Genomic DNA, 139,129 nt, shown 5'->3' with positions numbered 1-139,129 from the left:
CAAGGGCGCGATTTCTGGGCGTGGCTCAAGCACTGGTAAGCTACTTGAGCAGCCTTCTGTGCACCCTTCATAGAGTACAAGGATTCAAGGCTAGGATCCATAATCTTGTATAATTTATCTGGCTTTTTCAGGTAAGGCCTAGCCCAGTCAACCAAGTTCTGTTCTCTTCCACGCCGGTGTCGATCGACACACTGTCTTCCGGTCAGTAGCTCAAGTAGTACTACTCCGAAACTGTATACATCACTCTTTGTAGTAAGATGACCTGCATACAAGGATCATTTGGTTAGGCGTCTTTGTTTTCAAGTTTGCAACTGGAAATGAACAGAATCAGTTGTCAGTGCAGAAGAGGACTATAATTCTTACCGGTCATGATATACTCCGGTGCGGCGTAGCCGTGCGTGCCCATGATGCGCGTCGTGACGTGCGTGTCATCGCCTTGCGGGCCATCCTTCGCTAGCCCGAAATCCGAAAGCTTGGCAGTGTAGTCCTGTGGTGTCAAGAGTAGAAAATTTAGTCATTGAGAGAATGAAAACATGTGAATTTTTTGTTTTTGTTTTCTTGTAGCAGCTTACTGAATTCTTTCCTACAGAGATGCAAAGGTTGCTTTGCTAGTTGTACTAATTGTTAGATTGCTGACTTCGGAGTTAGAAATGCTTGTCAACATCTTCCTACCTAGACTCATCTTTTTCTAGTCCAAGAATTAGGAGGTTAAGCAGCAAAGCACAGATTATCGGATAGTATTCATTAATTAATTAATTCTTCTCCAGATGGATCAGAAAGGAGTGCTCAAGTTGGCCTCCATCACTCTCGTTGGCATACAAGACTACTTTCTAAGAATCTTCAAACATGGGGGGAGTCAAACTTTGCTGATAAGACTAGGCCAATGAGTTATCGTTGACATGGAAGCAAGCAAGTAGGTAGGTAATCTCATACTGCAAGTATAATATTATTAATACTAGTCTAAAGTCTTTAACACTAGTTTGCCATATTTAGATATAGGAGAATATATATATATATATATATATTGGAGATTGAAACTTACCGAGTCTAGTAATATGTTTGATGCTTTGAAATCGCGGTAAATAACTGGCTTCTCAGCCTCATGGAGAAAGGCCAATCCCTTTGCAGCTCCTACTGCAATCTTTAATCTTGTCGACCATGGTAAACAATCAAGAACCCCTGCATATATCCACAAGAACAAATTTAAGCTTAATAACTTTCTTTCCCAATCTTAATTGCATCAATATAATCTTAAAAAGTGGGGAAAAGAAAAAATTAGAAAACAAAATTAGACTTACTTCTGAAGAGATGGTTCTCCAGGCTTCCTCTGGTCATGTATTCATAGACAAGCATCCTGTGCTCATCCTCATAGCAGTAACCTATCAGCTTCACCAGATGGAAATCCCTCAATTGCCCAAGAAAGAACACCTCAGCCTGCACAAAAATTACACCAACATCAAGATCAAAAACTGTTCAAATCCAATGAACGAACTACCATCAAAATCTAGACATTTGTTGTTAGCTCTTACCAGCCATTCCCTGTGGCCCTGAGTCCCTTCCGAGTCCAGGTACTTCACCGCCACCGGCTGCGCCTTCAGCCCCGGCCGCAGCTTGTCGTCGACGAACCCCTTGTAGACTGGCCCGAAACCGCCGGAGCCGATGAAATTAGTCATCGTGAAGTTCTTCGTCACGGCCTTCAGTTCGGCGATAGTGAACGCATGGAGATTTGATCCGGCAAGCGTCAGGGACAAGTCCTCAGGCGAGAGTTGTCTCGAGGAATTACTAAGGCTTGAGAAGGAGACCTTCGAAGGGGAGCTCGAGCTGCATCCGGACTGCTTCTTCTCCTCGGATTCAGCTGCCGAGCTCTCATCGAGGCTTAAGCAGCATCCGGTCAAGAATGCCTTCCACGAACTGTTCTTTGTCATCTTCTCCTTTGTCTCTGAATCAATTATGAGCACAAAGCATTCACTTGGTAGGTGGAAGATCAATTGGTCACAGATGAACTGCCTTCGCTCTACCTTGGCATATATAGTGGTTGGCTCAAAGAAAGGAAAGGGAGCATGGGGGAAATTACACCAAGATCCCTTGACTTTTTCCAAATGTGCAGAAGAATTTCTGTGGGCCAATTTAAAACAAATAAAACAGAAAAAAACGGAGGGAGAGGGTAGGATTGGTCGGTTGACTTCATCTTTTTGAATTAAAAACAATACAGTGTGAAGGATTGATTTGAATAAGATCACATGGTCAGTTTTACCAGAAGTTGATAGGCCACCTTCCTTGCAATCTCCTTTGCTAAAGGAGAAAGACTGCCTGAGTATAATAAACCCATACGTGTTTGGCATTTTTATTTAGGATTATCCTTCCGTTAGCCTCATAACCACACCATTCTTGGGTTCCACCACCTAATATGATATTACAGTAGGGAAAATAACATTAATGGACCCTAGGTTAACCATTTTCCCTTCCCTAGATAGGGATATCAGAATATTGTTTTGAAGGAATATTCCTTTATCTAATTACTCTCAAATGAAACATATCCAAATAGAAATAATTAACGCGCTTCGTTTATTCCTTGTGACATTTCGACTCTATACTGTCACACAATCAATTTTAGAAAATGAAAGAGAGAAAAATTGAGAGTAAAATAATTATTTAACACTTTATCTACAAGTCAACTACGCGGGAGATAGTTGAAAATGCTAGAGCGTCCGAAAAAATAAATAAGGCGTGTATATATGAAAATGAGCAAAAGTTTAAGAGGTTTGATTGTAATTATTAATCCATAAATATATAAGATTCAAAATAAACTATATGAGTTTGAATTCACAAAGATGAGTAGAATTTTTGAAGATAATAAAAGTTTTGACATACCAAAATAATAAATTGTGAAGATAATAAGCAGTAGATGTCTTTTATGATCTCTATCTGATCAAGTCCTTAAGAAAATTAAGAGCTTGCTTGCATGCAACTCCTTTTTGATACCATATGACATGTCAATTTCTTGAAAGCAAGACATTTTAAGTATATTTACAGATAAGGGTCAGTAATTTTAGCTTCTTGGCAAATCAGGGTCATTTCTTCCTGCAAATTCGTTCCACCTAACAAAGGCTATGGTTTGAAAACGAAACTATCTGATAGTTTTTTCCTAAAAGAATTTTAGAACTCTCTCTCTCTCTCTCTCTCTCTCTCTCACTCATTAATTATAAATAATACCTCCTATTTTTTTGTTGCTTTTATTATCTAAAAATACTACAAATTTGAATACACTTGTCGAACAAAACACACAGAAATATTCGATTTATTTTAAGGTTAAGATTCAACCGAGCGTAGTTTTCAAACAATAAATGCAAAAGACAAGGATTGTACTGCAAAGATTCGCAGGTAAATGCTGGTAGTAAACTTAATATATAAGATGTTAATTCTAATGTTTAATATTGTTTGAGTTAGACTCTTAGAGCACGTCTACGTGATCACTTATGGTGACACTCACAGCCTGGGAGCAAAATTTACAAGGAAGAAAGCAATATCTTTATCCACAAGAAAGCGAGTTCTTCTTCAATGGGGAAGAAAAATCATACAAGAAACCCTTTCGGAGTGTGTTCTCATTTCTCTTGATTTTGTTGTCGTCTTACCAATTAATTGAAAAAGAAAGATCAACGAGAACAATCTTGGAGAAGAAGATTACGGTTGAAATTTGTTCGAGACTTTCTCGAAATTTCTATTTCACATCTTTCTATCGTAAATTTGTTCTTCAACGGGAATTTTCTTATCTCCCGTGTCCGGTCCCATAATGACGACGACGATAGAAGTCAATAAAAATAGTTATTTTTATTTATATGTAAAGAATTGATCGGAGTTGGAGATTTAGATGGCAAATAAAATAGGGGAATAATTTTTATTTTATTTTTGTATTCCATAAACCAATGAAAGCATGAGGTAAAAATGAGATGGAATAAGAGAAGGTTCAAGAGTTTATTATTTCTAATTAAGAGTCCAAAAGAGCTCAAAAGGTCAAAAATATGTGCTTCTAAGTCGAGCAGAGCAGCGGAAGGTTCTGATACGACTGTAATATATTATCTTGCAAATAGTATATTATGTAGCATTCTAGACTACTATCTCATTCAAACAGTTATTATTATTTATATCACAAGTCTCTAGATATAATAATAATAACAAAGAGACGTATGGATCAAATACCCAATTGCCCATGAGCCAATTCTCTCTTGTCATCTGGGCGTTCCTTATCAAGGAAAGCAGTGGATTTGGGCGTCCTAAATTGAAATTGAAATTGAAATTGGAATTAAAACAAAAACAAAAACAAAGTCGACATCAAATAATATTAGTACTACATGGTATCCAAATCACATTTGTTTCTTTCGTTATTGGTAGGCCAAAGTAACACGTGCTCTTGCGCTTGTAATCCTCCGTCCTCGTATGAGGGCCATGCTGGTTGGCTTCTTTAATGGCTCCAATCTTATCAATATATATATATATATTTTAAGTTAATAGAAGAAACTCATGATTAATGTTTTTTTTTTATTATTATTAAGGATTTTTACAATTCACATTCTACATTTTGCCTATTTTATAATTCGTACCCTGTTTTTGGGGATTTTATAATGCGACCCCTCATTTTTTCTATAATGTTCATTTAACACCCCAACGTTACTTTAGCTAACTGATATTAACTATATTATATAGTTTACGTGACCCTAGTTTAAAGATTACTAAAATACCCTTAAAAAGTTCTGACCTAACCTAAATCCCCACAAAATCCTTCTTCTCCAAACTAAACCCTAACTCCACAAAATCTAAATCCTCTTATTTATAACTAAACCCTACCTCACAAAATTATAATATCAAAACCCGCAACCCATAAGAATCCCCTAAAATCCACAAGCCTTAGAAGCTTCCCCAAACTTTACCTATTTTTCTTCATCTCTCTAGCTCAAACCCTTTTTTTTCTTCATCTCCCTCCCCATCTTTGATATCGCAAGCAACAAAATCGGCTTGGCGTTTGGGGAGCTCTAAGATTTCCATGGCTTGGAGTTTGGAAGCTCTAAGATTGGCTTGACATTTAGATGATGTTTTCCATGGTTTGAGAAAAAGCAACAAGTATGATTGTTCATGTTATGAATAAAATTAGAGTTAAGTGCAAAGGTAATTTAGGAATGTTATAAATTACATAGTAGATTATAACATAATATTCTCTTTTTGGTATCATTCAGTTTAATTATAGTTAGGTTAAGTTAACTTAGGGTGTTAAATGAACATTATAGAAAAAAGGAGGGGTCGTGTTATAAAATCCCCAAAGACGGGTTGCGAATAATAAACTAGACAAAATGTAGGGTGTGATTTATTAAAATCCATTATTATTATTATTATTATTATTATTATTATTATTATTATTATTATTGTTATTATTGTTGCTGCTGAGAAAAGCTTCCAGGTAAGAGAAATTATTGTTCCTAACAGATGTTTGTAATTTTGATATACAGAGAAATATAGGGGATAGTTTGAAGAAGTCCTCAATACTTGGTGAGAAGCAACAAAAACTATTGTATCAAGCCCAAAAGGCGCACAGAAATAAAATCAAATAATTCTGTCTTAAGCTACTATACTAGAAGGAAAGAAAGGATACGATTTTGTCATGATCACAATGGATCCGAGCTAGCCAACATGTATACCTACACAAAACACAAATAGAAAATAGAAAAAAAAAGAAACTTTTAGTGGAAAGGAGGAAGGAGGCAATGATAGTGTCTCATCTATGAAAGGGAGGAGCGAAGTAGTGTGTCAATTGTAACAGCATGGTGGCGGAGGAGGAAAGAAGTGGGCAAAGAAAGATAAGAGAAAGATGATGACAAAGATTTGGAGAGAAAAGAAAACAAAAAAGAAAAAGAGAGAAAAAGAAAGGGAACATTTCTACGAGTGGAGAACATCTCTCCCCAACTAGCCACTTGGCAGGTAAAACCCTCAAGACGAGGAATCAAAACTCTAGCAGAAGATGTATCGTTCAACATTCTAGGATGTCTAATATGGGCTCTCGTGTGTGTGTGATCCTAGTATAAGGCTATACTGATCTTTAACATTCTTATTTTATTAAATAATTTTTAAAAAAATTAATAGACAAAACTCATGACTAATGTCAAAGGGGCACTAATCTTCATCTTTCTATCTTTGTCTCTCTAACTTCGACTCTTTCCCTTTCATAGTCTTTCTTTCATATCATTGTCATTCTCTCTCTCTCTCTCGCCTCACTCTTCAGCCACCGCCACCGCCACCATTCTCTTCCTCTCATTTATTCCTCAACAACTATGCTGCCATCTTTCTCTCTCTCTCTCTCTCTCTCTCTCTCTCTCTCTCTCTCTCTCTCTCTCTCTCTCTCTCTCTCTCTCTCTCTCTCACACTCTCTTGAACATACATCACCACGTTATCCACAACCATGGTGGCCTCACCCATCGCTACTCTCCACCTTTCTCTCTTTCTCTACCGGTGACCATCTTTCTCTCCCTTTTTTTATTTTTTATATATTAAAAATGCTAGACCACATAGATGCCTGCATATACAATCGCATATCACTTAGGCACTATACATCAAAGAGACTACCCACAATAACATGGATGTCTTTCAAAACATTAATATTATTTGTATAACCCCAAAATACAATTTTTTCTTTTGCTATTTGTGTTAAATTTTAAGATATCTAATATGCGTCCCCATTCATGTGATCCTAATTTAAGGGCCATGCTAGTCTTCTCTGTATCGTTCCAAATTTAACAAAATGTTCTGAATTATTTGCAGAACTTATGACTATGTTGATAGGGCACCAACCCTTGCTACATTGAACACTACTTGCATCACGCAATAACACAGTCTCACTCATTTCTTTAATTATTTGTGTTGCCTTTAGCAATAATACACCATTAAGAATCTAAAGGCATTTAACATTGTGCGTGTAATACAAGTAGAGGGGTAATCATAGTCTTCCTTGTATCTTCTATAAACAATTTTTAATCTAATTCAGAAACAAATATTAGATGGCTACCAAAGTGTAAAACCATATCCAAATTAGGCCAATATCTTAACTTGATACAGATACAAATTAGATATGAACTAGATTTTAATTCAAACATGAGTGAATTCTAAACATGTCCGAATTAGTAGGGGATCGTAAGAGAGAGAGTTTGTGGAAGTGCACCTATTACAAATCCATAATTAGCAGTGGAATCAGACTGACGAGCTAAACATATTATAGCTAAATTAATTAGGAGAGCTATCCAAATTATATAGCCTGTGGATAAACAGATAATCAAATTCAAATTCTTCTTCTTTTTTTGCATAGTTCTAATTTTTTTTGAATGTTTTCAAGTTACATATGAAAAATCGTGCCAAAAATTTATCTTGAAAACGAATCAAACGCAAAATTCGTTATCAAATGAGTTAGGTGGAGTGTTGCAATTAGATGAAATAAAGAAGATATAAAGAAGAAGAAGAAGAAGAAGAAGACGACTACGACGATGACTTCCAAGATGGAGTACTTTGCAGACATCCCTGTGCCGTAGATTGACGGCCATTATTGGAAGCATTTCTCACGTGGATAAGAAGAGAATATAAAGGAAGCATCCAATGGCTGAGCAACTGAAAGAGATGGTTTCCTTTAATTACTTTCAACACGACACTAATCATGATTAGTATATTAACAAGAATCCAAGTGCAGAATCTACTCCTTTTATCTAATAAGAATAGAAGGTTATCATTATAATTAAACCAATATTATGACACTAACACATCATATTCTTACGTGATATTATATATACCTTGTTTTTTTGTGTGTTAAAAATAAAAATATTAGAACAAAATCAAAGTATTTTGAAAATACTTTTTGACCATCTAGAGTATTAACCTAACCCAACAAAAAAATACTGTTCAGCATTAGCAGTCAACGCATTGTTTGTTTATCTGTTTTTTGAACAATCTCAGCTGCTGATCCTAAGTAAGGAGAGAAATAAAAATCTCTTTAGTCCAAAACCTACCCCCTCTTGTGAACTTTTCTTCTCTTTTGATAGAAAATATAACACCAAATTGCTTACCATATTGTCTTAATGTAGATAAAGATACGGATATAATTCATATTTAATTTGCAAAGATAAGAGAGATATGAAATTAGTCAAATATGTTACACAGTATATATTAGACATAACCAAGAGTAAATAAAATGATTCCTAATATATGTGTAGCAAATATCTTCATCAATGAGGCCATAAAGATAAAGGTAGGAAGGATGTGGAAACCATCCCCCACAAGGAAACAATTGGATGAAAAGGCCAAGGAAAGCAACCACATAATTATTCCTTGTTAACCCCTAGTTATCAACTTCCCCAAAAGCTATTCTTGTGAAAGGAACTGTGGAGCTACCATTGCCCACTGAGGGTTTGGGGATTCCTCCAATTAGTTAGATTAGGGTTAAGATAGATTAGCTCAGGCCTAAACATTTGGACCAATACCCACCCAACTACTCCCACTCACCTTCTTTGATTAAGAGTTAAACCTAATAGTTAAATTTCCAATCTCTCGAGTGCCTCCATCACTCAAACATTCTACAAAGTGATATGACTATATATTTTTTGAAAAATAAAATTCGAGTTTTGATAGGTTATAGGCTGAACAATAGAGTTAGTTATCTCCGATGATTAAGTAGGGCAACTGGGTCGAGCTGCGATGAATTTATTATAATTCATCTAACATCTTAGTTAAGGAAGTAGGATTCCGACCATTTGTGTTAGTCGTTGAGCTTGAGATATGTTCACGGTTTAAGGGTTGTATAGCATCTGGTCAAAAGTGGATATCCAATTTGCCTAATCTGATCTTTTGAACCCTGACAAACAGACAAGACAACTTATTCAAACCCATTTGCCCAAAACCATCAGCAGTTTCCTCCAGCTCCTTTCTTTGAATCAGGCAACTTTAGTTCCTTGCACAACTTGTTCAAATAAATAAATCGTTGCCAGAAAAGAAGAAGGAATCATTGCCCCCACTTATTTGAGTGTCTCTAGCCAAACACCATTCTCAAGTAGAGAATCATTTGATAAGATACTTCTTATATATTATCATTATTTTATTCTCATCCACTGTTTACCAGATGAGACTAAAAATCTCCCATCCTTCCCAGGAGTTTTTGGAGCAAGTAATTGGTTAGCAATAAAATAAAGAATAAATCCTTCAGAAGCTCCTCTGCTAGGGTGATAATTTCATTAATTCCAATCAGGTTTTATGAAGTTGATACATAGAGGAATCGGGAGATATATTTTAAAAACCGCACTACCAGCACTACACGAAAAGAAAAATAAACATCAAGCCAAAAAGGCGTACAAGATCTAAATTAGACAAACATCCTTAGCACACGTGTACCACTAGCTAGATCTTGTAGCTATAAAGGCCCTGCAAAAAACTATAGGAAAACAAACCTAAGTGAGAAATTATAGATTTAACCCTAAGCATGATTCTCAACCTTTTGTTTAAGTAAATAAAAATGCGGGATAATAATCAATGAAGCAAATAATGATGAACACTAAGAGTTTTACCTGAAAAAATCTCAAACGGATAAATAACTACGGATCCAAACTCGGATTAAACTAATCACTAATAAATTGTAACAGTTTATAAGATTAACTTAAAGATAATCCGTCAATTTCTATGACTTTATCTAACATAGTCTTAATCATTCAACCTTACGATTTACTGCTTCTTATATCTTAGTATCTTTTGAGATTGATCTTCCATATTGCTTTCGCGTGTAGAAGATGATCAAGGCTTTCGTCGATGAAAATCAATGTTTCTTCAATAACGTATTCTCAAAGTAATGACCGACAACTTTTAGGATTAGGGTATCTTAACCCTTATATATCTTATCGAGATAAGTCCACATATTAGACATATTAGTTCTTATAGATTCCTAGATTTTACAAGATTCGCAACTTTATGTGAACGACCTGCATTGAGTCTTTATATCTTTAAACGACTTTGAATGATTACTAGAGCATGTTCGAACAGCCAAAACAATGTCTTTATATTTTCGAATAATTACAAAGGTGTATTCGAACGTCCAAAACTGTCTTTGTATCTTCGAATGACTTTCAAGATGTATTCGAATGCTCTTCGAACAACATGACTTATTTGTTATAAAAGGGTGACGAGGTTGACATAATGAGGATGATGTGGCAGGAGCAGTGAGGGCGATGACCACTACCCAACGAATTAACCACTATCAACACAAGACAAAGGTGGAGGAGAAGGGAGTTGGTTAGAAAGACAACGAATGCGCATTCACAATAGTAAAATTGGAGACCCAAAGTGCCGACAATAAAGTAGGGAGAGAGAAAGAAAGCTGACGACTAAGACAAGAGGGAGGTGAGAAAGGCGAGGGAGAAATAAGACTAGATATGCAAGGGAAAAGCCTTCCGTCGTGTAGCTTCATGGGCTAGGGGAGGAGTAAAAAAAAACGAGGGGGAAAGGAATGGTCCAAACCCTAGCAAAGAACTCTATTAGGGCTTGCGTGGAGCTGCCCCTTTTGTATAGGTACTCTTAGGGTGTTCATAGTGATACCCCCCCCTTAGACCGTACCTAATTGTGAAGAACGAGATGACTTTAAAATAGAAAAGAAAAGGAGAGTAAAAGAAAGTGACATCCCACTCCTAAACAGCCGGCTTAAAAGTCAGATATTTTCACTCAAACTTAAGCCTTAAAAGATACGTAAAATAAAAATGGTTCATTTAACAATCTCCACAAACTCCTTATTCTAATGCAAGTCTCTTAACAATCATAAAATCTTAAGCAATTGACGAGTAATTTAGCCAAATTTTCTACAGTGGTCATTACGTAGGTTATATGTAATGCTTAGTCACTTCATAGGTTGTCTAAACCTTGAAAAGAGAATGCTAAATGAGAAAAGAAAAGAAAAAAAACCCACACGTAATTTGATTAAGAAATGCTGAGTCACATTAGTAGATAAGTCCACAAGGCGTTTGAGCATTAAGCTGCAGGTCCTTTTCTTCAACAAAAGGTCAATATTATGCCATATATAACTAGATGTGTTCCAAAATATATAATTAGATCCGTGGCATTCTCAAAGGCCTAATAGTTACGCGGATAAGTTTTCCAATCTACCAAACCTGATTAGGAAGCTGGGTTCTCAAAACTCCTTTCCTTTTCTTTGTTTTTTGTTAATAAAGAAGGGAGTAGGAGGCTTTAGTTAAGTTAGTTGGATTACCATAAACTTGACCACCTGATAAATATCTTAGCATTAGCATATCCTATCAAGATCATGGACAATAGATTGAGCCTCTTGGTTATTGAGTCTGACAAGTAATCAAGTTTTTTTTTTTTAAATTGCTTTGGCATACTCTTCTAATAAATTATGAGATTGTAGGCTAATTATTGATTAGGCAAAATGATTAATATTTATGAACAGATTCAATGCAAAAGAACAGAAAAAGAAAAAAAAAAAAAAAAAGAAGTCCACAACTATCAACTAAACCATAGGAGTTATTCTTGATTTTCTACTCTTGACTAAAATATCGAACAAGTTAAATGTAGTTTTCTCTACAATGGTCGGAAAAGGAGAGAAAAAGAAAGAGAAAGGTATTTTTCGCGACAAAGAAGTGTATAAGGTGGTCTTTGGCAAACAGAATTTTCAAAAATAGACTTGGGGTTGTCTGCCACACAGAAGAATCTCATATAGTCGCAGAGTAATTACAATAAGTTGCAGCTTAACGGGAAAAAGATCAGCTGGTCATATGAACGTTGGATAACAAATCTCTGCGTATTCCCCCTTCCCCACCAAATGAAAGATAGTAATCAAAAGAAAAGAGGAAAAGTAATACCTCTTTTTATTTGGAAGTCGCAGATGGAAAGCAAAGTGGACTTCAAACTTTAGAGTCTACTCTTCCTCCACTTGAACAAGCACAAAACGTTAGAATTTAGAATAAGAAAGGAAGAGGTCAGCGACAGCAAAGCAAAGTCTTCGTTCCTGCGTTCTCATAGATATGCATCAGCAGTTGGTGAATGTTTACATCATTCAAGAAACAAATATTACAGTTGCTTCAATAGGTGGAACTAATTCACTCAATAACAGTATATTCAAATGCATCAAGCTCTCATCAGCATGATAAGAACTCAAACAGGAGTTGGATAACACCAAAGGAGAGCTTGCGTGCCTTAAAGACAATAAAAAATTGCAGGTAATTGAACATTTCAATGATACTATATCATTGACAACTTTTCACCGTACCTTTAAAATATTTGGTTATGGAAAGCTGAGATCATACTATGCAGTATACAAGTATATCAAACCCCCACCTAATACCAATGAGGTTCATGGAGCTCTTCCACTTCAGTTCTATTCCAAAGTATGTGCACTCACAATACCTTTGATCAATTTCAACCCCTAGCAGGCACATCACTTTGCATATCAAATGGATAGAGACCTTCCACAGTACATTTCCACGTCCATAGCAGTAGAGAATTTAGAATTCTTGCATGGATAAGAATTTAGAAGACTTCACCACTTATTTAACTGTTGTGCAATAGAATGGCTGGAAATAGAAAGCACAGCCTCTGAGAATGTAAGATGCGTCGCTGCCTGCAGGAGCAAATTACATAAAATATCAATCATGTTGACCGATTTCTTTACTAAATGTGTAACCTGTGGAAGAATGTACCTCTAGAAAATAACTGCCACACTACTATCAAATCAGGAGATGGAAACCATGCAAGAGGTTTAGAGAATGATGATAATGCATAATGTAAAAAAGCATTTATAAATCAGCAGTTAAAGAAAGGAATAAATTTGCCCGAAATGAATGAATATGTAAGCATTGCAGATGGCTAATGGGTGTAATGTTTTGTAGGACTGCTCGAACACTTAGTACTTAGATTCCAATATGATTTACCTCAAATTGACTAACTTCTCCATAATATAACAAAGAAGAGGATGCGTGATGTGCTGCTAAAATGATTATAAATAATGCCAAGAAAATTTACGTATAAAATATCAACAATCACCACAATGTGTTTAACTGTTTACTCATAGCCATTCCTCTGAAATACCTAAAACAGAAGAAAAAAAATGTTCAAATTAGTTTGTTTGCTTTCGAGTAGACTTGAGCTACTCCAAGGCATGAAATAGAAAATGAACATAAATGCTAATGAGATTTACTTCCATAGCACATTTATACTTCAGAAAAACAATGCGCTGAATGGATTGTTCTTTTCTTTCTCCATCCTTTAGATAATTTATTCAACTACTCCCTAAACCTGACACGAGTCACAACCAAACTAGCAAAGCTTTATAGATCATCTTGGAGGTGCAGACTCTAGAAAAGAATATTGTTAACACTACCAACACTTGCACTTTTTCAGGTCTATTGCACAAAATCTTTATCATTTGGTTGCACAGCAACACTAGAGGATTAACAGAGTTCTGCTTTCTTATAGTTTGCTAATAGTTGGGTTCCATCAAACCAAAGAGAAGAAAGACAATATGGAAAGTGAACGTACAATAAACCCACAGCATAACCATAACAAGATCATATGATATTACCAGTATTTTTGGGAAATATTGCACACAGAAGTGCTTCTGTAACTCTTTTCACTGATGTTAACCAAGAAATCCTTTCCATCAGGACATTGAATAAACACGTACAACGTGTTACATTATGTCTAGCTTCTTACTACTTTTAATTCTTAACTACCAGATCAGATAAAGTAAAAAAAGTTTAGTCATCAATAGGGATAACAAATAAGAGAAAAGAAGAGACAATGTGTTACAGTATGTCTAGCTTCTTACTACTTTCAATTCATAACCACCAGATCAGATAAAGTAAAAGAAAAAAGGTTTATTCATCAATAGGAATACAACTAAGAGAGTAGTAGTTCATATTATATTGTGAAAGTCCATTCATCAATAGGGATAACTCAGACAGTAGAAGATCATATTATACCATGAAAGATATTAAAGATAAGGGGTTATGACCTCGTGGAGGGAGTATCATTTTGACATGCGCATTTTTAATTTTGAGAATTCATTTGGACATGAGAATTTCATATAGCCAACTTAATATCAAAGAAATCAAAATTAAAACTTGCATAATGGTCCAAGTCAATGATAGCCGTGCCAATGGTGGCATGACCTGTGCCAATTGGCACAAATTGCATGAGGTTCGAAATTGATCCATTAGAGTGGTAAATTTAAAATATTCTACAAGATATTTCTTTTATCACGTGATAAGCATGATATGTCATCTGAAATCTATCTTCTTCTTTTTTTAACTTTTTCTTATTTCAATCATAATTTGGAATAAGATTACAAAACTCGATATCAAGATCGGGATCGGTCATTCAGAAAAACGATACTTACCGACTGTATCGGCCATTCGTATCGAATAAGACTATTTTTTTAATTACATAAAATTCTAAATATTATATAAGAACACATGAAAAAGTTTAAAATTTAGAAAAATGATAAAAAAAATAAGAAAATAATAATTACTCACGTATGAAGTCTAAAAACTAAAAACTATATTAATCTACTCAAAGCTTTAATGAATACTGAGTCGGCTCTCCTTTCTCTTTCTCCCCATCTCTTTTCTTCCTTCTCTCTATTACTGTCAAGGCAAATATATTTTTTCTAATTTTTTTCCTTTTTTCCCTCTCCTTTCTTTTTCTCTCTTCCTCTCTTGCTCCCACAAGGCACATTTTATTTTTCCATTTCTTCTCTCCCTTCTCTTTCTCTCTCTTACTGTCGCAAGGCAATTTTTCCTCTTATTATTTTTTCATTTCTTCTCTCCCTTCTCTTTCCCTCCGCCCCCCCCCCCCCCCCCCCTCTCTCTCTCTCTCTCTCTCTCTCTCTCTTACTCCCTTTCAATCTCTTCCTCCCTTTCTCTCCACTCTCTCGTCTCTAAATATTATTACAGTAGATTTGATTAAAAGTGAGAGAGAGAAAGAGAGGGAGGAAGAGATCGAAAGAAAAAGAGAGGGTCAGGCTAGAGAGATAGAGAGAAATGAGATAGATTGGTCACCGGATAAAGAGAAGAAATTAGAGAAAATTAGAGAGAGAAGAAAGACGGAGCCCGTACAGGGTGGGATCAGCTGATACGGCCAATCTCGGCTCGATATGGATTGGGTATAGAGCTTGGTTTTGGCCATGGATTGGGATCAACTATGGCCAATCCCAATGCGTTTCGATCGATCCCACTCAAAATCAGTCAAAACTTAGAACCATGTTATTGACTATTCAATAATTAATATTACTTTTAATTAATATATTCAACTATAGTATATATTGAGTAACGTTTCTAATTGACTATTGTTATATCTTTAATAAAATAGGTCAGTCACAAAAATAATCTAAAAATAAAGACTCTAATGTAAATTTTAATACATATATACAAACCAAATATTGATGTGTTGAAAATCCAAAAATACCTTTTAATACCCTAAAAATTATATTAAAAAAGTGCTGAAAACAAAACATTGCGTACCGACCAGCACGGCACATACCTTTGACATGGCTATCATTGGTCCAAGATCATGTTGATTATAATATTATATCAATATTAAACCCTTTGTAATAAAACAATGTACCCAAATATGTGGTTAGTGTGAACATTTTTTTGTGCTTATAATTATGTAAGAAAAGGAGCCCCATTAACTGCTTCAGCAATACACATTCTAGCAATCACATGCTCTAGGCAAACATTACTTTTACATCGAGCAAATTCCCAACCACAAGCGACATTCATAATTCTTAACCTATTTTGATATCACAAAAATAAAGATATTGATTATAATACTATATCAGGATTAAACCCTTCATAAACAATGTACCCAAATGTGCTATTAGTATGAACATTTCTTTGCTTATAAATTATAATCACTTAAGAATGGGAGCCCATCAACTGATTCAGCAACACACACTCTAGCAAATTATTTGCTCTAGGCGAACATTTTTTTTAATTTAATATTTTTGGAGTAGCAGCAAGCCTTTTGCCAATTCTGGAATTTTCAACTATTGATAATCATCAATAATCTAGTGTCACTGCAGGCTTTTCAAAGTACCCATGTACTCCATCCATGTGACATAAGACTTCGATGTTTTTCCTCTGTAGTCCTTTGTTTCCAAAGCGCCTATATATAATAAGGTTTAAGATTTAGGGTTTAGGTCCTTAAGGGATATGTGACAAAACTAGTTATGATTGCAAGTAGTAATAAAAGCATAATAGCACTTTATTTCACAGAGAAGTGACGGTAAATAGAAGTACCCAGCCTAGAACTGTTATGACTAAAGGAATTGTTGTCCTTGGTACTGTTATCTGCTACGTTGATATCAATTCACTGGCAGAAAGTTCATGTATTTGATAGTTTAAATGCTAAAATAGTGGGGTTAAATTACATTCTTGTCTTCATCATTGTTCCCTGGAAGGATTTTGAAAATATCAAAATAAACAATGATAAATTTTGCTCACCTATTATAATGATCCAGGAGACTCCCTGCTCAACTAAAAATGTCTTCCACAGTTGCACCCATATCCCCTGGATTTTCCATTAAGAAAAAGTGATAAACATGTCATGAGGTACCCCATCAAAAAGTTAAACCAGAAAATCTAGAGAGTTTTGCATAGGTCTGGATTAGAACTTTAATCTAAAGCATCTGGAAGTGCTAACTGAATCTACAATGAAGGGTCAAGAGCTTCCATAAACTAACAATGTATAACAACAAAGAAGACACTGGAATTCTTTTGTATTCACAAATTTACTATTATTTAGTAATGTAAGATGATGGAATTATTATGAAATACAATTACAAGAGCCCATTAACAAACTATCTTAATAGGAAACATAAGAGCCAAGTTGACATAAACAATGGTTTGGCACAAACATTTAAGTAATTCTACATCATTTAAAATACTTTAATATATCTGTTAATTTCCAGATAAAATAAATCCTAAATGTTATTAAAAGTGAACGAGAAATATACTTTACATTACTACATATAGGAGGAACAGCAACAAGATAATAGTATCTGAACAGTGAAACAGTTCTTTCACTTCAAGGAAATTCCACGTGATGAATACTGCATAGACAGTTAAGGATATGTTATTTTCTAGCCTTCAAGGCATTATTAAAAAATCATATATAAAAAAATGTAGGTAAAAGATTATAATGTCTAGAGTGTCCCAACTGTCCCAGGTTGGCAATGTTTATGAGACCTACAAAGTGATAGTTCCTCCATTGATCCAAAAAGCATTCTCACCATAATTTTTCTGAAGCATATGAAATTTGAACAAGGGCATATGCCTATATGATTTCTAACACTAAACTCATTTGTCGTTACAGAAAAAAGAAGCAATTTCAGAAAGCACCACATATATGAAAAGCCTCGAATTGAATGATGAATTTACAAGAGGTGATACTAAACTCTTGGCAATGGGTAAACATGCCAACAGAATTAAGGGAAAATTTTGATGATATTGAAGTAAGATTTATCAAGGAAAAAATGCATACTTCAGACAAAATGTGGCACACTTATTGCACCCCGATTCCACTATCCTATATTCCTAAGTCGAATGGGGACCAAAACTCTCATTTGTTGCCAGAGGCATACTATCAGAAATTCCAATCTTTATCTTGGCTGTTCACATTTGGCAAATGCCAGACATCCCCACATAATAAGAATTATAAGTTAGTGCTCTTCCACTTCCTGCTCGGAGAGCACCAGTTTTTCTCATTGTGGAAGGCATGTCCTGTGTATCTGATATCTCTAATCATGAGATATTTCTAGATGAGATAAGCATAATGCGATTAACCTCACTAGGCATCCCAGCCCTTAAGAGACATGATACCAAACAACCAACTGTTACATCATCAGGGGCACATCCAGTAGCCACCATTTTATGGAAAAGGGCAATTGCTTCGGACATTCTTCCCTTCATGCAGTGCCCAATGATCAATATAGTATATGTATATTTATCAGGAAAACACCTCTTCCCCTCCATTTCAACCAATATTGCATTTGCTTCATCAACATTTCCCACTTTACATAGCCCATCGATCACAGGATTGTAGATAAAAGCACGGGGCACAATATCTCTTCTCAAACTCAGTTTCTTCAAAAGAACCTGAGCTTCATCTAATCTATTCTTCTTGCAGAGAGAATTTATCATGATTGCAAAGGTGTAAACATTAGGCTGGAGTTCTCTGTGCTCCATCTCATTCCAAAGCTTCATTGCATTATCCAGTTGCCCACTTCGACAATACCCATCAATCAATGAAGTCAAGGTCACAACATCAGGTGTACACGCACAGGTTTCCATTTGATCATACACTGAAACTGCAGACTGCATATCATTAACCTTACCATAGCCATCAATAAGCACATTGTAGGTGACCCTACTGGGCTTTACTCCAAAACCAATCATGTCTCTAAAAACCATAGATGCCTCCTCCATCTTGCCCATCTTGCAGTATCCAGAAATCAAAGACGTGTATGTCACCACATTGGGAACACAAAATCCATCCTTCTCAATCCTCCTCAAAATCTCATGTCCCCTCTCTACCTCTCCCGCCCTACACAACCCATCCACAAGAATGTTATGGGTCACTGTATCAGGGGAGCACCCAAAACTCCCCATTTTCTCTATAAATTTGAAAGCCTCCTCAACATCTCCCAACTTACATAGACCCTTTACAACTATATTAAAACTCCACCCATCTGGAGTAAAACACCCGGAACCCAATTGTCCCTTGAACAGTGCTACCGCATCGTGCGCTCGATTCCTCCCCACCAAAAGACTCATGACCTTATTAAAAGTATACGTCTCAATGCAGCAACCTAACTCCGCCGTTCTGGTGATTAACTCCACGGCACAATCCAAAATGCCGGCTTCTGCACAGGTACTGACTAAAAACTCAAGAAAGGAAGAATCCGGACAATGCCCCTCGCCAATCATTTCGTCGAACATCTTCAAGGCATAATTTTGAAGGCCCGAGCGACAAAGAAAACCAACCAGAAACCGGTAGGAATCAACAGAGTGGCTGATCTCGAATGACGAGCGAGCGAGCTCGAAGAGACCGAGAGCAAAGTTAGGGTTTTGGATGCGACGGATCGCCTCGAACGCCACGGAGGGAGAAAGAACGCCGCGGAACGAAGCTAAGCGATCGGGGGAGGAAGGAGAGAGGAGATATACGGTGGAGAAAGCTTTGGCGACCCAGAGATCGGAAGGGACAAGGGAAGGGTTTACGCCATCGAAGGCGGAGAGGTGGAGGCGAGAGGAGAGGATGAGGAGGTGGTGGTGGAGCACGTTAGGGTACGGTGGGGCGCGGAGAAGCATTTAATGGGAAGGCGTTCATCAGACCGGGAGTGGCATGGGAAGGATTTGGGATCCTGTCACCACCCCTCATGGCGGTAAGAGAAGGAGCGGCATAGCAAAGACGAGGGGAGAGGAGACTGGTGGTGAAAGGCGATAGGCAATAGCTGAGAGAGAGAGGGGTTTTGGGGGGGTTTTTGGGCTGTTGATTGTGTTAGTGAGTGAGAAAGGTTGGGATGCAGACTAGACTCTTATTTGGGCTTAAGCTTGGCCTGAACCGGAAAATGTATGGAAAATGAATATGTATTTACATATCACACCCTGAATTTAAGAAAATTTTTGGTTCAAGCTCTACATTTGCATGCTCTTTTTAAGGTCCGAAAAATGAGGATCTTTATCGGAATCGGCCACCTAAAAAACGATACGTATCAGCTTGATCGGTCGTATCGGCAATATCGATTGCCTGAATCGGATCAAACATTTTAATTACATAAAATTTTAAATATTATTTAAAAATGTAAGAAAACTTTTAAAAAATTTAGAAAAAAGTTTACCTAAAGTAAGAAAAGGAAAAAAAAACTATAGTGCAATAAAAATTGAAAAGAAGAAGAGATTAGAAAAAGGGTGAGTTGAAGAAAATAATAAAAAAAAATATGATGCACCGAATAAAAAGAAGAAGAAGAAAAAGAAAGAGAAAACGAAGAAGAAAAATGGAGAAAGTGAAAGAAGTAAAAAAACTAAGAGAAATAAAAAAAATAATTAAAAAATTATATTCGGAAGTTTGTTGAAGTTTGTTAGAGTTTGTCGGAGTTCATCGAAGTTTACCGGAGCTAAATCTCTTCGTAAAAAAAACAATAATTATATAGAATGAGAAAAAAAATAAAGAGTAAAAGAAATAAAAGAAATAAAAGAAAGTGAAAAATAAGAATGAAAGAGAGAAAGAGTTCGGACCAGGCTTAGATCCGTATCGAGATGCTCTCAATCTCTTTTTTTATATAAAAAATATATTTATATAAAAAAACCTTTATATATATTAGTATTCGACAAATAATAAATATGAATGTCTCCCGTCATCATAATCATCACATACTGATGCAAGTATTTTCAATGATAACCAAGTAAAAAATGACGACCAATTAGTATCAATATTACCTTCTTCTATCTCGGTTTCTTCTTGGGGAATGAAACTTAAACAGGTTTAAAAAAAAAAAAAAAAATAGAGCCTGTTAAGAAAATAATCTTCTTAAAAAAAAATAGTCTGATGTTGGGATAATTTCCTGTATGAATTTTAGCATATATAAGAAAGAACAAGTACAATTAGAGGATTCTACGTGATATCTTTTTCGTGTTTGATTTGAGTTCAGAGCAAGTCCCTGGACTTGGTCACGAATTTTTAATTGTGTTTAGCAACTAAATATTATTTTATCTCTCATATAATCCCTTTCCTATCTCATTTTTCACCGACAAGCTCATTTTACAATGACGTGTGGGGCCCGTACTTTATACTTAGTGATATTTGGTAGCTTAAACAAATCATAATGAACCAATACATCTATGGTGTTATGGTCCGTCCGATCGTGACAGTGTATTTGCTCATTATCTTTAATAATTAAAGTGGATAATCAATATTCGAATCTAATTTTTGTTAAGGACTCTACTTCTATAAATATGAGCGATCATAATTCTTTTGAGATTATTAAATATTGAGAGAAATATTAAGTTAGTCATTTCCTTTATTATTATTTATTTTTTAATCTTAGCTGTTTATTTTGTTTAGAGTAAATCTAAATAGAAAATTTATTTTTATTATCAAACTTTAGCCAGTATCGTCGGCCATGAGCTACCATGAGCTATCCTATCCTATGGCAAACCACAACGATCACTCTTGGCCGTCTGATACCCTCCGACGATCATCGTAACTTCAGATATTTATTTTTCTACTATATTTCAACTTTCCTTTTATTGTTTAAATTTTAACTTTTCACTCTAATTCTAGAATCATATCAAACAATAGCAAGCAAAAAGAATCCTAGAGGCTACCACTTTTTAAAATCTCAAAATTTTCTTATAAATATATCGGTTCAAGTCTAATTCGTAACATTAAGCCATTTGTCTAATAGTGCTTATGGGCTTAAAAACTCGTGAGATTGCAATGAGTACAATCTTTAATATTTGGTTCATTAAATGAGCTCTATCGTCAAAGTTAAAAGAATATTTTGGTTCATTAATTTTATATATCATCTATTTCCCTTTCAAACCAATATTTGTTTTAGTTTTTCATATTATATCAAAGGTGATAACTATACTCTTAAGCCTAGTTCATAATTAAATACTATATTTTTTAGTATAATTCAAATTATCTAAACCATGGCTATGAAATGAGTCCAGTTAGCCACGTTTAGAGTTAAGACTCAAATCAATTTAAATTTTATATTCTAACACTCTCTCTCACTTTTAGTTAAAATTTTTTGGTAAACTTAAGAAATAAATTTAATTTATGAATTTCTATATTTGAGGCAAAGATGAGCATAAAGTAGGAAATATTATTCAAATTTCTATGAAACTCTCCCTCACTTCTATGAAATATTAAAATATCATTTAAACACTAACATAGGAGATATATTTAATTCATAAGTATTTTTGAGTCATTATAAGCAAAATATATAGATCAAACAATAAATATCCATATAATAACAGTAAAAATTAAAAAAAGAAAACTTAAAATGCAGGTTATGTTAACTTAACATATATAGTCCTACCAACCAAACCAGTGATATTTTATATTTGGCTTGGACTTGTGACACATATCACACATCAAACAATTTTTCTTCATGACCAATCTCATTCTTCTTGTTAGTCTCCAGATAAAGACTCTCAGAAGAGTTAAAGAGTAAGATGCAAGTAATCTTATCCTTGTCGTAATGCAAAGTACGTACTGTTCCGTGTTACCTGAGAACTAGGTTGGATGAGAACGATAGTTGAGCGTAAATTTATGAAGAATTAATGCACATATTTACGCGTGGTCTTGTACCTTAGAGCGTGTCCCATCTGACACCTGAACCTAATCCAGATCATGAGCTCCTGTTGCCATCCTTGGCTTGCAAGGAAGAAAGAAGAGAGCTTGAATGGCCATGAGAGGGCTTTGTGTTGTGATACATCACTATGCAGTACTACTATGTATGATTGTTGTATGATTGTGAGATGTAGTTTTCTGTCTCCATCCATCAAAGGCAAGGAGATGAAGACCTCTACAGGTGTTTAGCTGTTTTACCCTCTGATGATCCTCCAAAACAAAGAACGCTAACAGCTTCTACTTTTTCATTGGATCTAGAACGTGATAAGATTCTACCTGACCTAACCTAGCTATCCTCGTTGTTGAATAGATTGATTGGTCTGAGACCATTTTAACTTGTAAATTAATGGAGGTTAACTTAACTCATCCTCTCTCTCTCTTTATAGAAAAATTGCGTTCTCATTCGTTTCAAATAAATGTTTATAAGCTTTATACACAGAGAGAGAAGGAGATAAGATTACGTAGGAGGGGAAAAATTGATATAGAAGATTGGGGTGGAAGAAAAAGGTAGGGGCGACGATAACGAGAGAATGATCATTGATGTTGTCGGAGAATGAAAAGAGCTTAGAGAGAAGAGAGAGATGAAAAACGAAAAAAAGGTGAGAGAGAGAGAGAATGGATGGATGAGATTGTCTCCGACAATGAGGAAACTGTTAGTAATTTCATGTTTTCAACATGAATTTTTATTAACTTTGAGCTAAGTTTTAAGTGGGACCCACACATTATTAATGATGGTTTAATGGTGGAATTAATTTAGCTCAAAGTGTACTTTATTGTCAAATATTCACTTAGTCAAATCTATGAAGAGAAGTGAATCTAAAGTGGGTATCATGGCAATGGAAAATAAAGAAAATGAAGTTTAGTACCATATTGGATATTTGAGAAATGTTAGTATGGTATATAAGTAACAAACTTCTTATGGGCTTTGGGCCCCAAAAAATGTACCTATTTTGTGGGTAAATGTTACTATGCAACTTAACTTACACACACGCGCGCCGCCCCGCCCGGCTCGGCTCGGCTCGGTTCGTACTTACGGGTCAAGTCCAATTTTAATTTTTTGCCTGCTACGGGTTCAAATCTGGTTTGGTTCGGGGTCGAAGTGGTGTGTCCCTTCGATAAACAGTTAATCAATTCAGTTACAAATGGTGCATCCCTTCACAGTGTAACAATAAATTAGTTTCTGACCCGAATTGGTGCATCCATTCGGTGACATTTTGCATCTTTTCGTCAAGCCTGTTTACCTCTATAAATAGACTGTCAGTCTGCATAATTAAATACAACATCAGAGAAGAAAAATTAGTTCATTCCTTCTAGAGTCGAGTCTGCATCCGAAAGAGAGTACAGCACAGTTCAGGTTCAATCAAGGCATTGGAAAGCTGCTAATCAAGGCATTAGAAAGCTGCTTCCTTTCCAGTGCAAGACAGTCGTTGTATCCTGGGAGACCGACGTCCACTATTCCAGAAGCAATCGGTGGAGGGCGAATTAGTCTTAAGGAGATAGTGTCCAACACTAGACTCGACTATTCAGAATTCTATATTTTTTAATCTGTAAGTTATTTATATTATTTTGATCGAATTTATTGTGACTCTTTGGAATCAGATTGTTACCGCCAACAGAAACGGCCTTACATGTAGGTGAAAAGAAAAACCCAAAACCCTAGTAGAGCTTTCTCAAAAATTAAATTTTCTAACAAAAATTACTTACTCATTTTTCTATTAGTACTATTACATAGGTGATAAATTCATGTACACAAAACACACTCTAAATTTACATACTACAAAAAACATTAGAACGGGTATGGCACCAAATTGAAGTTTGGAACCTTGTGTTGACTTTAATTCATATTTCGAACTCCTCTCCCAACCGCCGCCCCTCGAAACAATCGTAATTGCAGTCGCTCAAGCTCAGTGTTAATGACTCCTAGCAATTAGTAGGCAGATTCCAGTAGAGCAAGATTTATTCTACAATCAGCTATTGGTACTCTTCTCCTCATTAATAGCCGTCACAATTTGTTCAACTAATGTAAGTTATATAGTTATTTAAAAAGTTAATAATACTTAGCCTCTCTTAATTATTATTGTTTTTCATATGAATTAGATCCTTGACCTAAGAAAATTCTTAGTTCAAATAGTCTATGTAATTATTATTATTATTATTCTTAGTTAAGGGGCTTATATGAATACATTTCTTAGTTAAAAAATTTCATATGGATAATAAAATAGTTCAGAGGTATATACGAAAGATTATGATTATTCATAGATGCTGCGTGTCATTATCTCATAGTTAAAATGGTTTTCTATATTATTGTCACTTAAAGTATCATTATTGTCATTATGTTTTTTAAAATATCACTCATTCAGCATTGTGGTTAGTTTTTAACAGACTATTCATAATAGATTATTGTTAACAAACACATATAAATAACTAAAATATTTTTTTCTATAATTTAAAATATAATATATTTATTAACGACTTGTGTGTCCCATAAAAGAAGGTATGTTTCGTTATTACTATGACATTGGTGAAATATTAGATAGCTTTTAAACTATTTCAAATAATTTATGCAAGAAAAAAATACTTTTTAAAAAAATTAAGCTTGATTTTAATTATAACTAATTATATTAAACTAATATAATGATATTTTTAAAAGAGTATAATGATTTTAGTCGCAATTGTGATATTCTGAAGAATGTAAAGTTTTGGAAGTTTTCAGTGTCAATTGGGTTAAAAAAAAAAACCTATTTAAAATGTTATGGAAAGCTTTCCAATAGAAATTAAGATTGAAATGTAATAAAATAATTTTAACTCCTCTATATTACACTAAAATAGCATCCTATGCTGTCACACTAGTGTCCATCATCTATATTCCATCTAGAAGATTGGGTAATTAAGATGAAAATAATAAGAAAGATTATCAAACTCACTCTATATTTTGTCTTTATTATTATTATTCAGACACTATCAGTATGGGTATGGATATTATAATTTTATTTTTATATTCTTATTTTAATGCCTAAAAACACTAAACATTAGTTTTCTCAATGTAAAGTTACTATCTAGATGAGTTAAATTAATTATAGATATGAAATAATTTTAATACCAGTGAGTATATTGTTTTCAGCATTGAAGTGCATATTAGGTCTTTTATTTTAAAAATAACATAATATTCTCTATTTTTCTATTATTAACTTAAAATTAGGATAGATATCATAAATTAAAATTATTATTTTATTTTTAAGTTTTGGGGGTCTACGGAGATTAAAGAAAAATTCATATAGGTATATGAAGTCTAAGTGGAGTTATCCCTTGAAGCGGTAAATATTCATATAGTAGATTATGAATGATAATAGAGATAACATGCAAGGATTTTTAATAAATTTTCTAGTAATAATAGTAATTAATTTGTCGTCCTATCCTAGTATTTCTTTTGATTTCTTCAAGATTCTAGTTTCTCTTTTCTAGCTAATTCTTATTTATGCTATCGAATTTATTATGAAAGTTATGAGCCGATCTATTTGCAAGAAACCGCATGCCATTACCTACTGCTTCTATTTGTTAGTAATAAATAAGAGCTAAACTCTAGTTACAGAGACAAACTGTGAAGAATATAAAGAAAAGAATTCCAGTCCTATGTGCAGTTTCCGTCTGTTACTTTATAGTAATTAAGTCTAATTAAGGAGAAGGAAATATAAAGTCCAGAATTTTTATCCTAATCCAATCCAATTCAATTCCTTATCCTTAATCTTAATAGCTATTGGAATTGATAACATTTTATTTGTTACCACTTTTGCTCCTCCTAAGCCTCCTTAGGATCTTTAAATTTTGGCTATAAATTTCGCTCTCTTTCTTTTTTTAAGTCTCTCTCTCTCTCTCTCTCTCTCTCTCTCTCTCTCTCTCGTCTCTTATCGCATCCTTTTGTCTTTGGTGATCATCTCGGGCCGCGGAAATCACCGCGTCGATTCTTGACATCTTGGTCGGAACTCCGTCGTGATCGGACGGATGTCAATCGCGCTGGCTAGGGGAAGCGAGATTGAACGGTCGAAGTTCCTCTGTGGGGTCCCCTCCTCCTCGGTGTACGAGGCGACGGCGACGGAGGAGGAAAAGATGTGTAGCTCGTCGTCGATTGGGAAGGACAGTGACAGCTCGGCGGCGGGGTCGGATTCCGACACCGAGGAGGCGGAGGTGCTGAGCTCGTTCAAGGGGCCGCTCGAGACGATGGAGGCTTTGGAGGAGTTGCCGCCAGTGAGGTAAAAGATTGCTTCTTGGGATCTTGGATGAGTTCTTCTGGGCGGGTCTCTGCTTGCTGGTTCTAAATTCTCTTTTTGAGACGGTTTTGGTTTTTTCTTGTCTTCCAGGATCATGCAAGAGAAAAAAGATATTTTGGGTCTTTTCCCTTCTTCTTTGTTTCACATTTGGTTCTTTCGAAGCGACTTGAATGAAAATTTTGGAGCAACTTCTGGGAATTTTCTTGTCATTGTGAGTTGGGGTTTTCCTTCTTTTATTTGAACATGCAAGCGAAACTTGAGGCGAGTTCAAATTTTCGAAGATAAAGAGTTTTTTTTCTTTGCATTGTTTTCCCTCTTCTTTCGTTGAATTTGTCAAATCTTTCCCGTGTCCTTATACTGCATTTCTCTTTCTCGGTGGAGTCTACACGGAAGTGTAGTCGAATTTTACAAACTTGAAGAACTAATCCTTTCTTTACTTGAGATTTGCTGATGGTTTGGAACATGTTCTTATTCTCTTTCTCTAATGATCATAGGATGCTTTGATCGCTTTTTATACATTGTGCTTTATTTCTTTCAATATGTCATTTTTTTGTTAGTCACGAGATGTAATATTTTATTTAGATAGCCTTCTTGAGATAATATTTATATCTCTTTCAATTTTTGGACCGTATCTACTACTACTTAGCTGCTGTTCTATTCACATGTTTACTTGGGCGTATAATATCTGTATGATTGAAAGAAAACGAGATTGAAGACCCGAGAGACCTATCTCGTTATGCTTTTATGTTGATGAACCATATTCTATTCTAGTTGGATCCTGAACAATCCCAGTAAAAATAAAGAAAGCAAGCTAGGAAACTTACATCATGATCTATGCTAATGAAAATTTTATTATGGTTTTCAACGCGTTGAATTGTTCACTTGCATCTTATAATAATACTAGTGTTCAGACTTCTGATTTTTTTTTTTATCTTCAAAAATATCTTTGTTGCTATCTTCTTGCGAGGTTAGTAAGTTCTTCATGGATATAAGTACCGTACCAATTACAAGATGCCGCTGGTACCATGACTATTTGGTGTTGACTTCTTGGTATCCATTGGGAATTTTCTTTTTAACTTGCTAACTGAGAGGGGTGAAAGAGGATTAGGTAGCATACTGACAAGTGGACTGTTACTGTTTTCTTGTTAAATGGAGTGTTGTCCTTTTCTTGTTAATTGTACAGTTGCATCGGGACGACCTGGTTTGAGTTAAGTAACTCTTTTAATTAAGCTTCTAAAATTCATCTATTCATCTAACTGATGCTACATCTATCTGAAAGGAATGTGGTTACCAGTTAGTCGTTGATTTCTTTTTATATACATAAGCTAAACATGATCTAGTGTTTACTGAATTGGCCTTATTATCTTCTGGGAGGATAGTACATGTCGATAGCTTACCTACTGACAAAGACTGTGATGCCTTTGATCAGGCTCAAACTTCAAACGATGATTTGATACAGCTCACATAATTCATTATACTAGAAACTAGTTCCTTAATGGCCAGTTCGCATGTTACTGGTTTACAAATATAACTTTAACTAGAAAATGTGCTTCAAAATGATGGAATTGGGTTCAGCTTGTTGTGCATGTATCAAATATACAGTCTTCCCATGCTATACTCATCTGATCGCGATTTGTCATAGAATTATGACTTATTTTATCTTTGTGCATAGAACAGTGATTATTGGTGTCGGCTTGTTCGATATAGAGGATATTATTGCCTCTTAAACAAGTGATCCATCTGGATATTGCATTATATATAACCTGTTAATCTCGTGAATTTATAATACTTGCAATTTATACAGAGTAGAGATGTATTTTTCCCTCGGGGTGTGCTTTTAAATGATTGAATAGATTTCAGCTTGTCTTGCTTTGTCAAACATGTTATAGTTACACCGTTACATTTATTTATACTTTTTGTGCTGAAGTAATGAACTACAAGATGATACAACATTTGTTTATTTGTTCATGAAGCGGTGAGCTATCTATGTGATCTTGGTTGTTTGTTTATATGGCTATTTATTTAACTGTGTGGTCCAAATGTGAAATACCCACGTGTACTCTTTAAATACTTGTGTTGTTCTGTCCTCAATCTTTTCCTAATTAGTTGTTCAAAATCATGTAAGGAAATTTTGTGGTTTATTATTAATGTATATATATATATTTTTTTTTTTAATATTGGCAGGCGTGGCTTTTCTAAGTTCTACTGCGGCAAATCGAAATCTTTCGCAAACCTCACGGATATTTCCTCATCTACCTCTGTGAAGGATCTCGCCAAGCCAGAGAATCCCTACAGCAGGAAGCGGAAAAATCTCTCCGCTTTCAACGCAATGTGTGAGAAGACACAGAATGAAGAGCTGGTGAGCTGTGAAGGTGGCATTGCCAAGAGACCCACAAATGCCAGTCGAAACCCTGGAGCCCCTGTCACAAGGAGCAGCTCTGCGAGCAACAGCAGTGGCAGCGAAGAGGTGCATGAGCCATCTCGGCTGCTCCCTCCGCTTCACCCACAGGGAAAACCTGGTGCTACTGCTAGTGCTAGTGCCACTGTGAACTTTGCTTCTACATTCCCGATGAATGCATTCTCTCCTCCTACGCGGTCCATCTCCATGACGGATTTAAAGGGTGTGCCTAGTTCAGGTTCCTCGACCGATGACAGAGATAAGCAGAAGAAAAGTTAGTAGCTTGAAGCTATTTTTGACTGGCTTGCTACTATCCATCCTATTCTGGCTAAGTAGCTAGCTTCATTTAGATCTAATAGGGAGGTTGATGGATATGGTGCTTATAAACGTGGCATTCAAGTACTCCTCCTCTTCCTCCTCCTCCTCCTCATCTGTACATTCCTCGAGTTGGTTATATGAATGGCCTCAATAGGGCTCCTCGTTATCAATGATGTATGCATGTTGCCTACCATCTGCTTTACTTTGGTGCTAATAGGGAGGTTCCGGTTTTTCTCTTTAACCCCCTCTGGCTTCCCTTTGACTGAAGCAGAGGATTCTGGGGGTTGATTGGAAGTTGTTGCAATACTGCATCTTTTTGATGCTTCATGACTTGCTCAAAATCAGGGAAATGAGAGAAATCATCGCTCCAGATGATGAGCTATTAGAGATTATTCTCCTTGTTTTTTTTTTCTGATACTCTTTATTCGCCTATTGCTTCTGCATGGATGCCCGGGGGGGGGGGGGGGGGGGGGGGGAGGTATCTATAAAAATATTATAAGGGGTATACCACTTATTTTAAGGGTGGTATGGACTCACGCGGGTTATCGGATCCGGGTAGCCCCAACACTGCAACCGAATCTATTAAAAGATTCATAAGATGCTGCCACTCATCCATTCTCTCTTCCTCTTCCTCTTCCTCTTCCTCCACCGTCTTATTACCAATACGAGCCAGTTCTTATGTAAAGCAATAACTCTCTCTCTCTCTCTCTCTCTTTGATGATGGCTTCTCGCCCTGGCAATGGAGGTGTCGAAGAAGGAAACGAGCCGGCCAACTTAGACGAGCTCTACAACATAAACGTCGTGCCCTCCGAACTCTTCTTCAAGTTTCGCAAGGAGATGGAGGGTTTCCGCCTCGGCGTCAATCTCGAGGTCGCCATCTCCCTTTGTATTCTCTCTCTCCCGCAATTAAATTTGATGTTGCTTTCGAGTTTATTTGAGGTCTATTAATGATCGTTTGGGGGAATTCATTCGGGTCGGGAAATTGCGACGAAAAAGTTCATCTTTTGATTGGAAGATGGGAATCTTCTCCTAATATTTGTGGTTCTGATGATTTTTTAATACTAGAAAATATTATGTAATGCATTGATGATCAGGATTTTCCATATGGAAAATTAAAGAAGATGGAGATGTCCACACAGATTGAAAAATTCCATACTCCTTTCCATGTCAAGTCATTTTTGTTATCGCCCTAACTGTTAATAATCCGGTTCTGGAGGAATCACTGAATAGTGGGCATCTTTCATTTCTTCTCTTTTATTTTTGTTTTTATCTCATCGCAGTTGCTATCTCTGTATGGTTCAGATTTTAGTACCCAATTCTCTATTTTGATGCTTTGATCCCAAATTTTGTTTTGAACTAGCTGCTAAAAGGTCTTGTTGGGGAAAGCATCTAAGTTTCAATATTTTGGTTCTGGAATTTGACAGGAAGTAGTTCTACTATTTTAACAATCATCCTTCTCAACTTGTTACATGCATGAAGTGCATTTCATGTTAAATCTTAATAGTTATAGATTCCATTCCAAGAAGAAAGATAATACAAGATTTATCTGTATTTTCTCTTATAAAAGTCTTAACCTCTTTTGCTTAATGCATTTCCAGTAGTCAAGTAATTAGTCCTACTTATATAATATTTTCTAACTTTGCCACTTCTTATAATTTGTTTCTTCCTTAATTAAGTTTTAAATCAAGCATTGTTGCCTTGTTGGTGAGTCACTGGCTAATTATGAAGGTAAAACTGTTCATGGTGCTGGGTAATAATATGTATTTTTTTTTTCCTTCCCAGTTCTTTAATTTTGAGAGTAATGAATTTGAGGCAAAGATGGTTCTGAAGCCATTGGCTCTTGATCGGAGGTGGAAGTTCGTATACAAGCCCATACAAGGCGATGTACAGTTGCTTTCAAAGAAGATCCCTCTAACTAAATATCTGAATCTCCAGGTTTTATCACATTTCTCTTTGGTTATTTCTCACAGTTCCTGCAGCATAATGCCTTAAAACCTGTACCTAAGAAGGTTTTCCATGATGATCTTCTCTACTAACTCAAAATGCATATTTCGTGTAAAATTTGATAGGGTAGTGGTAAATTTCATCAGATCTTGTCTGTGTTATCTATCATCTTTCAGCTTCTTGTCAAATGTAGCGTGCCCCACTGAGATATTATACTACAACATATACAACATATTCAATTACATATGTTAGCTAATGGATATTGAGGAAAAGGGCAACTTATGCTGTATAAAACATGTTTTCTGATTTTTTTTTAAAATCTATCATGAACTATTGCATTTTTACTTGATCAGAAAATTTTTGAAGTCTCAGAAGCTATTACCCATCTATTCCTAGGGTTTGATCAACTTTAATGGAAATGTAAGTTTTGTTTCATCAGTTGACTGGTCAAAGAACAAGGGTGAAATTTGTGTTTTTCGTATGAGCCTTAACTTATGGAAAGTCAAGCTAAATGAAAAGACTTGTCCAATCTTCTGTTTTCTTGTACCCTATTGATTCTTTAGACCTGTCACTCTTTATTTTTCTTACGCTGAACTTAGTCCTTCCAGAGTCATTCATGGCCTTAGAATCCTTTGTTTCTTTGATTTTGGGTTTTGAAATCCTCTTACAGGTACAATATATAACTCAGATCATCAAGAAAATATCATCTTTGAAACTCAATTTTGCATATTTAGCAAACTAAACGTCACTTCATAGGCATTATAGTCAAAAGAAAAGATGTGAATCCTTATAATTTCCCTATTTTAGAAGAAAGAAAAAAAAATGATACCTCAGAAGTAACTATCTAGTTATACACTAAAAGTCCTTGAGTTTTTCAGACATCAAGTCTCAGGGTATAAACTTAAGTTAGCCCTAAAATCGATCCTATAGCCTCAAAACATGGTTAATTGGTACTAAAAAGTGTTTGGATCAGACATCTTGAATGAAGAGGTTTTTTAGCTTGTCCCTGTTAATGAGGGAGACCTTGTTCATACATTTAATTAAACTTGAATTTTCACTCTGTCATAAACAATTAGACATATATACTTTTAGTTCTACACACAGACATATTTGAGACAATTTTATCAATAAAGTGTGTCACTTAATCAATATGTTGAAGCATTTCTAATAAGCTTACTCTACATATAAAGGGTTTGATGATGGAGAGGCCTCCTAGTTTCTGTAGTCATTCTTTTACCCACCAAGCGAGTGCATACAATGCATAGTTAGCTGCTCTGGTACCCTTAAGTTGGAAATTTTATGCAATCTAATGATAAGTAATATGTATAATGCATTACAGGTTTACCCCCAACTTATTATGAATAACTGCTTTTTCTAATTTTCTACTTACACCACTTTTCTGTCTCAATATTATCATATCAGCTAGTCATTTTCTTGAATATGTTGTTTTACAAGTGGCTAACATTCAATAGATTTAAGCATTGCTAGTTTCATAACTCTACCAGCTTTCAGTTCAAGTATTGGTAAATGTTCCTACTACTTTATTTATAGGGAAGAAAATGAGGAACTAGGAAGTACGATACTGGTATATCTAAACCCCCAAAGCAATATTGAGAATCTTCAAATGTAATGTATAATTTTGTTTATATATGGGGATTGCCATGCCGATGAGGGCATGGCACTCAGCATGAGTTGTGCCGGTGGCATAATCCCATGCCAAACGGGTACGTCCTTGTGCCGACTCGTACTGCTCGGCATGATTTTTTCTTTTACATTTTAAACTTTAAAAAAATTTATAGGAGTGTACAAATAATAGATCTAACTCAATTTAAAATTAATATGTCAAATTCATTCAAAACTTGGGATAAAATTGATATATAAAAATATTAGATATACATTCAACTATGTTTTGGTTTTAATTTTTAAAATTTTGTCAATTAACAAATGCATTCAATTATATTATGTGATGAATCATTTTTCTACTTGACTATTATTGTATCTTTAATAAATAGGTTATTACAATATTATCTAAGGATAAAAAACTCTAATGTAGACTTTAATACATATACTCAAACCAAAAACTAAAAATTATTGTGCTGAAGACACCAAAAATATCTCTAGATACTTGAAAAAATTAATTATAGGTATGCCAAGGGCATGTGTGTGCCAATGTCAAGCATGGGCCGAAGATCAGCATGGCCATTCTTGTACTTACCCACTTTTTTTAACACATTTTTTAAGCCTCTCCTTTGCTGTTCTCTTTGGGATGTTTTATATTTTTCTTGTGACAGTGAATTCAATAATGCTGATATAATTTGTTAAAAAAAGATAAAAATAACAAGGTGAGGTTTGTTCCTTTTGTAGGAAGCCCTAGGCTTAACATAGTATAAGTGAAATTCCATTATTTCAGTTCAGTAGCTTTGGTTGTGTAATATTTCTGTAGGAAATGTTGAAGATGCACTGCCATCTTGGAGGGTCATGGTTCTTTAATTTTTGGATTTTGTTTCTTGGTAATGTAGAAACACAGATCCCGCATAGGGCAAGGCCTTAATGTTGTTTATAAGGCCTTAGATGCTGAAGGTATTTTTTTAAAACTTGTTTTAACCTACATGTGATGGGGTGATTTAGATGTAGCAATGTAGCATGCAAAAGCATCTTGCAGCAATAGGTAATCTACTGTACGGCAAAGATGTTCTCATTTTTAGGGCCAGTTTGGAAATGGAAATAGTGAGGATATTCTATCCTCAGCTTGTTTCTTTGACCAGGGACAAGGACAAATTTAAGGGCCACTGTGGATAAAAGCAGTCCCACCTTTTTGGTGGAACTATTTATCTCAGAAGAATGGAACAAAAAGGCATAATTGGTACAACCATAGGAATAAACTGGGGGTTAAGTTACTTCATCCAATCACAATTGGTCCAACAATTTATATTTTCAGTTGAAGTCCTCAGATCCTCTATGGTTTTGTGAATATGACATCTTTCCAGACTGCAGCAGGTCAATTTGGAATAGATAGACCATGCAGGACCCAGTTTCTTGTTACTTCTCCTTGCATCAATCTCTTGCAAAGGGACAAGATGTAACAAGATGTAGGATATTGCTCCCAAGACAAAATGAAACATAGCCTTTAACATTAGCCTTTATGCATGTTATACTGCTTTATCTTTGTTGTGGTCTTGTAATTTGTAAATAAGCTTTCTTGATGAGAAAATGCTCCTACAGATTTGTACTTAATTACTGCTGTATTGACAGGTTGGCATAGGCCACAGTTTCCGTTTAAATGCAATTGGATGGAAGTGGAAGCTTTCTACGTGCTTGGGTGGTGATGGTGTCTCTCAGATTAGAAACAAAACGTCACTTGGCTTATTTCCAGGATTTGATTTAAGGATCGGTTGGAAGGCTGAATACATACTTCCTGAGATTCATGGGTAAGGCCTAGTTGCATTATCAAAAGACATGGGATATATTCAGTTAGAAGGATGATTCATGCATTGAAAATTTCTGTTCTGTGTAACTGTTTATTACTTTGGTTGAATCATTTCTACTATGAAAGTTCTTCAACTGCATGATTTTGCTTCTGTACCCACTTGCCTTTAGGCCAATGCAATACATAAGAATTTTAAGAGAACATATCACTGTTAAATCGTTCTGAGACCATAATTAAACTTCTCACTGTGATTTTACTGAGGTCTGAAATTTATTATCTCATGCTGGTCATATAATTTTCCGTGCTAATTTTGTTTTCTCATTATGTCTCTATTATGGGGCATGCATTTCTGCAGGGCTGTGGGAACTGGAGAACCCATCTTCTGCATGAACTATGGACGCTTGCATGCATCAATAGATCGGGTGGAAGCGATTTTAACTCATGCATCTTGACTTCTATTCCAAGTTTAACATACCAAATTGTTTGGAGGCTTCGGTTTTCTTGAAAAAATAACCCAATTCTAAGGGAACAATGGAAGATGCTTATCATTGTTAAGATCAGAAAGTGAGCATGGGAGGTAGGTTGGGTAATTTTGCGGCTAGCACTCTATCTTTTAAAGGCAAGTTGCTGATCCGTAGGGAGTTGTATTACAGTTTGAGTCATCATCACTAAGCTTATTAAAACAGTTAAATTAAAGGATCCTGAGCTTATTTTGTGTGGCTTCTGTCTTCTCATTTTTATGATTTCATCTGTATCTTTTCCTGTAATATGACTCCATCATCAGAGTCCAGAATTTCCATTAAATCGGTTGGTTGTAAGCCTGTAAGTGCCATTATGTAAGCTGCCGTTACATGGATAATTTGTTCCTCGCCCAAAGATCTTATATAGAATTGTGTAATAGTTGCATGAGTATTATTTAAAGCATTATTTCTTATCACCTATGGTAGCATTCTCTTTTATTCCCTTTTTTCCTTTTGTAACTTCAAAATTTGGGAACCTACAAGGCAGTAATTTTTCATCAACAAAAATAAAACAAAGATGGCCAGTCTTCCATGCCTTAAAAATCTTTTCTGAAAGATTTAAACAAAGTCTAAAGTCAGCCTAATTATATAGAGCTTATTTACAGAAGCAGTAGCGTTGGTTCACGATCTTTATTTGATGATTGGATAGTGATAGCCTTCTTGATGTACAACTATTCTGGGCACAGTTTGCATCCAGGTTTATAAGTTTTTTTTTTCTACATTATAACTTCAAGCTTTAACTGGAATTATTATGCCAATCTATGAAAATCTTTAGTGTTAAGTCTTACACGTTTTTCTAGCTCCATATTTGGTCTCTGGCCATATCTGCTAAGGTGTCTAGATTGGTATTTCATTACAACTTGATGCAGACATGCTTTGAATCAATTGGACTTCCATCAAATGCTAAGATATAATGCTGGAAAACAAGACTGATACAGTGCCCAAGCTTCATGAATGAGAAAAAGAATAGCAAACAACAAATAATGTCTTCCTTGCAGTACAAATAGACAATCACAAGATGAAAGCATAAGCTAGCGCAGATATGAGACATGCAACCATCGGCCACAGGCCAGCGCTATGTGTGCTGACACCACTACAGTCATCATTATTGCCACTAAAGCATCCTGGACCAGCGGACTTGGCCATTCCTCCTCCGTCCACAAGGAAGCTGCTATTCGTCTTCCCATTGCTGAACAAAACACACCAGAAATACGGCGATCCACCGTCTGTGCCACTGACAGCTGCTCCAACCTCAGTGTGGTTCTTGCTGTATATAATCTCCAGGCTTCTGGCATTCTTGATCAAGATGTCGAAGGCCTGTTCAGGAGGGACATACTTGGTCTGGCAACCGAGCAACCTCCCGGTGATTGGGGTGAGGCTCTGTGCCTGTACACCACAGTTGGGGGCGAATGTGTCAGCGAAGCTAGAGTCTGGGGGCTTTTTGTTGTCTCCCACCTCACCACACTGGCCCTGGTAGGCTTTGATGTACTCCAATGCAAGGCAACCGAGGCCTTGGTTATCGAAAAGAGTAGATGATTTGTGTGCGGTCCGGTTGCTGTTGATCAGCTGGACAAGCTGGTCAGCAGGATTGTCTGCAAAGGAAGAAACCTTTGAGAGTGTAGAAATCAAAGAGTTCAGAATATTAGGGCTCAGGATCTTGAATCTTGCAAGGTTAGTTTAGTGATTAGCTACCAAATTGAAGAGCTAGTACTTGTTCATACTATAAAATTCCTGCTAGTTTTAGATGCAATTCTACACCACAGGAATGTCATTCTGCACAATATTTAGATTTACATTTGAAGGATTGTTTAAGAGAAGTTGTGAAGCAACAGGCCTATGTGCAGAGAATATCCAATACTCCAAAGAAACCCTGTTTATAGCGAACGAGGTAAAACTTATATTACAAACAGCTGATAGAACTTCTTATGATAAAAGTTTTTATGTGGATCCATCAGTGAAAATAACAGCATTAGGAATTAATACATGTTGGGAAAAAGGGCCTCAAAAACATAATCAAATATAGCAGCGATGCTTTTTCATTTCATAAGCCCACAATAATGTTACGGAACTCGACTCTTGCTCTATGTACAACAAGTATCTCAATTCTTGTAAGAGGATAGGATCACAGAACACTTTATATTCCAAAGTGAAACCTCTTTCTAGCCTAGCCCAAAGATCTGTTGCTTTCAAAGAGGTAGCTTTCCCTGTCTCCAGCCAACTAATATCTTAGTTAGTGAAAAGATAAAAGGGAGATTTGAATGCCTATCAGAGAGGAATCTGATATCCCAACAAAAAATGGCGATAACCAAAATAAGTTCTTTAATTGGGATTGGTAAACTACGGTAGTTCGTCAGGAAGAATCCTCCAAGACCAAAGCTCCATTAGCTTCAAACTCATTGCTAATCTGGTGTTGCTCTCTCAATCAAACCTCCCCAACTTTCTATTTGCATTTAGTTGTTGTTTCTCCAAATCAATGCTATTTGGCAACACTTCCACATAATATCCAGAAATTACATGTGACCAACTAATCCCTTCTTTGAATCTTCCAATTCCCAACAGGATTAACCTCAGATCTAAATTGCAACAGAGTACTATCCCAATGATAGCTCAGACTTGAAGAGTCATTATAACAAACATTATACGTTATGAATCTATCATAAAATGGACTCAGGCTTGCTATCATCTAATTCCACTTCAATGTAGCTCAAGACTCAAATAAAATATAACCAGATCTTCCCTATCCAGATCCAAAGTTGCGCCCCAAATCAAATATTTCTCGCTTCCAGGAAAGCTCGACCACCAACAAAGACTACTCAATGCCGTCTTCTCAATCACCCATTACATCCACCAAAGTACCAAATCCCACTCCCAAAGGAAGCGACCACAGCACTCCATCATTTAAGGACGATCGAAACCAAAACCCAGAACAGGAAAAATAAGATTTTAAAGCCAAGTTCCACCAACGAATCTAGGAATGGCAAGTAGAAGTTACTAACCGTAGCAGCATCGGAGCAAGATCAGAATTAAAAAAAAAAAAAAAAAGACGGCAACTTTGGCATTATGAGCACATATTAGAGAGTTAATTACATGAACATAATGCAACAAGAACTCGAGAGAGCGTTTACTTTTGCTGTCGGCGGCCGAAGCTGGGGAGAGGAAGAAGAAGAGGAGGGCAGAGGCGAGAAGCCAAGCAGATGTCATCCCCATTTGGATCAAAGGTGGTGCCTTTGGTTTCGTAGTGTTTGCTCGCTATATCTTTTTTAAGCTTTGGTTTGCTCTCCTTTCCCTTTCTTGGTGTATTACCAAGAATGCCCCTGCCGACTATTTGGTTGCTGCTCTACTGGTGTTGGGCTAATCTGCAAAGAGACTTTGTCTGGTCTTTGATTACTGTTAATCTGAAAGATATTTTGCCATTTTAAGCATGTTTGAAAGAATGCCCACGTGGCACCATCATAAGACCTACAAGTTTGAAATGTTTGGAATGGGAAGGCAGGAGGGAAATTAATATCTATAGAGCAAGAATTATTATCAACAGAGTAACTCTTTTTTCAAATAATATAAAATATTTTCAATATTATTTATTTTAGATTCAATATTATTTATTTTAGATTTTGTTCTAGATCTTTGGGTTGGTGATTGTTCTTTAAATTCATCAAAATTTGAATTAATTTTTATATTACGAATTTTATAATAGTCTAGACTGTATAAATATGATTCATTCTTCGATGTATATTTATATCCGCAGAGACTATCCAAATTCGAATTTAAAATTTAAGACGGATAAAATAAGTTAACAGTCTACGGATGTAACCATAACTTTAATTATGGCACTAATCACGTGAGATGAGATGTTTAGTAGTAGAGACTACCTACTGCCGAATATAAAAAGGAAGTCCAATTTGGCAGACATTGCATGTGTTAAAGAATTATTATTATTATTATTATTATTTGTTAATTATATCATTTGCAACTAACAACTGTTATCAATTGCAAACTAAGATGCCATTAAATTTCATACACTGCTTAATGTTTTTTTAACGATTTCTTGTATAATAACTCTCTAAATAGCACATTTTGATAATTTAATAAAAAATAATAGAAGGGGCTAAATTAAAAATACTCAGAGCATCCCCTCTTAGGAAAAAAATATATATGAAAGTTGGTAGGTACAATCAAGGAGGTTATGGGATCTATGGTTCGGTGGCTTGACTTAACGGCTTAGTTTGATAGCTCGATGGTGTAGTTGATTTAGAAGAATAGTTCAGCAGCGTGATAACTTGTAGCAGAAAAAAAAAAACTCAATATGACTAGGTAATCTTTAGTACCTACCTGCACTTTGACTTGGTTTTCAAATAGAGAGTTTGAACTTCAAATTGTTTTCAAAATTTTGGTGGAGAGTGGTGGGCCATTTAGGTTGGATTTGGGTCTTGGGCTGGGCTAGGCCAGGGTTAGGATACCGAGCTTGAGTCTAATTAGAGGGAGGGCCTGGTCGGCCCAGAACTATTAGGCTTCGCTTAGATTCATTCAAATATAAAAAAATAATTCATACAACATGAGCTCATTTAACCATCCTTTTCGTATGTCAACCTCTCCACCAATGCAGTCCATAAGCCCGACTGCAGTGATAAGTGATTGAGGTCCATTACCAAGAAGGTCGTGGGTTTGAGAGCATATGTATTGTTGACTTTGACTTCTATGTAGAAAAACTAGTCTTTGTACAACATTTTATCTGAAATATAATGAACTCAAATATCTCCTCCTTCTATCCTCCTGCTACACAAGCCCAAGCCTCTAATCCTATTTAGGATATCTCTATCATCATACACTTCCCCTCAAATGCATGATCATCTAATGACAAATATATCAATTATCTAAAAACTTAGGCACAAGGTTTATGGTTTGCTCGTACCATAAGATAATTAATTACAAGGATATTATAATAATTTAATAGCTTCATTAACGGTTATTTTATTTAGCCTTTTATATTAGTTCAGATCAGAGGGGAAGGACTGCACCATTGAAAGCAAAAGTAGCTTCTCTAGCCAAATAATGTAATTTTTCTTTAAAAAATAAAAGTGGACTATTTTTGTATTTTAAAAAGCCATTTTCTTGATACTAATCCACAGCAAATCTAAACTAGGTAAATACTATTTACGTTTATACTTCCTTTTTATTAGTATTTAAAAGTTATAGTTTTGAAAGCATCATCTTTGCATTTTGGATAGAGACATTTCTTTGAAGGATAGAGAATCTACAATGCTTCAGGTTGAGCATCTCTGGAATCCCCACAACCAAATTGAATCCTAACAGTCCAGTAATCCTAATATAGATATCACAAGAGATGAAGATAACCTCAAAGACCAAGAGGAATCTAGTTATGTAATCTTACAGAGGAAAAAGAAAAAGAAAACAAAAAGAATGATAAAGTAGAGTAATATATTACTCTACACTATTCCATTTCTACAAAGTGCGTATTAACCAATCAACTTTAAAAATTCGTCCAGATTTTTAGCCAGAAACAAGTAAAGAATTCAAGAGAGAGAGAGAAAAAATCCAGTTTTGAGGAAAACCCAAATCCCCAAATCCGCCGATCAAGTCAATGGAGCATCGGAGGAAGTATCGCTTCTTCTATCGCCCCTCTCCAGCCTCCTCAACTGCCGTCTTTTATAGACCAAGAAACCCCCGAAAGCCACCTGCATGATTAGGGCGACGCCGACGAAAGCCAACCCGACTGTCTCCCCCGAATTGAGCCTCCTCTTGCCGGCGGCCGGCGGAGGGGAGACGCCTTCATGATGCCGGGCCGAAGGCCGCAGAGAAGGAGATGGAGAGGGCGAAGGAGAGGGAGAGGGCGAGGGAGAAGGAGAAAGCGAAAGCGAAAGCGAAAGCGAAGGGGAAGGGGAAGGGGAAGGCGAGGGAGAAGGAGAAGGGGGAAAGGAGGCGGCTGCGGCTGCGGTAGCGAAGAGGAGGGAGAAGACGATGGTTAGGGCTAGCGATTGTGGATGGAATGAGGAGTTAGGGTTAGGGTTAGGGTTTCCGGCCATGATACGGTGGCGGAGATCCGCATAGAAATTAGAAGGAGAGAAAAGAGAGGCTGTGGAGGTCTTTCTGATTTCGATCTTTGAACAGGTATGCAGAGAGTGGGGTTTAGCTGTCGGCTTCTATGCAGGGAAACAACGGGCTGGATTGAATGTCTCTAAACCTTTTTTTCTTTTTGGCTCAACTGACATCTTAATAATATTATTATAAATTAATTATTATTTTGTTAAAAATAAAAAAAAAAAACTTCCATTGATATATTTTTTGATCAAATAATACTTACTTATACATAAGAGATAGTTTTGTAGTAAGTATTACTCAAAAACTCTTTTAGTTCTTGATTTAAATCCTGCCATCTAGGATAATCTAAAAAGCAAAAGGATCACACTAATGTTATCGATGTGCTGACAACTCCGTTCAAGAAAATTATAAAAAGATCACACCGAAGATAATTTTATATATGTCTTTTATATATTAAAAATTAGGTGTATCAAAAATAATTTTATTATTTAATTATAAAATATAGCGATTAACTTAAATAAGTTTATATAATAATTTATGTTTTGTTACTAACTATGAGTAAGTATGTTAATTATTCTAAAATTCTTGTTTTTAAAACGTGCATAACTTTATTATACCTTCCACATGTGATAATATTTTATGCATAATTTGTGACGTGATTTGCCTCGAAATTCTTGTTTTTAAAATGTTTTTGACAATTTTATTTTTATTTATTAAAATATAAAAAAATTATAAGACATTCTCATTCATACACAAAATATAAAGTAATTTAGAAAAAAGAACTCTTTTTATTATGAGAGATTAGGTTTGAGGAAATAACTGTGATAAATTTTTGAGTTCTTTATTCTCGTTTCTATTATTTAGAAGAAAAAAAATTATAGTACAATTTTTGAAGTCTTTGTTCATTTTCTCAATTGGATCTTTTCATTATAAACTTTGATCAACATTATTTTGTATGTGTTGCAAAACTTATTTAATTTTCTACAACTTCATCTTTAATAAGTATCTTCAAATTCGATCATTTCAAAAGTTTAAAATTTAAATTTATTCATTTGAATAATAAAATTATCTTTCATTCACTCATTCTGTCATATCTTTCTCATAAAAATTCTAATCAACATTATTTTAAACCTCTAAAATAGTTAAATTTAAAAATACTCATAATATATAAAGTTGTACATGACTTAATTTTTGGACGCATATAAAATAATATTGATAAAAGTTGATATAAAAAATAAAACCATCAGAGGCCGGCCTCCAACAGTATCTCTCTACGTTAATGCTGTCGTCTTGCAAGCTACCCTCAAGCTCACTTGCCTTGGTTTCGCCACAAGCTTCGCACCAGCCGCAAGGTCCTCCACCGCCATGGCCATGTCTCCCTTTGATTTGTTTTCATGTGCGTATGCGTATATATGTATATATGCCATGAACGTGTTTGTATATACTTTGAATGTTGATGTAAATGCGACGCTCCATCCTTCGCCCTCTTCCACTACGCCGGTTCCATTTTCTTTTTAATTTTTTACTTGCATGGTTTCGTAGGGCCGTGAGTGTCAGACTTTCAAGTGGTCTTAACGAACCTGCTAGACTCTGACCCTATGAGCATGTATTCCTTCAATGGCTAACCTATTCTAAAGCTTCAGCCTTATAGGGCTCGTTATTCCTATATATAGTGCTAATGCTGCTTTGTCATGTATGAATGCTTATATTTAAGTACTTTTAGGCAAGTGTGATGTTTATGTTTAAAGTCTCCCCTATCTTTCCTTTACACACACACATATACAAGAGTCGGAGCATGGGCGAGTTGGGCCCAACTTAGCTTAGCTCGAGATAGTTTTTTTTTTTTTCTAGCTCGAGTTTGACCTGACTTGAGCTCAATCGATGAGGCTCAATATAGATTTGAAGCTCGAAGATGGCTGATGCAAGCTTGGAGCTTGAATGTCGATGGAAACTTGGAGATGGCTGATCGATGAGATCAATGAGAGCTTGAAGCTTGGAGATGGTTGATCGAAACTTGGAGATGACCGATCGAAGCTTGTAGACCAAGACCACTAAATTCTAGTGGTGAGCTGATGGGAGCTTGGAGATGGATTAAATGATGAAGATGGAGATGGGTTTCGATGGTGAAGAGGGTTTGGAGAGATGAAGATGATCCGACTGATGAGTTTAGGGAGATGAAGATTGAAAACTTGGAACAGAGTTTTTTCTTCTCTTATATATATCTTACAATACAAATTATTGGATCTAAGATCCAACTGTTCTACATGTTATATATATATATATATATATATACGAGTCTCATCAAGCAGAGCTTGAGCCGAGCTAGTGCTGGCTCGGGTCTGCTCGATAATTTTTTTTTTAGCCTAAGACGTTTGCTCTGCTTGATTAGACTAAGAAAGAATTAGCTGCGTGACCGATTTAAATTAATTGTACAATTTGTCCATGAACTTTCTCTAAGAAAAATAAAAGCAAAGGCAGCAGGTGGTAGGACGACATATGGGGCCGAAACCCAGGTCACCCTTTTTTGTGAGTAGGTGAGGATTAGTCCTTCCACTCACTGTACTTTCAATAGGATCATAAACACTGCATCTCTCGTGAATATATTCCAGATCAAGGTACCATGAGAGCAGCAATCCTCGAAGTATTCCTCCGTCTTCTTCAGGGGTATCTACCTTTAAAAATATCTCTTATTTGATTATATTGCTAAATATCCTCTCGATTACCTTTTAAACTCTGAATAATTTAATAGATATAAATATTTCTTGGTATATACGCGGAAAAAAGAGAACATTTTCTTGAAGAAAAACAGAGACTATGAAAAGACTTGCATCAACCAAAGAGCATGAAGTTGTTGAGTTTCTGGCACAAAAGAATGAACTAAATTATGCCAGTTTCAAACTAATATACACAAGCAGGTGAGCCATTGGCATTGGCCGTTTCAATTTTAGTAAATCGTAAATCGCTATCATTATTTTGCGAAATGCTTGAAAGAATCCTATCCAACATAACAGTCACTTGAGGGAATATTTTCGCATATGTTTGGTCAAAAGGCAATTATGCAAGCTCACTAAACAAACGAAGAAAAGTAGTCCTTGCAGTCCCACTTTATTTGTATGGTATCACACAGTAGGAAGTGTTACAAGAAAGCAATCAAGCAAGAAATTTCAACAACCACAACAGCCATAGTAGAGAAACCAACCTATTACATGGAATCATACCAACAATAATTGTACACTGACCAGGAGACACTGCACGTTACAAGCCAACAGAAGGAGTTAAAACTCAGACCACAACGATAGAAATGAAGAATGTTGGCACATTTTGTCAGCTAAAACTCAGAAGTAATTACTTGTCCTCCCAGGGAGCTGGATAGAATTTAAGATCTTTCGCCAATTGATATAGGTAATGGAGTTGAGCCAGCATAGTTAAGTTGAACTTCCTGAGGCAGAAGGCGATAACTTATTGACAGCTCTTCAAATATCTTCTTCAGCTCAAGGACAAGATCGGACCTCCTGCTGTTCTTCTCTATGATGTTCTGAAAGTTCATAGTGTGATTAACATATAGAGCCATCTTCATCTTGTTGACATTTATAATGTCCTTCACAACAATGCTGTGATTTGGTTGCCAATGATTGGATTTTCCATCGATGTACCTGAGAGATCCAAAAACATAGTTACTCCAAAATATTAGGAAAAAAATGACGGAATCAAGTGCATTTGTGCTTGTTAGTCCGATAACAAAACTAATTTAAGAGTGTACATGTAGAATATATACAGAAGAAACAATGAACTCAGAGTAAAACAAATTTGAAAATCTTGAAAACATATGCCCTAGTTATATGTAGCAGCAGGAAACAAGACCGAAAGTGATGATAAATAGTTGGAACTTACGCTTTTAATTTAGATTTTAAAACCCCAATGCTCTCCACTGAGGTTGACATGTCAACAATGAACTCAATAGAATCGCCCATGTTAGGGCTTCGGTAGAAATTGCTGATTGGTTTTGTTGCCAAGACAGAATTTGGATAGTATATCTTCTCATTGTCATATCTCAGGAAAACGGTAGTCAGTATATTCATTTCTTCTACAATCATCTGCAAGAATTACAAATATATGTATATATTAGTATGTATAACTTGCAAGCACCAGCAGGAAGGTAGCAAAGCCTGAACGTTACCTGTACTCCATCAACAACACAACGATCACCAACATCAAAAGGATGCATAACAAATACAAATATGATGGCTTCAAATGTAGTCTTGCAGGTGTTTCCAAACATGAAAGCCACTACTAGGAGCTGAGATGAGATAACAACAATCACTTGTGTTGTTGCAATGCCCATTAAAAGTAGTGTGATGATTATGACCACAAGAATTACTAAAACCGTCGTAAGTTTGTGTAGTTGTCTGACTGCAGTTTTAGTATCGTTTAAGGAGTGTGCAAGCGATTTGCGATCAAGGTAGGCCTTCACCTGGAAAATCAAGTACAGTACACTTATGCTTAGATGTCCTTACTAGCTTACTATCAACGAGTTCAAGTGCTTATTTGAGCTTGTCAATAGCTTAACATATTACAATAAGAACAAGTTTAAATATTTGAGTTAAGAGAATTTTAGATTACCACCCAGTTCCTCAAGGCAGACTTCTTAATCCTTCCAGTCTCTGTAGCACCTTCAAACAGTGGAAGCAAAATGCCCACTTCCTCCTTGCTCAAAAACCTCAGAAGATCCTCCGCATCAATATATCTATATATGTCCCGGGACAAAAAGCAAACAAATCAGGAAAAGCAAATAAGGAAAGTAGAAAAGAAGAATATGAACCATTAAAAGATCTCCTCACTTGTGATGAGGCTTTGCAACATTCTTAAAAATCCGGTAAGCCGCAGCCTTTGCTTCCCACTCGCTGTTTATCTCCTTATCTTTCTGCTCCCCACACTCATCATCAAAATTATCGATAGTGTTTGAAATCGTCGAGAGCCCAGATGTCCTAATCACATTTATGAGCCCCCTCATCGTCCAAGCCGAAACCTTCTCCTGATTCATCTTATGAAGCTTCCCCACATCAATCACTGCCTGCTCCTCCTCTCCTTTCGCCTTCCCCTTCCCTGTGCTCCTAAAGCTCAATTGGCTTATAATCTTGTCCCTTCCAATATTTTCCGCCAACTCCATCACTGGAGGTCCCGAGAGCGTCTGAAGCACATATTGATGAAAGATCGACTCTTGAATTCGATCGAAGAATGTATTCATATGAAATGAAGAAGCCAGTATCTTCATGAGTAGAGTATTCATTAACCATACCACCGACCCAATTAGAAGCGATGCCAGGAATCGCGACACATAATTGAGAATCTTCTCAGTCTTCTGAGATCTATCAACGCCTTGATCGAAGAGTAGGGACCAAGAAAGCAACACCAAACTCAACCAAATGCATGCCCTGACACTACCTTTCAATCCATAAACAAAGTAGAGCACTTTCTTCTTCAAAAGGAAGTTCCTTTCTATCATAAAAACAAGAATAGTCATCAACCATTGGGTAACCAATCTCCCGCAGCATATAACAGTGACCATCAAACACCATTTCCAAATCTCTAAACCCCAGATAACAAAACCCTGCAATCTATGCACCGTCAAGCTCGCGACGAGGCACCCCATTGCCACAATTAGGATGACCCACTCTATCAAACACTTAGCTTTCAACTTCCGACGCCTCTTTGTGCTCTCGGGGCAGTGCTCCTTCTTATATATCTCTTCCTCTTCCTCGTCTTCCACGTCCGCCGCCGCCGAAGGTCCTTTCGGCGTTCCATGGCAAGTTGGGTGGCCCTCCTCGACTGGAGTTGGAACTGAAGGGGGAGGTGGCTCCGCAAATCTCGATTTTGGTTTCGAGATTGACTTCCTTCGAACCAGGGTTTCAGATTTCGGCGGTCTTGGAGGCTTCTTTGGGCTGGGGCTGGACTTGATGATCTCAGGGCTGTGGTGCTCTGCTCTATAAGGGGATTTAGGAAATGGGTCTTTGTAGGAATCTTCAAAAGACTCCGCCTTTGCATCGTTAATGGAACTCTTGGGAGGATTTGGAGGTGTTGCTTCCTCTCCTGAGATCATAAGCACCACTTCCACTTGCTTTCTCTCTTGAGTGTCTCTCTGGGGATCCATGGGAGCTGCAACAGCTGAGAAATGCTACTAGAACTTCAGAGAAATCTCAAAAACCCTAGCTTTGTTGTGAAGATGAAGAGGAGAAAAAAGAAGCCAAGTTTTGCTCTCCTGAATTTCCTGTCTTGGGAGACGGGAAGCAGTGGGGGTGGGGGGAGTGGGCGCAGTGATGTAAAAGGAGCCGTTAAATTATTTTAAAAACACGCAGCAAGGTCCAATCCGAGATGGTGAAGTGGATGTGATCCAAGTACCTAACAGCATACTGGAATATTTTCCTCTCTACATCTGGCACGTGGTATAATTCAGGTGGGTCCAGGTGTGCGACTGGTAGCAGCAAGGTCGCATGTCAGATTGTCGCTGTTGATTTTTCCCGACGAAAGGGGATTGTGATCAGCTTTATATTACTTCTGCATTACATAAAACAGAGGGAAATTGGGTCGACTTGCGCCACAAAATAAAGCACGGTGAAGCTTTCCTAACCGAAACACCAGACTGGAGTGGATAAATGATCTTTTCCATATACCATTAGAACTATAAATATTTCTAACACTAAAATGCTTGACTCTAAATACACTCACACCCATGTAAAAAGAAAATGAGAAAACACGAGAGAAATATCTACTAGCATAATCGATATTTTTACTATAAAAAATTATAAAATATAAGTAGAGAGATTCCACATCTCTATTATCCTGAGCATTATGGCTGTCAAAATAAGCTCCTTGGCTTTTTAAGAGCCCGAGCTCTGAGTAAATCGAGTGCGAGCTGAATTTTTTAGTTCGAAAGTTTAGCTGAGTTGAGTTGAGTTTGAGTAATTTTGTTTGAGATCGACTTAAAAAAACTTGATATATAATATATAAAATAATATTATATACATATATATATATCAAAACAAAAAGTATAAAGCATATAACATGGTTAAAGTAGCTTTTATACTTTAAATGTAATAAATTAGATGTTGGATTAGCTTAATATAATACTTAGATTTTGGATCGAGCTGCTAGCCCACGAGCAATTGAGCTGAGTGAAGCTGGAGCCAAACCAAGTTAAGCTAAGTTTTTTCAACTCAAATTAATTTCGAGCTTAAGCGAGTCGAACCGAGGCAGAGCCAAGCTCGGCCCAACTCCCTCAAGCTCACTCATTTACACCCCCAACGAGCATACAACTTTCCAATAGAAACTCTCATCGCTTGATCCTCATTTCCAACTAAGTTTTGAGAATCTTAGATTAGTAAGAAGGCCTAGCTAGAGAGCAAAGTCTCAAAGTTCCTCTGTTCTCAAGGCCGGAAAGAGAGTACAAAAGAGAAGCCTTCTCTTATCTACCAACCCTCTTGTATTTGGATTAACCCAAACTCTCTTATGCAGTCTCCCACTTAATTTAAACTGTATGAGTCAAGTGAATCCAAACCAACATAACTTACTCCATGAGTATGACTACTAAATTTGAGTAGTGAGTTTGTGGATGCAACCCAAGCGGCTCGCCCACACCTTCGCCGGTAAGTAAAGCCGACCGCCTGACATTCACGAGATTGGCTCCCGCGCAACTTGTCCTATGGAGGACTGCGCCACCACCTCCTTGGAGCTCTCTCAAAACCAAGTAGTCATCGGAGTTCAGTTTCACCCAACTAGATCGATCGGAAGGCCACCGTTCCAGACTTGTGATAGCAAAGAGGGAGAAGCCAACAGGGTGAGATTGCTACAGTCCTCATCAGTTGCCAGGTGGGACACCCTACGATTGCTGACGCCCATGGCTGGACCACAGCATCGCAAAGCCATCTGAAAATATAGCATGACCAACTCGCTGCAAAAACTCTTCATTTGAAGTCGTTGGTGTCTCCAAGATCAGTGGCGTTGGCCTGATGGATCTCGATATTTCTGGTCCTGCCTACTCTGAGAGCGCCTAGATCGAGTGCTTGCTTCTCTTCCTAGTGCGATCTTTTCTCAACGGCTTAGATCCTCCATTTGCCTGCTCTTTCAAGCGGCAATTAATCTTTACTTCTTGATCCCCCTGGTAAGGAAAAGTCCCCGGCGTTATCGTTTTCCAAATTGTCGGTTGTCATGTTACAAATGAACATTTGAAAAAGTTTTTAGTGATAATTTTATTAAAAGAAATTATGCAGTTGTTCACTGAAAAAGACGAAAAGAACTACTTGCAGTCTCACTTCTTTTGCATGTGTTAAACGAGCAAGCAACAAATTTCAACAACCACAACAGCCATATTCGAGCAATCAACCATTACATGGAACCATGACAACAATAAACAACACTGACCAGAAAGACAGTGCATGTTACAAGCCAACAAAAAGAGTTCATTGATGTAGGTAATGGATTTGATATTAATATTAGTCGAACACGGATAGATATGAAGAGATTGCAGCACATTTTGCCAGCTAAAACTCGACGTAATTCCTAGTCCTCCCAGGGATCTGGATAGAATTTAATATCTCTGGCCCATTGATATAGGTAATGGAGTTGAGCCAGTATAGTTAAGTTGAACTTCCTGGGCCAGAAGGCTATAACTGATTGATAGCTCTTCAAATATCTTCTTCAGCTCAAGGACGAGATCGGACCTCCTGCTGATCTTGTCTCCGATGTTCTGAAAGTTAATAGTGTGATTAACATAAAGAGCCATCTTCAGCTTGTTGACATTTATAATGTCCTTCACAACTATGCTATGATTTGGTTGCCAGTGAATGGGTTTTCCATCTATGTACCTGAGAGATCCATAGAAATAGTTATTCCAAAAGATTAGGAAAACAAATGACAAAATCAAGTGCATTTGTGTCCTGTTAGTCTTATAACAAACTAATTAAAGCGTGTACATGCAGAATATTTACAGAGAAAACAATGAACCCAGAGTAAAAACAAAAATTGAAAGGCTAGATAACAGGAAAAGATGGTATTACTATAAGGGCATTACTTTCCAAGATATTTGCAATTTCAGTAGCAAGAAGTTACGGTTATGTAAATTTGTAAGCAAGACCCAATGTTATGATCAATAGTTGGAACTTACGATTTTAATTTAGATTTTAAAACCCCAATGCTCTCCACTGAAGTCGACATGTCAATAATGAACTCAATAGAATCCCCCATGTTGGGGCTTCGGTAGAAGTTGCTGATCGGTTTTGTTGCCAAGACAGAATTTGGGTAGTATATCTTCTCATTATCATATCTCAGGAAAACAGTAGTCAGTATATTCATTTCTTCTACAATCATCTGCAAGAATTACAAATATATGTATACATCAGTATGTATAACTTGCAAGCACCATCAGAAAAGTAGCAAAACCTGAGAAGTTACCTGTACTCCATCAACAACGCAACGATCACCGACATCAAAAGGGTGCATAACAAATACAAATATGATGGCTTCAAATGTAGTCTTGCATGTGTTTCCAAACATGAAACCCACTACGAGGAGCTGAGATGAGATTACAACAATCACTTGTGTTGTTGCAATGCCCATCAAAAGTAGTGTGATGATTATGACCACAATAATTACTATCACCGTCGTAAGTTTGTGTAGTTGTCTGACTGCAGTTTTAGTATCGTTTAAAGAATGCGCAAGAGATTTTCGATCAAGGTAGGCCTTCACCTGGAAAGTAAAATACAGTACACTTATGATTTGGTATGGGCATTTAATTGTCTCCAGGAAAAGAAGAAATAAGTAGCATCTTCTATAATACGTGCATATATGTATGGCTATGAAAGATAAAGACAGAGACAGCGTATGAATCGACAATGTCAATGTCAGAAATGACTTTCTTCCCCAATTGTTAAGTGAAAGCCCAGAGTAACTTAAATGGGTTCTTTAATCAAGTAACTCTGAGGTCCTCTTCTTTTAGTACCATTGGTTCTTACTAGCTTACGATCAATGAGTTCAGGTACTTACAATTGTCAATAGCTTAACATCTTACAGCACGAACAAGTCTGAAGATTTGAGTTGGAGAATTTTACATTACCACCCAGTTCCTCAAGGCAGACTTCTTAATCTTTCCAGTCTCTGCAGCACCTTCAAAACATGGAAGCAAATTGTTCACCTCTTCCTTGGACAAAAACCTCAGAAGATCCTCCGCATCGATATATCTATATATATGTCCAGGGACAAAACGCAAACAGATCAGGAAAAGAAAACTTTAGGAAAAAGAAGAAAAGAAGAATATGAACTGTTGAAAGATATCCTCACTTGTGATGAGGCTTTGCAACATTCTCAAAAATCCGATAAGCCGCAGCCTTTGCTTCCCACTCGCTGTTTATCTCTTTATCTTTCTGCTCCCCACCATCCTCATCAAAATTCTCGATAGTGTTCGAAATTGTGGAGAGCCCCGATGTCCTAATCACGTTGACGAGCCCCCTCATCGTCCAAGCTGAGACCTTCTCCTGATTCATCTTATGAAGCTTCCCTATGTCAATCACTGCCTGCTCATCCCTTCCTTTCGGCTTCCCCTTCCCCGTGCTCCTAAAGCTCGATCGACGCATACTCTTGTCCCTTCCAACCTTTTCCACCAATTCCATCATCGAAGGCCCCGAGAGCGTCTGCAGCACATACTGGTGAAAGATCGACTCTTGAATTCGTTCGAAGAACGTATTCATATGAAAAGAAGAAGCCAGTATCTTCATGCATAGAGTGTTCATCAACCATACCACCGACCCAATTAGCAGCGATGCCAGGAATCGCGACATATTACTCAGAACCTTCTCAGTCTTCGACGATCGCTGCATGCCTTGATCGAAGAGTAGGGACCAAGAAAGCAATACCAAACTCAACCAAATGCATACCCTGACACTACCTTTCAATCCATACACAAAGTAGAGCACTTTCTTCCTCAAAAGGAAGTTCCTTTCTACAATAAAAACAATAAAAGTCATCAACCATTGGGTAACCAATCTCCCGCAGCAGATGATAGTGACCATCAAGCACCATTTCCAAATCTCTAAACCCCAGATAACAAATCCCTGCAATCTATGCACCGTCAAGCTCGCGAAGAGCCAACCCATGGCCAAAATTAGGATGGCCCACTCGATCAGACACCTAACCTTCCACTTCCGACGCTTCTTCATGCTCTCGGGGAACTGATCCTTCTTATAGATCTCTTCCTCTTCTTCGTCTTCCACGTCCGCCGCCGCCGAAGTGTCCTTCGGCGTTTCATGGCAAGTTGGGTGGCCCTCCTCGATGGGAGTTGGAATTGGAGCTGAAGGAGGATATGGCTCCACAAATCTCGATTTGGGTTTCGAGATTGACTTCATTCGGGCCAGGGTCTCCGATTTCGGTGGTCTTGGAGGCTTCCGTGGGCTGGGGCTGGACTTGATGATCTCAGGGGAGTAGCGTTCTGCTCTATAAGGGGATTTAGGAAATGGGTCTTTGCAGAAATCTTCAAAAGACTCCACCTTTGCATCGTTAACGGAGTTCTTGAGAGGATTTGGAGGTGTTGCTTCCTCTCCCGGGATCATAACCATTACTTCCACTTGCTTTCTCTCTTGGGTGTCTCTATAGGAATCCATAGGAGCTGCAACAGCTGAGAAATGCTAGTCAATTTTAGAGAATTCTCAAAATCCTAGCTTTGCTATCAACATGAAGAAGAGTTCAAGAAGCCAAGTTTTGCTCTCCTTGATTTTTCTTCTCTTCGGAGAGAGACGCACTGGGGGGACTGGGGAGTCGCCCGAGTGGGGTGCCTTTTTGCAACTTAATTGATTGTATTTCGTACATTATGTACCCTCAAATATAAACATAATCTGTATCTAATGTCAAAGTACGTAGGTTTTAATGTCCAAACGTGCTATCTTTTTAAATAATAATAATAAAAAAAGCAACAATTAAAGTTTGCAAAAAGCCCGGGAAGGGGCCGTGGCGATGTAATACTAGAAGGTGCCGTCAAGTAATTTATATATAAAGAAAAAGATCTCATAACAAATTCTAAGCATACTGGGATATTTTCCTTTGTACATCTGGTCACGTCCTTTGATTCAGGTGGGTCCGGAAGAAGAGGTAACGACAAATGACGTTCGGTCAACTGTCCAAGAGAGCTAGCAGCAACGAGAAAGCTGACGTGGACGGCAGCAGTCGCAGATGTCTGTCTTGCTGTTGTCTGTGACGCTTCCCAGAAACGTGGCTTCTTTACAGACTTATTTATGGTACATCTCCCATATTTATTATTTAGAAAAAGATTATCTTTGACACCTTCTTTTATAATATAAAATCCTGTAGACTAAGAAATGGATTCATTAAAATTGCCCGACTTTAGTTACACAAGTGGTCGAAATCCCCCCAGACTAGAGTTTCCTAAGAGTAATTCTATGGTTACCCCTTAGAAGATCTTTTTAGCTACCTTAATGATGCAGTGGATTTGCTTATTTATATTCTTCACTGATGTATTAACTGACTTCTCCATAAACAACGCTAGCATAGTAATTCAAGAGAAGAAAACACTCATTTCTATAGTTGGTAGCACCGTGATGAATAGAAGTAGCTATGCCTCTCCTAAATAACTCTTTTTCTAACTGGCATCCACTTAGGCTTACATCCTCATCAGTCACTCGGGACCATCTTAATATATATAATACCCCTCTCCCTGACACATCCAAGACCACGTACTCATAATGTAAGTTACAATATTTCTTCAACTTCTAATTGCTCTTCAGATATCAAGTGAGAAGAAACTCAGCATCCTTCACCACATTAATAGGGCTAGCTCTAAACTTTTCGAAACAGAATATTATTTCGAGCCTTTCAAATATTCTAAAGAATCTCGAAAACAATAGATCATATCCTCAGTAGTTAGATGACGATCCGTAAAAGCTATCCATTTATCTCTCACAAATCATATTGCTTTCATAGAAAGACACCTTAGAGCAAATGATCGATGATTTCATTATCCTCGTCACAAATAAAAGTAGAGCTTATCTAAACTATTTCTATCATATTATCTATAAATAACCCAATAAATAAATATTAAATTATTCAGTATTTTATATAAGATATAAAAAAATATACATATAATAGATGATGAGATTTTGATTGATAAATAGTTTAAATTAGATAGCATATTTTTTTTCTATACTATTTGTTTAAACGATCGTAGTGTTTAACCAAATAGAGAGTTGCTCTATAAATAATCAATAAAATGGAATATTATTTAGTAAAATAGAGAGTGTGATTTTTAAATATTAAAAATAAAAGATTTCCTTAATTTTTGAAGAGCAATAATTCTTTTAAGGACAGTGAAGCCAATAATCTCTATCTAAAAGAAAGCGAGCCGTTACACGGCAATATCATTGAGCAAGCAACACGATGGACATGCTCTAGAGCAAGAGCTTCCATCGTAAGTTTTGACAGGTTAATCATTAATTCGCTAATAAATAGTTTCAAATATAAAACTAATGACGACACCGGTTTACCTCTGGAAAACCTCAGCTCACCGAAAGTTGCCTGCCACCTTTCACAATTCGCAATCACTTTAATGTGATAGAAAAGCCTTCAAATATTATATATATATATATATATATATATATATATATATATATATATATAATTTTTTCTCTATAACGGAGATTGCATACTTACTATCGTCTTAATTTTTGTCGTCTTTGGTTTGTTTGGGTCACTGGCTCAGTGCGTTGAGATGGAGAGATGAGTGAAAAATAGAGATAGAAAACTAAAGAGAGGTTGGAAAGGACGTTGCACGATCATTCCCCGGGCCAAAGAAAGAAAGAAAGAAAGAAAAAAAAGATTGAAGGGGATCTGCTCACTTTTAAGATCAGAGCAACAAAACAGCTAGAGACTTCTTTTCCAATTTTCCCATTTTATCTTGCTTTTGAGAAAAGGGAGGGATGAAAAACAGTTGCTATAATTACTGGGTGCAGACGATTTGATTAAGTCCGACCCGATCCGATCTGAACTAGATGATTCAGTGGAAAATTTTCTACTTAGATCCCGATGAGGGTAAATTTTTTTTTTTTAAAAATAGATACATATATATATATATCTTAATAAAAATCATGATACAAATATGAATATGATCTTCGGATACAGACATATTTTTTAAATAATTTATTTATAGTTTTTAGTTTGTTTATATAGATGATGAATATATATTCTAAGTTATTTGTAGAGATTGATTTTGTTAATTTTATATGTATTTTATATAAAAAATTTTTTTTTTCTAAAACTCTTAATATTTTAATTGTGTCAAAAAAAAATTATCCGTATCAATTTAAAACCAAAAATATAAATCTAAATATTAGTTAAATATATTTAATCTTTTTTCACCTCTAGCTATAATCCTTGAGGTACCCTAAGGACTCTCTCTCTCTCTCTCTCTCTCTCTCTCTCTCGCTCTCAAATCGTATAATTGATCTCTTAGACTATTTAAAACTCAAACGGCACGTATTAAAATCCCACCTGATTCCTATTTCATTTTGATTTTTAGTGCAAGTGAGCAGGAAGGGAAGAGAAGAAGAGGTGGTCCTAGTCATAGATTATTGTCGTAATGGCAGTGCCCTCAGGCGGCAGCAATGCATGCATGTCCAAAAAGGCTGCTGAACCTTTCGCTTTTCACTGTGCAACGTGCACTTAGCCATCAGCTTTATTGGTGCCCAATTCTAATGCCACTATTAGTCTTTCTATTTAAATATGTGGCAGTATTTTGCTCCAACCTTTATCTTTTTTGAAGTTGCTTGAGAACGATGGTTTAATCTTAATTTGTGTTCTAACAATTAACAGAGGTTAACTATGAAAAATATAATGTGAAGCGAAAAATTAGACCAATAATATGTAATGCACCGGCCATCCATAAAATGTGGCGAGAGTGGCAATAGAGAAGCATTACTATTAGAAGATAATATTTATATGGTTCACTCAAATCCGAGCTACTTCTATGGTTGGAACAAGCAAAGTTATTATCAACTCATATTAGCGTCGAAAGAAGAAACTCAGACCTAATTTTGGGCCGCTTACAAGCGATGAAAACAAGGGAAGAGAAGAAGAGGAATGCTAGAGGTAGAAATCGAGGGGCGGTGGAGAGATGTGAGATTGATGGTGATTGGTGAGGAGAGGTGAAAATGATGAGAAGGGTAGTGATGGAGAGGGAGAGAGAAGAAAAAAGGAAAATTTGAGAAGGGAGTAGTTATTAGGTTTTTGAGTTAAAACATATTATACTCTTTGTATTTATGTCGAAAATTATTTTGCTTTTTTATATTTTAACAAATTTTAAATTAATTTTTATATTTATGATTATAAGTAAAACTATTAGTCTTTCGCTAAATTTAACCGAGTATTATAACTATTTTGATAATTTTACTATATTATATCAAAATCTATATATCTTCTCTAATAAACATGATAAGATTATTTTGGTTATTTCGACGTCATTCAATTGAGTTTAATGAAGAAACTAAAGGTTTCATTTTAAGCATGTATAGGAACTAGTTTAAAATTATTTAAAATATATGGGGGTAGTAATTTTGGGCATTTAAACTTAGTTTTTTTCTTTAGTTTCTTTAATGAGATGGGGTCACTAGTTCCAATTCTCAAGTCAAGCCGTGCTTAAAGAGGATAAATGGGTTTGCTTCAGGTCATAATCAAGTGGGGTCAAGTTCGAGTTCAAGTCAGTCTTCAACCGAAAAACAATGGGATGAATAGATGAGCACCCTAATAAATAAAAAAAGTTGCAAAACAAAATATTTGAAATTATTTCAAAGAGAAATATATAAAAAAATACATATTAATCATTTGTTAAACTATCGCTTCAAATTTATAGCATAGCAAGTGCATCTTTTACACACTACTGGTTTATAAAGAAATACCATAATAGCTAATATCTGTAATATCCACAAGTCACGGCCTCTTAAAGGTCTTAAAAATATACATATGAAAATCGTACGCCTTTCAGAGGTATATAACCATATATAACTTTAAGATTATACATAGAAGTAATCATCGGGCGGGCACATCAAGCTGGGCACTTTATTCGTTAGCCATTTTAAGGTTAAATAGTCTATCTCATTACTACCCATCAGCCTATGAGAAGGCAGGCTCTAGTTAGGCACTTCGGACTATACTTAATGGAATAATGGGTGGGATTTTCGTAACATCGTATTAGCATTTAGCATAGCAATCTTATTCTTTATGCCTTAGTTTTTTTTTTTTTCTTTCTTTAGCCGCTATCCAGAGCAGAAGAGGAGATCACAAAGTTAACATCTACCCTTGCGGCACCCATCATAAATTGGGAAGTTCTTCAGTGGCTGACCTAATATAAGGATGAGGCTCCACCATCTTGAGCTCGCGCTCCTCCGCCTTAGCCTGCTTGACCACTAATCCCACACCATCTCTTCATTGTTAGGTCCCAAGGGCAGCCACAAAAGAAGCGATCGGCATCGCTCTTCCACACCGCATCGACTTGCCTCGTAGGATTAGCTATTTTTAGAACAAAAAAAAAAAAACACTTTTATGTTGGGCTTTTCTAAAAGAAAAAATTTCGTTGGGCCTATATTTAGCAAAAATATATCAGCTGGGCCTCTTTCCTAGCCTACAAGCCCTATTAAGTAAGTATTTTACCTTCACTATTCATGAGACATGTCTAGGGCTTACAGGCTGGGTTGCGTGTCGAGCTTTACGAGTTGGGATGACAAACTAGGCTTTTGGGTTTGGCATTTTAGATTGTTTATCGGTCAAGCTTATTGGTGGGCTTCTGGGTTAGGCCGGGCGGGTAGAGGCACGACCTGTGCCGCCCATTGTCATTTTGCGCTTGAGTTAGGCTAGGCCCAAATCGTGTTCTAGTTGGACTTAGCTCGGTTAAAACTAGGCGAGTTCGAACCGGGACCGGACGGATTTTAACCGGGTTTAGCTTAGGCGAGTCGTGCCTATTGATCACCAACTAAATATATATATATATGCAATATCAATGCACACACAAAAAAAACTTAACTTCTCTACATACAGAGGTAATTAAGAAAAAATAGTCAGATGTCACTATGGGCCAACTATTCATGGGCCTCAATCCAACCGACAACCTACATCTCTATGAGAAGCTTTCAATTATTCTATTCACTAATCCATCCCTATCCCATGACGTATGAAGATATAACACCATGATCTACAGGTATACTTTTTAATCCCTCACCAACTATTTAAAGGATGTCTGTGTGGAGATAGATTCCCTGGTGCCCGCAAACATCCTAAAACATCATCATACATCTTCATCCTTGATCTATCGAGTCTGCAGTGGATGACATACAATTTCTTATCAAACAATTTCCAAATTATGAAATCAATCATATATATATATATATATATATATATATATATATATATATTCCCAAAAAAGAGAGAGTAGTGATTGGCTTGCCAATATGAATCAAATTGGTAGATATGATTGTACTTGGGTTGAGAAAGCACCCTCTCCTCTTTGGCGGTTTTTGCGCTCCAATTTTAATGGAGCTCTCTGTAGTGCAGTTCCTTTTCTTCAAAGAAAAGGTCTTTGTGTAAGAGTAGGTCAATATGGCTAAAAAAGAAGTACCATTAGTTACTATGCAATAAAGTTTGTAAGCACAAAGTGGATGAGCTCGAGGTAGAGGAAGAGGTCGAGGTCGTGGTAGAAAGAGAGTTGACAGTGAGTGCAGGAGGGCCACCACCACCAGTAGTAGTAGTAGTAGTAGTAGTAGTAGTAGTAGTAGTAGTTGGTACTACTGCACAACAAATAAGAAGAAGAAAGAAGAAGAAAGAAGAAGGAGGAGAATAAGAAAAAGATTAATGGAGGTGCATTATTGTGGTGGGCTACCTTAGTGGGGGCTAAACTAGGTTGTTGTTATTATAAAGGAATTCTAGTAGGGATGATGAGGTGGAACATTGTGAGTATCTTCTGCAAATCTCACATAGTTCCTTAAATTTATTGCGTATCTTTCTTTCTTTATTTATTTTATTATTATTTTTACTTAAATTAATGAGTCTATACATTATTCTTTAGCTAGACAAAATAATTAGCCCTCGTTACTAAAAAAAAAAAAAGTTAGACAATGGTTGGAGTGAAAACAAATCGGGTACTAATTAAATAGTTCTCCGTTCATATTTGGATTTATATTTTTTAATTTTTATAATTATATTTTAACGAAACAGATATAAATTATTTTTTAATAAAAGATCACATCTTAAACATGCATATTGAATTTTAAATGAATTATGATATTTCAAATACATATAAAGTTAACAAAATCAATCTCTACAAATAATATAAAACATTCTTACCATTTAAATAAAAAATTTTAAATTTAAATTATTTAAAAAATATGCAAGCACAAATCAGTTAAAAGTTCAAATCGAATCGAATAACAACGACTAAATTTAACATCTTAAGAAACAAGCCCAAGATATGTGCGTTGAATATGACTCCCTAACATCATTAGAGAATTAAACCTGTGACCTTTGTCGTGAACAGATATAAGATTTAATTTTATATTTATAAAAAAATAATAATGTGGAATAGACTAATAGTCTTTTCAATACTGACTCTTTGACTTTAATTTAGACTCCGTCTTAATAATTAGTATCAAAACAAGTTTCGACAATTTTAATATGTGATACACTCGATAGAGCTAAGCCCTAGAAAAAAGGTGAAAAAAAAAAAAATATATATATATATATATATATATAGGCTTTCGTATCCTTATCTAACAGCATAAGCTTTTGATTCCTTCCAACAATATGTAAGAATGTATAGTATAATCTATTAGATAACCAATGGATCCAAAATTTTTAGCTAATAACATACCAATAACTCTGTATGATGTCTTAAGAAGAGGTGCCATTTATAAATAAATCAAACATAATCCTCAAATCCCAACCTATTCTATTTTGTAAACTCCAACCATTGATCTCTAGATCCCATGACAAAGTAAAAAAGCCATAAAAGTTTGGATGAGAGACTAGAAATAGACAGATGGGGGGGTGTGACTAGAAAGGAGGTTTTAAAGTGCCAACTTAGGCATCAAGCATATTACTCTTTCCCACTCCATCCCCAATTATTTGTGCACAAGGTAGGCATAACCTAAGGCTTATACATACATACACACATATATATATATATTATAAGTTTTTTAAGGATAGAAAACAAATGCCATCACCATTGGCACTAAGTCTATATGACCCCACTACTAGAACTAACTTAATTACTTCTATGATTCTTATTCTTTAGCCTTACGGCAATGATCATTTTAGGATATGTACTAGGGAAATTATATATATAAAAGAAAGGTTGCTAAAAGTAGCATTCGAGATGTAGAAGATTTAGGAAGCAAACTTGCCGGGCAAAGGAGTGGCTCTTCCACAAATCATGGAGCTATTATCATGCTATGGTTAATTAAATTTAATCCTTTCCACTAATTATTGGTCTATAATTCGATGATTGAGTTCTACCAATTTATGACTCCAATCATTTCTTAAAAGAATTAAATTTAATTATTTAATCTATATAACAAAAAAAAATTATAGTAATTATTTAGCCTATAATTAACCTACGAGATTATTATGATCTTTTCAAAGAAAAGGTAAAGGTGAGCACCTCAAGAGGGGACGAATGCCATGTTGACAACTTTTAAGTTGGCATGCCTCCCAAAATCTCAACCCCTCCTTGTTGGATTCTCTTACTTTGATTATATCCATAAGATTAAAGTTTTGTGTGATAGTATGCTAGACTAAGACTATCCATTCTTCTTTGACAAAGTTGTAAGAATAAAGTTAATGTGGTGTTGCTTTGTTTGTTTGGGTATAAATTTAATATACTAGAATCATCATATATTTTGTTTTTATCATCGTTCACACTCTAAACTAAGATTAGCCGTCAAAATTAAAAAATATATTTGATTCTATGATTCTCTTTTATTTTAATCTTAACCTTAAAAAACTTGCTCAGGAATAACAAGACTGACTATTTTACGGTAATTATTCACGTACTCAAAAGTAAAATTATACAAGTTAACAATGTTTGTCTCGAAGAATAAAGTGAATGCAATATAATTTTCTTTTTCTTTTTTGATAAGTAAAATATACTCATAATTCATTCTAATTACTGTTTATGAACATAGAGCTTGTGATAGAAGTCACCTCAAAACCACCATAAGAAGAGATGGGCTTTTGGTATTTACCCAATTGATTCAAACAATGGATTCTTAATTTCTTATGGCTTTAATAATTGTGGGCACTTTGGGATTGAGACAAAAAGAAAAGAAACAAAATCTAAGCAGTTAGCTCAAAGATGAAGCAACCATATGTTTGCCATGTTGGACCACATCACCAATAAGAATATGGTGGCTTAAATAGGTAGATGGTCCTTATCATGATGTGCATTAATTAGAGGTACATGAAAGGAGCTTGGCAGATGCATTAATAGCAAGTGATTCAGAAGATAGCAAAGTATATCAGCTAAAGGAATTCCAATCTACTGTGATTGATGTAGAGAGTAGGATGGAACTTGCAAGTAAATCTTTGGCTTTTTCCTTTTTATTTTTAGTTTCAGTACATTTATATCATCTATCACTTCTTGGCCCTAAGCTTAGTTCTCATAATTATGTAGCTAAAATTTCTTAAAACAGCCAAATGTTTTAATATATACATATGCAACATTAAAAACAAGCTTTAATGTTGCTCTTTTTAAAGTTTAATTTAAATTGTTGCATCAACTTAATTTGACTACTATTAAATTTTTACTTCTCTTTAAAAATATAATCTATTTATGATGCAACTAGGATAAGACTATTTACATATGTTTGAATGTTGACAAAATGTTTTAGACTACTTATTAAGTTAGTATATTATAAATTATAATAGAACTCTCTCAACTTCATTAAAACTATAGGGGCACCCTTTGATATAATGTGGTAGCATAAGATCCACTAATATATTTGTTAAAAAATATATGATTTAACTGTCAATCTAATATGAGCTACTCATGGGCTTCTCCCATGGCTCTTCTCCCTTGATGAATATAAATCTTGCAACAGGATTTACAAAATTATTAAAATTGTACTACATTTTCTATTTTAAAATTACACATTTTTTTATATCAATTTGGCTTCAAGGTTGGTAGTAAGTAGGGCAGGATTATTTTAGTTAGCTTGGGCCAAGCTTGACTTAGCCACATAATTGGTAATTATCTAGGTAATTTAAAATTATTAAGGTCAATCTCATATTATAATAAAGAATATACATAACTATACATTTATATACATCAAATTTGGCATGACATTGGCTCAGCTAGGGACTTGCCTAGCTTTTAAGTCAATAACATTTGGGTAGATTTAACCATGACTAAACTGATTTAAAGTTATAGACCAATATATAGTATGACTGGTATAAAGAGAATAATATACATTATCAATTCACATCTAACAGGTTAAGTTATTGGGTCAACTAAGTATTTAATATAATATATATTTTTTTTTAAATTCTAATTTAAACTTTTTACTCAAATTTGTTTATTGATAAGGTGACAATATTAGTTGAGGCAATCTTATGCCACTCTCTTTTATTTTGGTTAAAAAAAAAGAAAGATTTTTATTCTACCTATATTTCAAATGTCAAAAGGTAACACAAACCAAATTTATTTCACTCCAAGTCCAACCAACCATCAATGCCATATTCATTTCATCAGAAAAGAAAAGGCCATATCAATTTCCTATTCCAACAACTAGTTTGGAATCACATCAACCAAATGGTCTCTCTCTTCCCCACCCTATTATTGATTATTTGTTGATGCTGTCAAGACTCAACCTATTGGGGGGTTTTTTTTTTTCAACCTGTGGGTTTGAAATCTTGCATGGTAACAACTTGTTGGTCTAATTGCAGTATTGTTACTCACTAATTATTTAATCATCTTTGTAGTCAACAATTCAAATCTATTTGGGTTGTTGCATTTGCCATTAATGTAGTTTTAGTTTTTTATTTAGTTTATTAACAACATGATGAAGTATATACACACTCAAAAATATTTAGATGTCAAAATATATCATGTAAAGATGGTTTTGAGACTACTACTATTCTACTAGACAACCATCATAACATGTGAAGCTCTTTGCAACTAAACCCAGCTAGTCTTTTTTTTTTTTTTTTTTTTTAAATAAACTATGTAGATAGTGTTTAACAAAGTTTGTTTAATAAGATACAACTGATTAAAGAATAAGTTTTGATCACTAAATTAATGATTTATAATTGAGTTAAAGGCAAATTAATGACTCTGCTCAAATAATTAAAATGAGTCATGTTGTATAAATATTTTTATATTTCAATTTATCAAAAATACTTAATATATTTTATTTTTATTATCATTCAGCATATTTTATAGATGAGTTACATTAACTATATACGTAAAATATAACGTTAAGAGTAAATTTTATAATGTTAATAATAATAATAATAAAATAAAGAGAAATTATATTTTGAGATCAAATAAGGAATATTTTAGATATTTAAATTTTTTATTTTGAAAAATAATGAAATGTTTTTTTATTTTGTCAACAACTAGTAGGTTAAAGTTAACTTAGAATATTTATAATGTATTAATGATAAATATCTATTAATGCCGGGAGTCTAAGCCTAGTATGAAGTGTGGATTGTGATAAATTTAATTGGCAAGTATTTTCAGGGTGAAATAATAGATAGAGTGTAAATAATGTCCATATTCTTTCTTAAGCATCTAAGTTTATTAATGTTATAAAGGGGACTATTATAAGGAAAAGCTATTATGGACTTTTTAAATGGTTAAGAGAGGTATATATCAGATGGAGCCAAAGCAGGAGGAGGAGACGAGATAGCAAATAGAAGAGGACTAGAAGAGCGACAAGAGATCGGGGAGGAGGCAAGAAGGTTGAGGGGTTTCGAGCTGGGAGACATGCTTCCCCCAAAAGGTTCTCTTCTTTTCCTCGAATACCCATTATTTTATTTCCGTTTTGGTCACCTCCCACTCCGCTTCTGCTTCGCTGTGTTTGTTGGTCTTGGTTTTGCTCTTGTTTTCCCTCTTGCTTGGTCTTGTTAAGGTGCTGGATTTCTCTTTTTTTTTTTCTTTTTTTTTCCGTGGTTGGTGGAGGCGAAACTGGTGATGGGTGAGGTTTTATGCAACTTCTTGAATCGTTTTGGTTGAAAATTTGATTCCGGTGATCTGGGTCTCGTTAAAAATTTAATCTTGGGCATGTTTCTTGCCAATTCGGGGCTGGGTTTTGGTTGTTGTAAGCTGGGTCTCTTCGTTTTGATCTCTCTTGGGATTTCTTCTATTTTGTTCTTTCTGTTTGTTACCTCAAGCTATTCCCAATTTTGATGAGATGCTTTTATGTTTTGGATAATTTGTGCACGTCTGTGATAACTTGGATTTCTTCTTGTGATTTATGAACGTCCAAGTTCGTACCACTTCTAGATAGATCCTTGCATCTATGTGATATTCTTGGAGTCATTTTATATAAATTTTCTTGTATAGTGGGGTTAGAAAGTGCTATCATAGGATGCTTAATTGCTACATGCTAATCTCTTTCTGGTCCAGATTGGGACCCTGTTTGGATGAAGAGAATAAGAGAGAAGATAGAGAAAGTTAGCTGAGAAAATTGTTTTCTCTTCTTTGGATAGAATTTTTAGGAGAGAATGGAGAAGGGGAGAAAGAAAAAATAGTCTCGAATGGTCCACTTTTTTTTCTCTCATAAAATGGAGAGAATGGGAGAGAAAGGAAGATAAAACCCAACTTTTTTCTCTTCCTTTCTATTCTTTCTCTCATATATCCAAACAGAGGAGAGAAAATTATTCCTCTATTCTCTTCTCTTTCAATCCCTCCATCCAAACATAGCATTGGTGCTTGTAGTTGTCCATGGTAGGGGCCAGACTTTTTAAAGACATGCTTTATTATAAATTCTATATTTCTTTCGGCCCCTTGGTAATGACTTTTGCGGTCTTTTTAAAAAAAAAAAATTGAATGTTTTTCTTTCTTTAAGTTTAACTGCATCAAATTTTAATTGAGATATTTCTTTTTTGAATTGTCTCTCATGTCATCAGTAGTTCCATAAGAACCACAATAAGAATCAATTAATTGGGGCTTGGTGTGGTGTACACCTGGAGAGGATCTTGGATCTTCAGAATGCAAAACAATAGCAGCAAAGATTTGGAGCAGAGTTCAATCCACTCAACATTTAGTCAACCAACTAATTGCTCATCATGGTGGAATTCTAGCGGCATTCAAACTTCAGAGCCATCTTATTTCAAGAAGATGAGTATGAACAAGGCTTCAGTAAAACAGTATTCTAACCAGAACAAGAAAGTAGGAGATAAAATTCTCGATCAAGATTCGGTGTCAAGTCAATTGACTGGCCAATCTGATCTTGAGGTGTCAGAAAAAAGTGATGGCAATGTCCAGGAACAATGTGTCTTGACACATTCAGGTATGAAGTTCTCTAGTTAAGATTTGTTTTGCAAGTTGCTATTTGTTAATAGCTAGTTGCAATTTTCGAAGTTTTCCTATGTCTTCCTAAATGTGCTGTTGTTGATTACTTGGGCTAGCAAATATTATTCATGTTATTGAAAGCTGATTTCTTAATTGTTGTTAAATCCAGTTTGTCCTTAAAACTATCTCAAGTTATTCTTTTCATTTCAGTAATGTAACTCATGGGAGGATAACTTACCAACCATCTGTAATCTTTAAAGCTATCTCAAGTATTTTTCTCTTCTTGTATTGCACCTATTTTAATTCTGCACTATAAATTGGTCATGTTGCTCAATTTGTAGTTTTTACCTTTTTTCCCTCTTTCCTTCTTTTTTCCAGAATGATAGCATCTACTAGACCATTAAATTCCGTGGTCCTGCTTTCTGTTCGTGTATACATTCATTCATGCGATTCTTGTCATTTTAAGATATTTCTTGTAATTTACTTGTTATAAGTCCCAATTGTTGGTTCTCAGTATTTTTCTTTCCTACAAAAAATCTGCAAAAATATAAACCCCATACTTATCGATTATAAATTGTCTGTAACCTTTTATGACAACTTGTGGCTTGAAAATTATACTGATTGCCTATAACCTTTTATGACAATTTGTGGCTTGAAAATTATACTGGGTGATAGATGTGCTGCAAATTATAATATCATAGCAACTTATGTTGCAAATTACAATCTGTTTACAATCTAAAATTTTAAGTTGTACCATTCTTTCAATATTCTTTCTTGATTGTTAATATATAAGCTTATAATAGGTAGGTAACTATGACTCTTGTGTCATCCATTCCTAGATCCTAGATCCTGATTACTTGCCTAATGTCCAGAGGTAATTTGGTTGATACCTAGACTATGACATCACTTCTATAAAATTGAAAAAAATTGAATGGCTCCTGCTCCCCAACAAGGGGTTGGGATTTATTTTGCAGTCCTGTTTTTCTGTAGCAAATGCTCAAGCTGTGGAATGTATGGTCATATCATGACTTGCCCTATAACCCCGGTGGCTTTTGTTCAAGTGATAACAATAGTGTCTTTAACAAAGGATGCAACTCTGTATCCTTCTGGACCTTGTATTGGCATGAGCTTTCTGTTTCGGAATACCTTTCGAATCCTCTTGCAATTTTTGCAACAGTAGTTCAGGGACATTACTGTAGCTTTACATATGATGTAAATTCAGCAAGAGATCGGAAGCCTTATATCGTGCAAAGTGGTCTAGGTGATTAATTTGTTAGATTCATGAAACAAATTTACTTGGATAAAACATTGATATTTACATTTATTACACTTTTGTGACTGTAGTTTTGTATACTTAGATTCATTTTTATTTCCAGGTTCTCACAATTTTATTTGTTTATATAGTTATCATTATATCAGCTTCAGATATATTTGTAAAAGACCTCTTCAGTCAACTTCCCATTCATGATTATTATCTTGTTTTGTGTAGCTATGAGGTATAACTTCTCTCGCCTTTTCTTAATTTATTTGTTAACTTTGGAGATGATTTATGATACGAACCGGCTAGACCCAATTTGGATCAGTTTTTGGACAGAAATTTGTACGGAAATTTGAAGAGAGTCTTTGGTAGATCTAGTCATTGGATCGATATGAAATTTGATAGGTTGTAGCCTTGGAAAAGATCTTTCTAATAAATCTAATTTCTCGTAGATCGAATGGCTAGATTAGAAGATATCTTCAGAAAAGTGGATGAAAGTCGGACGGTCAGCTTTGATACTAATGTTACGAATCAGATCTGGACCGATCCGGATGTAATAAAATTATAAAAATTTAGGTAGTAGTAACTTCACGAGATAAGGTTCTAATGGCTCTCAATTTACGTCAATCGAATATCTGGATAAAAAGATATGATTAAAATAGTGGAGCAAGGTCAGAACGGAAAATTTTCGATGTTGCGGCCATTGTTGGAGGGTGGCAGACGACCAAGGGTGATGGTGGATGACCGTAAGGTAAGGTGGGTCGTGAAGGTGATGGTGGCTATGGGTTGGAGGTAGAATTAGGGTTTCTAACTTAGATTTACTCCTAGAAAAATAAACGATTATGGTTAATTTACTTCTATTCCTAGATTATCTTACTCTTACTCCTAAAATAGTCTAAGGTTAAAATACAATTTTTAATTCTTCATTGGATGCTTGGATATTTGGATGAATAAATAAAGAAACCCAGCTTCTTGTATATAGAGATTGGGTACAATGAATTTTACTCGAACTTAGCCCTAAAGGTTTATACGATTCGAACTAGAATTTGTTTTAGAGGTTTATATGACTTAATTGAATTTGTCTTACTGACTTAAATGACTTAATTAAATTTGTCTTAGTGGCTTTACGTAACTTAATTGAATTTACCTTAATGACTTACATGACTAAATTATACTTGCTTTAATTGAATTTGCCTTAGTGACTTATATGACCTAATTGAATTTGTCTTAATGGTTTACGTGACTTAATTGAATTTGTCTTAGTGGCTTATATGACTAAACTATACTTGTCTTAAAGGCTTACATGACATAACTAAAATTATCTTAAAAACTTACATAAAAAATAAATATAAATCAATTAAAAGATAAATAGACTCGATCTATTGAGCTCAATATTTACATGATAAGATCTGATTTGATCCGATTCGTATCAATTTAATACCTTGGATCAAGGTTATCCACTAAAGTAGTAATTTATGCTTGTAATATTTGCGTATTTGTTTCAATGATTGCCAAAATCTGGAGACCTTTTGTAATATCTAGGCTATTTGTGTTTGTTGAATGATGGTATTTGATCACATAAACATTCCTCTCTTGTGCTCTTGGTAGACTTTCTAATTTTGGAGACCTAGGTGCTATGGGCTGCGTTTAGGTTTACACTGTTTAAAACTTTTCTGCTCTCCTTGTTTTGTTGACAAAACGTTTTAAGCAGTGCCATTTGAATCATGACTCTCTGATTGAGATGGGCTAACCTTTCAGAAGAAAATCATTAGAGCTTTTCTATTCAACAAATCAGAAGTATTCATACCTTTCTGTCGTTTGCAAAGAACTTACTTGTTTAATTATTTTACCAGGAGACAACTCTGCGAAGAAAGTTAATGATCATGTAAAGCCGGTAATGTATCTTGGCAGTGCTGGAACTGTTTTCTCACCTCCAAACATTGATTATGGCCAGTCTATTGTGAGTTATCAACTTATCATTGTTTTTGAACATGAAATTGAATATCTCTACTTAATTCAAGTTTCTTTTTTTTGGCAGAGAAAGAGTGAATGCTGTGTTTTATACCACCATCTCCAATCAATGTTCACAATTAATTAGAAGATGCAACTGTTTGTGTCATAGGGTGTTTTGAACTTAAGGTGTTAGTATATATCGAAGAGAGTACATAAAAAGTACGATTATTATTTGATTTTTGTACACAAAAATGCCGTGGACCCCTGATTGTCTAATTTAAACTATTTTTTTGTGGAAGACACGTTCTACATGTTCTTATGGCTCCATTGGTCATCAAAGCATTACTGCTAAGCATCAAAAGTCTAATCATATCATGTATTGTGGACTTAAAAATACTATATCTTATTAATAGTACTCTCATCTTACTAAAACTTTCATGTTACAAGAATAAAACTTGTTGAAACAACCTAGGTCAGGTGAGTTGAATCTTGTGTTATGTCTCCATACTGAGCTACTTTTCATGCTATGAATGTTTATAGTTCAGAAGAAAAATCACCATATATTTAGCTACCTTTTTACCAATTATCTTAACAGTGCTGAGTCCTAACCAAAACAACCAAGGAATAATGAAGTTATCCCCATAATTGTGACACTTCAATGAACAATCAGCAATTTGGGACCATTGGACAGATCAGAAATGAAGGAAGGAGAAAATTCGCCCTTTCTTTTAATCCTAAAATAAAGCGTGCCTTAGGAGCACGTCTTTTCACATTTAACTTCATTCTAGATTATCTGATTGTCTTATTGAGTTTCTATTACAGGCCTGTATTCCATACCCTTATGTTGATCCATACTTGGGAGGGGTTTTGGCTGGATATGCTTCACATTCTATGGTATGTCATATCAGCAAAATCTTCTCTCCTAGCTTTTTACACATGGTTATTCTTAATTATGCCAATTGTTTATCAATTGAACCTGTTTGAACTTTAGGAACAGGATTAGGGTTTAGAAGCAAGATTGGGAATCTCTAACTCTAGATAATAATGCTCATTATGTTCCACTGTAGTGAATTAGGAGATAAAGGTAAATTGTTACTGTGGTTACATCAGTTCTTTTCTTTCTTGTGGTTGAAATATCTGACAGAGGGACAAGAAAGTAACAGACAAATTTAGTTGAGAAAAGGAAGAAGTAATTAATGGATCTTGATTTCTGATTTTCAAAATTAGCTTCCATTGAATGTGAATGTGAGTAGCTACTGTAGAAGACAAAAGGCAGTAAAACATTAAAAATTATTATTCTTTGAATGGTCTTTGCTTTTGTACTGTCCATGTCTTTTGGCTGATAATTTTGATGACAAAAAAGGGCAATAAATTCCACTCAGGATGGATTTTTTTTTTAAATTTCTTGTCATGTTTGATTCAGTTGCACATTTTTCCCTACTAACTTTTTCAAAGTGGCTTGTCTAATCTGTATCCATATTCCTATTAAATTAACCTTCTATGATATTTTTTTTTACTCGCACAACCAAGGAAAGATGAGCTTATTGTTATCTGCACAAGCAAGCTGAATGTGTAATTTTTCTAGAAAAGGCGCACTAGATATGCTATTATGTTAGAAAGTGCGTAAGCTATTGCTGAAAGAGAGAAATTTATTGAGAGTGATTTTAATATGCAAGTTAGCTATGCATGCCGTGTGTGTGCTTATGTCGTTAGATTTATCAGGGTGAGAAATTTTTTGCGTTAAAGATAAAGAGTCCTGGATAAGAGGGCAGCTACTTAATTTTACCTAGTATCGTCAAAGGTTTCATTAGACGTTCTTGCGCAATTACTAAGTTCCACATACTGATGTGCTACTATTATAATGTGAAGTGCAGTAGAACTGAATCCTGAAACAGCAGCACTTGGATACCCATGTAGAAAGACAACTACATATAAGTTCTCTTTAGATGCATTCCACTCTTGAACCTGATGTCTGCCAAACTATTCATATCTCTAATATTAAATTTGTAAGTTTAAAGGTAAGAAACAAGTCTTTAGTTCAACAATCTGATAGAGACGGGTCTAGGGATTAGTTTTAATCTAAAGGGAGTGAAGGTAGAAAAAGAGGAGAAGAATAACTATTGTTTGTAGTATTTTTCATCACATGCTTGTTGTGAGAAGCGTTTTCATTATTTTTATTCCTACCTTAAAGGTAATGACTTTCTAGGTTCAAACTTATTTCTAGGGTAATTATTCCCCAGTAATTTACCAAGTTGGGTTTTGATTTTGCAAGATAATTTATGTTTTTCAGTTGGAAATATATCTTTTTAATGCTCACCGAGGACTTCTACAACCAATTAGGATTTTTTAACACAGACTCATTTCTGTTTCCATGTTTTATTTTAAAGAGATTTTTTTTTTCTTTGGATATTGCTATTTTCCATCCCTGAAACAGATTTGTCAGCAAACTACTGGGACAACACCTTCCCGAGTTCCACTGCCTCCAGAGCTCGCAGAGGATGAGCCTATATATGTTAATGCTAAGCAATATCATGGAATCCTCCGTAGAAGACAGCTGCGTGCAAAATTGGAGGCTCAAAATAAACTCTCAAAAGGACGAAAGGTAGCTTTCTCATAGTTTGCACTGGTTACTTATCTTGATCATGTTTCTTTTAACTTTTGTTATAAAAAAAGCCTAGACTTCCTATATTGTATTAGAACCTCTATTAAATAACTTCAGATTATGCTTCTGTTCTGTTTATGTTATCTTCATTCTTCAAGAATTTGTCAATCATGTCACATTACAAAGTAGGTTCTGTTCCATTATCTTTGTCCCGTTGAGTTGTACTGCCTTATTTTTCGATCCAAAGGGAGTCTGATCTTTGTTTCACTATTAGTAAATTCACATGGTCTGTATTTGCATGGGAACATTGGGATGATCATTTAATATCTGTCTACTTTGTTTGCAGCCATACCTTCATGAATCTCGGCATCGCCATGCCATGAAGAGAGCAAGGGGATCGGGTGGCCGATTCCTCAACACCAAGCAGCTGCAGCAGCAGCAGTCACAAGCCAACTCAGCCAACTACAAAGATGCTGTGGCCTCAACTGTGCTGCAGCTAGGTGGTGTAGGGGGAAGCAGCTCAGTTTCAGAAACCATCTGCTCCGGGAATGTCAATATAGGTGCTTCTTCCAGTCCCAGCTGTGCAAACGTCAGTAATGTTATCAATGGTGGGAGCTCGTTCTACCATCATGATCATCATCTCAGCTTCGCTGGTGACTTTCACGGGGGAAATGGTCAGGCTGGAAGTAGCATGATCCATGAAGGTGCCCGGCCTCGGGTTTCTGTTATGAGGTGAGCATGCGCAGATTACCTGACAGTTGTCTGGACTTGAGGTCTTGTGTCTGTCTGGTGTTTTGTGGGCAATTCATCCTTGGCTTTGTTGTTTTGCTTTGCGAATGCATCAAATGTTAGCTGAATCTTTTACTTTGTTGGTTGTCTCAAGTGCTGGTTTGCTGCAAGATCTGATGCTTAAATTCACTGCTTTTGGCAGTAGTTGTAGGCTATTGTGTGTATGTAATCCCATATTTGAATGTTAAGCAGTGAAAGTACATCTAACTAAGGTATCTAACTGTTTAACGGCTGTTAAGTTTAGCCATGAGCTAAATGCTCTCTCCCCTGTTAGTTGTCTGTGATTTGTTGCTAGCTTATTCTTTTTTCTTCTTTTTTTTAATGTTGTAAATCTACTTAAGGATCTTATTGATTCCTCAAGGGATTGTCAAATTCCACATGTTTACTGTGATCAATTAAGGTACTATTTATGTAGAGGTATCAAATGGGTTTTTTACTCAGCTTCAGTTTCAGCTTGGTTGGAGTTTTTACACTGATTGAACAGTTGATGTGATGTTGATCTTAACTCAAATTTTCCCCCATGTCAACCCTAGGGATGCTTGATCTATTTTGATGTTCACTATCTGGATCTCTTTATGTTCCTTCAGCATTTGTTGTATCATGTATGCTTGTGCTTATTTGTTTGTTTGTTGCAAACAAAACTACTATCCATGTATGGATGTTTGTATAATGTATGTACATGCATATGTATGCATGCATGTATCTATGGTTCATTAGTTTGCATAAAACATTTATCCCTCTTTCCTCAAGGTGTTTTCCATTTGAGAAAGCCCTTAATTTTTTGAAGCATATAAGATACTAAATAAGGAATATCTAGATCTCTTGCTTCACTCGCGAGATAGGAATAGCTTTCTTTTGGAATAAGTCTCTTTATTTAGGTGTAGTAATTAAATAATAACTTAGTTTATTTTCCTTTCTCTCTATTTTTTTTCAATACAACTTTTAGAAATCAATCTAATAATAATTCAAAGTAAATGTTTTGCTTCTAAACTAGACAACATCTAATTATTATTGTTATTTTCATTGTTTAGTTTAAAATGTCATCGATTCTCAATATATATTCATTATTATTTATTACTTTAATATAAATTTTTTATCGCATTAATTTAATTATTACTTTTTATATTAGTATTCAACTGAATAATATAATTACTTATAATATTAACTTTCTTCGTTTGCTATTAAAAATTAAAATACTTATTCAAAAATTGACATTATTAAGGTCAGATCCATTTTACACCCCTACTATTTGTGGATCCCTATGTTGTATATTCTTAGACAAGCAATTGTTTATTATCGTAACTATTTACCATACATTTCGATTCATATTCATCCACTTAATTCTTTTATCCTAATGCCTTATACACAAGTACTTCTATGTATTTAAAAAAAATCATCTCAATAGGTTAGGATTTTGAAAATTAATTATTACCTAAGAATAATAAATCAGATCCCATTACATACATTGGCATTAACTCGATGCTTTTCCCCTGTAATCAACTGAGAGCAAAAGTTGGTAGGAGTTAGATGCTTTTTGGCATGCAGCTGAGATGCTGAGCAAGGTGACCCAGAAATGATTTCCTCTGAGATTATATTAGGTCGATTAATGCCTAAAAATACACCGAAATTTTCTAGTAGTTGACGAAAGCAATCAAGATATGCAGAGATGAACATGGAGTAGCAGTATCATGTTTAACAGAAAACTTGCAGTATTATAGACTTTTCCAGTATCAGGGCTTTTGATGCGAATATATGTATATCATTCTTCGAAGAAATTATACCTTAGCTAGCAAAAGATTTGATGTTTACAGTGATACATAAAAAAGAAATAAATGATTAAACTGCTCAAAATTACAAATTAAGACTGGTCATCAGAGTATTGAATACCAACAGCAACATCGAACGTATATTTTCCATGATTAATGCAGACAGAGAGTCAAATTTTCATCCACAAAACTTGTTTAATGCAATAGGGGGAGTAGTTATATGGAGTACAAAAAGAATAGTAACATAGTGGAGATCAAATCAGACATTGTGTTCTTGTCCAGGTTTGGTATTAAGAAGAGGTTGGAGAGCCTTAACAACAATTGTCATGTTAGGTCTGAAATCAGCCTCATACTGAACACATAATGCTGCAACTGCTGCCATCTGAACCATGTTTTGAAAGCAAGCATGTCAGAGAACCTTAGACTTTTGAGTCCTTAAGTAAAAGTAAAAGTTTTCAACCACACAGTAACACATTTATATTGACGTGTCAAGCGATGTGGGGTAAAAGAAATCGACAACTTATTAAAGAGGTAAAAAGGTTACCTTGGCAACAGCTTTAGGAGGGTATTCATTGTTTAGCTTCGGATCTACACACTGTTTAACTTTGTCCTCGCTCAACCTTGGAGTTGCCTGATCATATTGCAAGAAATGTAAGATGATAATAAAGTTGAACAGCCAAAGAGATGATTGTTACAACAGAAGCTGGGAGAAAATACCCAAGTTACAAGACTTTGCTGTCCTTTAGGCATTGTATGGTCTACTGGCTTTCTTCCTGTGAGAAGCTCTAAAAGAATAACACCAAAGCTATAGACATCGCTTTTCTGAGTCAATTGTCCAGTCATAGCATACCTGTGGTTGTCAGTGATTTAAGAGCAACGCAACCTAACTAATTTAAATCTTTTTAAGTATATATATGTCATAAAGATAAAGACAATTAATACATCTTCTTTTGAGTGGAACTTACTCAGGAGCATGATAGCCAAAAGTTCCTAAAACTCGAGTTGAATGTAGGCGAGCTGCTGTGTCTGGAGACTGGTTTGTAAGATTAAAATCGGCAATCTTGGAATTATAATCATCGAACAGAAGCACATTGCTGGATCTGACATCTCGATGAACGATTGGCGGCTGAACTTTCTCATGAAGATACTCAAGACCTCTCGCTGCTCCATAAGCTATCTTCACTCGTTGGTTCCAGCTCAGAAAAAGAACAGGTTCAGCACCTTGCACTCCTTTCCTTCCTGCAGGATAGATCTATGACTGTCCTAGATCTATCTAACCTGTGCAAATATATCAATTTTTCTAAAAATTGAAAGGTGACACACACACCATGCAAAGTGTCGTGCAAGGAACCTTGCGTCGCGAATTGGTGCACCAGTATCCGGTTACCATCCTCCAAACAGTAACCCAGCAACCCCACAAAATATTCATGCTTAAGTTTTGAAACCATGGCTAGCTACATCAGAACAAGAGAAGAAAAATAATAAGACGTACATCATATAATTCTTTATTGACAGAGAGATGAGCGAAGCAGAACTCACCTGAGCAGTAAAATCAGAATCAGGCTCATGGGACACACTAGGATCTAACTTCTTTATTGCAGCAGGCTGGCCACCACTTAGAGTTGCATAATAAACGCGACCATACGAACCTTCCCCAACTAAAGCCTTATCACTAAAATTGTTCGTTATTCTCTGCAGCTCATCCAATGGTATGATTGGTAGCTCAATGTTCAGCACCTTCTGAGGACCTCCAGTTCTGACAGCATTAGGACCCCTTGGACCTCTATCATTACCTACATTAGGGGAAAACAAAAATTAGATTGACTATCTGCCGACATTCTACAAGGTTGCAATTACCATACACAATCTATTACATCTAAATCAACAAACCAATAGTATCACAACAAAAAGAACAACTAAGATTAGAATGTGGAGTGGAAAGTTCATGGCTAGATATGACCAAAGAGAATCCATTTTATAATTCAAACTAGAACCAGATATAGAGGGAGAAGGAAAGTTATACATTATATATTATCAAATGAATAATATACTCATGTCATGGCCAAATGATGCAATAAAAAGAATCTTAAAACCACAAACAACCAAAGTGAAGCATTTCTTCAATCATACCAGGGGCATTATGATTTGGCGGCGGGATTGCTTGATTAACATGGGGCCCAAAATTTTCTTCCTCTGTACCTCCACAGCAAAACATTGTTAGTCACGACGGCGTACACAAATCTACCATCAGGATTTGTCAGCAACCCAATTCATGACCCGAGTTTCACCTAAAACATTTGTTCCTGCCTTTTCCAATCAGGCTGGAAGACAAAAAGGATAAGAATGATTTCAATATGATAAATTAGGATGAAATGAAACAAAAGATTGAGATACTAACTGCCATACAAATTAGCGAACAACTAATTCTGTAGAATAATTCCCAAATTCCCAAAAGAAAAGAAGAATATCTCAGAAGAAATTGAAAATCCTTATGTTTAATAGAAGGAATCGTTGAGAGAGAGAGGAGCATAGGGATATCGGGAGTTATGGCGGGAGAAGCGCTTCTTTTTATTTTAGGTCATCCACTTCACGGCTAATAGATCACCACATCAGCAATATGAGAGGCACATTTGTTCTCTAGGGAGGACGAGATCTTCTTCTTTTCTAAACTGTACGTTTTGTGGCTCGTAATTTAAAATTTTAAAAAAGAAACTTATGAAAACCATCCTACATTTTGCTTTATAATAATTAGCCCCCCTTAAATATGGATATATATCAGTTTCATCCATGCATTTTATCTAAAATACCCTTGAATTTGTTTTTTTAGGTTATGGTGAAAATAAATAGAAAACTAAAATTTTAAGTTAAATGAGGGAGTATTTGAGATTTTCTATTTTTATTTTAAAAGTAATGGATATTCTCTTCTTGTGTTAACTACTATTATGACAAAATTAACTCAATAGTGTCATTGTGTTATTGAAAGTAAAACATAGGGATCAAATGATAAAAGACAAGAGTTTTTAATGGATTTCATAAAAATAGAGATAATTTCATTTAAGTCTACGAACTTTAGTTATCTTCACATACAAGGATTAAATCTCTTTTTCATACATACTCTCTAAAATTATTAGAAATCCATGGGTAATTTGATGCCATAACGAAAAAGAGTAAAAGGATTAAACAAAAATACCCCTTTAAATATAGAGTATAAAAAGTATATTAATATTTCTCTTTCTTTCTTCTCTCAAAAATTAAGCGTATAAAGTCACAAAAATATTTACATGTAAGTCAGGTGACAATTTGCAGATTAAAACAATGTAATGAAATAATTTCTCAAAAGAAAAATATAGCATGGAACTACAAAAGAAGAACTTGAGAGGTTTCCAATAATTTAAGAGAGCCTATATAAAAATATGTGACACTGGATCTAAATAAAATTGTCCAAAAAAATTATATATTTAATAGATAGTTAAAATTCATGGAAGGAAAATTGGAAGGATAACTTATGGGATGTAAATAGACAATGGAATAAAAAAAAAGAAATGAAAAACTAAAATTTATTGTTGAGTTTTATATTGGCTACTATTCTTGAAAAGGAGACATAGGAATAATCTAATTTATTGATAGCGTTATTATTTTATTTAAATATTAACCATGTGTACGATGCTCCTAAGAAAATATTAGTGGTATTTTAGTAATTCTATATATTAATCAAGTGGGAGGTTATTTATGAAATTATCACTATAGATATTCTATTCTTAGTTATGCATGAGAACTTGTATATATGTTGTTATTTGCTCAATACTATATTTTTATTATTATTTGAACTGATTCTAGCCAAGTGTAGACTTGTGTCCAAAACTCTTTTCTCTCATTTCTATTATAACAAAATAATAAATGTTAATAAAATGATTTACTGATCGCAGAATTTCCCCTCACAAAAAATAATAATTAAAAATACATAGCCAATCGTCATATATAAGATAGTCATTTAGGAGAGAAAAGAAAAAACTGAAGGTAAATAGCTTTCACTTTTCCCACTGTTTAAATCTCAAAGCATCCTTAATGTACAAAGGCTGCAATACTAAGAAATTTAGTTGCAAATGACAAGCTTGGCCACATTGTAATTAGTACATGAAAAGTAATTTATATTATCTCCCAATGGACAATCAGAAGTCATTTGGGTAGATAATATTATTGTTCTATTTTGAAATAAATTCTCTTTATTTTAGATATTTTTATTCTAAATTTTAATTGATAGAAAGATTTTGAATAACTCGCCGGCTTATTTCAAAATGCAAACAACTAATTTTTCTTCGTTAATAAACCTCACTACTTTAGACTATATTTATAGTGTATTTTGATATGAAATGCCTCTTTTCAATGTTATTGTGATGAAATTTCTATTACATACGTTATGATAAACTAAATTAAATTTCTTTTGGCCAAGAATTGTTAAAATATTCATTAATATTTAGAGTTTGTTTGACAGTAAGAAAATTGAACTTAATAAAGTTATTGAGTTCAATTAAATGACTCTCATTTTAGAAAACCGAAGTCGAATAAAGAAAAGAATTTGTTGGAAAGTAAACAATTTATTTTGTATTTATATTAAAAGAAATTCTATGTATTTTTCTTTCCTCACTTTCTAGCAATCAAACGCTTATTAATTTATTACTTTTCTCAAAAAAATTATAAAAGTAATTATGAGAAGATAATATAATAGTTATAAAATAAAATATAATAAATAATTAATTCTACGCATATTTTCTATCTTTCTCAAATAAAAATAAAAAATATCTTTATATTACGCTAGAAAAAGAATAATATTAATTTGATAATTTTTGTTTCTTAATTCTAACAATCGCAACCAAATACTATCTTATCATATATTTTTATTCCAGCCCTTATTTCTACTTTATACAACTAAACTCCAAATTAAAACTAGTATAAATCTTTTTATTTCATAATAAGTTCTATTAACATATGTTATAAGTAAATTTATACTGTTTTTCATAACAAAATCTTAATCACTATGTGCTGAAAGCATCTACTGAGATAACAATTCTTAGACAACCATGAATCCCTTAAGACAAAATAATCCAATGTTTTCCTTCCAAACACTCAATGTGGATACAAAGCAACAAACACTAGAAAGTGAAAGGTTCTATTGTTACAACCTATCATCTTCACAGATCATATAAAACTTTCTCAGCCAGTGAATTGCTCACTTTAATAGTATCTCACAATTCTCTGGATGAGAAATTAAATGGCAATTTGGGTTTTGGATGATAGTAAGGAAAGAATCATCATCAACACAAATAATTAATGCATTATTTGATAAATCTACTTTTTGACTACTAGATTTTACAATATACAATAAAAATAGCATCATTTCACATTGTGGTTGATAACACTACTTAGAGTTGTTGCATAGTAAACGCAACCATATGAATCTTCTCCAACCAAAACTTGGTCAAATAAATTGTTCATTATTCTCTGCAGCTCATCCAATGATATGATTGGTAATTTAATATTCAACATCTTCTGGGGATCTCTACTTCTGACAGCCTTGGGACCTCTTGGATCTCTATCATTATCTATATTAGAAAAGAAAATTTTAGATTGACAAAGTTGTAATTATTATTCACAATTTATTGTTGATAATTTCATATATTTTACATGAATTTTTTATTAACTTTAAATTAAGTTTTAAGTGAAGCCAACGCATTATTAATGATGATTTAATGATAGAATTAATTTAGTCAAAGAATACTTTATTGACATATATTTATTTAGTCAAATCTATGAAGAGAAGTGAATGAAAAATGATTCTAAAGTGGATATTATGGTAATAAAAAATAAAAAAAATAAATTTAGTATCATATTGAATATTTAAAAAATATTATTATAGTATATAAGTAACAAACTTCTCGTCGCCCTAAAAGAGGTACCTATTTTGTAGGTAAATATTACTATGCATATTAACTCACACGGGCATGTCGTTCGGCTCGATTCAATTCGGTCAAATCTAATTTTAATTTTTTGGTGCATCCCAATTACATCTCATTTTTATATAGTCTCTAAATTAATAGAAATCTATCAACCATTTGACTTGACGCCATAACAAAGAAAAAAGATAAAATGCCCCCTCTAATTGTATATATTAATTGCACAAGGGTAGTTAACCATAGTACTGAGTGATCACGATAAAGATAAAATTTTGACCCTCTTGCACCTATGTTTTTACTTGGCCAATTTTATTGAAGATTGTTGGAGCTCTTTAGTCTCTGCTGCTAATGATGATCAAATGGGAGGCTTATTTATAGAATCGTCATCCTACCTTTTCTATTCTTAGTTATGGATAAGTACTTATATATATTATTACTTATTTGATACTATATTTTTATTATTACCTAAGTTGTTTCAAGGAAGAAGGCCAAAATAAAAACGTAGAGTGATTTTGGCAAGTAAACAAATCATTTATTTATTTATGTATTTCTTTCGATCAAACATTCTCTCAAAGTGTATTTTTTTTCCTCATTTTCTAGCAACCAAATATTAAATACGGCATCATTAAATTCTTATTTCTCTCAAAAAAATATAAATAATAATAATAAAATAATGATTTGTATTTAATTTTGAACCTTTTTTCCCATCTTTCTATATATATATATGTGTGTGTGTGTGTGTGTGCGTGTATAAAATAATTAGAAAAAGGATAATAAGATTAATTTCATCATTTTTGTTTCTTAATTTCAACTATCACAACCAAACACTATATTATCCTATATTTTTATTTCAACATTTATTCTTTTTTGTAGAACCAAACAACAAATTAAAATTGAAACAAATCTTTTTATTTCAAAATAAGTTCCCTTTTAATTTATAAAAATACTAATAATAACATATGTTACGTGAAAATTCCTAATATCTTTTTATAACAAAGCTTTGGCCACAATATATACTGAGAAAAAAGATCTGATGCTTTCATTTCAAATACTAAATATTGAAAGATTTTATCATTACAAACTATCTCCGCAGATCATAGAAAACTTTCTTCAGCCAGTGAATTGCTTGCTCACTACGATAGCAAGGAAAAAATATCATCATCAACACCAACAATGAGGTTATAAGTTCTGAGTGCATCATTGGATCAATCTAATTTGCCTACTAGAAATTTCGCATCAATAACACGAGTACAACTGTAGCTAACTAGAGCTGAAATAGGACCCCTTGTGGTATCCTTGAGAGTGATTTTGTCCAGGACACAGTATTTGAACCTAAGATTGGACAAAAAAATTCAGGGCAGAGAGAATACCTCTCAGATCTTCCTTGACTTTGGTTTTGTAAAGTCAGCTTGATGTGTATCTTAAGGAAAACAAAATATCTGAGAACAAGTTTCCAGATATTGTGGCTAAATACTTCCTTGTACTTCCCAGAACTCTGTATCTCCACAGCAGTGAAAGTACTCCCAACACCTGGGAATTAACACATATAGATGAACTGCAGCAATCCTCGCCGGTTTACCTTGTACTATAAAAGTCAAGGTTCCAAACTAGAGCAAGCAAAGAATTTCTTGTATTCAAGGAGTGGCATTACAAGTCTTCATGTTTGTCATCTCTAGAAGCATCAACTTAAACTTTAAAGATGAACCATATCATTGTCGGTTTTCCAAGAACTACACTAATAAAAAGGACTCACACATCTGTCAATTGTCACAGCAAGTGTAGAAAGAATCAAATCTAAAGGTATGCCGTTTTGAATTCACAATTTAAATCTGATCCAGATGAAAAGATGAAGGAGCTGTTATAGAAGTATCAGAAAAGGATAAATAAAAGTAAAAAGAGATCCAATCTATTACCATTTCCTTTCACATGCTATTTCAGAATATTAAGAAGATTAAGACAAGTTCCATTGGCAATGAATTGCAATAATGTATAGTTCGCCGCAACCCCATCTCACCTATATCAAAGTCTTTTCTAAGGCATCATAAAGGAAAGCCACAAATATAATGCAGAATGTAATCCATGTGTACAGAGAGACATAAATGTCATTTGCTTCTATCATTATAGCATGCATATTGAGTATTGACATTGTAATGGTGACCTTTAGGAGAATTTACATCTCATATAAGAAATTCAGAACCTAATATTAATAAGGCTACTTTTGATAAAAGAACAGTAATAACATAGAAGACTACTTCTGATAAACGAACAAATAATAACATACTAAACAGCATTAGCTTCATTTGGTGAAGGTTTCTAATTTATTTCCCTCTCAAGTCAAAAGTACATGGAAATTGACCAAGCACAGACTCAAACTTTGCACTAACATGGGTATACGGTATGTTGTCCACAACCAATTCAAAACTCAATGAGAAAAGAAGAAATCTTAACAAGAATTAACTTTCAGAAAAAGAGAAAGTTCTTGCCAAATTGGTTCACATTCCAAATCCAAAAACAGCGCGTATCTTGTGGAAGATTAGCTCCCTCCATCCTCTCTCTGTGTTCTCCACCACCGTTGCATTCCCATACCTGCAAGTCATTCATAGATTTAGCAAAATCCAACCTTTTTGCACAAAAAAATAACCAAATTCCATGACAAACTAAAGAGTTACTAACTTGTCTTCCTCTGGTACATTAGTCTGTGTTAGCTTCACAACCGTCACTCCGGCCTCCTGCTCATCCAATGTTAGCTTCACCTGCATTCCATAACCAAAACGATTTAATAACCAGTACCGGCAAAAGGAATCATCTCCTAACACCAACAGAACCAAGCAACCCACAATCGAATTTATCCCGTCCGGCCAGCTCCCAAACCTCCACTTCTGGACGATCAATTTCCCCTCCTTCAACTCCTCATTCACCCCGGTGATCGACCCATCGAAGAGGCTAAACTCCCCGCCAACCTCCTTACTAATCCTTGCATTGCTCTGCGTAAATCCTTTCCATCTATTCTCATCCATCAAGATCTCATACAAGTCACTCGCTCTACAATTAAACCTCTCCGTCAAAGTTATATTCTTGAACCCTTCCTTCACCTTTTTCTCCTTCTTCGCAGGCGCAGAGGGAGTCAATGCCGTCTTCGCATCCAACGCAGCCGCCTTTGCCGCAGAAGTCGGCTTCTTGGCCTCAAGCTCGTCCTTCGCGGGGCCACCCTTGGCCATTGCTTGCACGTAAGCTCGGATCTTCTCAAAAATTACAGGTTTCCCCTTCGCAATGAAGGCGTCCTTGATCCGTCGCCCGATCGGTCCGTCGTCGTCGCGAACAGTGATTCTAACCTCCGGGTCCTCACCGGCGTTCTCATCGGCGAGATAGGGCACCTCAAGCGTTCCGGAGATCTTGAGGAGGGCCTCCCCATCGGCGGAGGAACGTGCCTCGCCCTCCCACGAAAGCGAGAGGGAGAGTTCGTACCCAGGGATGACCTTACCCTTGCGGACGTTGACGTAGGCCTCTCCCTCGAGCTTGTCTACCGTTTTGGTGCGGATCACGAGGCCGCCCTCTCCGTCGAGGACAGTGATGCCGGAGAGGAGGGAGGAGAGCAGGGAGCGGGACCACTCGAGGCAGTCCCGCTCCGACCAGTGCCAATTGTGGACGTTGGTCCCATCTGGGCGCTCTTCTACGATCCAACGCTTGTCTCCTTCGCCGTACTTGGCCATGGCGAAAGCTAGGGTTTTGAATACAGAGGAGGAGGAGGAGGAGGAGAAGTGCTAGTAGCTGTTCGACGAAATGCGCATGAAAGCTCGTATAAAGAACGGGTCGCATAGAGTGAAAGGGGGGCGGGGTAAATATAAGAAGTTTGTCGGGGCGAAAAGGAAAAAGAGAGGGGCTTCTGGATCCTTCGGTATTAGAATAGTCTGGAAGGTCTGCTATATGAAAAGCGTACCAGATAAAATTAAGTGAGCCTCTTGAATTAGCTAATCATTGAGGCTCAAATTGATCTCATTTTATTCCATATGTCACTTGTTCTTGGTCCAATTGGTCTAATTGTCCCGGTCGAATCAGAATCTCTCATCTCCTCCTGGTGGTCAATATTTTGAATGATGCAACTAAGCCTACGTGATCATCAGAGACTATAACATCAAATTTCTAAATTATAATTACTAAAATTATAAAGTTAATCATATATTTAGAGAGACTAATTATCAAACTGATTCGCTTACTAATTTTGGTAGAACTAACGACTATAGTTGTACTTGAGATGAGAGTTTTTCTTTTAATATTCTATAGTTGTTGATCTCCGATTTTAAGGGAGCTTTTTATAACAGTAAAAGTTAATTTAAAAAAAAAAATTATACAGTCAAAAGGCAAGTAGCTAGGCCCAATATGAGAAATCCTTTTATTGTTGCTTAGTAATATTATTGACGAGATAGATGATAGGAGAATAGATGGAATACCAGTCCTACTTAGTAGGACATGCAAAGTCCTGTACATTTCCTTTTCCCTTTTATTTTTAATTTGAGAAAAGACCTTTGAATTCCTTGTACTACTCATATATAAAAATCTTACACGTAATGTTGCTTAAGAACAACAGCAACTTGTTCATGAATTTTCTGCTACGTCCAATGAACATCTGCTAGTGATTTTAATTGAGGTTTTAAGTATCTCTCTCTCTCTCTCTCTTCTGTAGCATAAACTGTCTTTATGGGCTTGGTATTATTATCCGTATCATTACAACTAATTTTAATTAGGGTTTAAATATACTTTAAACCTTAAATAGTTATACTTTCTGCGTAGAATCACTTTATCACTCTATGATTTTTTATACTGTACATATACTAATTTATATATTTATAACTAAAATAAAACTATTATCAAAATACCCATCTAAATTATTATAATATCTTGTTATAACAAGGGTAACTCGCACCACAAACTAATATAAGTTAGGTTTTTGTTTCTTTACCTATTCAATTTTTACTTCTCTCCCTGGCATTAAATATTAATATATCCTTTTCTTTCAACTCATTATCTTCGCCAAAATTTCTAATTTGGTGACAAAAAAAAGTAAAACTTCTTACATTTCTAAAACCCTCCAATTTTTTCTCCACAATCTTAATCACTTCTTCTCCCACCCATGATAAGAACTTCAAGCAACTTTCACCCAGGCCTCTTCCATTCTCCTTCATCCTTTGTAAAAAGAATAGGTTTTGCTAAAGAATATCTTATCATATTGATGCATCCTCCAAATAAAACATTGAAACAAGTTCTAAAATTTAACATTTGTTGCTATTCAAATATATTGGTTTATAATTTTATTATGTTGACGAAAAAACAAAACTTAAGTCTTTTTTAAATAGGTATATAATATTTAGTAGTAATATCTCACTACTAATTTTTATTTGGTATGGATATGTTACAATTCATTCAAAAGTGTCAAATATAAAAATGATACAAAAATTATGGTACATACTTTCAGTATACCAAGGAATTCATGCATAGATATTATTTCTATAATACATAGGTTTATTGATGAAATATATGGATACATTTTTATGATCTATAATTACTTTTAAATATTCTACAAACATAATAAATAAATGATCGGATGTGGATTATGACATCTATAGAAATTACGACAATAGAGTCGAGAATGGGAGAGAATCTAGGCAAAGACATAATTGCCACAATTTCAACTATCGTGATAAGATAATTAATACCTCACTTGACAATTCTTCAACAGTAAAATACTAGAAGAATCAATTTGTTGTAATTAAATTTGGATTTTATAATATGTAGAAGAAATTTTATTTTGACATACAACATTAAAATATTTAAAATTAGATCAATATATATCTCTTTTCGTACAACAACAAAATAGTGTGACATACAACCTATATAACTCATATATATTATTTTTTAAAGATACTTATACACGACAATAAAGTATTTTGATACACAATCTATATAATCTATATAATTCTATGGTTTGTCTAAAATGTGTAACATAGTTATTTTGATTATTCGAGTATGTAGAATAAAAATTCTAACAGTTTTATTTTTTTGTCTCAAGTACAGAGATGATTAAAAATATATATATATATATATATATTGAAACCAACAAACCTTTTTCCCAAGCTATGCTTTAATTAATTAATCACTAAAACATTGGGTCGAATTCAACAAGCAACGAAGGGTGCATACTATGCGATAAGACCTTTGCCTTTTCTAAATTCCTTACCAGCCTTTCAAAGATGTCAAAGGCCTTCTTCTCCTTTTCTTTCTTTTTGAAGCGAATTCTTAATAAATAAATAAATAATAAAAAGAAGCCCATGAGCCTCCCAATCATTGCCTCTTGCGTGTGGACTTTGGAGACATGGCTCTCTTCCATTATAGGAGACATATGCATCACAGTCTTCTTCCTTTTCTGCTGCCCCACCTCTCTTTTGGCACCACATAGAATGAATCCTCCCTCTCTCTCTCTCTCTGCAAATATATATAGATATATAGATTATATTCATTGGGTGTGTATCTTCTTTGATGTGATATGAAGCTTGAATATTCTTTGGGGGTGTTTGAACTAATAATAATGGAAGATTAATTGGGCTAGTAATTATTTGCTAATGGTTTGGTATTTTTTACTTTACATGACACCATGAATAATATATACATCTAATATTTGTGTTTGGGTCTTCTACATAATTGCCAAGAAGTTTTTAAAATATTAATAAGTGCCACTAATATCTTTCGACTCGTATATAATATCAATAATTTTTATATTACATAAAATAAGATATTTTCAAAGCTAAATTGTTATTTAATTACTAAATCAGAGTAAATATACTTTTCCTTCTAAAGTTATGATGATTAATATATAATTTTTATTATTTAGCGCAAAGTATGAGAATGCTTTGAAAGGTGTGATGAATAACAACATAAAAGATAAAAGGAAAAGGAAACTAAAAAAAAATGATATCTTTGCATTTAGTTTATGGTGATTAATAAATTACAATTGCCCATTCAATCATTCTCCATTGACTTCAAAGAAATCCACAGGATAATAGCAACTCACCATCACTGTTTTTTTTTCTATAGAATAGATTTCAAAAGGTATCTCGACCAAGTTAATTACTGGGTCTGCGACGAAATAAAGAGCCTCTCACTATCCTCATTGTGTCATCCATAGAATCATGCTATACTATTCCATATCTTTGTTTCGTATTCTCCTTCGCCATGTAATGATAGAGAATATATTATATTCCTAATATCGTTTATAAATGTGGAAACTCGAAACAAGCTTTCTAATCCCTGGTACAGCTGAACTGTTAAACTATGTTCCATTTGATGTATAAGCTACGATTTGACGTGAGCTTAGAAACAAATTTTTAACAACTTGGGGTCCAATTGGATTCAAAATACTTGTAATAATGTAATTGGATGAATGGATTATTAAGGATCATCTTCCAATTAGGTGACATGTTTTAACTTTGGTTTCTAATACCCCCAACTGCTTCAGAAATGAATTATTTTGACACATCTTTTTCAAAAGGGGCCATTGGGTGGTGGTATTCACCATTAACTTCCTAGATGAGTGATGTGTATGTATATATATATATATATACTGTTAGTAATCTAATCTCTACATAAAAGAAAAGAGATACTTGAAAATTCCAAGAATTTTGGGGTAGAAAATTCGCAAGGAAATCAATATCACATGAACTAAAGACTCGCAATCAAGTGGGTTTCTCTTTTGTCTCCTTTCACCATCTCATGTGTTGGATAGGAGGGAAAGCCATTCATTGGGTTTGCTTTTTGTGTTAGATAACCATGTCAATTACGACTTGACAAGGTTTTGAACTCTAATATACTATTATGTTAAAGAAAGCATAATATGATGTGTTTGGGAAACATTGATGTTCCATAGATGAAACACATGCTGCATATATTAATTGCAAACAACTTTGATACATGAGACTGGCAAGAAATATAATTATCAACCTGCGAACCTAGGAAATTTCCTATTAGAGATTGATTTCTCTAATAATTCTGATGATTTAAAATTTTAAACCACGTAATAAAAAATCTATCAAAGCACTAGGAATGTCTTCTATCTCTCTTTGTCTCTGTCTGTCTCTCTCTCTCTCTCTCTCTCTCTCTCTCTCTCTCTCTCTCTCTCTCTGTGTCCAAATAGAGGAGAAGCCAATCTCCAAAGCATATTAATAGGAGCAAAAGCAGAGAAAATTAAAAGAAAAATATGACAAAAAGAGTATATTTACAGAACTTGCAACATCGGGCCATGCACGTTGCGGCTCAGGATGCGGCCGACGGCTGGTGGTGCACCTCCGGCTGCGTCGCGAATTTGTCGAAGCGAGTCTTCGCGAACAATGCGGCGAAAGACGAGGGCCGGTGGTCGATGGCGGCGGCGGCGGAGGAGGAGGAGGAGTTGGATGCCACGCGCTCACATTTTGGGCACATAGAGAGCGTGGTGGCCGGAATTTGCATGCAGAAGGGGTTGGCCTTCTTGAGTGCCCTCAGCTCCGCTAGCTCCTTCTGCAGCCGCCGGTTCTCCTCCGTCAGCGTCTCGCAGCACCGCTTTAGGTACTCGCAGTCCACCTCAGTTTGCTTCAGCTTTGTTCTAGTCATTTCGTCGAACACTTGTGAGATTTTGCGAGAAAGAAATGGATATGAAAAAACTAGCAGACAGAGAAAATTCCGTCGAACACTTGTATTCCTTCTTAAATATGAACAGATTAATGAATAAGAAAGCTAAATAAGGGAGATTTCTCAAATGGGTACCTGGCTCTTCTATTCTGGAACCAGACTTCGACTTGTCGAGGCCTAAGATTGAGCTGCTTAGCCAGAGCAACCTTCTGCTTCTGTAACCAAACAAGCAGTTAATACCCAAAAAATAAAAGGGAAAAAAAATTAATTTTTAAGTAGATTTCCGGTTTAAGAAGCATACTGGGTTGAGAGTGTTGTGCTCCTTAAAGCTGTCCTCGAGGAAAGCCGATTGCTCTTTGGTCAGGCGCAGCTTCTTCCTCGCCGAGCCGTTCTCCTCCTCGTCGCTTGCTCTCGATAAGGTCTTCTCTGCTACTGCCGAGATGGTGCTATTGGGAGATGAGGACATAGCCCTCCCTTCGTCTACTTCCTCCTCTAATGGCGTTTGGTTCACATCGAATCCTCTCATGCAGACTTCCAAATTCCCTAAAAACACACGAAATCTTGGTAAAAATGGATGGAATAAGAAACCAATCAATACCCAAGAAAGAAAACTTCCTCCTTCTGAGATAATTTAACAATACCCATCTCCCAAATCTCGCTAAAATGGTCAAATAAAAGAAGAAGAAATCTCCTAAATAGAAAGGGTGGTCTTACTGTTATGAGGAGCCCATGGGAATCCAAGCTTTTGCTTAGGCAAGTGAACCAGGGGAAGAAGGCTTAGCGGCACCAAAGGCTCAAGGTTATCCTTTTCCTCTCTCTCCTCCATCTCCTCCATCTCCTCCTCCTCCTCCTCCTCCCTTCTCCCAAACCCAACTCCTAATCCCAAAACCAAGCCTTCCTTGGCCTCTCCCACTGCCTTCTCCAACTCAAGGAAAGACTTAACCGGAGCCTCCCCCAAGCTCAAACCCAACTCCATCTCAGAGATACACAAGAGAAAGAAGAGAGGAGACCAGGAAGAAGAACAGAGAAGGGGAGAGAGGAAGGCTTAGGGGCTTTTATAGAGCCAAGGGAGGGGGGTAGAGGGTCTTGTCTACTCATCTGCTGTAATTAATAGCAAAGGCCAAAGCAAAGTTTGACCGACTATCCCAGGTTGACAAAAAACACACGTGACCCAGGAAAAGCGTAGCTCAAATTAATACTAGAATAATAAAAACACCCTTTTAAGCATTTCCCAAATTAGAATAGGAATTACGGGGGGCGAAAATTAAATAATAATTTACGTATTAATCATTGCAATTACGCCATTTAACTCGTTACCACGGTTAATTACTTGGGTAAATTATAAATGTATGCAATTAAGAGGAGGAGGGGGGCTGCTGTGGTGTTTAAAGTTCATCTATTTATTGAATCAGAAAACCCACGTAATTATTGATTACTTTTAGGTAAATAATATCGCATAAGTCTATAATTAACTAGAAATTTTCATGCATCTTATATGTGGTTGTTTATGTGAAAGATATTTCCCCTTTTTATATACAGTCGCTACTATAATCATAGGTTATGATGGATGGGGTGTGTGCTGTTGATGAAGATTCATGATGGTGATGGTGATGGTCACAAAAATTAGTATGTGCTCTCGTAGCTTAAATATCAAATAATTCACCAAGAAAAATAAAAAGAACAAAAATTGTACTTAAAATAGGGAATTTTTGAATGGAATTCCTTGCAATCAAAAGCAAGAAAGAAACAGGGAGTAGAAGGTAAGACACTTAATTAGGCATAATGTTCCTTGGTTTAGCACTGTGACACTTAATTAAGCTTATTCTCATTAACTTGGTGGATTGAATTAGTCATTTGATTGGCAACTAATTATTATAATGAAAAACTCAAAGAGTTGACGGTAAATTTGTTTTTAATAATTTAAATTACTCAATACCTTGTATTTTAATCTTCTATACAAGAAACACAAATAACTTCCAAAATACTAATTGAATACCAATCAATTTTGTGAAAAATAATACAATGTGCCTTATAATGTGTGACGTTTCGATCTATGTATGATATATTATTAATATTATTATTTCTATAATTGGCACTTATAGGCCATCATTTACTTAGCGTGTTAGCTACAACATTGAATTATTATGAACAATATTTTGTATTAAATTTTCTTTTTAAAAAAAAGTAAACAAGGAAATTGGATCGAATTGGTAGACCTTGTAGGTTTGACTACTAGCATAATTGACATGGTGTGCAAGAGTACTAATTTTCTCAACAAACGTCTTGATTCCTAAGCTGCCTCCCAAACTGTTATTATGTTATCCTACAAATTGAGAAGAAAATGACTACAAGATTATGTAGTTATTCGCCACTAACAATATTTAATTTAAGTATAAAACTTTCAGACTATGCTAACTATTTATATATTTGTTCATGATCTTTCAAAGATTATTTCTTCTAAATCAATTTTCTGATTTTCTTTTTTAAATGGACATCATTGCAACATTGGTTTAGGCTTATCGAGCAATTAATCTCCCTAAACAACCGCAGCATTAAAACAATCAAACAAAATAAAATACTTAAGAGGCTTAGGCATTTCACTACTAGATTACAACTAGATGCTTATAATTTTAAACTCTAAACCCCTAATAATTTACTAATTATTCTAAAAGTTTAAGCCGTTAGAGAACAGTGGTTTTTATATTTTATATTCTAACACTACTCCTCGCTTTTGGGCCGAATCATTTTAATGGGTCCAAGAAGTGGATTTAATTTAAATGGGTGGAATTTTATATTTTCAAGCAAATATGGGTATGACACAATTTAAACCCATAAACTTTAGCTCTAATACCATATTAACTCACTAATTAATCTAAAAGCTTAAGTTGTTAGAGAATGGTTTTTATAGTTTATATTCTAACACTCCCGTTCACCTTAGGAATAATTTTTTTTTATTCCTAAATATAATTATATTCCATAATAACTCTATTTTAGAATATAAATACTATTTATAAAAATATCTTATATCATACACTGATTCAATTACTAATTTACACTTCATATCTGTCACATAAAACTACTATATATTTATAAAAAAATCAAAAATATTTTTTCTATCTTTTTCTTCATTTTATATCAAATCAAAAGTAATTATTATATTTTATTTAAAATATAAATGAATACAAAAAATACTTATTCCTAGAATAAACACTTTGTTTTGGGAATAACAAAAAGAATTATCTATTCTAAAATTGATCTTATTTCTAAAGTAAATAAGACCTAAAGAATATAAGAATAAGACGTTCCTAGACAACAAACTATATACGGAGAAAGTCTCAAATGATTCCAAGTATAATTTAAGAGCTTCTTGTCATTCAATTCCAGTATAACACTATCTAACTTAAGATCACAGTATCGATCCACCTTATTAGACTAGCGAGTCATAGGACATCAATATGTTATTATTTTGTGACTATATTTTGACAGCAATCTGATCGAATATATTAAAAGAGACATTCTTTGAAAAAATAAAGGAGCACCCATAATTGAACACATTACAACAAATTAACTCATTCTCTTAAAATCAAGAAAATAAAAAAGATTTGTGGTGCTTTATAGCTCTTTTAAAATATCTTTTAAATTCATACTGATTTCAAGTATAGTTTAAGAGCTCCTTGTTATTCAATTCAAGTATAACACTATCTAATTTAATATCACAGTATCGATCCACTTTATTAGACTAGCGAGTCATATAGCATCAATATGTTATTCTTTTATGACTATCTTTCGATATCAATCTGATCGAATATATTAAAACATACATTCTCGGAGAAAAAAAAAAGGGGCACCCATAATTTAACATATTACAACAAATTAACTAATTCTCTTAAAATAAAAAAAAATGAATAAGATTTTTGGTGTTTTATAGCTTATTTAAAATAGCTTTTAAATTCATACTGATGTTCTATATATATAATTATAAGAAAATATCTCAAAATTTCTACTTCAAAAATAAAAGAAAAGAGACCGGCTAACACGGGTGACCGTCCTGCTTCAGGCTTGCAACTGCAATTATTGAAGTCATGCAGTTATTATGATAAGAGAGAGAAAACTTTGGTCATTGAAAAGACCGGCTGCAGACAGTAAGTAGCTACCATTTAATCATGATCAGACAGCAAGAGATAGCAATAAAGAGCTACTAGCCCACTCTGTTTAAAAGATACCTTTACGTTATCGCTCTAATCAAGTGATTGACTCTATCAATTTAATATTTAGTAAATTTATAATACATACGGTCGTATTTATTGTGACTTATTATTATTTTTTAGCACAATTTTTTAAAGAAATTTAAAATATAGATGGTTATTTGCAGAAAGAACCCCAAAAGAGGATGTATTATGTATAGAGGAGAGCAGGCAATGTAGTGGCAGGCTTTGATTAGGAAATCTTTTGGTGGGATTCTCTCCGCAGCGTAGGTTGCAGTCAAACATTTGATGGGATGTAGCGGATTTCGCAATCATAGAAGTTGTGCCCCTATCATCTAGGTCAGCCGACAACCCTCTGATCAAGATCAGAAGGTTGCCGGGCCTACGAATAATAATTTAATTAGATTAAATTTGGGTGGAAACAACTCTAATTTATTTTAATCTTTCAGTGAGAAGGTTAACATATAAACCAATAAACAACAGGGACCAAAATTTAAAGTTATTTTAATTAATTATTTTAAAAGTAACTGAATATGAATATATATATATATATATATATATTCTCTATTTGTTAGATAGATGTAAAAAATAAATAATATAAAATTAATTTCTAATAAGAAAATAAAAATATAGGATGTTTTATTTTAATAAATATATATTAAATTTGGTTATATTAGTGATAGTTGTTTGACCCCTTTTTTTTTTTTAATTTTATTTGTAGAGGCATGCTCGGAGGTAGGGGTATTATAGTCACTCCGAGAAAGTATGACATCCTTTCCCGGGTAATCACGTGACGGGTGCATGCGATTTGGATTCCCACGGGCGTGCATCTTTGACAGAGAACGTGGCAGACCTATATTGGCTTTAAACGACAAATTGTGTGGGGGCCACGAAGACTCAATCATGAGCCCTTGCATCTTGGCGCGGGGACAGCTGTCTGCCACGAGGGAACAACGTCCCCCAGGTGCAATCATTAGTACAGGCACAACTTCAGACCCGACCTCTTATTATTTCTACCTGATTATTTCGGTCCCTTTTGCTCTTTCGCTCACCCTGCGGTGACCACACCTACCTTCTTTATTCATTTTTATTATTAAAAGAAAAAACTCACTATCTCAGTTCTCAAATTTAAATTATATTATTAAATATTATTAAATTATAGTAAGTTAATTTTCAATATAAAATATAAATATCAATAAAAAGATCATAAAATAAAAATTAATTAATTAGTTAATATCATTAGTTTATTATATCTAAAATTATTATTTTTTATAGAAGGGCAACATATTAATACCATATATTTATGTCATCTCACTCAGATGTTATATTATTCTTTTAGACATATGACATCGATCAAGACTCCTAATTCCGCACACTATTTTCGTATCAATTAAGAGATTATATAGGGCCCACCGAATAACCAATCTAATCCAATCTTTATTATCTCCTTAAGCTTAAGCTGAGGGTTTTCTATTTAGGTTGTATTTTAGAGGAAGAAGAAAAAAAATAAAGCAATTACACGTTGCTCCAACCAATGGGGAGAAGACACGTAGCATCTCATCATTCCTTCATATGATTGCTACCAATGGATCATGGAAATTAACAAGCATAGATAGCTATCAAGATGGTTGAAATTAAATAAAGTTGTACAGTTGGAGATATGGATGTGTGAGGAAGGTAGCTCCGGAGTTGATAATTAAGCTCTCAGGGCCATGCCTTGGCAAGCATGCATGCATGCATGCATCCATCCATGCATGCATGCATCCATCCATGCATGCTCTCCTTTTCCTTGAGAAAAATGCCATGCATGCATGCCGACTAATAACTAAAAACAAAAGGAGTGGTCTAGGAAAAAGTTGATGGACATCATGATTTGATGCGTTCTTCATCTGTCATGCATCATCCCCATCCGTCATCGTCATTATCATCCGCCTAACATATGCTTTGTACTCGCAAAACTAAAGAATGGCCGACCACCATTGACATGCACGTCTCTCTCTCTCTCTCTCTCCCTCACCCATTAATTATTGTCATGCATACTGTAGTAGTATGTATTAATAGTTTGTACTATGATTCAAAGATTGCCCAAACTCCTTTCTTGTCAATCCATTACGGAGGATATGACCATTCTCCGATCTCATTTTCTTTTCCAAAAGAGAGACAAAGAGATTAATATTCCACAACTTTTGACACTTTTTGTAGTATTTTATTCAAATTATTCTTTTTTGTCATTGAGTTGGTTACAAAAGCTCCAATTAATTATCGCTCCAAATTAATTTTAGTATGGCCTTCATCATGGGTTTGGTCATTAATAAAGCACAACAGACGTGCATTCATGCACGTCTCTTTCTCTAAAGCACAGGAGCCATAGCTTTTTTCTTTTGTTTTTTTTATATAAAGTAATTAATATTATAATTATCATTATATCATTTAAAGGTAAATACTTTAATGCACTTTTAAAAATTATAAACTTAATCCAACAACTATAATAGCCAGTTTTCACACCCGGTACTGGTTCCAAGATTTAATTACGTGTATCTAACTTTCTAATTTTCTTATTATACCTTTGAAGATCTTAACTATTAGATTTATGCTACCGAAGAAGTGCTCTACGCGTTTTTTTTTCTTCCGTTAAGATTTCTCTCTTAAATATAATTATATCTTAATTATAGGAGATATTATTTAATATTAAATAATTTGAATTTGATTATTTGGAGATAAACTTCAATTTAAATATAATTCTCTATCTCTATCTATTAAAATTTAATTTAAATCAATCTTAAACTAATGGGAGATATATGTAAATAATAAAAAATAATCAAAAAGATAAAATGTAATTAAATTTTCATCAAGTTAATTATAAAAGACATCAGTACCCTTGTTTTGATATATATACATTACTCTTAATTAATAATATATATATCTTTTACTTGATAAAATATTAAAATAATATAATTGTAAAAAAATAATGTGCAAGATTATATATCTAAAAGAAATTACCTATTGAACCAGTAATATCTTTCGTTCCTATTATACCCTTAAAGATCTTAACCGTTAGATTTTCGTCAAATTGATTGATAAAGAATTAACTCTATGGCACAGAAGAATTACTTTTTTACCGAATATTCCGAGCGAATTATTTATGACAAAAGTAAAATAATCTTTTTTTAAGATCTAATTTATATTTTAATCATGATTAGTTAAATCAACTAATGATATATTCGAAAGAACCCAATAATTTCCATAGCAATTAAATATTTTTTAAAAAAATTAGTGATAATTATGTAAAAATCTGTTTTCTTGGGGGGCCAGAACCCATTATAACTATTATTGCTGAAACCAAACATTAGGATTACTTGAAAGAACGAGAAGGATTAAGTTAATTAATCCAAGCTCCATAAAAAGTTCTCCAGAGGGGAGAGAGAGAGAGGGGGGGTTGGGAGACAGCAGCATAACACGAAGCCATCGCATGCCCAAAATCGATGGTACCCATTGAGCAGTTAGAATCACAGTCCTAATATAGTCCAACCATATAATATATAAGATGGATAGTACAAAGGGAGGAGGAAAACAAAGAAGAGATTAATTAGGACTTAGATAGGTGTGCATCTTTGCAGTGATCATCTGGGTATCAGGAGAAAAAAGAAAGTAAGCATGCATCGGCCCTTATCTTTTAGAAATTAGATTCTCCTTTTGTCTTTGTTTTGATCACAAAGTACATGTCTAGGGTTGAGCAATTGTATTGTTTTCCTAGAAATGTCATTCTGTGCAGGATTTTGACCTATTAGGCATAAAAGGATATTTGAGGGTACATTAGAAAAGTAATAATTTACTGCCCCATGCATCAGAAGATCTTGGGAAGATAGTTTTGGAGAACATAAAACATTTTTCCTTTAGGGTTATATATGTGTGTGTATATATATATATATGATGAGGTTGAATACTGCTTAGATACTTGTAAATTTAGTTCAAATATCGTGGATAACTGAAATTCCCGGCTTAGATATCATTGAATTGGCAGTGATATTAAGCGAATCAATATGTATTTTTGGGGCATGATTACTACAATTGAAGTGGAAGTTTTTCTTTGATGAAAAGCTGATAGACTAAAATGATTCGGTAACTTTCAAAAGAGTACAACATTATAGTGGCAGGTTGATACGTAGAAAGGAGGAGGCTTAAGCAACAACTATTTTACACAAGTCTTATATTTGGTTTGTAATAAGCAGCATTACAGATAAAAATAGGGTATCAAGGTCGAGGACACACAAAGAGATAAAAAATAGAGCATAGCCTAGAAAAATAGAAGAGCAAAGGGTCTTGAATCAACCTTTTAGTTTTGTTTAGCTAACAGCTCAAGACAAAGTCTTATGAATCCTTGAATAATGGAGGAGCAAGAGGTCGCCAGCTAAAATTAAAAGACTAGTAACTAAAGACATCTCCCTGCAAAAAGGCCAAAGTAATAATAAAAAAAGATTAGACAGACCAAGATACTGACATTAGACTGCAACCATGCAATGAAAGGAAAGGGAGAGGCAACACAACAATCACAATTGAAGGGCGACAAACAGTAGGATGAGGGACAGTAGATAAGCTACGAGAGGTTGAGTAACCATATAAGTGCAATGTAGTTGAGGTGCTTGACACAGAGAAGGAGAGGACCAAAGAACACTGGTTGGGGAAGAAGGAAGAAATGCCGAGAGGGGGAAGAAATGAGACAAGAGAAATTTACTTGGCAACAAGTAGAGGCCACCAGAAGTATCATATGTTTATATGGCCCATTAGCAATGAAGTATGGCCCTATATCATGACCAGTCCATTGGCATCGGCAATGAGGGCTTCAGGTCCTAAGTGCCCAAACCCATTGCGTTTGGCATTGCCAATTAATAATGAAGAAGTACAGAGCTATCATCGCAACGTCCGAGGCATTTGGGAGAAAAGCTCGTGTATAGTTTCTATATAAATTATGTACAGTTTATTATAGAAAACTATGCATTTAGTATCATTTATTTTATTTTATTTTCTATTAACTATTTAACATGGTAATAAATCAATAAAAAGAGGAATTAAGAAGTTTGCTTGGTCTAACATAGGTTGTAAATCATTTCAGGTTACTTGGCATAAATTGATGCCACAGCATCAGGTATCTATATTACTTTATAAGATTTCAGGTTAATTATAGACCATCAGAGATTTAATTCAAGCTTGATTTAAGTCTGAGTTTTTTATTCTAGGTTAAATTAGGATTATCAATTGACGCGAAATAGACACGAAATAAGTTCGAATTGATTCTAGCTTGATATTTTAGGCTAGGCCCAAAATTTTTAATCCAAGCTTAAAAAGAGCTAGGAACCATTAGCAATCCCTAATTACATCCCTAATTACATTTCAGTAATGGGTCAATATGTATGGGCTGGTCCGGCTTCCGTTGGATGCATCAACTTATCTAATAACTCAATTGCATCCCAAAGATAACATAAACAATGTAGTATTTGACTGAGCATTGTGGCCGTCGAATACGCACAATTAATATTGCAAGAAGACCCGTTCAAAATCAACATGCGACAATTTGTGAGACACATTATATCAATATAGGGCCTAAGTCGGAGTTTGCTCATGATCTAACTATCTTATATGTGTCGGATAGAGGTGATTATTAGACTGGCCGAATTTTTTGAGCCAATTACTAAATACCTAATCTAGGTATACGAGACACCTCTATTATATTTGCTTAAAAGATGATATTTTTTTTCTTGTATTATGATATAGGGTAAAATATTTGATAGTTTTTGAACTATTTCAATAATTCATGCAACGATGTTCAGTTTTGATTATGATTAATTAAATTAACTGAAGTAATGATATTTTTAAAAGAGTAAAAGATTTGGGAGGTAATTATACTATTTTAAAAAATACACTCCCAATTATGATATTTGGTAATTATGTAAAACTCTCGAATCTATTATAATCTTTTGGTATCTCTCGGTGGATCATCCCACTTTAAGAAAGAAAGAGACTAGCATTAAATAATGCTGGTCTACAACATATCAACTACAATAATTAAGCAACAACTAATCAATTAAATATAGTGGGCCGAGAGGGAAAAATTCCAGAAATCAACGGGCAGGCAATTACCCTCCTCCCTGGCTCCACCATTGATCACAGTCATAAGATTCATGAGATAGAGTATGGTTCCAGATGTCTGAAACAATATAGGAGAATCCCTATTTTGGTGTAAATTGGGCTCATATGTGACTGGCACATGTGCTGAACTCTAGGGTACGTGCACTTCATGTGTGCTCCTTTTCTCTTTCCCTTCCTCTAGCTTTCTTCTTCTCTCTCTTTTCTCTTTTTCTTCTTTTTTCTCCCACAGTTGTTGTTTGCCTTTTTCTCTCTTTCTTTAACTAATTCTACTACAGTAGCACATAGAATCTCTCTCTCTCTCTCTCTCTCTCTCTCTCTGTGTGGAAGCTCTGCCATTTGCCGGACTTTCCTCACTCTAGGAAAGGCTACACCTTGAGGTATCTCCCTACCTACCTTTCGAGCTATTTTTCGGCTGACCTTGCTCCACGTTCCGTTAATAAGCTTCCCCTATCATCAAAACAAAATTATATTAAATATCTATTATTTTTATTATTAAATATTAATTTTTACTTTTTATGTAATTTACTTTTGATATTTTTAGTTAATTATATATAATATTTATTTTGATGTTTATTTTATGTAATATAATTTTAATACGTTTAATTAAATAATTAGTAATTTAAAATTACTTCTGAAATTATTAGATATTAATCTTATTTAAAGATTCCAATCATATATTTTTTATTAAAAAATAATAATACTAAGAAGACCTATTAAGTAATTTAAAATAAATATTATAAATATATATTATATTGTTATTTTAATAAATATAGATTACGATGCATTCGGCTTCTTATTGGCTCCATATTTTTGGAGCTCATCGGTTAGAGAAGTCATTACTTTTCTCTATATTAATCGCAACGTGTAACTATATATTTCGATGAAAAATCTAGCAGCCATTGGGACACGTGTGCCACATATGTAACCATTCGGTATTAAATGCTTTATGTTCAATATACAAAATAATAGGTTAAAATCGGACCGACATACAAAAGTCAAATTACAATTCGCCACCAATCTGAAGCGTGAAGCCGCCGTGGTACAATCCCATTCAGACATTATAGTCTTACATACGGACAAACATCAAGTGCTGGATTTTTCCGTAGCCAATCCAACTCACCTCATCTCCTCAACTTAGTCACGTATCTCGTCGAACATCGATCGTCACCTATCCCCAAAATGGAGGTTCCTGCCCCCCTCCTCTGCATCCCACTCGTCATCTCCCTCCTCTATCTCCTCCTCTCGCTACTAAAGAGAAGACCCAGCACTCTCCCACCGGGCCCGACGGCTCTTCCCATCCTTGGGAACCTCTTCGACTTGGACTCCTCCCTACTCCACCGCTCTCTCGCCCGTCTCGCCAAAACCCACGGCCCAGTTCTTACCCTCAAGCTTGGTCTCACCACCACCATCGTCATCTCCTCCCGCAACTCCGCTCGCGAAGCCCTACAAAAGAAAGACCGAGCCATCTCAGCTCGTTGGGTCCCCGACGTAGCCCACGTCATTGGCCACTCCGAGAGATCTATCGTATGGCTTCCCACCTCCAACCCTTCATGGAAACAACTACGAAGCATTAGCGCGACGTACCTCTTTTCCCAACGTAGCCTCGAAGTCAGCCGACATCTTCGCCACCAAAAGGTTTGTTGTTGACGGGTCGTGCGCAATCTACCATATATATATTCTCCTTAATTTTCAAATTACATTAATTTTCCCTTTCCTGCCAAAGGTTCGCGAGCTCGTCGACTACGTCCGCCTGCGCACCGGGCGCACGATAGACGTCGGCTACGTGGTGTACGGGACGATGATTAATCTCTTATCGAACGCTCTGTTCTCCGTCGACGTTGTTGATCTAAATAACGAGTCGTCTCAGGGATTTAGAGAGTTGATCTCGGGCCTCGTTGAGGTGTCTGGGACTCCAAATATCTCCGATATTTTCCCCTTCCTGAGTGCTTTGGATTTGCAAGGGATGCGGCGTCGTTGCGCTGCGATGTTGAAGAAGTTTTATAAAGCTATTGATGATATAATAGAGGAAAGGATGAGGAGCTCAAAGTGTGGGGTGGAAAAGTTTCGTGGCGATTTCTTGGACTCTCTCCTTCAACGCCATGCCAAATCCGAACTCAGTCGGCAGGAGATAGTCTCTCTCCTTGCGGTACTATTCTGTTTCACAAACACAAGCTTTACATACAATTTGTTCTTAAACATTATTGATAAATTGCAAATATATGTATAGCTTTATTATATATAAGTTATAATTAAAATAGTCAGATAAGCATAATCGTTAAGATGGCATATATTTGAGTCCACGCCGGACCGAGCTGCACGGATTCGGACTCATTCCCAACCATTGTCCAGGACTTATTCGCTGCGGGGACCGACACGAGCTCCATCACAATCCAGTGGGCCATGGCCGAGCTGCTCCGCCACCCGAATGTCCTATCAAGAGCCAGATCCGAGATGCAGGAACTTGTCGGATCCAAACAACTAACCGAATCCGACATCCCAAGGCTCCCCTACCTCCAAGCCGTGGTGAAAGAGGTCATGAGGCTCCACCCAGCCGGGCCGCTCCTCCTGCCCCACATGGTGGCCGAGTCCGACGTGGAGCTCTGCGGCTACCACCTGCCACGTGGTGCGAGGGTGCTGGTCAACGCGTGGGCCGTGATGCGGGACCCAGAGGTGTGGCCAGACCCGGAGGCGTTCAAGCCGGAGCGGTTCTTAGATCCGGATTCGGATCTCCAGGGTCGGGATTTTGGGTTTCTTCCATTCGGATCCGGGCGTAGGTCGTGCCCGGGAGCGCCGATGGCGACGAGGATGGTGCCGTTGGTGTTGGGTTCGCTGCTGCACAAATTTGATTGGATGCTGCCGGAAGGGGTGGGGCCCGGGGACGTGGACCTAAGTGAAAAGTTTGGTGCTGCGCTTTCCATGGCCGTTGGTCTCAAGGCCGTGCCGGTTTTATGAGGTGGATCAGACTTTGAAATTTGTTTCGGTTCTTTAATTATTGGAACAGACTACTATGTCATATGCTCTTCAAGTAATAGTGTTCATGAGCATGGTTAAAGTTTCAACAATAAAATGCATACAGTGGTGGTCGAATGTCAAACACAAGGATAATGACTCAAAAAAAGACTTATTTGGCCAACTCGTAGGTACCTTTCATAAACGGTGAAGCTGGACGAACTTCCCCCGTCTCAATGGAGCTGAAGATCCAAACAGCTAGACTTGCAGAGCTTGTAACACTCGCCCACTACTACACGTGAGACAGGCACGACAAGATGGAAGAGTCTCTTTACTTCAGAACCACACACACACACACACACAATATATATACATATATATATATATATATATATATATATATATATATATATATATATATATATATATATATATATATATATATATATATATATATGGACTCAAGATATTCATTTAAGAGTTCATATATACGAAGATCTTAACTTAAAATTTGGTTATATATATATATATATATGGTCCCACCCAATTTAGAAATTACCAAAACACAGCTTGAAAAAGTATCGATAGACCATGTCTCAACAAGTTGGTTGCTTTGTAAGTGGCTAAAAGTGTTGCTGACCATTTAGATCCAAGATCCAATGATCTATTCTCTCCCAAAAATAAAAACAACTCCAATAGCCCTCAACCAATCTAAGCCAACCTAAATCACGTATCCCCTCTCTAAATCCCATATCCCCCCCTCCATGACCATGTTGGCTTCCTCCTCTATGACTCCATCGAACTCCTCCAAGACTCCACCATATTAGGTAAGGTGTGTTGCAAGCATGGGGACACTTACAAGTTTCGCTTGAGGTAGCGCGGATGGTGCCTCATTGGCCAAGATGTTTGAGTAGGGAGAGCAATATGGTGGAGAACCAGCTCAACGTCAGATGTTGTGTGGCTCTCCGAGTTGGTTTAGTGATAGGTCTAGTTGTGCTAAATTTTCGTGAATGCTAAGGTTTTCTAGATGTATGTAAAGATGATTGTGGCTATGGCAGTTGGTTAGATCCATTTTCCAAGGAAAAAAATGGAGGAAGTAACAATGACTTTCAGGCCTTTTTAAAGCTTGTCTACGCTCAAGCTCAGTTGTGGCTTGAATACAGTTGAGCCGAGTCTAAACAAAAATTTAGGCTCGAAAATCATTTCGAGATACCAAAGCCGACTCACTCAGACTTATTCACACTCTTCTTTAATATCTATGTATTGAAAAATGCTAACTTCTTTGTCTAACCTACAATTTGCAGACGAGCTCTTAATCTATAAAAAAATAAAGACGAAGACAAGAAGTTGGACAGAAATAGTCTCCGGTGACTCAAAAACACACTAATTATAACAATAGTTAATATAAATGAGTTAAATATAATGCCTAATGACCATAATAGCTCTGTATAAGTTTACATATTCTACTCTTTTTTCTGGGACTATATTTGGCAATATAAAAAGATATTTTAACTTTTTTATTTCAAAAATAACATAACATTCTCTATTTCATCAATAGCCGGTAGATGTTTATAAGACACTAGAAGTAAAACACACTGATTAAATGAAAAAAATACATATTTCTTAGAATGTTAATGATACTAAAAGCAAAAACATCAGGTAATTTTTTAGATATAAATTTCCTCTTTTGTTCTTCTTCATTTATCATTATTTCTGTATCCATCATTCGCTGGATCACAAGTTCACAATTAATGAATCATACCAACAGATAAGGTGAAAAATAATACCAAAAAAAATTATAAATGACATAAAAAGAGTACCTGTTTAGTTCCAAAAGATAAGGCGAAAATGATACCAGAAATATTATAAATGAATGAAGTTATTCACCATATGCTTGTCTATGTTTGTCTGACAAGCCTGGCTTACTTACATCTCAACATTATCGATATCCGAGAGATCAACTGATTTGAGGGAACCTTGTGGGGAGAGTATCAGCAATACAGAAATTCTCTTATGCTGTGGAATGCGACTAATTTTGAGATGTTCCTCGTTGCTCAACTCCCAATCAAAGATTTCAAGGTTCTCCTTGAGCCTCTCCCCCTTGAAGCTCTTAACTACGATGCTGACACCTTGCTCATAAATCCATCTCAGTGATACCTGAAGGAGGGAGAGATAATACGGCAGCAAATCTTTAATAACTTTAGGATATCATTTTAGTAAATTCAAGTATATATTATTTATCAAGGAAAAAATATCTGTATGTATTCACTTTATGTAATGCATATCTAGAACAAAGTGACCAATAATTTACTACAACAAAGTAGATTTTATATCTTGTTAATTAGTAAATCAACAAAGCATTTATGTATCATTTACTTTTATGACATTGAAACTCAGGATTTCATACTTCTTCAATGATGAGGAGAAATTGTGTCACTGTCTACGTATATTCTAATGATTTCTATTTTGTTGCTGACATACATTTTCAGCATTAGCTTTATAATTAGGATTTGTAAATTGTTTGGTTTGAACCTTACTAGAGATTTGAGTCATATATTAATAATAAGATGATGAAAAACTATCCATCACATTTTTATATCTATTGGAAGATCTACTATGTCTCATGATTCCAACAATTCAGTCATCTGACTAACTTTCCTTTCCCGTGTTCCCATTATTCCAGAATAATGCTATCTTCCCCCTATTCCATATTAACAAAGACTAGATGAATTTCCAAGAGACTTATCAAAAGTTTGAGTGTTGTCAATTGTGAGATCCTGCTCCATACTAAGCAGGAATGTTATATGTGTAGCAAAGAAAAACTAACTAGAAATATATCTGACGAGTGACGGCAATTAGCATCACAAGTACCAAAAGATCTAGTTAAATCAATCAGTTTAATGGACATGATCCTTTATTATCGCAGGGAAGCAAGTGAAGACAGAGGTAAAGAAACTTTTAAAAGTGTTGGAGAGCATAGTTTTCTAACTTCAACAATGACACCATTGTTTGTAAATACTGATGACCTGCAAAACTTACTGAATTAACATACACCATCTACTTCTACATACTAAGTAGTTGTATTCAATCCCAATAACTAGAAGAGAGAAAAAGAAAAAGAGGCTTTCCTTAAGATTCAGACGGGAAGTTGTAAACTGAGAGCATTTAACCACTACCTGAGCAACAGTCTTTCCTCTAGCCTTAGCTATCTCTTTGAGCACCTCACAGTCCATCACTGCCATATTTCCTTGGCCTCCCAAGGGAGAGTAAGCAGTCACAACTATACCCTTCTCTGCACAAAATTCCCGCAACTTCTGCTGCTGCCAAATTGGATTCATCTCCACCTACAACGCAAATCAAGGCTTGCTCAATATCTCTTACCTGAGAAGCTTAACACTTTCTTGCTTATAATAAACAAAACAATCAATGGACCTGGTTCACCGCTGGGGGTATCTTAGCATTTACGAGCAGCTCTTCTATCTTCTTTCTTGTGAAATTGCTAACACCTATCGCCTTCGCCAGACCGAGCCTTTGGCACTCTTCCATGGCTTCCCAAACGGCCTTCAAGTCCATAGGGACAACGGCCTCCCTGTGTATAGGTAAAAGAGATGTCCCAGGCTTTACACTCACGGGCCAGTGGATCAGATAGAGATCAAGGTAATCCATTTGAAGGTTCCTGCAACCGGGGACCAACATATAAGTACAATTTATTCAGATATTAGAGAATCCTAATGTGAAGATTAAATCGAATATACTCTTAATAGAGGAATATGGACATAGGACATAGTTTGGCCCCAATAATCAATATCTTGTGAAGTATTGCAGATTGAAAATTTTCAGGAGGTGCACAGTCACCTTCCTTTCAGGGACATTGACCCCTTATTCCTTAAACCTTCCTTTCGTTGTTATCTGTTAAGAAATTGGCACGTGATGGCCACCATGATTATTTTTAGGCGCTTTAGGATTATTTTACTTTTGTTTTAAAGGAAAAGGAAAGAAGTTGATGTTTTCTTAACACTATTAGGAGTGAAAGATTAGATAGTTAAAATAGTGAAATTGTTGGAATAAAAAGAAACAGAGAGATTAGGTAGATATTAGCAATAGTTGAGGGTCTAGCCGCAATTAATCATCTATTTAATGCTTAGATTCTAACTATTTGTTAGCAAAAGAAGTTCTTCTAAGGGGAGAATATAAAGATTATCAAAGAACTTGTTCAATAAAGTTCGTCATCTTTAAAATTTCCTCGACGAAAAAATTAATCATTTCTGAAGCAGCCCAAATAGACCCGAAAGCCCTAACCTTAAGCTCTTCTTGATCGCAGGGAGAACCAACTCCGGGTGGCAATCGTGGCACCAAACCTTGGAGGTGACGAAGACCTCCTCCCTCGACCTTATGAGCCCGAGCCGGACGGCCTCGATGACGGCGTCGCCCAGGGGCTTCTCGGAGCGGTACAAGGAGGCCGTGTCGAAGTGGCGGTAGCCGAGCTCGACGGCGGCGAGGATGGCGGACTTGGTGTTCTCCGGCGCGAAGGGGTACGCGGCGGTGCCCATACCCACGAGCGGCATGGCCCGGCCATCTCCGGAGCTCAGGGCCACCTCCGGTATGCGTATGGCCATCGCTGATGCCATAGTGGCTTCTCTGCGGCGGTGTTCGTGTGCTACGAAGCGGTCGGCCGGAGGACGGTGGTTAAAGGTACAGCGGAGGAGAAGGAAAATCACGTTTCTAACTTGGAAGGTTCGGATTGCGGGTCAAAAGAAGCGGCAGGTCGGGTGGTGGATTTGTCAGAATGGAAACATGGGAAGTATCGGCTACGAGACTCAGGAGGTTCAGGTAGACAGCTATCTAACAACCTGGTGGTAATAAAGAAAACAAAACGGCAGGTAGGATGATAAAATATAGAGTGAGTTATATTTACACCCCCCAACTTTAGTTAAAAATAATATCTTCCTTCTCTTGATCTACGTGAAGCCAGCATAATGAGAGTAACGGAATCTCCACCTTAGAACTTTAGATTTTGGTGAAACGATAGCGACAGAATATCCACCCTAAAGTTTTAGATTGAGGTGCAACCATAACAATAGTGACGGAATATCGTCCCTAAATTTTAGATCTAAGTGAGACGGAACACTTAATAACTACAATACGCTTTACAAATATACGTCATTAATTTCTAAATGAAAAGAGATTCAATGATATAGTTACCTTCAGGCTTCAACAAACTGGTTGTGGTGGTTCAACGGCCGTCCGGAGATTTTCTTTTTAAGGAAAGCCTATGGACATATTAATTTGTTACATCAATAAAATCTGATACATCAATAGCCTGTTCAACAATTTAAATAGAGAATCAAGCACGAGGTATATTATAAAATTAAAATGAAAAATAATCATAGAAATTTTCATGCGCAAAGAGTTTCGAGTAAGCCAGTGAATTCCGTCAATCCGGCAGTCTAAGACACGACGATAAGAATTGTCAAAGACAAAAGAATCGAAAATCATCCACCAAAAATAAGTTAAAAAAGCAAACATATAATAATCTAAATGAGAAAATAGCATCACTATAGACCCTAAAAAAGTATGACATTTGTGACCAAACAGTGCCGGCGAGCACGGGCTGCTACTGTGAACAGGCCCGAACCCTCTCCCTGGCTGATTGTAACGTCCAAATAAAATGCCAGTGCAGGACATCAGCGACGGAAAATTCTAAGCGTGGAGAAATGGAGATGGAGTAGAGATTAGGTTGGAGCTCTATGTCCATAGGAGCATCGGGAAAAGCGTCAGCAGGTTAAATTGCTCAATATCCCAAGCCATGCCGTTGAACTGAGATTGTGTCTTCTGTGCCCATACCTTCTCTTTTTTACAACACATGCAAAGATCCGAGCTTCGTCTTTACCGAAAATGGATGACAAAGGAGGAAGTGCCAAAGCCACAAATTGGAAAGTGCAACTCCATTTTGAAGTCTACGAGAAGAAATTGAAAGCAGTTCAATAAAAAAAGAGGAAAGGTTGTAAGATGAGGGGAGGAGGGAGAGAAGAAGAGAAGGAACGGGAATAAGAGAATAGAAGGGAGGGGGAGAAGGTGGCGAAGGGGAAAGACAGGAGAGGAGCTAGTTGTGAGTTATCCTCTATTATGTTCTCGACGTAATTGAAATTGCCAGATGTTTATAATCGATGCACATCTGGCAATTCATGTCCTCTCTCTGACTCTCTCCTATATTTTGAACTTTATTCTTAAGAAAATATCCAATCAAAAAAATTACATTATAAATGAGCTCAGAATTAATACATCTCTATTAGCCAGTGGAGTTCGTGCAGGATTTGGAGCTACTAAAGACGGAAGATGGTTATCACGTTACATATATAATTAATTATGACGAAGTCTTCCCCTTGGTTAGGTTCCTCTTAACTGCGTTAGCCTCAGTTTGCTTCTATCAAGATTAGAATCAAATGTTATAAGTGATGCTTAGTTTTAAGATGGGCTTTTGATTCATATGTAAGACCTAGTTATGTCAACCCTCTGCTTTTTATCGTGTCCTCCCTTTGGATTCTGGATGTTATGTAGCTACTGGGTTTTACTCAACAAAATATCATTTGCATTAATCCATATCGAGCATTTGTCCACCGCCACCCTAATAGCCTCGCCGACCTCCATCATCGCTGGGCCATCTGTCTCTAATCTCCATTATATTACTGAGTCCAACGACCCAAACTCATGTGAAAAGTGTTCGCATTTTGCCAATCGCTGTTATTCATCAGCATGCAGTAAAAGGTAAGAACACTAACATTTGGCCTGTAATTGGGAAAATTTGCTCTGGTCGCATAGAATAACCAATGCTACTCCCTTTCAAAACCTTCAAGTTTTCAAGGATAAGATCAACTTCCAACTCCGGCTAGGAGTCAATTATTCCAAAATGCCTACTTACAAAGTGTGCTATATCTAGGATCAGTATTAAGTTTGGATCTACCATATTTGAATACTAAATGAGCAAACCTTATAAAATGCTGCGTGAGCGAGCTTTACCTATGCTTGAATACCTGATATATCTACCAAAGCCAACAAATAGCTATCATCTCTAACAGAAAGGAATCAAGAACAGCATAAGGAAGACGAAATAGAAGGTCGAAAACCCTCGTGCACCTGAGAATCTGATTGAGTCATATCTCGAGCAAGAAGCAAGAGCATCGATCATACTGATCAGCACAAAGCAACAGTTGGGTAAATCAGGACCTAAGAAGTTGTGAATGCAAGATATTACTCTACTCTATAGAGTTAAAGAGTATCGATCAGGTCTGTGTACCAATCAGGTCCTTCATAACCTATACTTCAAATTCATTCCATGATGAAGTTTACACCGAAGGTTAATCAATTAAACAAGATAAGTCCAGTACTAGATATGTCAGCACAGAGGATTTATCATGAGAAGTACATTAGATACAAATGTGAAATGCTATATTTCCTGCTGTTTCTGATCCAAATGAATTGAATTTCTAAGTTAGTGACTAATAAAAGAATATAGAAAGCTAAATTTGTTCAACAATATATTCTGAAGTATGAACAAATTCACGCCAATAGGTACGTGTCATAAAACTAAGGTATTATGAGATACCAAGAAAAACCAAATCAGTTGTACAACTCTGTAGGTACAGTCACACAATCATTGTAATATCTTCAAGAACAAGAATCTACATATAAAAGCCAGTCCATATGTAGAAAAGCTAAGGCATAAGAGGATGGGACCCTAAAACTTTGGAAGGCAAGCCAAAAACACAAATCTGAAACCCTGAGCTAATAAAAATAGATCAAAAAGGAAAGAATGTGTTGCAAGGTACCATTGCCATATATTACAACATAGAATAGTAATGAGCTCAAGATGAACTGAAAAATCATTTGGGAGTTCGATAGGAGCTGCAAGCATTAAATGTGGTTAATGACTAGAAACAAATTGCAATCACTTCAGCTACAAGTATTAGCTGTGCTTACTGTTATTCTTCAATTATGTGTATAACCTTGAAGTTTTATATGCCTAATAGTCTGCGAATCTAAGCAACTGACAAGCAGCATTTTAAAAAAAGGAGCACTAATATTTATTGAGATGGACACTTTGGAAAGAATATTCTTGAAGTCCTAGCATTTCTCAGGATTACTGATAAATATTTAGAAGCAAGAGATGCATTCAAGAGAGGGTTACACATAATCAGACAGAAATTAGACGAAGTAATAGAATTAAATGTAAAGATAAAGTTGTATCAGGCTAAACCATAACTACATTATGCAGATTAGATACTTAGATATCTACATAGTGAGCTGGAAGATAAAGAACGATGTCCTAGGATTAGATAGTGATTAGTGAAAATCAAAAGCAATGACTAACATAATAAATCAAAATAGTAAAAGAAAAAATCTGAAAAATAAAAAGAGAGAGAAAGACACAAAGCATGTCGGATGAAATAATTCACTGTATTGAGTTGCGTGCAGTATTCTGGGAGAATTTAAAGATCAACTTCAACAAGGACATGTTGAAGAGTATACTTTTAATAACATCAACCAACAAATGCTAAGTGAGAAGAAACGGATGCCATGTAATTACATATCACTTGATTAACTAGAAAACAGAGAATACAAAGTCTCAACATTTGTGGCAAGTTGGGAGTCCAATTAATTAAAGATAATGCGCGAAAGTATTTAAGACAGTATTGCCATGGACAATGGATACCTTCTGGTGCATAAATGTAGGAGCAAGGAGGAAAGGAGAGGAAAGATTATCTTATCATTGAAAACTGATAGAAATATCTGGCTATCAGAGTCAAACTGATGACCATCACATTTTATTCAGGTGGAATGTGAGGAAAAACAAAAAGGACTTGGTTAAATCCAATGGGAAAAATAAGAGAAGCTTTTCCATTTATGGTGAACATTACCAAAATTAAAGGATCGACACCAAATAGTAATTAGGGCTTGTAGGTATTATTGTTGATGTTACTACTGCTTTCAAACTGTAGATAGGATTCTCATTGAATGCTTTACTTGGACATATGACAAATATAGCAATCCTTAGCTTGGCCTAATTCCATATTTTGATAACAATATGCTATGCTTTAATCTTTGTAATACCTTTCTCTGTACAACTTACATAATTTTTATTTCGCAGCTCTTCAAACTAACCTAGTATTTCCCATTGGTAATCTAAGCCTTTTCTTGTTCCCTAAACACTAGCTACCACAAAACCTAAGCACACTAACACTTTCAGAATTAACATTTGACAAATAAGTAGAAAATATCTGTAGAATTCATGTGTCAGCTTGAAATCTTCAATAGCATGGAAATGAATAAATCAATTCTTGTTGCAGTATATAGTAACTAACAAAGAATTATCATATATGAACAAAAATCCTGTTCGCAATTGAGCTTGACATAAAATCCCCAAATAATTTGTATCAACAGAGAACATACTGCTACAACAAACTCCTCATCAGCGCTACTAAGTTTCATAATTTGAAAAGACAACCAAGACATTTGGAGTTGAAGCAAGACATTCTTGACCTTAACCGTCAGGGTTGATAAGGACAACTTATAAATAAACATGAGTTATCACCAGAACTTCTTGGATAACATGAAAAAGAGCGCTTGAATCACTGTCATAATTGAAGTTCAACATTAATATTTGCATTATTAGTACAAGCATCATAACAGAAAGAGAAAAAGCTCTATTTTTACTCCTATGATAATATGACCACTTCATGTGAAAACTAGTCAGCATCCAATTCTATGGAACAAGACATCAGAACCTAGTATTAGGATCCAATGACAGATATTTTATCCGTTGAGTGAAGGCTATCTAGATCAGATAGTATTCTTTTGTTATGACTACAAGTTGCAAAGATGAAAGGAGAAAGCAATGCTTCCAGATCAACAGAAGTCTAACCTCAGAAACATGTAAACTGCAAATAAAAAACATCCACTTAACTGTACATGCAAGGAGCCCCTGCAGAAAGGCGACATACTTGCATGCACAGGAAGACCAGACCAGATGCAGGGCGCAAGTCCTGGTTAAGCTAACCAACACTTTACAAGGTTTACCTGATTGTCACAAACTTGTTGGTTCCATGCTTAGCCCAGTGAGTCCGCAAGTCAATTGGGTTACTGAGGTTATATCCTTCTCCTGCAAGCTTCTCTAACACTTTCCTAAATGCACCTTGACTCATCTTTCGCCCAGCAATACGTGCCCCCCTCCTCTTCGTGCTCATTGGAAGGGGATAGGTGGAAATGCTAGTAGTACAGCAGGCAGACTGCCACCCTCCAACACCCCACCGGTAGCATTGCTGGGGACTCCCCGTGCATGAGCACACTGGAGTGGGAATTCCCAATATATCTAGTTCAATCCCATTGATGACCATATCAGTGCTCTTCCTCCCAACATTCCCACGAGCCTCTCTCGTGGAAACCTTCTTTGGCTTCTTTTGCTTCGGGGTCTTCTCAGCTCGAGCCTGAGATCTTTTCTTTGCAGGTGCACCCTTTCTGACTTCCGGCTCTTCCACTAGCGGAATCTCCTCCTCCTCCTTAGGCAGTTGCGGCGGTTGCATCATTGGGAAGGCATGGGCTCCGTGGGCATCAGTCAGGACACCATAAGTGGAGTTTATGGGAAGCATGTGGACCATCTTGTTCTCTCTGTGGTTCATCCACCCATTCCTCACAAACTCCATCGGGACAGATGGAGAAGGGACAGTGCATTCCCTGCGGTGATATCCTCCATTGGAGAGAAGCGGCTTCGTCTCGCGCTCGGCTGCCACCGATGACATGAGTTGCAGCCCTAGATGCCCATTTCCCTTCAAGGGCTGCTCGTAGTAGGCCCAATTCCGCATGCCAAGTCCTCCATCATCATCCATAAAGGCAGGGATATGTCGAACCACCAACAGTAATGTGAACAGGGAGGGGGGGCCAAAAAATCTCTCCTTTTTTTTTACCAAATCTGATCGATTCAGCTACCACATTTCCTTCTCACGGCCAAAACTAGAAACCCCCCATTGCATCAAAAGACCCACAGCTCAGAAAGCTGAATCAAATTAAACAAAAGCTGCTAAGCAGAGATATCAAAAATGACATTTTTAAGCAAACCCTAGTTTCTCAAAAATGAGAGGAGGCCTTGCGGTACGATAAAATGCGCGACAAAGCCTCCCTCTCTCAGAATAGAGAAAGATTGCATGTTCTAAGGATGCAAGTTTAGATCTTTCCATGAAAGAGAAATTGGTTGTGTTAAAAAACATGCAAAGGTTAGAGAACAAGCAAGACATCAAGAGAACTTTTCTGGGCAACCCTTAGAACAGAAGAGAGAGGAGAGAGAGGAGAGAGAGGAGAGATGAGATAATAAAGGTTAGTACTTACTTTGGCTGAGAGCTGTCTTTAGGGTTCTTTGCCGCGGAATGATGGAGAGAGAGAGAGAGAGAGAGAGAGAGAGAGAGAGAGAGAGAGAGAGAGAAGGGAGAAAGGGAAAAGAGAAAAAGATAGATTTCTTATATGTATGAAATGGTGGGACATCACATATAGTAATACTATTTCCTATTGTATTTTATTCTTCTCTTGCAGATAAATTCTCTTTATACTTACATAGTAAAAGGGAAAGAAATTAAAATTGTCAAACCTCTTTTCCTGTGCTTATCCATTGCATCCCAACTGCAGGAATTTGCTGCAACCAGAGTACTTGAAACTCCAGTTGTAGGAATTGATATAGTTTTGGGTTGGAGACGATCTTCTTCTTTTTATATCGTCTAATTTCTTTTTGGTTTCTTACTCCTTGTTTGCAACTTGCAAGTGGGACATGACCCTAGGTAGCCTCACGATTTGGATTTTGGGGGTAAGAATGGGCCTACCATGTACCAATTTGGCCAACTTGATTCGATCCCAGCTTAGTTTTATTCAATTAAGATCCCCAAAATTCTTCATCTAATAACCAGTTGGTCAGATCTGGATCCGGATGGCATAACACAATATAGTCTTAGTAATGATAGTACGTGCCACTCGGGGGTACACTAGACAGTACACCAAATACACTCATTTAGTACACCCAGTATTAATTAGGCTAATTTTAGGGTTTAACCTTTGATAACGAAAAAGGGGAGTTCTTAATCATCAAAACAGTTGGGACTCTACTTCAATTACTCAGAATATCCTGTGTAAAGTTCTTCCTTTCTCATCGTACATAAGTCGAAAGGCTATAGGCCAGATAAAAGAACAATCATCTTTAAATAGAAATAGAAATACTTAAGCCCCCGTCAAGTTTCATCCAAAATATTAAATTATTTAGTCTAAGATTTAAATTATATATGTCGTTAAATAATTATTTTAAATTAAATATTATTAAAATTTATTTTAAACAGTCGCACTGCTCTTCTAAGCTAATCACGCTCTTAACTCTATCAAAATTGGTTATATATACTATGTGAAGTTGTTTAAATAGGCAATATAATCAAAACAAGAGATACTTGTAAAGACTCGTTTTTATGTATGAGCATTGTTATAAGTGTAAGAGACGAAGTCGATCGACAAGATATACGAAGAAAAAGAAAAAGTTTAAAGATGCTGTTACGAAGAAGCAATGCTGTGAGTGTGAGTGGACCTTTTCGTGCCGGCCTTGGCTTTAGCAGTGCTCGGCTCTAGACGAGCTCCTCCCCTCCCTCTCCCCTTCCTTAGTCTTCGGCCGGCCTCTCTTTTCTTCTTCCTCCTCGATTCTCCCTCTTCCCTTTTCTCTTTCTTTCTCTTTATTTTCTCCTCCTTCCTCCTCTTGTCTCTCTTCACCTTTCTCTATGGGCTCCCTGTTTCACCTTGGTTGAGGTCATCACGCCGTGGTGCCCGACGCCATGGTAGCCGCTGTCGTGGCCGCCGAGGCTAGGGTCGTCGTTTCCATAGTGATCGAGGTTAGAGTAGTCGCTTATGGGGTCGTCGCTTCTCCCCTTCTCGCGAGGCTACGATGGCCGCTTATAGTGGTTCGCCCTCATCCTCTTCATTGCTCTGAAGCTTGTCGGTGTATGGATCACTCGGCTTCTCCCCCAGTTCAGACTCTTTTCGCTTAAAAAATTCACTATGTCCAACTACTGGACTCGGAGTCGATTTTGGCATGAACTCACTTAATTAGATTGGTTAATATAAAAAGACTCCGACATTAGCTTAATTTGTTCGTACCTGGCCCTACTCTAATTAAGAATTATTATATTTTGTCTACAGTGTTTGTTTATATGCCTGTCAGACTCGAAGTGGATTTTATTTAAATCCAGCTGGACTCCAACTTGATTCACAACTGAATTGATTTGTTTTTTAATTTACACTTTATAAAATTAAATCAAGCATATAAACAAATTAAATCTAATTTATTATACATATAAAGTGAGCCTTACTGGACTGGCACACTTTAATCATAGAGAACGTTTACAGTTTTTGGGATTACTCAATAAAGATCATGTCTAAGACCTAGAGCACACTAATGGGCATGAATCCAAACTTGATCACAATCTCTTTTTCTTGTTCTCTTCTTTCTCGCCAAACTAGACACTTCTCTCAAGCATATAAGAGAGGGGAAAAGAATTTCTCTCCTCTCTTAATGATAATATAAGTTAGAAAACTGTAATAAATACTAGTACACTTCTCAAATAAGAAATTGAACTCATAATTGGTACTTTTTTTTTAGAATTGGTACTTCAAAGATCCTATCCTTTGCCACTCTTGTACAACCTCTGTGTTTAATGTTTCGATGGTCTTTTGCATTAAGATCAAAATGCAGCTACTAATTCATGGCCTTCTATTAATTCCCTCTGATCACAACCTTTTCGGATCCAAAGCGGATCCCACCGCATTGAAAAGTAGCCGTTAGCCTCCCAATACAAAACAAAACACAAATTAGACCGTTGCGGTAAAACACACTGCTCTATTAAAATGGCGTTGAATTAAGAGACAGGCAGGCAGGCCCTGAAGGCAAAAAGGCAAAAAGGCAAAACAACCAGAGCTCACACACATCTCTATCTCCGGAGAGAAGAGAGAAGAAAAGAAGGCATGGTTGGGGATTTTGAGCTTTCCATGAGGCCCCACCCATCTCTTCCTCAGGTGGGCATTTTGATTCGCAGTACGATGTGGTCTTAAATCCTTTTCTTTTCTTGCGTTTGGTGTTTATAGTTTTGGGTTTTGCTTTGTAAGGAGAAAGAAGACCGATCCATTGAAGAGGATGGGGAGAGTGAGATTGACGCCAATGGCGATACGGAGAAGGAGATGGGCTTCAAGCCACTAGAGCATCCATTAGAACCTATGGACGAGGACAGACCCATGAAATGCCCTATGCTGAATTGCTTCCCTTTAACAGTAAGTAGCTTTGCTACTACCATCTTTGTAAAATAGAATATGAGTTGCGAAATTTGAATATGGTTTCCATTACTTCAATACTTTACAGGATAAAGGTGAATGGAAGGACACATTCACAGAAAGCTTGTGGAAGGGAGTGGAGTTTACTGCAGAGAGCAATGAAATGGAAGATGGAAGACGCTCTTTACAAGCCACTCATAAGAGGCATCATCACATTAGTAGAGATCCTCCTCATATGACATCTCTTAAGCGTCCACAATATAACTTTTTCCAAGTGTTTCAGCAATGTAAAGAGTATGGAGCTTGAGAAATATTCTGGCCTTATCTTAATTTCTACAAGTATTTGTATCTAAGATGTGTTTGTGATCTCGAGGTGGTTCAGATTATCACCCCCTAGATATTTTATGTCATTTTTATAAGATTATTTCCAAATAATTATATAGTAGCTGTGCGGTAGTAGACTACTACATGGAATTTTAGATTAGAGAGTTTTTGTCACAAGTATGCATGATTAATCCTTATCCTGTGAGATATAATCATTGAATCACCACTACACCAGTAAAAAGTCAATAGTTTCAGGAAGTCAGAGTAGTACAACAACTACAAATCAAGGAGAAGCTTTTCACGAGGCAGACAGCTTTAGTTTGACACCGATCATCCACAGCATAAGAAGGACGTAAGCAAACAATAAAAGATACAAAGATGACGAGTAAAGCTAGCAAGAAATGCTCATAACTCACAAGGCTATCACTTTTTCAGAGGCCAAATAGTTAAGCTAGATTATGTAATATGCAATATATCTTACTCTAAAAACTTAAATCATTAGAAAATAGAGAGTGAATTCATAATATGCATTGACAAACTTAAATTGTTAGATAGGAAAAGAAAAAAGAAACGAAATGAGAACTAAAAAATAAAAGAAAATTAAAAAAAGTGATAGCTGAGCTACAATTTGAGATCCAGAGCCATGCTTCCTTGCAATTAAGCTCAATTATTGTCACTAAACCTTTCACATGCACGCTATATTTACTTGAACATTTCGATCACTTAATTATTTGCCAACAGCTACAAGCTTTACACTTCCTGCCACATGGATAATTCACCCATTAAATAGAAATAGAGAGGAGCAAACCTCATGAAAGGCCTCAAGTATGAACTGCCTATGCTCCCTGGAGTTCATCGACAGGTAACTGTTAAGTAAGCTTCTTAGCTCTCTTGGCTCCTCCATCCTCTTCAAAGTGATCACCTCCATGATGGACTTCCTAAAATCCTCCCTAGGATCATAGGAATCCTTATCCAGGGCTATCAACACAATGCATCTACTGCTACTACTGCTGCTCCGACCGAGAAACCGGTCCCTTCTTCGCAGTTCTAGCTTATGCGTGCCCTCGTCGATCATCCGCTCGAGCCTCGCCTGCACCATACCGTGAGCTAGGTTTGACAAGCAACCTAGTTGCTCGGAATCCGAGCTTCTTAAGCCTTCCGCAGAAGAAGAGGAGGAGATACTAACCCTGGAACCGCAACACAGCGCACCGCATCTCGTCGAATTCTTCCTGAGTTTTTCTTGACAGTACTCGTGCTTATTATTCATCGTCGTCTTCTTCTTCCTCCCGGCCATGAAAGCTTGCATCTTTCATTATTTCGCTCCAAAAGAGAGAGTGAGTTCATGACTCATATGAAATACATATTGGAAAAGTGAGTTAGAACGCAGCCTTTTGGTTTAAGTAAACTCATCTCTCTCCCACATGTCTATATCTTTATTGCCTTTTTTTGAGATGGATGAATGATGGTGTCTCCTAGCCAAATCGTAGCTGGGTTTTGTTATGGAACTATGATGCCATTTTTGACATGCTTGTACTAAGCCTACTCCATCTTCTAAGTGTTAGGTATGGAGATAAAAGGAAGAAGCATGCTTAGCTAGTCTAGCTTTACGGATTTGTTAATGTTAAGCTTGCGATCCTCCTTGCTACGCTTTGAAGATTAAGCATGTGAGGTGAGGTTGGTTCGGTCATTCTTTGCCTGCTCTTTTTTCTCTTTGCACCTATTATTTGAAGCTGTCGGAATTGAATCATTGTTTGTGGGATCCAGTAAAGATATTGGAGAAGATCGTGTTAGCCGACATGCAAGTTGTTGTATATAACCTTGGTGATGGTCGAATATCGTATGTGGGCCCCGGAGTTAGAAGTGGAACGATGGGTTGGTGGTGGAAGCCAGGTTGGGTGATAGGAATCTCCCTTCGTTGGATGACACGTGTCTCTTCTAGATGTTCTTGTTTTTCTTTTTTAATGATCATACTAGAGCTTCTTAGGCTTTGATGATGAATTGGACAATGAGATAACCCTATTCAATTAAAGCTCTTCTTTTTTTTAAGAAATTATTTAAATAGGTTGAAACCGCTTGAGTGTTTGGTTTGATATTAGATTAATTTTTTATTAGAGTATTATACGTGAATGATTAAAGCCTATAATGAATTGACAAGTGCTAGTATATGTATTTATGTATAAAGTAGCACTAGAGACTGAACCTGTTTGGATTTGGTTTAAAAGTTTTCTTAAATTGCATTATTAAACACTAACCTGATTTTTATAACCAATCACCAGTTTATGCTAAGACTAAGTTAGTGCCACCCTACTTCTCTCTAACAATAAAGTCAAATTATCATTTTACTTATTAACTTTAATAAAGCATTATTTCAATCAGCTATCATCGTAATTAATTATTTTTCTCTCTTACTTTAAAATCAATTTTCTACGGGATAGTTTGGTCGATCGACATAATTCTTTATTCTAAACCCACTTCTTATTCTAGTTTAAGAAATACTTTTTCACATCAAATTAAAAGTAATAATTATATTACTATCTTATTTTACAATAAATATTTAAACACATCTAAAATATAAATATTTAAGGTTAAGAAATAAAAATAGTCATCTAAGTTTTAGAGTTTAAGCTACAACAAAATGTCATCTTAACACATAACCACTAGGTAATAGGCTTTGTATATAAAGTTTTTTTAAGAATAATTTTATGTACACCTCTTAAATATAAATTATGTACATTTATAACTTAATTCACATTTTACTATTTTGTTGTAAAACAAAATAATTATCTTGAATAAGTTTGTCTAAAATATTAGATTTAATTAGTAAACTGTGAATAAATATATTAAAAAATCTTACTTAAAAAAACGTGCATAAAGCACTTTTCTCTATGTGATAATATTTTATATATAATTTGTCATACGACTTACATTATATAAAGTTTAGCAAAAATATATATAATTAAGTATTTAATTATAAAATATATTTAAGGGATCTAATTCATGAATTAAGTATCCTTATTCACGAACCAAATGACACAGTGATATTTTACTTGTAAAGCAATAGAAATAGGCAAATACTTCAATGCAACTTTAAAAATTATAATCTTAATCCAACTGCTATAATAGTCAGTTTTCATATCCAGTATTGGTTTTCCGTACCGGTTCCAAAACCACATTACTTAAGAAAAAGAATATATTAGTTAAGAAGATTAATTACGTGTGCTTAACTTCCCAATTTTCTTGTTATACCCTTGAAGATCTTAACCATTAGATCTTTATCAAAGTGATTGATAAACAATTAACTTTACGGTACGGAAGAAGCACTCTATACGTTTTTTTTCGTTAAGATTTCTCTCTTAAATATAATTATACCTTAATTATAGGAGATATTATTTAATATTAAATAATTTAAATTTGATTATTTAGAGATAAACTTCAATTTAAATATAATTCTCTATCTCTATCTATTAAAATTTAATTTAAATCAATCTTAAACTAATTGGAGATATATGTAAATAATCAAAAATAATCAAAAAGATAAAATATAATTAAATTTTCATTAAGTTAATTATAAAAGACATCAATACCCTTATATTGATATATAGACATTACTCTCAGTTAATGATATATATGTCTTTTACTTAATAAAATATTAAAATAATATAATTGTTAAAAAATAATGTGCAAGATTATATATCTAAAAAAAATTACCTGCTGAACCGATAATATCTTTCATTCCTATTATACCCTTAAAGATCTTAACCGTTACATATTCATCAAATTGATTGATAAAGAATTAATTGTATTGCATGGAAGAAACCCTCAAATAGAAATATATCACACGAATTGGGCCCGGGATGCTGGAATAGCCCGGCCCGTGTGAAAGAAGGATATGGGCTAAACTGAAGTAGGCCCAACCGAGCTCATGTGAGAAATGGAAATGGCTAATCTGATGGAGTGACAAATCATACCCACTGCTTCTAATTTATTATACGTAGCTGGATATAACTTCCTCAGAATTGTGATTTAAATCTTATTCTCTTCTATAAACTCAGATCATAGTTAGTTATTTCACTACCTAAACTAAAGTTCTCTATCTGAGTTAATTTATTCTTTCATGTTATGTACTTCTACAGCATCAAACTAGTTGTGTAGGGTGCTTAAGGAAACTACTGCAGAAATGGACAAGTAATTGTTCTTTGCAATCTGTGAAGAATTGTGATTTTCTTAAAAATGATTAAATAATATTACACCATTAGTGAGAACGGGAAGCAACAAAAAGTTTGTAAGGCTGCCCAGCTCTGCTAGGGTTTCGACTTTCTTCTTCCTTTAGGGTCGCTTATACTTTCTCTTCTATTCTCTTGCCAAAATTATTTAATTTAAATATAAAACTAAAAAAATTATTTCTTATATAAATCGTTTAACATAGTCTAAAATTATGTAATGTAGTTTGATATCGTATTACAAGAGAATACATACAAGAAAAAAAATGTGATAACTATTTTACATCGTAAACTTCGAGAGAGAATGATAGTTTAGTCATTTATATATATATATATATATATATTTATATTTGTTGACTTTAACAATAATTATTCTAAAAGCAAGATTTCACTGTGATGATATTTAATTTATGCAATGGTCATTACAATATTTTAAAAGTTTGAGTTTTTTTTAATATAATTACCATTACTTCATTTAAAATATCATAATTAGCACTATACTCTTTTAACTATTTCAAAATTATCATTATCAATAATTTTTAAGAAATATTCCTAACACATCATTGTTTACTTTAAAAAACATATTTAGATGACTAAAATATTGTTCTTTGTTGAAGTTTAGGGTGTAAAATATTTATCAATAATTTTAATCTATCATAAAATAAAAAACTATCCGTTGGTAATTGCGTAATTATTTAAAAATCCCTGTTTCTTTTAATCCATAAAGGAAAATATCTGTAATGCTGAAATATAGGTGGAAATATGGAAATAAAACCCACATGAAAAGAAAACAAATTGAAACAAATAAAACACCTCCGGGTTTACATCGAGAACAAAGAATTCGGCATCTATATTGGAAATCATATTCCTCCACTGTAGGGCGAACCCACAACTCCTGGATGTGCCCAATATGTTCTCAGAATAAAGCAACTCCACCCACCCAGCATGATACCCACAATAAGATGTTGAAATTAAGATGCTAATTGTATTATTGTCAATTTAATTTTGAAGCAAGTGTTCTAAAAATTATCATTTCTCAACCAAATCAACGCAAATTCTCTGGTACTCCAATCATTGCTCATTACTAATTAATGTCTATGACTATATATATATATATATAAACCATCCCTTCTCTTTCTATAAATAATTAAATTTCCTTCTTCTCCTCCTCCTCTTCCGCCGCTATCCTCGTCCTCTCCCGACTCTCCGCTCCCCACCAAACAAACGAAGGAAAGACGAGGAAGGAAGATAGATGGCGAAAGGGGGAGTCATCGCCGTCATCGACGCCGACGAGACCACCACCACGTCGTCTAGGAGGACGCCGCTGCTCTCGCATAAGGAGTCGGTGTACACCCGTTGCCTCTCCCATGCCGACGACGAGCTGAAGAGCTTCCGCTCCTGCCTCCGTTACCTCTGCGTCGACCAATCTGACCTCCCCCACGCCGTTGCCTCTTGGTCGCTCTTCGTCTTCCTCGCCATCCTCGTCCCTCTCTTCGCCCACCTCTTCTTCGTCCACCACCGCCGGCCGTACGATTCTGTCGTGCAGCTCTCCCTCTCCTCGGCCTCATCCCTCTCCTTCATCTCCCTCTCCGCCTTTGTCCGCCGATTCGGCCTCCGGCGCTTCCTCTTCCTCGACCGCCTCCGCCGCGACTCCGAGCGCGTCCAGCTCGGCTACACCGCCCAGCTCTCCCGATCCTTCCGCATCCTCTCCTTCTTCGTCCTCCCCTGCTTCTCCCTCGACGCCATCTACAAGCTCTTCTGGTTCTACGAGGTCTTCCTCTCCTCCCACTCCGCCTCCCGTTTGCCTCTGGCCGCCGCCGCCGCCACCTGCTTGCTCGAGCTCGCCTCGTGGATCTACCGCACCGCCATCTTCTTTCTCGTCTGCGTCCTCTTCCGCCTCATCTGCCACCTCCAAATCCTCAGGATGGAGGACTTCGTCGGCGCGTTCAATGATGAAACCGATGTCGCCGCCGTGCTCAAAGAACATCTTAGAATACGGAGGCAGCTCAGCATAATTAGCCACCGCTACCGTGCTTTTATTATCTCATGCCTCGTCCTCGTCACCATCAGCCAGTTTGCCACCTTACTGCTCACCACCAGGCCGCACGCACAAGTCAACTTCTTCACCGCCGGCGAGTTAGTGGTAAGTAAGATATTAGTTTGATTGTTGTCATAGATTCATATCATTTTGCATTCATTCGCATCGCTGACTTACAGCTCTGCTCTATCGGGCTCGTCACCGGAATACTGATATGTCTACGAAGTGCTGCAAAGATCACACACAAGACTCAGGCAATCACCAGCCATGCTGCGACATGGCATGTCTGTGCTACCGTCGAATCTTTTAATGCAGATGCAGAGGATCCCTCTGTATCGGAGCCACCGACGAACAATTCCAGTGACGACACCGATGAAGATGAGGACGACCTCGACGACAGGAAGCTCATGTCTTCTACTGTCAATACCATCTCCTACCATAAGAGACAGGCACTAGGCCAGTACTAAGCTCTTCTCGTTTGTTCTTAGTTTCTTTAGCTATCAGTCTCTGAAAACTTATTCAAATTATCATAGTTGTCTCTACATTCTTCAAATAGTTTGTTGAACTTCTGTAATTTTCTTGATCGCAGTGACATACTTGGAGAACAACAGGGCAGGCATCACAGTGTTTGGGTTTGTTGTTGATAGGACTTGGCTCCACGCATTGTTCATGATCGAATTCTCTCTTGTAATGTGGCTGCTGGGGAAGACAGTTGGAATCTCCTAGGGCTGTCGCTTCTTTGCCCTTTGCTCTTCAATTTTATTCATCTTTTTGGTTGTACATTGATAGATTCTTTATCAACCTAGTACTAAGGAAACAGTAACTGGAATGGAGTTCTACCTTTTCACCCTCCGGTACCTTTGGACTAGATGTAATGTACGCTATTTCGCAGTATATGCTGAAGTTGTTTAGAAAAGTTAGTTTACTAAAATATTATTATCAATGTCTTTCCTGGGCCCGCTTTAGAATATATATTGAAAGCTCGAACTATGCCTACTTCTCATATTTAGCTTGATTTGTTCTATAGCTAGCTTGCGCTCGGTTATCTCGGCTTATATAGTCAAAACAAGCTACATTCAGATTGCTTATAACCCACCAGGCCTAACTCAAATAAACTATAGAGGAATGCTCAGCTCCCATAGAGCTCGGTCAGATTAATTTTGTTTGCATGGTTAATTCATGAGGCTAGCTTTATTAGGAAATAGTGTACATAAGCACAAGTAACTAAAGGAAACAGAGATCATTTAGAAATCCATCAGATGAGGTATTTTAATCTATTCCACAACAAATGTCACAAGAGGCAGGATTTTCCTCTCATGATAGCTCAAACGAAGGTGAACTTTTATTCGTGTTAAGTGCTTTCAGATAAAATGAAATAATCACAGATTACTACATCTTTTTCGGACCGTTGTAGTATAAAAGCGCATGCCGAGTTGACCATTCTAAGGTGCATTTCAAAAGAAAAAAAGAAAAAGAAAAAAGAAAAAAGGAAAAAAAAGAAAAGTCCAACTAGCCGATCTCCAACAAATTTAGCAGCACGTCTCGGTTCATTTACTCATTCTTCCGCGGCCCCGAGCTATCCGCAACGGTCTACACCTCCACTTAAACAAGAGCCATGCGTTCATGTGTTTTTGAAACCCAATCCTTTCTCCTCTCTTTCTTCTTCTTCTTCTTCTTCTTCTTCTGATACTTGGTGATCAGATCATATTAGTTTAGTATGACGGTGAAGGGCGGGACGAGCCAGGCGTGCGCCGCGTGCAAATACCAGCGGCGGAGGTGCACCGCCGAGTGCCCGCTCGCGCCCTACTTCCCTCCCGACATGCCTAGGCAGTTCCAGAACGCGCATCGCCTCTTCGGCGTCAGCAAGATACTCAAGATCATCGACAAGCTCGACCCACCGTATAAGACCGAGGCGATGAGATCCATCGTCTACGAGTCCAACCTACGTGAACGATACCCTGCTCGTGGCTGCGTCGAGCTCATCAACGCACTTCTGTTTCAGATCCGCCACATGAAATTCGAGCTCGATGCTGTCAATTCACAGCTCGCCACATATCGTCACTATCTTGAGTCCTCCGACTTCGAGCCGAATTCGTCGTCGTCGTCGTCTCCTCCTATTGCAACTGCCGCTACCACTAATTACTTGCCTCTTCTTGACCCCGACTACATGAGTATCTCGGTCGCTGACACCACCAGAAGTGACATCGAAGACAACGGAACAGATGCTAATCAGTCTTTCTGGACTCACGATCAATTGAATGTCAATGAAAATGCTGATAATAACTCCGTGATCTCCGTTGCTACCCCAGGGTTTCATGCTCCATTAGGTGCCCAAGCTGGGGCTATAGAGCATGATTATTATGACGAGATGCCGTCCTACTTTGATATCATAGATGATGACCATGCTTTTGAATCGAGGTTAGTATATGAAAATTTTCTATTACTTAACTCTACCTTAGCATATGCTAATTATTTGTGTGTTTGCCTTTTTTTTTTCTAATCTTTTGAAATTTTCACTAGCTCGGATTCATCGCTAAAGGATACGGTGACAATAGAGAATTATGGTATGGATAACGAGTTGAAGAATGCGGCGGCTTGTTTCACGCTTACTAGCGTCATCAATTGACAGAATAGATATTTCTTATGGTTGCTTTCAAATTGTGCTTTATTTTAGTTCCCAATTTTCCATTAAAAGTAATTGAGTTGATTCATCGGAATTGTGTCTATCCATCAAGGACCCAATGTCAACCAACCTCGGTTACTAAATCAAATTGCGCTGCTGTTTACTTTTTTTTCAATGATGAATAAGAGAGCTTTTTGTAGGATTGAGAACTTTCATTATTCACTGCTTGCTTACGGATATACTTACCGGATCATCTAGCGGGACGGGCTTTTCGGGTCAATCGGGCTGGCTACTGTGTTCGCCGGCCCACCCATTAGTAGGTCGAGCCAGGCCGAGTTAGAATAGTCTAGTCCGTTATCGCCCGTCAGCCTGTGAAAGATTGGGCTAGCCGGGCCGGGTTAGATCGGGCTCCTATAAACTAGTTGTTTAGTTATTTTAAAATGATAAAATGGTAAAAAAAAAAATATAGAGATCCTATTTTGCTAATTTTCAGAACTTTTTAGTTATTTTAAAATTTTTTTGCGTTAGCATATTTTTAAAAAATATTTCTATTCTTCCATCTTTTAAAAAGAATTAATATATTAAAAATAATTATGCTGGGCCCAATGGGAGAGGTGGGCTAAAAAAATTGTAAAAAGTATTTATTAGTTTTCACTATAGTAGAACGCGGGAGCTAATTGGGCAAGCCAAATGGGTGGGATTCTAGGTCGGGTCGGGTGGATAAAGGGCTGGCCCCTGCTGCCCATTGGTAGTTTAGGCTCGAGCCAGGCTGGGCCCAAATCGAGTCTGAGCCATGCTTAGCTCGGTCCAAACCGGGTTGGGTTAGGCTAGGCACAAGTTGGCTAGGCCGTTTAATCATCTCTATCTGTTTTGTGAATTCATATATTCTTTTACTCTATATATTTTCTCCATATATATATATATATATATATATATATATATATATAGAAAGAGAAAATTAATGAGAATTTGTTGTTAAACTGCTAAAATTTAAATGCTGAAACTACAATATGAGCCTCCTTAATCATTGACTACCATCTCATATGTTATATGTGAATATCTATCTCTATATTTGTGATTACGACAAAAAATACGAGAAAAATATAAGTATAATGTTTAGTGTGTTATCCTAGAACAAAATGTTTAATTAAATATAACACTCCTAAAAAGCTAGAAAATGGGCTTTATTAGAATGCTGGATATGATGCAAAAACTACGATAACTAATTATTTTCAGCCTTTACTAGATTACTTGAGCAACAAAATATAGACTAACATGTGAACCTTAATTCATCATTTTTTAACACATAATCATAATAAATTGAACTTTCGAATGACAAATAGGAATGAGATTACAGGTAAACCTGTTATGTAGCTAGATTCAACCGATAGATTTGCATAAATAATGAAGGAAATTAAATTGAGCTTGTTTATATCCCAAACTCAAGTAATTTATAAAGCAACATAGGGTTGCTCAATTGACTTGCTAATCTAAATCCCATCTAGACCCGGTCAAAGTTTTTTGGGCCAAAACCAGATATGAGCATGATTTGTACTTGAACCTAGCCCAACCTCAAGCCTTGGAGCTTATACGGTTGATATCAGGTTAAGAGAACGACACATTAACATGAGACTCCACACACTAACCCGGTAGAGCACCCCCTCTCCTCCCCTCCACCTCCCCCATATCGAAACCCCCTTCCCTCCAACCCACCCTCACATCTAAGGGCCGACAAGATGTGGACACAAGTACACAACTACAGCGATAATTTTTGTTTTGATATTAACACAAAGATTTAATCATAGATGTTTTATAACTAGGTTCCAGATCATAAATGAGTTGTTCGTCTATCCTTATTATTAAAGGGATCGTTCTCTTATTTATTATATCAATTCATTTATGACCCAATTTATAACACGGTAAACTGATTATGATGTAAGTAAACTATTTACCATCCAAATAACTCATTTATAACACACACAAAATTTGTTTATTACGTGAATAAACATATTTATAACTCGAATAACTTATACTTAAAGTAATCAGTTTAATAAATAGTCAATGTGTTTTGTTTAGAAAATTCAATGATTTTGTTCATGTTATTAATAGCCTGACCTAACCCAAACCTTGCAAAACTGACATGATTGCCATCCCTAGACAAAGTAATAGCAATCCGATAAATGATAAGCAAAAATAGGTAATGGAGATCATTATTATCTATATTATTAAGACTAAATTGGTAATGTGTAATCCCCACATCGACACCCTATAGTTTTAGATATCTTTAACTATTTCCATTCCTCTTCCAACCTCCAAATGACTCATCACCACATTCATTTTTTAGATCCACTACATGAAATTTGACATTGATATTGTTGATTCAAAACGACTTCCTCATTATCTCCTACTATTGTAGCTGATGCTATGACTAATTATTTGCCTCTTCTTGACATAGACTACATGGTTGCCGACACCACAAAAAATGACATAAAAAGTAATGAAATAAATGATGTTGATTAATTTTTCTAGGCTCATGATCAATTGAATGACTAGGGATATTGAGCAGGATTATTGCCACGAAATATCTCAACATCATGGATTATGACTATACTTATGGATCTAGGTTAGTGTAGAATTAATTGTCTTTTATTCAATTTGAGTTTATCGCATGCATATAGAGCTACCAAAATAATAGAGCAACTCATACTTGACTTAGCTCAATAAGCTCGAAATGATTAATAAATTCATACTATACATAAATTACAACCATCTTAATCTAATGGTAACATTTCCCTAATAGCTAAAACCCAATTCATTTCTTTATTTTATTTTAGTCATTATTTTTCTTTCTATCTATCATAACCTTCCCCCCAATTTTGCCCCCTTACTTTCTCATTTCTCTTTTGAGTTAGGGCCGCACTACCTAATCTCTTCTCTATTTGTTCCGATTTTAGCTCCACCTCTCTCTCCTCACCTTTCTCTGACTCATTTATAGCTCGATCTTAGCTCGAGCTCAAATTGACTTGGTTTGAGAGTAAGTGAGCTGAGCCTAAATAGATTGTTTAGGCTCAAACTTAATTTTGCTTTATGAAACACCCCCAACTTGTCACGTGCCTCCCACATGGTCGAGAGAGCTCGCAACATAAAATCATCACTAGATAAGATCAAATAATAGAAATAACAGTGAAGCATAGGCCGCAACATGTCCACTAATAATGCAAAAGTGGGTGGAGCCAAATGCAAGAGTACATATTGAAATTAAACTATGAATAAGCCTAACGCTTAGTAAATGAAAATATCACTAGTAAAATGACATAGATATAAATATACTCAACTTAGGCATGCATGCATATCTAATTAGATGATTAGTCTCATGAAAAAACTAGTCATACACGTAATGTATTTATTTAGCACGGTTCGATCTAACACATGTTAACCCTATCCACCATGTTCACTTAACATGCCTAATACCTGGTCCATTATCCATCTGCATATTTGTCTGAGATAAACACCCAAAGATAGGGACTCTAGTGGTGGAATTATCTGTCCCTTAGCAAATAACACGGGTCTCAATTGTAGACCTATTACCATGAGTCAATATCGTAGCACGATATTACCCATATGCGCAGTGGAGAGTAGATTCTAGTAGTAGAATTATCTGTCCCTTACCTAGCAAATCACATGAATAATTATCTAGCATGGTAGACTAAGGGTATAAATTGTAGACCCAACACCATGACTCAGCATCGCAGCACGATACTACCCATATGCACCATGGGCTGAATATTATTGCACCAGCCATGCAAATATCAAATATTGTGACCCATTACTCAAGTACACCCTTATCCAGCATCATCTTACCCTTCCTCTTCAACTTAAATATCTCAAAGGTTTGATTCTCATCAATCAATAGTATAGTGCCCTTTGCTTAGCGAATATTAAGACTGATACATTAATTATGAGCCATACTATATAATAATATAATTTCCTCGTCCCTTATTTTAGCTAGGGATGTGTCAAGTAAATATGCCACGAAAATCTAGGTGTTTAAGTAAACACAGGCAATAGGTTCAGAATGTCTAGTTGTATATATATATATTTTTTTCCTTTTTGGCAAAGATGAATAAGAGAGCTTACTGGACTCAACTTTCATTCATCTAATAGCCTGCTTCATCTCATATTGTTAGTTATAAGAAATTCTCTTGTCATAGAAATATTCCTCTCCTTTCTGCTCTAAACGCTTTGTTTTATATGTTATATAATCAAATAATATCATTTTTGCATGTATTGGTATAGAAAACAGATGGACATATATATAGCTTCTACCGTATAAAACACCTTGGAAAAAAGATATGTGAGTACAAGCTTTAATTACTTATCCTTTTAGAACAAGAGGGATTGATGCTTGGTGCTATCAATTTGTAGGCAATGCGTGCTTCGCTGCAACTAAGATAAGGTCTAAGACTGTATTAGAATCTGGAAGTGTAATATCACGGGGAAAAATGTTAGTTTTTGTTTTTAAAATTTAATATAAAATATTTATGTACAAAATAAATTTATTTTTTTATATGAAAAATTAAAATAAATATTATTTAATACAAATAATAATAATAAAAAGTTAAAAAAATTTAGCATATAATGTACACCGAAGCATAATTGTGCTAAAAGAAAGTGACACACTTTGTGTAAGATTATCACACTTTGTGTAAGATTATTGACTTATTTTTCCTCTTATAATCTAGAACCTCGTTCCTATGTTTTCGGATAGCACAGACCTGAAACGCAGAATCGCATTCCTCCAATCCAATTAAAATAATATATAAGAGAAAAATTGAGAAAGGGGATATTTCTAGTTGTTTGGGCTTTCAGCTCATTAATTATTTTAAAAATGATCGTTACTAATCTTTTAAATTTTTTATACATTTGAGTTTTTATATTTCTTTAATCACTAATTTTAAATTTAAATAAATTTGAAATTAATAACAAAAAAAAACTTGAAACACATATAATAGTACTATTAAAACAAGATGGTGAGTGGCCAAAATTATCTTGAGAGCAATTAGACTTTGTAAAGAATAAAAGTTAGAAAGAGAGATCTTGAGTTGAAAAACGAATGGGAGATCAAACATATGGTGTTTACTATGTGAGACCAAAACTTTTTGAACTGATAATGTTCCATGTCTCAAGTAAATTTAGACGTGCTTTTCAATCAAAACAAAATCTACTCAAAAGTTGTGAAGATTAGAGCCCCCCACCCCACAAATTCCAACAAAATGTGCAATTTGATGTTCCAAAACAAGAAATAGTAAGTAGCCTTTGTGTGAATCTATGTAACCAACACCAAATAGATCCTTCACTTAGGTGAGAGGGACTCAATGGCCCACTTATTGCCAGTCTTGCTACTTTCCCCATCCTTGTGAGCCAAATTTGGGCCAGGAGGTTGCACTGCTTGACTATCCTTGTTGATGAATGAGTTGATGGCGGCCGCGACGGCGACCGTAAACTTTGGATCAGAAGAAATCACATTAACATCATCTGCCACTGACTTCTCGTTATTCCATGCCCCTTTACCTCCTCCCCATGAGCTTGCACCGGCAGTGTTCTGACCACTATAAGAGTTTAAAGCCCAAGGTCTTTTCAAATTGAGGGTTTGATGAGAAGAACCGGAAAGGTTGAACGGTTGTTGTCCGCGATCGCCGCCGCTAGCTATAGGATCAAACATCGCTGAAGTGCTTGTAGAGCTCGCGAAGCCATTCATGGTAGGTGGATGAGGCGAAGGGTTTGCTAAGAAAGGACTTAGGTAAGTCATGGGCATTTGGCTGGAGACGCTATCGGAAATGGATGGCGAGGAATTTGCGCCGGATAACAGCATGAAAGTTGCGGCAGCGGAGGCGGTGGAAGCCATGGCAGTCGCTCCTACCGGCAGCGGATGGTTGTGCGTCCCTTCGTACGTCGTTATTAGTATGGACATGTCCTCGAGGCATCTCTGCACCTATTTCCACACAAAATTAAGCAGGCATCATCATCATCAGCTAATTAAGGTTTCATCCAAGTATTTGCTCAGATAGATAGATAGATAGATAGATTAAGAAACATATATAACCATGAGTTGATTCTAACCTGCTTCCGAACTGGGCATCCCGGAGCCACGGTGCATCGATAGTACGCTCTCGGGCACGGGTTCCCTTTCGCGACCTTCTGCCCATACTTCCTCCATTGGCATCCATCATACATCTGCACCTCATATATGTACAAGTTAGTCTGCAACTATATATACATCACGCAAAGGTAACAATAATATGGTGTAGATTAATTAGTGCTCTTAATTATGCAACTTACAGTAGGACCTTGGCATCTCGCTCTAACCGAAACCCTAGTTTTCCGGTTAGCTGGATTGATGCTTTGGCTTGTAATCCCTGCAGCCAGCTCTCCAGCTTGTAGCTTGCTACTCTCTAATGGCGCCGCCCAGCTCCTTATCCCCATGGAATTGTCCTCGTTTGCCTCTTCCTTTTCGTGTGGGTCTTCATAGGTTTGCAACCTGAGAGACAAACCAAGCTGCTTGGCTTCACTTTCTTGATAACTACCCAGCTCCATGCTACCGCGGGCCCTTTTCGCCTCTTTATGACGGTCGCCGCCGCCGCCGCCGAGAGAAAGAAAGATTTGAGGCTCCTATATAATTATATACATATATATAAACAAACTAATCGTATTGCAAATTAATAAGGAAAAAATCAATGGAAAAAAAGAAGATTGGTAAGCTATACTTTTGGTTGATCTGATTGCTGAGCGGTTGCCGCGGTGAACTTCGTTTGTAGGTCGTAGTAATCTTTCATGGCACGATCGACAGCCACCCTCAACAGCTTGTTCTCTTCCTTCATGCGATTCATCTCCGCTTGCAAGATGCACAGCTGGATCAAGAACTAAAATGTTCAGAGAAAGAGAGCAGAGAGAGAGAGAAAGAGAGAGAGAGAGAGGTGTAGCAAACCTCATCTGACACCAAGTTGTCTTCCATTTGTTTCTCTTCGTTGTGGTCCTGCACATCCTTTTGGGTCTCTTCTCCCTTTTCATGGACTACTCCTCCTTGGTCCTCATCTACCACAACTACCTCACCTTCCTCCTTCTCTTGATCTTCTATCTCCTCATCACCCTCTCTTTCTTCTTCTTCTTCTTCTTCTTCTTCTTCTTCCTCTTCTTCTTCTTCTTCTTGTTCCTCTTCTTCCACCTCGTCTTCTTCAACAGCATCTCCTCTCTCCTCATCCTCTATCTTCAAGGATAGATCAATTTGCACCACCTCCTCTCTCTTCTTCTTCAATGACATCTCTCCTTTGCTCTTCCTTCCTTTCTCTATCTCTCTATCCATCTTTCTCTCTCCTCGCCCTTTGGGTCAATGCTGCTCTCTCGAGGCATCGAAGTCAATGCACTCGCGTGTTAAACGTACCAAAGGAGCTATATTAAGAGAGAAGACTCTCTCTCTCTCTCTCTCTCTCTTATATTTTTCTTGTGAGGAGAAAAAAGTGGGAAGACTCTTCTTCTCTCTTCTCTCCTCTCCCTTCTCTCACTTCTCTCCTCTCTTCTCTCTCTTATTATTATTTTAAGGATCAATTAGATTAATGGTGGCTGCACGAAACTGTGATCCATCTGACAAGGATACCAAAGTCAAGTGGGAAGAAGTCATGTGATTCAAGATCGCTTCTTTCGATCCTTTGTTTGGATTGTCTAAAGATTGAAGTGTTTTTATCCCTTTAAGTCCTTGGTGACCGGAAGCTCTTGGTCAGCTCTTTGGAATTTTAGGGCATGCAATTGCCACCAATGGGAGGAGAAGCACTGCAGCTCCTTACCCTTGTATGCAGGAGTTACGTACACTTTGTCTTACTTGGCAGTACTTGGTTGGGCGAGGAAGCTAAAAAGAGCCGTGATGGTAGCAAATTCTTGCAGCTGGTCCTGCGGTGAATCGGGTCAACTAAAACATTTTTTAATAAATAAAACTAAACCAATTAATAACACGTAAACCCGTGTACAAACTACAGGAGGCTATGGTAGGCTGGCGGCTATCATATAATACCCGATACTCGATACGAAATATTAAACTATATTCGTCCTAGAATTCTTTTTATTTTTATTTATTTTTAGTGATATAGTTCATATTAGATACAATAATTTTCCATCCTCTTTCCTACCAAGATAAATAAGAATTCTGGATAATTAAAAAGAAAAAGAAATTGAGAATTTATTGACTTATTTTGATTCAAGATACCACATTTTTTTTCCCCCAGAATAATCAAATTAACAATTTGCGTCAACTTCGTCTTAATGGATATAATATAAATGCATCACAATAAGAAAAATAAATCCTTTACTATTTCAACATGAAGCCATTTCTTTATAACAATATTCAAATCGCGTCTTGGGTCAACTTCATGGCAATGGGTGTATCCATCCTGCAATTCATATTAACCCCATTTATTTCCCATCTCTTAATAACATAAAAGAAAATTCTGCAGAAGAAAGATGAAAAAATAAAAATAGAAAATTTCTAATAAGAAATAGTATACTTACTGCAAATCTATAGGCTACGTGTATGATGTATTTAATTGATAAAATGTAAGAAAGGAAAGTAAGATTATTTTAGTTTAGTTATAGGCTTTGTGATGTTTGAACGACCAAAAATTTACTTTGGCTCATTCCAATTTCCAGTCACTTTCTAATTTTTTTTATAATAATTATTCGCTTTCAATTTATACTAATAGATTATGACACTTGCTAGAATTAATTTGACTAATAACTTAAACTACTATTTTTTTTTCTCTCTCAACTTCTTATTAATTAGATATATAAGATGTGTTTAATTGTTAGAAAATAAAATTTAATAAAAAAATATTAGAATTATTTTTAGTAGGTTGGTAAGTAAGTTACTTCTTTACTGGGGCGATTCAATCTTAATAAATTGGAGGAGTTTGAGTTATTAGTGGCCAGTTTAAGATCCTTAATGATTGTGATCAACTGCGGTTAGAAGTAGACTTTCAGCTGCTAGTATGAGGGCGTGGTTACTGGTTAGGATCTAAAAAGAGTTAGTTAGATTAATCAACCATCATCTCAACGTGGAAGGAAGAGCCCTGTACGAAATCCCAGGACAGCCTTGGGATCCACTCCGGTAGTTCGTCAACTATAGCAGTAGACCTCCCCGCTTCAGCTTCGTATTCGCTTTGCTTATGTTGTGGATCCTCTGCAGCTCCGGATGCAGGAATCTCCTCAGCTAATTTACTAAACAAAATTGGAAATTTTGCACAAAACACCCCGCATTTCAAGTAAATTTACTGCATGGAATCCAGACACTTTGTTTGTCACGTTAATTTAATGCATTCACTGTACGACTCAGGACCAAAATTAGGCTTACTTCGTGAAGCACTCATATCATTAGTTAAATACATACTCATACCACTTAATTGTAGACTGTCATATATTTTCAAGAAATTTATTTATTTTTCTTTTTAATATGCCAGTTAATAAATTTTAGCCTGAACAAAAATATAAGACTTTAAAATATAAAATTAAAATAAATAAAGTACTCTTTATCTGACTTTAAAGATGGTTCTCCTCTCTACCTTTGACCTTAATCTTAAAAAAATTAGTGAGGGTGGCAGCCACAATAAAGGCAAAACACAGGGGGTATTTGATAAACATTCCAAAATTTATAAATTAATCTTGTAATTAGCCAATAGTGTGGTTATATCTTGGCACGAAAATACGAGCTACAGCTGCCAATATGCTATACGTTGATAGTTTCAAGTTGGCTCGAAATCCAATGACAAAAACAAAGTTCAATTTGTATCCATTTAGAATCTTGCTTTGATTGCTCCCCCTAGGGAATGCCTCCATGGTTTTAATTCCCCCTTCGGATCTTGCTATTAGTAAACGATCACAACTAATATTAATTCACTTCGAGGCACTAAACTATTAATTTCCCTCTTCTAACCTGCCACATAACTCATGCCTCATTCAAACTTGTATGTACAAAGTTTGTATATATTTATCTTGAGTATTTATTTTATTTATTCCACTGATTACTAAGATTTTAATTTACAGAAATTAAGAAGGGCATACATATAAATAAGAAATTTTGGAGGGGTATACATGGGAAAATATATATGCTAATCTAAAACTTACCTGATTCAATAAATGAGTTAGGTCTTGGAAGTCGTGCTGATATAATTAATTCATGTTAAGAGGTATCCCGACTTGATCCATGTAAACTATGTTATATATAATTTAGGTTGGTTTGACCCTTGTTTAGCCTATCAACAAGATAGGGATCAACCCACTGATTTGCCTATTAAGCAAATCCGGCATGTTATCCCATTACCTATCACGTTATCATGTCACATAAATGATACCCTTGTTAAATACAAAGACTAACCTCAAGTTTAATCGGTTAATCCTTAATATAAGGCGTTAATCGATCATGCACGTCTGACTGTTCGTAAAGCAAATTAAACTATGGCCGAAAAAGAATTACATTTAGTCTCCTGAACTAGCTAGGTAGTACATATAACATTTTAATATTCACATAAAATCTTTGAATTAAGAAAAAAATATTCATACAACTCCTGAACTAAAAAAAACAGTGATATTTCATAGGGTTAAGTTAAATTAACTCTTGAAAATATAATCCTCGAACTACCTTAGCATGTATAATCTCTAATCTAAGAGTGGCTTTGTTACGAAATAGATCTTAAATGATTCATTTGTAGGATGATCCTGAGATTTTGAGAGGTAGTAATCTTGGAAGGCTGAGATCTAATGGCTTTAGAATGAAGTCAATCGAAAATATGGATGGAAAGTTATGATTAAAATAGTAGAGTAAGGTCAGATCAAGACAGAACGGTAAATATTCGACGTTGCGGTGGTTGTCAAAGGGTGGTAGATGGCAAGATTAGTGGTGGAGGAAGGTGGCTAGGGTTTGAAAGATTGTAATGATTCTACGGCTATAATCTATTTATAGAAAGATAAAACAATCTAACGGCGAAGAGAAAAGATAAAGACCACAAGAAATATTTGGCTAAACTTAAATTCATTTAATGATTATTATCAACACATGTCCACTCCTATATGAGTAAAAATTTCTAGCCGGTCGGATGGACATACAGATTATCCGATTATTTAAAATTTAAAACGTTAAAATAAAGCTAAATAACTAACTTGACTCGATTTGAATTGACTTAATTAACTCGTATGGTCGACTCGTAATATGTTTCTACTAGGTAGACAATGATTACTACAATTATAGGTGAATAGAGCCAAGGCTTTGCGATCGTATTTCTCTTCATCCTAACATATATTTTTATTAGCGAAACAATAAGATAACTCATAAATAATATTATGCTTATTTGTTTTCTATAGTTTAGAGGAGAGTTATCCTTATTTTGGTTGTAATAATATAATAGAAGATCTCTTGGATAAAGAGGTATTTAGTTTTTAAAATATCAAATAAGTATAACTATTAAAATATTAAAATATTTTTGAAACTTTTAAAAGCGTGTAGTTGTTCTTTATTTTTAGGAGTATTTTCGTAAATATCTATGTTAATTTTAAATATAGTAGAATTTTCTCACCCTTATTCTACCTCTAAGTTATAATAGATAACATAGATAATAGATATGATATTCCCGATATTAGTAGCACTATAGGGATATATATTTACCATAGTATTAAGTATACTAAATTTAGATGGTGTTTGACCGTAAATTATAAGTAAAAGCTCTAATTTTTTGATATGTGTTTCTTATTCTTCAACCAAATGAACACTAATGATATGAATTCATAGAGTAATCATATAATATTCATCTTTTTTCTAAAGATATAAATTATTTATTCATTTAATTGGATCTGTCAAAATGTCTCGAGCGTAAAAATAAAAAAGAGTGTTAAAATAAAAAATATAAATGAATTATTCTATAATAGTTTAATATTTTAGAGTAGTCGGTAAGTCAACATTCTACTCACCTAACATACTTCAAAGCTTATTGTTTATTATTAGTGAAAATGTATTTAAAATATTTGTTGTAGGACCTAATTCTACTACACTCTTTTGTAGTTTAAATTGTGTTACTAAACCTCTAAATTTACATTCAAAGTGGAACTATTATTTTTTCCATCTTAATTTAATAGAAAGGCTCTAATAAGTATTTGCGGCATTTTTATTACCATTATTTTTAATATTCATTGCAACCTTACCTTTTATACTACTAGTTATTAGGATTAAATGTAACCTTACTCTAATACTACTTTTATACATAATCTAACACCAATTATCAAAAAATTATCGGACTCAGTGTATGATCTAATATTACACAAACTAAAAAAGAAACAAAATAATTCATAGTAAACTCATATATAAAGATACAAGTGGAAAACCTCTCGATAGAAAAAGAAAAATCACAAGCAACATTAAATTTACTATGCAAGATATAGAATAAAGAGACTTTAAAACATATTGAATAAACAAATATGAGAAACGCAGTCATAAGTATATAACCGATTAGTTCAAAACGTTAAACGTCCCTCTACTGCATTTTATCGTACATGTCTTATCTCTCTATAGCTATAGGGCAACTCATAAGTATTTTCGTACTTATCTTACATCATTTGTGGTGTTAAACACGTCGCACCACTACATGACTCTCTATGCACCATTGCAAATCTATCGCACACTCTCGATCTGACTACCATAAATATTTGTTTGCTATCCGAAACTTGAAAGGCTAATCATCTAGTACTACTCACTATCTCATATTTCATCAAGAAGACTAAAAACATAGTGAATTAGTATTAATGTATTATTCGTCGACAAACAATAAAACTTTATAATAATAATAATAATAATAATAATAATAATAATAATTTATAAAAACCACACTTATACAAAGAATAACTAATAACATATTATTTAATTCCGTGCGAAATCATGGACAATAGAACCATTAAAATTAGGACAAGTAACATAGGATATTGGGAGTCTATTGATAGGTATTGATATAAAAAAATCAATTGCGTATAGGAACAAACATAAGCAGGCCCACATTATCCACAAGAAAATTGCTAATCTATTTGAAGAAAACTATCTACATCTCTATACAACTTTAGCCACAAGTTTACATAGATATTCCGAGGTCTAGTTTTATGCAACACTCTTAAGTCTTAATTCTGAGTGGGGATAATATGTCAGCTTTAATTTGCCAACTTCTTCATTTTAAAAGGTAGCTGAATTGGAAAGGTTGATGAATAATTGTTACAAGATTATGTTCCTAATTATAAAATAATAAGGTGGTGTTTCTCGGATTAACATTGATTTTGATCCTTCATTTGTTTCTAATTAATGAGATACTTGGAGCAAATCAAATATCAATC

The 139,129-nt window shown here is 35.7% G+C and overlaps 19 protein-coding genes and 1 non-coding gene across 27 annotated transcripts in view; 7 read left to right on the top strand and 13 right to left on the bottom strand.

Annotated features, from left to right (window-relative positions):
- LOC140774566 (serine/threonine-protein kinase RIPK-like) overlaps nucleotides 1-1,984 on the bottom strand; it is a 2,475-nt gene extending 491 nt beyond the window's left edge. The window contains exons 1-5 of the mRNA XM_073117606.1: nucleotides 1,530-1,984; nucleotides 1,299-1,434; nucleotides 1,043-1,179; nucleotides 364-487; nucleotides 1-262 (exon numbers count right to left, since the gene is read on the bottom strand). The exon at nucleotides 1-262 is cut by the window's left edge and continues 491 nt beyond it. Of these exons, the coding sequence (XP_072973707.1) occupies nucleotides 1-262; nucleotides 364-487; nucleotides 1,043-1,179; nucleotides 1,299-1,434; nucleotides 1,530-1,925 (1,055 nt within the window). The 5' untranslated portion in view covers nucleotides 1,926-1,984. The remainder of the gene's footprint in view (nucleotides 263-363; nucleotides 488-1,042; nucleotides 1,180-1,298; nucleotides 1,435-1,529) is intronic.
- Nucleotides 1,985-6,700: 4,716 nt separating this feature from the next.
- LOC140775204 (U6 spliceosomal RNA) lies at nucleotides 6,701-6,808 on the bottom strand. The gene has a single exon (XR_012106694.1). It is a non-coding gene; the product is annotated as a U6 spliceosomal RNA (small nuclear RNA).
- Nucleotides 6,809-12,014: 5,206 nt separating this feature from the next.
- On the bottom strand, nucleotides 12,015-19,586 carry LOC140775085 (uncharacterized). 3 transcript variants are annotated; one of them, XM_073118337.1, is made up of 3 exons: nucleotides 17,036-19,586; nucleotides 16,524-16,590; nucleotides 12,015-12,640 (listed from the first exon to the last, which is right to left on the bottom strand). In XM_073118337.1, the coding sequence occupies exon 1, from the start codon at nucleotides 19,386-19,388 to the stop codon at nucleotides 17,823-17,825; it is 1,566 nt and encodes a 521-aa protein (XP_072974438.1). In that variant the 5' UTR covers nucleotides 19,389-19,586; the 3' UTR covers nucleotides 12,015-12,640; nucleotides 16,524-16,590; nucleotides 17,036-17,822. The 3 variants fall into 3 exon arrangements, with proteins under 3 accessions (XP_072974438.1, XP_072974437.1, XP_072974436.1); XM_073118336.1 differs by having other exon boundaries at nucleotides 17,041-19,586; XM_073118335.1 differs by having other exon boundaries at nucleotides 17,563-19,586.
- A 6,716-nt stretch (nucleotides 19,587-26,302) lies between these two features.
- On the top strand, nucleotides 26,303-29,795 carry LOC140774152 (uncharacterized). Its single transcript, XM_073117026.1, has 2 exons — nucleotides 26,303-26,684; nucleotides 28,887-29,795. The coding sequence occupies exons 1-2, from the start codon at nucleotides 26,437-26,439 to the stop codon at nucleotides 29,377-29,379; spliced, it is 741 nt and encodes a 246-aa protein (XP_072973127.1). The 5' UTR covers nucleotides 26,303-26,436; the 3' UTR covers nucleotides 29,380-29,795.
- Nucleotides 29,796-30,056: 261 nt separating this feature from the next.
- Nucleotides 30,057-35,729, top strand: LOC140774784 (uncharacterized). The gene is made up of 4 exons (XM_073117903.1): nucleotides 30,057-30,288; nucleotides 31,201-31,353; nucleotides 34,615-34,790; nucleotides 35,145-35,729. Exons 1-4 carry the CDS (start codon nucleotides 30,136-30,138, stop codon nucleotides 35,239-35,241), a joined length of 579 nt encoding a protein of 192 aa, XP_072974004.1. The 5' UTR covers nucleotides 30,057-30,135; the 3' UTR covers nucleotides 35,242-35,729.
- A 462-nt stretch (nucleotides 35,730-36,191) lies between these two features.
- On the bottom strand, nucleotides 36,192-38,594 carry LOC140774783 (uncharacterized). Its single transcript, XM_073117902.1, has 2 exons — nucleotides 38,436-38,594; nucleotides 36,192-36,902 (listed from the first exon to the last, which is right to left on the bottom strand). The coding sequence occupies exons 1-2, from the start codon at nucleotides 38,515-38,517 to the stop codon at nucleotides 36,322-36,324; spliced, it is 663 nt and encodes a 220-aa protein (XP_072974003.1). The 5' UTR covers nucleotides 38,518-38,594; the 3' UTR covers nucleotides 36,192-36,321.
- A 5,841-nt stretch (nucleotides 38,595-44,435) lies between these two features.
- LOC140774988 (mechanosensitive ion channel protein 10-like) lies at nucleotides 44,436-47,678 on the bottom strand. The gene is made up of 5 exons (XM_073118195.1): nucleotides 46,206-47,678; nucleotides 45,988-46,111; nucleotides 45,545-45,838; nucleotides 45,259-45,461; nucleotides 44,436-45,020 (listed from the first exon to the last, which is right to left on the bottom strand). Exons 1-5 carry the CDS (start codon nucleotides 47,513-47,515, stop codon nucleotides 44,744-44,746), a joined length of 2,208 nt encoding a protein of 735 aa, XP_072974296.1. The 5' UTR covers nucleotides 47,516-47,678; the 3' UTR covers nucleotides 44,436-44,743.
- Nucleotides 47,679-49,753: 2,075 nt separating this feature from the next.
- Nucleotides 49,754-53,194, bottom strand: LOC140774597 (mechanosensitive ion channel protein 10-like). The gene is made up of 5 exons (XM_073117660.1): nucleotides 51,697-53,194; nucleotides 51,473-51,596; nucleotides 50,812-51,105; nucleotides 50,525-50,727; nucleotides 49,754-50,225 (listed from the first exon to the last, which is right to left on the bottom strand). The coding sequence occupies exons 1-5, from the start codon at nucleotides 53,010-53,012 to the stop codon at nucleotides 49,949-49,951; spliced, it is 2,214 nt and encodes a 737-aa protein (XP_072973761.1). The 5' UTR covers nucleotides 53,013-53,194; the 3' UTR covers nucleotides 49,754-49,948.
- An 11,057-nt stretch (nucleotides 53,195-64,251) lies between these two features.
- LOC140773462 (nuclear transcription factor Y subunit A-3-like) lies at nucleotides 64,252-72,772 on the top strand. 2 transcript variants are annotated; one of them, XM_073116026.1, is made up of 6 exons: nucleotides 64,252-64,400; nucleotides 65,533-65,912; nucleotides 69,026-69,132; nucleotides 69,948-70,019; nucleotides 71,560-71,727; nucleotides 72,074-72,772. In XM_073116026.1, the coding sequence occupies exons 2-6, from the start codon at nucleotides 65,612-65,614 to the stop codon at nucleotides 72,461-72,463; spliced, it is 1,038 nt and encodes a 345-aa protein (XP_072972127.1). In that variant the 5' UTR covers nucleotides 64,252-64,400; nucleotides 65,533-65,611; the 3' UTR covers nucleotides 72,464-72,772. The 2 variants fall into 2 exon arrangements, with proteins under 2 accessions (XP_072972127.1, XP_072972126.1); XM_073116025.1 differs by having other exon boundaries at nucleotides 65,530-65,912.
- A 1,665-nt stretch (nucleotides 72,773-74,437) lies between these two features.
- Nucleotides 74,438-76,848, bottom strand: LOC140773460 (probable protein kinase At2g41970). Of its 2 annotated transcripts, none has more exons than XM_073116023.1 (8): nucleotides 76,681-76,848; nucleotides 76,413-76,603; nucleotides 75,822-76,075; nucleotides 75,610-75,736; nucleotides 75,248-75,521; nucleotides 75,000-75,132; nucleotides 74,827-74,913; nucleotides 74,438-74,664 (listed from the first exon to the last, which is right to left on the bottom strand). In XM_073116023.1, the coding sequence occupies exons 2-8, from the start codon at nucleotides 76,495-76,497 to the stop codon at nucleotides 74,542-74,544; spliced, it is 1,083 nt and encodes a 360-aa protein (XP_072972124.1). In that variant the 5' UTR covers nucleotides 76,498-76,603; nucleotides 76,681-76,848; the 3' UTR covers nucleotides 74,438-74,541. The 2 variants fall into 2 exon arrangements, with proteins under 2 accessions (XP_072972124.1, XP_072972125.1); XM_073116024.1 differs by having other exon boundaries at nucleotides 76,689-76,848.
- Nucleotides 76,849-81,300: 4,452 nt separating this feature from the next.
- On the bottom strand, nucleotides 81,301-84,066 carry LOC140775053 (uncharacterized). 2 transcript variants are annotated; one of them, XM_073118294.1, is made up of 3 exons: nucleotides 83,326-84,066; nucleotides 82,907-82,986; nucleotides 81,301-82,819 (listed from the first exon to the last, which is right to left on the bottom strand). In XM_073118294.1, exons 1-3 carry the CDS (start codon nucleotides 83,941-83,943, stop codon nucleotides 82,726-82,728), a joined length of 792 nt encoding a protein of 263 aa, XP_072974395.1. In that variant the 5' UTR covers nucleotides 83,944-84,066; the 3' UTR covers nucleotides 81,301-82,725. The 2 variants fall into 2 exon arrangements, with proteins under 2 accessions (XP_072974395.1, XP_072974394.1); XM_073118293.1 differs by having other exon boundaries at nucleotides 81,304-82,819; nucleotides 83,071-84,065.
- Nucleotides 84,067-88,147: 4,081 nt separating this feature from the next.
- Nucleotides 88,148-89,946, bottom strand: LOC140773880 (homeobox-leucine zipper protein HOX11-like). Its single transcript, XM_073116657.1, has 4 exons — nucleotides 89,600-89,946; nucleotides 89,187-89,428; nucleotides 89,021-89,100; nucleotides 88,148-88,859 (listed from the first exon to the last, which is right to left on the bottom strand). Exons 1-4 carry the CDS (start codon nucleotides 89,859-89,861, stop codon nucleotides 88,535-88,537), a joined length of 909 nt encoding a protein of 302 aa, XP_072972758.1. The 5' UTR covers nucleotides 89,862-89,946; the 3' UTR covers nucleotides 88,148-88,534.
- A 10,332-nt stretch (nucleotides 89,947-100,278) lies between these two features.
- On the top strand, nucleotides 100,279-102,333 carry LOC140775020 (cytochrome P450 76M5-like). Its single transcript, XM_073118240.1, has 3 exons — nucleotides 100,279-100,869; nucleotides 100,958-101,380; nucleotides 101,584-102,333. The coding sequence occupies exons 1-3, from the start codon at nucleotides 100,414-100,416 to the stop codon at nucleotides 102,184-102,186; spliced, it is 1,482 nt and encodes a 493-aa protein (XP_072974341.1). The 5' UTR covers nucleotides 100,279-100,413; the 3' UTR covers nucleotides 102,187-102,333.
- Nucleotides 102,334-103,900: 1,567 nt separating this feature from the next.
- Nucleotides 103,901-107,039, bottom strand: LOC140774141 (non-functional NADPH-dependent codeinone reductase 2-like). Its single transcript, XM_073117006.1, has 4 exons — nucleotides 106,483-107,039; nucleotides 105,616-105,859; nucleotides 105,360-105,527; nucleotides 103,901-104,340 (listed from the first exon to the last, which is right to left on the bottom strand). Exons 1-4 carry the CDS (start codon nucleotides 106,809-106,811, stop codon nucleotides 104,110-104,112), a joined length of 972 nt encoding a protein of 323 aa, XP_072973107.1. The 5' UTR covers nucleotides 106,812-107,039; the 3' UTR covers nucleotides 103,901-104,109.
- Nucleotides 107,040-111,556: 4,517 nt separating this feature from the next.
- LOC140775034 (protein Barley B recombinant-like) lies at nucleotides 111,557-115,237 on the bottom strand. 2 transcript variants are annotated; one of them, XM_073118256.1, is made up of 2 exons: nucleotides 114,791-115,237; nucleotides 111,557-113,230 (listed from the first exon to the last, which is right to left on the bottom strand). In XM_073118256.1, the coding sequence occupies exon 2, from the start codon at nucleotides 113,061-113,063 to the stop codon at nucleotides 112,254-112,256; it is 810 nt and encodes a 269-aa protein (XP_072974357.1). In that variant the 5' UTR covers nucleotides 113,064-113,230; nucleotides 114,791-115,237; the 3' UTR covers nucleotides 111,557-112,253. The 2 variants fall into 2 exon arrangements, with proteins under 2 accessions (XP_072974357.1, XP_072974356.1); XM_073118255.1 differs by lacking the exon at nucleotides 114,791-115,237 and adding an exon at nucleotides 113,560-113,677.
- A 904-nt stretch (nucleotides 115,238-116,141) lies between these two features.
- Nucleotides 116,142-116,971, top strand: LOC140774688 (uncharacterized). 2 transcript variants are annotated; one of them, XM_073117774.1, is made up of 3 exons: nucleotides 116,142-116,268; nucleotides 116,359-116,520; nucleotides 116,609-116,971. In XM_073117774.1, the coding sequence occupies exons 1-3, from the start codon at nucleotides 116,218-116,220 to the stop codon at nucleotides 116,825-116,827; spliced, it is 432 nt and encodes a 143-aa protein (XP_072973875.1). In that variant the 5' UTR covers nucleotides 116,142-116,217; the 3' UTR covers nucleotides 116,828-116,971. The 2 variants fall into 2 exon arrangements, with proteins under 2 accessions (XP_072973875.1, XP_072973876.1); XM_073117775.1 differs by having other exon boundaries at nucleotides 116,147-116,268; nucleotides 116,362-116,520.
- A 365-nt stretch (nucleotides 116,972-117,336) lies between these two features.
- On the bottom strand, nucleotides 117,337-118,505 carry LOC140774490 (probable transcription repressor OFP9). Its single transcript, XM_073117504.1, has one exon. The coding sequence runs from the start codon at nucleotides 118,148-118,150 to the stop codon at nucleotides 117,620-117,622; it is 531 nt and encodes a 176-aa protein (XP_072973605.1). The 5' UTR covers nucleotides 118,151-118,505; the 3' UTR covers nucleotides 117,337-117,619.
- A 3,664-nt stretch (nucleotides 118,506-122,169) lies between these two features.
- LOC140774118 (uncharacterized) lies at nucleotides 122,170-124,087 on the top strand. Its single transcript, XM_073116978.1, has 3 exons — nucleotides 122,170-123,207; nucleotides 123,282-123,558; nucleotides 123,692-124,087. The coding sequence occupies exons 1-3, from the start codon at nucleotides 122,317-122,319 to the stop codon at nucleotides 123,826-123,828; spliced, it is 1,305 nt and encodes a 434-aa protein (XP_072973079.1). The 5' UTR covers nucleotides 122,170-122,316; the 3' UTR covers nucleotides 123,829-124,087.
- A 583-nt stretch (nucleotides 124,088-124,670) lies between these two features.
- LOC140774624 (uncharacterized) lies at nucleotides 124,671-125,927 on the top strand. Its single transcript, XM_073117700.1, has 2 exons — nucleotides 124,671-125,520; nucleotides 125,623-125,927. The coding sequence occupies exons 1-2, from the start codon at nucleotides 124,820-124,822 to the stop codon at nucleotides 125,726-125,728; spliced, it is 807 nt and encodes a 268-aa protein (XP_072973801.1). The 5' UTR covers nucleotides 124,671-124,819; the 3' UTR covers nucleotides 125,729-125,927.
- A 4,926-nt stretch (nucleotides 125,928-130,853) lies between these two features.
- On the bottom strand, nucleotides 130,854-133,156 carry LOC140774137 (uncharacterized). The gene is made up of 5 exons (XM_073117001.1): nucleotides 132,711-133,156; nucleotides 132,490-132,633; nucleotides 132,065-132,394; nucleotides 131,846-131,959; nucleotides 130,854-131,717 (listed from the first exon to the last, which is right to left on the bottom strand). The coding sequence occupies exons 1-5, from the start codon at nucleotides 133,083-133,085 to the stop codon at nucleotides 131,079-131,081; spliced, it is 1,602 nt and encodes a 533-aa protein (XP_072973102.1). The 5' UTR covers nucleotides 133,086-133,156; the 3' UTR covers nucleotides 130,854-131,078.
- Nucleotides 133,157-139,129: the final 5,973 nt, after the last annotated feature.

This window comes from Typha angustifolia, chromosome 13, assembly GCF_048772165.1.
Source record: "Typha angustifolia cultivar Huaian chromosome 13, ASM4877216v1, whole genome shotgun sequence".
NCBI classification, from domain to species: Eukaryota; Viridiplantae; Streptophyta; class Magnoliopsida; order Poales; family Typhaceae; genus Typha; species Typha angustifolia.
This window is presented reverse-complemented; position numbering and strand designations above follow the sequence as displayed.

Excerpts from the sequence above, each read along its gene's own strand:
- LOC140775085 (XM_073118337.1), bottom strand. The coding sequence starts at position 19,388 with ATGCTTCTCCGCGCCCCACCGTACCCTAACGTGCTCCACCACCACCTC.
- LOC140774152 (XM_073117026.1), top strand. The coding sequence starts at position 26,437 with ATGTCAATCGCGCTGGCTAGGGGAAGCGAGATTGAACGGTCGAAGTTC. Across the intron at positions 26,685-28,886 it reads GAGGAGTTGCCGCCAGTGAG|GCGTGGCTTTTCTAAGTTCT; the intron begins GTAAAAGATTGC and ends TAATATTGGCAG.
- LOC140774784 (XM_073117903.1), top strand. The coding sequence starts at position 30,136 with ATGATGGCTTCTCGCCCTGGCAATGGAGGTGTCGAAGAAGGAAACGAG. Across the intron at positions 30,289-31,200 it reads GCCTCGGCGTCAATCTCGAG|TTCTTTAATTTTGAGAGTAA; the intron begins GTCGCCATCTCC and ends TTTCCTTCCCAG. Across the intron at positions 31,354-34,614 it reads CTAAATATCTGAATCTCCAG|GTTGGCATAGGCCACAGTTT; the intron begins GTTTTATCACAT and ends CTGTATTGACAG.
- LOC140774783 (XM_073117902.1), bottom strand. The coding sequence starts at position 38,517 with ATGGGGATGACATCTGCTTGGCTTCTCGCCTCTGCCCTCCTCTTCTTC. Across the intron at positions 36,903-38,435 it reads TTCGGCCGCCGACAGCAAAA|ACAATCCTGCTGACCAGCTT; the intron begins GTAAACGCTCTC and ends CTTCCTTTGCAG.
- LOC140774988 (XM_073118195.1), bottom strand. The coding sequence starts at position 47,515 with ATGGATCCCCAGAGAGACACTCAAGAGAGAAAGCAAGTGGAAGTGGTG. Across the intron at positions 46,112-46,205 it reads GTTGCAAAGCCTCATCACAA|ATATATTGATGCGGAGGATC; the intron begins GTGAGGAGATCT and ends GGACATATATAG. Across the intron at positions 45,021-45,258 it reads TTAAAATCTAAATTAAAAGC|GTACATCGATGGAAAATCCA; the intron begins GTAAGTTCCAAC and ends TGGATCTCTCAG.
- LOC140774597 (XM_073117660.1), bottom strand. The coding sequence starts at position 53,012 with ATGGATTCCTATAGAGACACCCAAGAGAGAAAGCAAGTGGAAGTAATG. Across the intron at positions 51,597-51,696 it reads GTTGCAAAGCCTCATCACAA|ATATATCGATGCGGAGGATC; the intron begins GTGAGGATATCT and ends ACATATATATAG. Across the intron at positions 50,226-50,524 it reads TTAAAATCTAAATTAAAATC|GTACATAGATGGAAAACCCA; the intron begins GTAAGTTCCAAC and ends TGGATCTCTCAG.
- LOC140773462 (XM_073116026.1), top strand. The coding sequence starts at position 65,612 with ATGCAAAACAATAGCAGCAAAGATTTGGAGCAGAGTTCAATCCACTCA. Across the intron at positions 69,133-69,947 it reads TTGATTATGGCCAGTCTATT|GCCTGTATTCCATACCCTTA; the intron begins GTGAGTTATCAA and ends TTTCTATTACAG. Across the intron at positions 71,728-72,073 it reads AACTCTCAAAAGGACGAAAG|CCATACCTTCATGAATCTCG; the intron begins GTAGCTTTCTCA and ends CTTTGTTTGCAG.
- LOC140773460 (XM_073116023.1), bottom strand. The coding sequence starts at position 76,497 with ATGTTTTGCTGTGGAGGTACAGAGGAAGAAAATTTTGGGCCCCATGTT. Across the intron at positions 76,076-76,412 it reads GCCAAATCATAATGCCCCTG|GTAATGATAGAGGTCCAAGG; the intron begins GTATGATTGAAG and ends CCCCTAATGTAG. Across the intron at positions 75,737-75,821 it reads ATTCTGATTTTACTGCTCAG|CTAGCCATGGTTTCAAAACT; the intron begins GTGAGTTCTGCT and ends GTTCTGATGTAG.
- LOC140775053 (XM_073118293.1), bottom strand. The coding sequence starts at position 83,943 with ATGGCCAAGTACGGCGAAGGAGACAAGCGTTGGATCGTAGAAGAGCGC. Across the intron at positions 82,987-83,070 it reads CGGACGGGATAAATTCGATT|GTGAAGCTAACATTGGATGA; the intron begins GTGGGTTGCTTG and ends TATGGAATGCAG. Across the intron at positions 82,820-82,906 it reads AATGTACCAGAGGAAGACAA|GTATGGGAATGCAACGGTGG; the intron begins GTTAGTAACTCT and ends AATGACTTGCAG.
- LOC140773880 (XM_073116657.1), bottom strand. The coding sequence starts at position 89,861 with ATGGAGTTGGGTTTGAGCTTGGGGGAGGCTCCGGTTAAGTCTTTCCTT. Across the intron at positions 89,429-89,599 it reads CCCATGGGCTCCTCATAACA|GGAATTTGGAAGTCTGCATG; the intron begins GTAAGACCACCC and ends GTGTGTTTTTAG. Across the intron at positions 89,101-89,186 it reads AGCACAACACTCTCAACCCA|AAGCAGAAGGTTGCTCTGGC; the intron begins GTATGCTTCTTA and ends GTTTGGTTACAG.
- LOC140775020 (XM_073118240.1), top strand. The coding sequence starts at position 100,414 with ATGGAGGTTCCTGCCCCCCTCCTCTGCATCCCACTCGTCATCTCCCTC. Across the intron at positions 100,870-100,957 it reads GACATCTTCGCCACCAAAAG|GTTCGCGAGCTCGTCGACTA; the intron begins GTTTGTTGTTGA and ends TTCCTGCCAAAG. Across the intron at positions 101,381-101,583 it reads AGATAGTCTCTCTCCTTGCG|GACTTATTCGCTGCGGGGAC; the intron begins GTACTATTCTGT and ends ACCATTGTCCAG.
- LOC140774141 (XM_073117006.1), bottom strand. The coding sequence starts at position 106,811 with ATGGCATCAGCGATGGCCATACGCATACCGGAGGTGGCCCTGAGCTCC. Across the intron at positions 105,860-106,482 it reads GCGATCAAGAAGAGCTTAAG|GAACCTTCAAATGGATTACC; the intron begins GTTAGGGCTTTC and ends CCCCGGTTGCAG. Across the intron at positions 105,528-105,615 it reads TACCCCCAGCGGTGAACCAG|GTGGAGATGAATCCAATTTG; the intron begins GTCCATTGATTG and ends TTTGCGTTGTAG.
- LOC140775034 (XM_073118256.1), bottom strand. The coding sequence starts at position 113,063 with ATGGATGATGATGGAGGACTTGGCATGCGGAATTGGGCCTACTACGAG.
- LOC140774688 (XM_073117774.1), top strand. The coding sequence starts at position 116,218 with ATGGTTGGGGATTTTGAGCTTTCCATGAGGCCCCACCCATCTCTTCCT. Across the intron at positions 116,269-116,358 it reads CCCACCCATCTCTTCCTCAG|GAGAAAGAAGACCGATCCAT; the intron begins GTGGGCATTTTG and ends TTGCTTTGTAAG. Across the intron at positions 116,521-116,608 it reads TGAATTGCTTCCCTTTAACA|GATAAAGGTGAATGGAAGGA; the intron begins GTAAGTAGCTTT and ends AATACTTTACAG.
- LOC140774490 (XM_073117504.1), bottom strand. The coding sequence starts at position 118,150 with ATGCAAGCTTTCATGGCCGGGAGGAAGAAGAAGACGACGATGAATAAT.
- LOC140774118 (XM_073116978.1), top strand. The coding sequence starts at position 122,317 with ATGGCGAAAGGGGGAGTCATCGCCGTCATCGACGCCGACGAGACCACC. Across the intron at positions 123,208-123,281 it reads TCACCGCCGGCGAGTTAGTG|CTCTGCTCTATCGGGCTCGT; the intron begins GTAAGTAAGATA and ends GCTGACTTACAG. Across the intron at positions 123,559-123,691 it reads CCATAAGAGACAGGCACTAG|TGACATACTTGGAGAACAAC; the intron begins GCCAGTACTAAG and ends TCTTGATCGCAG.
- LOC140774624 (XM_073117700.1), top strand. The coding sequence starts at position 124,820 with ATGACGGTGAAGGGCGGGACGAGCCAGGCGTGCGCCGCGTGCAAATAC. Across the intron at positions 125,521-125,622 it reads GACCATGCTTTTGAATCGAG|CTCGGATTCATCGCTAAAGG; the intron begins GTTAGTATATGA and ends AATTTTCACTAG.
- LOC140774137 (XM_073117001.1), bottom strand. The coding sequence starts at position 133,085 with ATGGATAGAGAGATAGAGAAAGGAAGGAAGAGCAAAGGAGAGATGTCA. Across the intron at positions 131,960-132,064 it reads CGAGATGCCAAGGTCCTACT|ATGTATGATGGATGCCAATG; the intron begins GTAAGTTGCATA and ends TATGAGGTGCAG. Across the intron at positions 131,718-131,845 it reads GATGCCCAGTTCGGAAGCAG|GTGCAGAGATGCCTCGAGGA; the intron begins GTTAGAATCAAC and ends GTGTGGAAATAG.